The sequence below is a fragment of the Pangasianodon hypophthalmus genome, chromosome 6 (assembly GCF_027358585.1).
Source record: "Pangasianodon hypophthalmus isolate fPanHyp1 chromosome 6, fPanHyp1.pri, whole genome shotgun sequence".
Lineage (NCBI taxonomy): Eukaryota > Metazoa > Chordata > Actinopteri > Siluriformes > Pangasiidae > Pangasianodon > Pangasianodon hypophthalmus.
This window is the reverse complement of record NC_069715.1, coordinates 24,747,489-24,891,667: the sequence shown is the minus strand read 5'-3', so window position 1 is coordinate 24,891,667 and position 144,179 is coordinate 24,747,489. Positions and strand designations below refer to the sequence as shown.

The window sequence follows — 144,179 nt, the reverse complement described above, 5'->3', positions numbered from 1 at the left end:
AACGTATTTATGAAATACTGTTACAGCAAGCTTCTACAGGCAGAATTGAGTTTGATTGATTTTTTTTCCAGCTTTATGGATAAATTGCATCTGTAATCTGTCTTCTCTTCAGCTGTAGCAATAAAAAAATAACAAAACTCAACAGGAAAAAAAAATGTTTATTTCACTGTCCTATCATGACCACTGCATTATCTTAAACAGCAACTTTGATAAAGGCTTTAAGCTCCACCCACTTGTACAGTCATGCCATGTCATATATCTGAAAAGCTTGTTTCAATTCATATTTCATTAAAACATACATGAGAATTTCATTTAAAACCCTTTTTAATCAAAATCTTTCTTTCTATATTCACAACCAAAAATATCAGTTTCTAAATGTCCTGCATTCATGAAATTTTACATTCTTATCCCTAATTAGAAGGTTATTACAGAAGAATTTCCCCCAAATTTTTATAGAGAAAAATGGCATAAAATATTTTTTTCATATGTATATATATATATATATATATATATATATATATATATATATATATATATATATATATATATATATATATATATATATATATGTAATAGTACATTGCATTTTTTCTGACTAAAAAACAACAAACATTTCTGTAAAATGTCTTCACAGTGAAATAAATATTTTAATTTTAATTCTTAAATACTAATGAAGCCCCATTTTCATAAATAATTGTACATTTTTAAAAAGGCCCAATTTAAAAAATACAAGCTACTAAAAAGGACATGAGCAATCAAACCTGTAGTGTCTTGTCTTAATGTACCAGCCATTTTTATTTTTATTTTATTTTTATATTGAAAAAGTGTCTAACTGATGGTTGACCTACGTTTCTGCCCGTGCATGACAATTATGATTTTATTTGGTGCACACTGACGACCTTATAAGGATCATTTTTAACTGTGGCTAAATTTGGTTATTTCCAATTTATTTTTAAAATTGGATTTATGGAGATACACATTTCTCATGGGACAATAATAGATTCAAGGTTAATAGAGTGGGTAATAGATAATGTTTTGGTATTTAATGTCTAATTCTATCCACATTCTGTCCACTGTGAACTTCACTGTGTGTAAAGTGATGAGTGGGATAAAGAGTGGAACAGTACAGTGTTATGGAATGCCATGATCCACCCCCTGCTCAACATGACCATCAAAGGAGCCATATGGTACCAAGGTATTGATTCTCATGCAGAGAACCGAATCATTTAATATAGTGTGGCGTGGCTCAACTTTGCCCTGCTGTTTCTCAGGTGAAGCCAACGCACAGTACAACCAGGACAAGTACTCATGCACTTTCCCAGCTATGATTGATGACTGGAGGATGGCGTTCCATGCAGGCTCAGAGGGCCAGACTGCACCAGACTTTCCGTTTGGATTTGTACAGGTACCATGCAGAATCATAGCTTTAATCATTAGTCTTAAACCACTGCACTGTTGAAAGCTGCATTCCGATTTGTCAGGAATTTAAATGAGTAATTTTCTATACCACAGCTGCAAGGCAAGTTCTTTAATAGTAAAATAAAATGTGAAGGCTTGAAGTAGGGCTTGGCAGTCTGAATATATACAGTAATATTGATATTGTGATAAATTATAACGATACACTTTCCTGATATATCACGAGTATCTTTTTGTTAATAACAATTACAAACTTGTCCTTCTGTTTCAGGCTTAAATAATTGCTTTTGAACACATTAAATAAAAGTATCATCAAACTCACAGGTTTTTGAATGCAACAGTTTGTTAGCAAACCTATATATTGTGATACATATCATACATCGACTGTCGAAGAAATGTCTTCAAGGAACATGATGTGATATTTTTGTCATATTGCCCAACCCTAGATTGGAGGCATTATGTTTTCAGAATGAATACATCAAGCAAAACACAAAAGTAACCACAAGCAAGGCATACTTTATTCACTCCCAATTTGTTTAGGGGTCGTTTTTGCGAAGTGTGAATTCACATACACGCTAAAAATGCTGAGTCTGCCCTCTAAAGGCTGATTTATAGTTGCTGTTAACTACACATATTTAAGATGGCCGCCGCTCGTATCCTGCGGTCACTTGCCACGTCATTTGTGCACTTCTTCAACTAATGTAAATAGTGGAGGCAGTATAACACCATGTAACGCTGTGTATGCATTTAGTTTGAATAAACAAACTAAAATTGCATCTCAAACTGCATACTTATGTACTATTCTAGACTGTTATTGAGTACTATTACAGTTACAGTTAGTGTCTGAATTTTCAAAACCTCTTAAGGTATTTCAGTTAGTGTTTGAAATTTAAAAAACCCTTAAAGCTACTGAAAGTTCTGTTTTGAGTCCCTGTCTTCTGGATTTTTCTAGATTAGTAAATATATAAAAAATTAATATATTTGAATGTACGGTGAAGGTTTCTGATTTGAGACGCAGATCATGACAACAATCACGCCGACAGCAGAAAGTTTTGGAATGGAGCTCGTCAGTGTGTGTAATGTGTGTAACTGTGCGTGAAATCGCTAAACGTTACAGTTCGACTTGGAAACCAGATGGACAGGGATGATCTTCATCTAAGTTGTAATTGCCAGTTGGAAACTCAGGATATGATCTTACCGCGTATGACTTTACATTATAAATAAACATGACCGAAAAATGGCAGCTGCTTCTAAAGTTAAAGTGATTAAAATTGTAATGTGATGTGAATATGAATAGTATCTAACATAAATGAAACAGCATGAATAAAATGCATATATCTGTTTTAGACTTCTGATGTTAAACTTAACATGGCCCTCCCCAGCTGTGCACCTACAGGAAGGTCACACAAGACGGTTTTCCAGAGATTCGCTGGCACCAGACAGCAGACTACGGCTTTGCTCCAAATGAGCGCATGAAGAAAACTTTCATGGCTGTTGCTGTGGACTTACCTGACGAGTCCTCACGCTGGGGCAGGTACTGTATTTGTGGGAGTGTGTAATGAGGGTCATAATTTTCACACAGAACATTTTCATATCATATGCATAAGACAGATATGTTTTTTTTTTTTTTTTATTTGTACTAGTGTGTGCACTCCTAACATCTTTGCAGGGGAAAATCTGATGTCTTGAGGGTGTATTATGTGAAATGAGCTATGCAAAGTAAAAGAACAGCAAAATACTTAGGAGCAAAACTGTGTGTGTGTGTGTGTGTGTGTGTGTGTGCGCGCATAGCATTCACCCGCGGGATAAACAGGATGTGGCGTACAGGCTGGTGCTGGGTGCGCGAGCTGTAGCCTATGAGGAAACGGGGGTGTCCTTTCAGGGTCCTTTTCCCAGCCTGACCCTGATTAAGAACACCACCATAATCATCACTTACAATCAGAAAATAAGAGCCACGCTTTCCAGTGACACTTTTGAGGTATGGCTTGGTATTGTGTCATTGAGCAATATTTATATCACATTACAGGGCTTTCTCTGCGATGATAATGCACAAAGTAAGTTTAAGGTGGCAGATATGAAGTCGTTTTCCATTATTTGGTTGCTTGTGTGTTGTCTCCACTACAGATCTGCTGCTCTAAGGAGAAGAAACCTTGTACATCGGGTTCCCAATGGATTCCTGCTCCAATGAAGGAACAGGGAAGTGATTACGTCCTGGTATCAATAGCTAAATGTCCCCTTGAAAATGTAGCTGCTTTGCGTTATGCGTGGAGTGACTGGCCGTGTTCTTTTAAAGCATGTCCCATCTACAGCGCAGATGGAGTCTTACCTGCACCACTGTTCATCTTTAACCGGTGGCCAACACACAGCTGATGACAAACAGTCGAAAATAGTTCCTCTGTACATACAGTATGTGGAAGAAATTAAATACTTTCAATTAGACCAGTTAACAGCTGGGGACATCACAATCATGACATTTGAATGCAGGATATTTTTCTGCAAATGGGTCATCAGGGATTAAGGTATTGAGAGGGTTATTAGTTCAAATCCCAGAACCGCCTAAGAGCTACATTTGGGCCTTTGATGATTCTGATGCATAGGGTGAGCTAGTGGGTAGGAATTGACACAATATTGAGGAGAAAAACAGGAAAAAGTAGCGGATAATAAGCAAAACATAAAATATACACAAAAATATGTGTAATGTGTAAGATATACTGAGTTTATTAGGTACTAGTATCAAATATGGCCGCACATACTGGATTGTGTTCAGAGTCGACGACTTCAGTCCAAAAGTATTTATACTGTGAAAGTTACTCGTATTCAGAGATGAGTTAAGCACATGCTCAAGTCAATCTATTGGGTGTGCTATTCAGATGCAAATCACCTGTGTGTGGTTTATGTCTCCACAGTTGCCATTTTTTCTGGCGAACATAGGCACAAATGTGGAGTGAAGAAGGAAATAGCGTTTATTCTCTCTGCTGTAAAGCATAATACAGTGTAACATAAAAGCAAGAGATAATTACATTTTTTAAAATATAGTGATATATGAATGAGAAGATGACAAGCTTTGAAATAAACATCTAATACGAGTCCAGTGTACTGCCAGTATGTTTCTGCATGAATAGTCCTAGTTTTAATTATCACTTTAATTTAAAAAAAAAAAAATGGCTCCTACCTTCTTTATTTGGAAGCTTATAAAATAGCACTTGATCCAGCACTGATTTTTTTATATTTTGCAAACAATTTAATGAAGCCACGAGATACCAAATCAAGGTCATGAAATCATAATGTGTATGCAGGATGTAGGCCATTTTAACGTGCTTTTAATTCATTATTTTGAGTTGTTGAATTAATAAAATAATGCCTGTGTTTTGGTTCATTCAATGCACGTTCCTGAAAAGAAAGTGTGTACAGGTGTTCCTGTTAAAGTGGTGAGTGTATGTGGTATTGCAGGGTACATTTGCATGTGTTGTTTGTTATTGTGAAAATTAATTCATGATGTAATCAGCAAAAGACTTCTTCTCAGTATGAGTTAGTAGGAGGAAGTTAGTGTAGGGCATTAAGCTCAATCAGATCTGTTTTTTGTACAATTTAGCAAATGAAAAAAGTAAGCCAAATGAGAAATGCACTTTAGGTGTATATGCTGCTACTCTATGATTAACCAGCAGGTGGGAATATTGGCAAAGCATGCAGACAAGGTTGCATGTCTACGAATTTCTACAAATTGCTACAAATTTCTACAAATTGCTAAGGTGTACATACATAGTGGTTAATCAGTTTACCATTTTTTACATATTTGCACTCATTTTTCTTTAATTTTCTACAATTGACAAGTAAACAACAAAACAAATTATTGTCTGTAACAAGACAATAAATGTATAAGTATCATTTATTACTAAAATATGAGTTTTCAAAAAACTAATTTAATATTCTTGTTATGATTCACAAATACTGACTGTGTCATGTTGGCTTGCTTTTCACACTAATGAACAAACACTAATAAAGCACTCAGATTTACCAAAGAGATCGTCTCTGTGTTCTTGAACATTTTGTTTTTTATTGTACACTCAGTCCTTCACTCATGAGCATTAGGTCTGGGCAGAGCTCATGCGTATCCAGTGAGACCCTCTTACTCCCTGGACAGGGAATCTAAAAACTGAGCAGAGGTGAGGGAATCGTGTCCTAGGAAGTCCTCCTGAGTGACCACAATGACGCGGAGGGACTGTACAACAGGATCTCGCATGATTGGTACCCCACCCTGCAGATTAAACTGACATACACCCTAGAGCGAGAGCTCATATGTGGTCTTGTTCAGTCCTGCATGAAAACTGAACAAGATCCAACACAAATAATCTCCAAATATTCATGGAGAATGCTACAAATGAATCAGATTAGAATTACATCACCAGTAATTACATTTAATTTGTGCACTTTGATCATTTCGATTATGATCATGTTCTTTCACACAGATATGCAACATCCATTTAGAGGATTTAGAGAGCTAGAGAATTTATACATGCAAGAATTTAACTTTGCAGACTTCTGCACCATGACTTTTAAAAGTAGAACTAGATTCATGCAGAGAATCATGTTCTCCTTTGGGTCCTTTTCAGTCCACCTCTGGCCCCCCTAATGAACCTTCTGCCCATGGGTACACCATTCTGTATGATTTGGCTTTGTGTTTGTGCTCAGCCTAAACCGCTCACATAGCCTATCTGATCTCACCTTGCAGCTCTCATGAGCCCAAACCACAAAGCATTCACACTTTTGCTGATATGCAGTTTGGACAGGATGTACATAATCTGCTGACAAATAATGCAAATCCCACAGCTACAACGAATTAAAACTGGCTCCTCCTGGGCTGAACAGGTTGAACAGCATGTGACCTCTGAAGATACAAAGCGACTTCTTATAATATTAAAATGTAAGACAGGCAAATTGTTAGACAGAAATTGTTGAAAGGTTTGTGTTTAGAAGTCAGTGACCAGTTATTGAAAAGTTTCATGTACGTAATAGTTTCTACAAAGATTTGAGATCTATTGAAGTATTTGAGTTAATCGTAGTATTATACCACAACAGTGTTTAATTCTTGAATCTGATTGGGCAGAAGGTGTTAATTTACATTAATTTACTATAAAAGCATCAATAACTTGGATGTTGGACACAATTTAAGCCTAACAATAAAGAGATTTTATTTAACAGTGAGAAACATTGCTCTGGTAAAGCATTCTGAAAGACGTTTACTTAACTATTATGAAAGAGCACTTCAGTCTGTGTCAGCGTTTTGAGATAAAGCTGATCTTTTAAGTTTTATGCCATGAGCGAGTCTTCCAAATGAGGGTTATGCACATTGCATTTGCTCAGATATTTGACAAGCTGCAGTTTTTCATCTTATTAACTTCAAGAGAGAAAAAAAGAGAGGCTGGTAATGGAACCACGGTTCATAGCTGCTATAACATAAGTGATAACAAAAACTAACTTGTTTCACGGATGCTCCACAACAATAATTGTAAAAATAAATGGATAATTATGATGTGTTGTTCTTAAACAAATTAAAAAAATCAAATTGCTTAGTAGTTAGCACGCTTGCTTCACACCTCTGGGGTTGAGGGTTCAATTCCTGCCTCTGCCCTGTGTGTGTGGAGTTTGCTTCGGGGGTTTCCTCCGGGTACTCCGGTTTCCTCCCCCAGTCCAAAGACATGCACTATAGGCTGACTGGCATGTCTAAATTGTCTGTAGTGTGTGAGAGTGTGTGCGAATGTGCCCTGCTATGGGTTGGCACCCTGTCCAGGGTGTCCCCTGCCTTGTGCCTCAAGTCCCCTGGGATAGTTTCCCTGCTACCCTGTGTAGGATAAGCGGTACAGAAGATGGATGGATGGATGGATGGTTGTGTTTTATTCCTTACTTAAACCATTACACTCCATTTGAAGTAACTGATACCTGATATGTCTACACCCAGCTAGAAACAGATATAGACATGACATGTTGATTTGGTAATAATAGTGTTGTCATTTGTCACTTTAAGGAACAAGTAAGTAGGCTGTATAAATAAAAGCTTGCTACAGAAATACAGGAAACAGTGTCTAATACACTCATATGAGTGCAACACTACCATATTATTATCATTGTCTTGGTCCCAAATAATATCTGGTTAATGTGGTCCTATGTTGGTCCCTATCCACTGATACACAGATGTGGTAGAGGAGGACAGGACAGATACATCCTGTGTATGAACAGATGTGCTACAGTTAGTAATTGATTGCCTCAATACAATATCTGGGTGACAAACCTTTCTATCACTACCGTGTCATTATCATTGCTGCAAAGGGTGAATATAATAATATCTGCTGCAAATAATATCTTGTCAGTGGTGGTCCTTTTCCTTTAAAGTGAAGTATGGACACACACACCAGGAGCAGTGAGCAGCCTTTTTTGCTGCAGCACAGGGGTTCAGCGCCTTGTTCTCACCTCAGTCATGGTATTGAGGGTGGAAGAGAGCACTGGTCATTCACTCCCCCCCCCCCCACCTTCGGGTTACAAGTCCAACTCTCTAACCATTAGGCCATGACTGCCCAATGGACAGGGTGTAGGTGTGGTAATCATATGTGAAGAAAATGAAACAGACTTTCCACTAGATTTTGGAGCGTGGCTGTGGGGATTTGCCCATTCAGCCCAAGAGCATTAGTGAGGTCAGGCACTGATTTCGGGCGAGGAGGCCTGGGGTGCAGTCAGCGTTCCAGTTCATCCCAAAGGTGTTCAGTGGGGTTGAGGTCAGGGCTCTGTGCAGACTACTGAGTTCTTCCACACCAGCCTTGGCACACCATGTCTCCATGGAGCTCGCTTTGTGCACAGGGATATTGTCATGCTAGATCAGGTTTGGGCCTTTTAATTGCGGTGAAGGGAAATCTTAAAGCTGCAGCATACAAAGACATTCTGTACAATTGTGTGCTTTGAACTTTGTGGCTACAGTTTGGGGAAGGTGCACATATGGGTGTGATGGTCAGTTGTATCTATACCTGATAAAATAACCAGCGCTTGATTATGATATAAACTAGAAGACTACATGTAAGTTCTCTTTCAGTACACACCTGTAGCCATTTACACTTGGGCTGGTCCATTGCACGTAGTGGGGGGCGTTGGTTCACCCCTTGATTAACCAAAAGACAACACTTTGGATTTTTTTTTAAAATAAATTAATGTTCCTAAAAGTATTTATTTAGCTGTGTTATAATAAATCTGCGTAACACAATCGATGGCTATTTTATCAACAGGTGAATATGTGCAAAACCGAGATTTGTACACCCCTACAACAAGCATAGTAGGCGGAATGGAAGTGACCGTCAGAACATTGGCCGGCAGTCAGTTTGGAATGAACCAACTGTGTTTTAGAGGGGTGCGCGTTGTAGCTGTTAGCTACAGCTAGCACTATTGCAAACGGCGCAGGCGAAGCGGTGTTAAAACTTTTAGCTCCAGCGCCTGTCCTGTATGCACACTTGGGGGGAATACTCAATTTTTTTTCTATAAATAAAAGAAAAAAACAGGTAACTTAACTCTCACGTCACAAAAAAGCAAGAAGTGTTCTGTTAAGCAAAAGCGTAGCAGCTGGGTTGCGTATTTGGTTAGCTAGCTCCTCAGTCTTAGCAAAGCAGTTAGCATACCAGGCGGTTAGCCTTTATATTAGCTAACATTAGCTCTGGAAACACCGTTATATGCTTGGATTTGGATATGGTAATGTTAACTGTTTTGCTAGCAGCGCGCTAGTCGTAAATGTCGTAATGTAATAATTAGCTAGTGAGCTAAAAAGTCCAGCACTGACTTCGGAGTTAAGCAGACGTTAGGCTAACTAAACTAGCTGGAATCAATTGAAACGCATCACTATAGCTAACTAGCTAGCCAAATAATGTGTAATGTTTATTATATACCGGGTGGATTAGCTGAGTTAGTTTAGCAGCACATAAGCCAGCATGCAGCAGTAGCTAACTCAGCTAACTGGCTACAAACAGTGCTTCTTACAATCTTAGAGTTCTAGCTACTTTGACTGATGCATCTTTCACTGTTTCAGCAGAAATTACTTTTTTTTTTATGATAATAAAAGGTGGGACGGCATTTTAATAAATGTTGCATGCCTGGTTACAACTGTTAATATTTTCTTCATATTATGTTATTGATTTTGTAATATGTGCATAATCAGATTTCCCTGTCTAAACGTTAAAGAGATTAACAAATTTAGAGATTAATTTTTTGTGTAGCAGCAGCTGAGTCTGAAAGTGAGTTGCTTCCTCACAGGGTTTGTGTAAAGATGAAAACAATCTTTATTTAAAAATAATAATAATAATTGAAATTGAGTGAAATTTGGGTGTTTCCTGGAACAAGTCAAGAATCCAAACGTTTAGGCAAAAAATCAGCAGAGAAAAATGTTCGAAAAGATCTAATAATCTAATCTCCAAAAGCTGCCCAGATAATCTGATCGAGACCAGAGATAGTTATATAAAAGCATAAGGGTGGGCAGAGAAGTTATAAGAGAATATAAACATGTACGGAAACTGATATTCTGATTTCTGCTTAACATGCACTTTTGATCATTGCTATATATATATATATATATATATATATATATATATATATATATATATATATATATATGCAAACTGTCGGACTCAGCTGTAGATAAATAGATTGATGGATATATAGGTGGTGGATAGTTGAATAACGTGTTTTCTCTCCCTGTGCCGCAGCAGCAGCCGTGCCCCGCCGCGCGTCGACCCCCAGCGGAGCTGTCATGTGGCAGGAGGCCCGCAAACATGAGCGCAAGTTGCGCGGTATGATGGTGGACTACAAGCGCCGTGGGGAACGACGGCGGGAATACTACGAGAAAATTGTAGGCAGCGATCATGCTCTAACTCGTCACCACCCTTAACATACTATCTATATGATGCATAAAAGTAAAACTAGTGTTTGTGTTTTGTTTGTTTTTTTTCTTGAGCTTTCATCAATGGTTTCTCACTTGATAATATTATATTTTCTTCCAAATGTGACAAAATCCAAACATCAAGCAACAAATGATCATACGAGATCAAACCCATAATATTTGTCAGCTTATTTAATGTGCAATGCAGCTTATTTAATGTGCAATGCTGCTGCATTAGTAAATCATTCCTATAAATGAGGCAGCTGGTATGTCTTCTCATCCATCCTTGTGCCCAGCAGATGATCTGTAAAAGAAATGTAAAGGGTGTTTGTAGGTGTCTATTGACATTATACACTTTGTATCCCTCCCACTTTTTCCCTGTGCAGAAAAAGGACCCAGCTCAGTTCCTGCAGGTTCACGGCCGTGCCTATAAAATCCACCTTGATCCGGCTGTGGCCTTGGCAGCTGAGAGTCCAGCCAACATGTGAGTTACTCGTGCCTGCAGTTCTCACCTGGACTTTGTATTATGTTCATTTTGTTTTATAGCAGGAGTGGACAAATCAGTAGCCCGGGCTGACGTGATTATGTGTCCATGCTATTAGTGTTTTTATACAAAGTTGCAAAGTTCACAAGTAGGTTCAGAAGGTTAGAATTCACCGGTGAATTCTGTTTCTTTTCTCGTTTAACATACAAGCACATACTGCTAATTCTGAACCCCACTGCCTGTTGCACCATGTATGTTTACCATTAATTAGCATACACGGATGCCTTGCAATCTTTTCAGCATCAAGACCATGCAGGTTTATGGAGACATTGATAAATCCAAATAAAATAATGTCATATAACATCCTGCTAGTAAAATATGCCCTCAACTCATGGTTAATGAGGTTGAGAGAAAATAAAGCTGCTGCACAACTGCTATCTTTTGTGTGTGATTCAAGGAGAGAACACCACAGCTCAGCCAATACACTGGCCCACGAATTGACTTTTCTCGAGGACATAAACACAATGTTTTCAGACTTTAAAAAGAATAATGAATTTGACTAAATCATGCCCTATAAATGATTCCTATAGTTGTCTATGTCTGTATTAATGCACTTAATTTGCTAACTAGCTCGTCATAATTTATTACATTATGTTAGCTACCAAATGCTAGCCTAGCCAGTTACATTTCTGGGCAACCAAAGCATGGAACTGGATAGCACAGTGGAGATTTTAGCCAATAAATTTATAATTTTGTCCACTCTTGTATAGTTTGTCCTGGAGCAGTCACTATGGATATATAAATATTTATCAGATAATATTTATCAGATATATAATATTAACTGTAAATCGCATTGTCTTTTCAGGATGCCTTGGCAGGGGGACACCAACAATATGATTGACAGGTTTGATGTGAGGGCGCACTTGGACTATATTCCCACTTATACACCTACTCTGATGAGCACCACGTAAGTCTGACAGAAAATTTCTTTGCTATGGATAATGATTTTTTAGTTGTTGAGCTGTCGGGATGTGCTTCTTTTTAATAAGCTAAAGACACCACAAACAGCATGGGTAGTGGATGGGTCTCCAATTGATTAATGCTGTATTTTGTGAACATTCTTTTAATATACAGAGTGTTTTGTTTTTTTTTTCAACTCAGTTAATAAGTGTTTTGGTTGCAGGACTTCAGAGCAGGAGAGTGAGGAGAGGAAGTGTAATTATGAACGTTACCGAGGCCTGGTGCAGAACGACTTCGCTAGCAGTGAGTGAGACTTTATATGGGCCTGAGTGTAACACAGTTGTGCAAGGAGTTATGTGGGAACTGTGTTTGTAAGTTAATGTTGTCTTTTTGTAGTCTCTGAGGAGCAGTGTTTGTATCAGATATATGTGGACGAGCTATATGGCGGCCTGCAGAAACCAAATGAGGATGAGAAGAAAAAGTAAGTCCATCTCGGCACAGCTGACTGATTGGAGATTTGAGGTTGTTCATATTTAAATCTAAAGGAAATCCTTTGTTTGTTTGTTTGTTTGTTTGTGTGTTTTACTAAGGCTTGCTGAAAAGAAGGCTCAGATCGGCTACACGTACGAGGACAGTACAGTCACAGAAACTGATGCACGGCCAGATAAAGGGGATGAGGACAACTCGGAGAACAGCGAGTCTGAGGAGGATGAAGTAATTCCTGACATTGGTGTGTCTCACATTCTGTCTCTTTTTGTTTTTGTTTTTTTTTTTTAAATTGCACTTGTATGTTTAAAGACCATAGTAGTATCAAGTGATGCAAAAACTAATAAGCTGAATTTCAGGAAACACTGGGCAAAATACTGAACACCGAAACCTAATTTATTTTCTTTTTTATTTATTCGCTTGAGTTGTTTTTAAACCATTGTACAAATGTGAAATTGAATTTAAATATTCGTGCAGTTGAAAAATTAAACCCATAAATTCCTAAATACTTGTGTATCTAGCAAAGTGTTTTGTGAAGTCGTTGTCTGGAGGTGTGTGCAGTGTTTGTCTCGCTAAATCACAGTGACCCTAACCAGGATATAGCAGGTACTGAAGATAAATAAATGCAGAAAATGCGTCACACAGCACAAACACCCGATTTGCTCCCATATTAACCTTTGCCCTGCGAGCTTCATCTCTGACCACCTGCTCCTGTGTGAATGAAAGTAAAATCCACTCCCACACCTTTTTTGTTGCATCTTGCAGGATCCCAGTCCCGATGCACAGTGTCTGTCTACTGGGGTTTTAACTTGTTAATCTTTCTTAATCTAAAACTGTTCCTTTAGATCAAGAGGCACCCTGTCTTATTGTTGTTTGTTTATTTGGCATTAAATGTGTGCGTGTTAGTTAGAAAACAAACAGAGGTATACGGCATACTCCACACCTAAATTTGCTTTATCATTGCTTTGGTTGACTTGATGTTTACAGTTTTGAAAGTTTAACTGTAACTGTTGCTCTGATGGCAGAAGTATCATTCTCCCTTTAGTAGTAGACAACCACTTCTATGGGACAATGGGAAGCAAACAGGGAAATTTCCCATTTGGTTTTCTATGCGAAATGTGTAAGTGCACCCAGAAGGGCTGATTTGTTGGTGCCCTCTTGCCAAGTTTATTTTTGGCTAAATGTTTGGTGGCTGAACATTTCAGTACATTTATGGTTAGATCTGGAGTATTACAGGAGTATCAGGAATGCTGAAGTGTGTGTTTGTGATCTTGTTTGCTAGATGTTGAGGTGGACGTGGACGAACTGAACCCAGAGCAGGTGATGGAGCTGAACAAGATGGCTACTCCTTATGGCATGGCGGAAGGAGACTTTGTCTGGTCTGTTTGTTGTTGACATTTTATCTCCCGTTAAATCACCCGTTTTTTTTTTTTTTTTTTTTTTTTTTTAATGGTCCCGTGCCCCAGCACCGCATAGGCCAGTTTCTCTGTTTCAACAAACCTGATGCAAATCATTACCTTAAGAAACCCTTGATCAGTGGAATCATGTGTTGGAGCTGGGAAGTTCTGATCTAAGCTGATACGTTAGCTCCTTGGTGGAGTTATTGATGAGAAGTAACAGTGAAACGGAGTGGTTTGCATGTGGCAGGCCGAATAACCGACATGCTTTTGTGGCAGGATGTTGAGAAAGGACAAGGAGGAAGTGGAGGCTATAAAGCATGCCAAAGCGCTGGAGGCCGAGAAGGCTATGTATTCGGTAAGAGCGAAACCAGTTATTCTGCTAGTGTGACTTGGGAGGCCCTCTTGGTATTTTTGTGTGTATGTGCATCTGGCAGGTAGCCAGTGCATGTTGCTCAGATGATATCTAAACCTGTGTGTGTGTATCAGGGCCGGCGCTCTCGCAGACAGAGGCGAGAGTTCAGAGAAAAGTATATGAAAGGCAGACAGATCAGCCCTCCCAGGTAAGCCAGTGTAAGCATTGCATCACCAAAATCAAAGCTATAATACTATCACCCATTTTACCACACTTCACTCATGCTTCATGCTTAATTGCAGTTATGCCAGACGAGATAGCCCGACCTATGACCCCTACAAGCGGTGAGTGTAAGGATGTGTTAATTTACCTACAGCATGTGGCTTTGGCTGTAGAACTGCTATTTTATTCCTCTCTTTCTTTCCCTTCTCTCCCCTGTGACAGGCCCCAGTCTGAGTCGAGTTCAGAGTCACGCTCTCGCTCACGTTCCCCGGGCAACGATAAGATCACCTTCATCACCAGCTTCGGGGGCAGCGACGACGAGGGCACTGCAGCTGCACAAGCCCCACCTACTGCCCAGTCCACCCATGCTCCCTCCAACCCTGCAGGTCATAGCAGGGGCTCCCGGTCGGTAACTTCCCTTTTCTGCTTCCCCCTGGCTTTCTGTTGGATGTTTTCTCCTGTCAGTTTTATATGTGTTGCACTGTGATATAATTTAGGTGGTTTTGCTAAGGTCAGGTCACAAGCTTAGCTTGGGTTTTGGGCCTACTGTTTGGCGCACACGCACAGCTAAACTGTGTGTGAAGACTTTGACAAATAATTGCAGAGACACAGGCGGAGCAGTTTCTGAGGTTCAGGGCTATTGCACAGTTACACTATATGGCCAAATGTATGTGGCCACCTGAGGATCACACCCACATGTGAGCCTTCTCCAAACTGTTGCCACAAAGTTGAAAACACACAATTGTCTAGAATATCTTTGTATGCTGTAGCTTTAAGATTTCCCCTCACTGGAACCAAACATGGTCCAGCATGACAATGCTCCTGTGCACAAAGGTTGTCAAGGTTGGACGGGAAGACTTCGAGTGGCCTGCACAGAACAGATTATGTGCTCCAAAATCTAGTTGAAAGCCTTCCCTGAAGAGTGGAGGTTTTTATAACAGAAAAGGAGGACTAAATGTGGAATGGGATGTTCAAAAAGCACATATGGATGTGATTGGTCAGGTGTCCATATTTTTGGCCATATAGTGTATTTCTAAGCTATTTTTATTGTTCCATTTTAAGCCTAAAACTAAATTAACAAGGAAATAAATGGTGATCCACTGCTGAGATGCCAGTCTATAGCATTTACCATGGCACACAGTATGTGTTTTAGGGCTGTTTTGCCGTGGCATTCTAAAATAACTCTGCATGGTGTTTTTATGTCTGTCCAGAAGGAGACGTTCCTCCTCCAGCCGCTCATCATCCTCCTCACGTTCTTCCTCCCGTCGCTCATCTCGTTCTTCTTCACGGTCCCGGCGTGGTAGGCGTGCACGTGGAGGGCGTGATAGAGATGGACGCCGTTCCCGATCCCGCTCACACTCCCGCCACCGCTCACACTCTCGGTCATGGCAACGCGGAGGACGAGGAAGCAGCTCTAGGAGACGCTACGAGAGGACACGCTCTAGGTCCACAGACAGGGACAGAGATAGAGGAAGGCACTACACATCACGCAGAAGAACCAGGTAAGAGGTTAGAATTGCATGATAAATGAACAGGAAAAGACAAAGTGGTTTTGTACACCTAAGTACGATGTACACAAGAGAAAGTTAAACCAATATGTAGAAAAATGCACACAGACAGGTATTCTTACACCCACCGCATGAATTCCTTTACATTTACACATGCAAATTAAGTGAAGAAATAAAATTTGCAATAATCACAATTATGGCCTTTATCTGATAATGGGAAAACACCAGGTCTACAAATAATCATATTACACCTTTGCAGCGTGCCAGTAAACCCACTGTCCACTAATCACTATCCATTTTTCGTATATCACATGTGAAAATGTACTGGTCCCTGGAGGACTAGTGGGTAGGCCCCAACGCTCTCAGCGCTGCGGCCCAGGTTAGATTCTCAGCCAGGGAACCAACCCTAGCCACTGGGGTTGAGCATGACAGTGTACTCCCAGTGCCAGTCCCAAGCCCAGATAAAATTGGGGAGGGTTGCAACAGCAAGGGCATCCGGTGTAAAAACTGTGCCAAATCAACTATGCGGACCGGTGAGCCGCCATAGCAACTCCTAACGGGAGCAGCCGAAAGCAGAGCAACAGGTACATGTGAAAATGTACAAAAGAGAGAGAGAGAGAGAGAGAGATGAGATAACCATGTACTGAGTAACTGACTTATGTGACCAAAATCCATGTAATGACTTTAATCTGATTGTACAATACTGTTTACATGACTGCTTGTGCAGCGTGATAAGTGATGAAGATCAGATTATTCTTATTAGTCTGCACTGTGTCTCTGACATCCATTTGTGCATTAGACATGTTTACCACAGAAACCTGTTCTGTTACTTAATTTCCCAGAAAGCAGCTTGGACCTACTCATTTAACCTTGTCAGCAAACATTTCCCCAAGGATGTTCCTCACCACACAGTGGCTTTCCCTTTGTAGGTCCCGGTCTCGCTCTCGCTCAGGTGACCGCGGTCGCCGTGGTGGCCGGAGTTCTGGGTACAGGAGAGGTGCCAGCAGCAGCCGAAGCCCATCTCACTCACTTCCTGTCAGTCGTAGCCCTTCCCCTTCCTCTCGCTCTGCCCAGCCCGCCGCCACTGCTGTACCTGACAAACAGAGAAAGTGAGTCATGTCTGTAGTACAGCCACAGTGAAGCCATATTGAAATCACTTGATTGTAGACACTAATGGTATGTTTACTGCTCTGTTAATAATGGATAAACAGAATTTTGATTTGGGATTGATGCTTTATAGAATATGTAGAATATAAGCATAGCTCTCACAAAATCTCTTTCCCTCTCTCTATTTTTCAGGCCTGAAACTCCGGGTGGTAAAGAGACGGGAGCTGCCAAAGTCAGTAAGAATTTGATATGGCTCATTTTGTTGCTAAAGACCACGCCTCCCTCACTCCTGACAGGCTGATACAGTTGTCAATCAGTTCTGAGGTGCCCACCCACCTCATTCAATCCTGGCTCCTCAGAGAGCTTCCGATCTCATTTGAAATGTTATTAGATTAGCTGTCTCCATGGTGATCAGCTCTGCCAGTGTGCCCGGCGACCACAGTGCCCTCTGTTCCCAGAACACAGTGGTCTTTTCAAGGGCACCTATTTCTGAACCTGTCTTAACCCTCATTATATATAATGTGTGAGAGTGAGTGAGAGATTAAGAATGGAAACATGAATATAAACATAAAAAGTGTATTTGTGTGTTCTCACCCTGTGTAAAATGTGGAGAGGTGTTTTGTTAAAGAACTGTATGAGAGAACCCAGGTGCTCTGGCCTCAGTAGTGGGGCATGCTGGGACAGGCAGTGCAACACTACCTACTTTCCTGCATGCATACACACGTTCACACTGTCCTTGTTTCTGAAGTTGAACTGTATGATGGCAGCAAAAAAGATAAAGATGTTTTTTTGTTGACCTCTAACGTGAAAGAAAGAATGACAAAAGAAAGGCGAAATCAGCCACTCCCTTACACACCCACACCGCCAAAATACCAGAGGCAAAAAGAAGGCCAATGCTGTTGTAAATCCTCTGCTGCTATTGTACAGCTATTTTCCATGCACAGTGTGTGATATAAACTCTCTTCCCTCCCCCCATCTCCTAATGTTGTAAGAACCAAATCTGAGTAGAAAACACATACAGCTGAGGCTAATGTCTAGATATCTGTGCCCTTATGCAAGCCCTGTTGTAGTATTACAATCCCCCTGCGTTTCTCAAGACGTCCTCTGGCATCATGTTCTAATAACAGCATGTCCCTTACAGCCCAAGATGACCCCCCAAGAGAAGCTGAAGCTGCGCATGCAGAAGGCCCTCAACAAGCAATGTGAGTCTTGTTTTTCGTGTTGCCACGTGCAGGTTATGAGATTGTACTTGTAATGTAGATTTCTACATTCAAATTTAGGAATTGCTATATGATAAATCACTTAAAATAAGCATTAAAAATGAAAGTGTCATTTCTAAACACAAAAGTGTCCAAGGCATTTGTAAAACTTTTATTTGGCTACATACAACTGAGTGCTTACAAATGATTGTTTTTATCACCCAATGCATATTTGGTGTCCAGAATCCAGTTCTTTAGTTTGCACTGATGCATTTAGGCTAATGTAACTAACAAGTAAGAGCAGCTTATAGCCTCCATTTCAGTAGTGTGTAAACTATATGTAAAAATCATCACTCATTCACCACTTAAATGCCATCCTTTGACTTAGTAATACCATTAGCTCATAAAGCGTTCAAGGAAATAGCAAACTAAGGTAGTGTTATTTTGTTTTATATACACATCATTCAGATGAGGCACGGTGACACAGCAGGTAACATTGCCGCCTCACAGACCCAGGGACCCCAGTTTGATCCTGAGCTCGGGTTACTGTCTGTGTGCAGTTTCACATTGTCGCATGTTCACACAGGTTTTCAGTAGGTGGATTGGCTACTGTAAATTGCTAAAAACAAAAGAAAGAAAATCATTCAAATTGTATTTTTATACGAATCTCACTTAGTCGTACAGTTCCCCAAAACCTTGGGCTTCCAGTCAGAGTCTATGCTAGTGTGGAGAGAATACAAACCTGTATGCTAACTAAGAAAGTGATTCTACCATCACAATGGTTGCGACATCCTTTGCCTTCTAATTTTGGAGATAAGTGTCATACAGTGTCAGAAACCACATATACATGTATGCATGAGGTTTGAGGTGAGTGTGCGATTATTTTAGGCATGCAGTTTGCCCTGTGTTGAACTGGAGTCTACAAGCTTCCTTCATTTGTTGGGCTTTATAGCTCCATTGAAAATTTAATAAATGAAACTATAGTTTTGAGTTTTGGAGGTCCTTGTCCATTGTCCTAGAATTGTAACACCCATTTATTTGGATATCATGTCTCTTGTAAGAAAAAAAAAAGAGAAAGAAAGAAAACTAAAAGTGGATATTATGTTTCAGTGTCTCAGGATCTTTCCAGAGCATTGCATGTTCAGGTTTTTGTGCCACAGAGTAATTATAATCCATGTTTACATTTAATGTTTTTTGTATGTAGGGTGTGTCATTACCAGATACTACATTTCTAATACTAAAGACTCTATAGTAGTCAACACTGAATGTATTAAGCTCTAATACTGTGTCTGTAACTCCGCAGCCAAGGCGGATAAGAAGGCGGCACAGGTCAAAATCCAGCAGCAGGAGCATAAGCGGCAGGTGAGTATCTGGTGCTCATCTCTTTTTCGTAGCTCTCATTGGAGAACCCAGAGATGGTTTTCTATCTTACACTAATGACTTTTATCTCTGCTTAGGAACGAGAAGGAGTGCTGAGAGCTATGGCACGCAAAATTCGCATGAAGTAAGATGTCTTTGTTGAAAAATTTGTAATCCTGCATTCACCCTAGCAAGTGACAACCCACTCATGTCTCTAGTTTGTGTCTTGTGGGCGTGTAGCCACCACTGCTGTTGCACTATGTGCATGCACTGTCCAACGTTTTTTGGACAGAAATGGTACTAGCTCTATGCAGCGTGTATGGGTAGCTAAGCATAAATGAAGTAATACACTAATCAGCTTGAAAATTGGTTCTTTGATTTACTTGATGTGTTCGGCATCATACTAGCTTCATTGGCAGATTAGATAAGCAATCTCACTCTACTAGCTACATACATGTGCCAGGATGTATGTGCCAAAGATCTCTGCTACTTCCTTCAAAGCTTTGTTTTACTTCATAATGCCTCTATACACATGCAATGAGAGGTCATATATGACATGATGAGAAACCATGGTTATAGGTTTTTCTACATGAGACCGCACACCATAGGATTGGTCTGAGGAATAATTCAAGCCAATGATTTGGATTTTTTTCACTTTATCATATCATAACTAATTTGCAGTGAATTGAGAAAATCTCAGTTCAAATGATGTTCTCTAACTGAAATTGAGGTTTCATGTTGCACTTGTACGTAGTAAATGGTCGCCTGTCACATTGCTAGGGTGAACATAGGTTTAGATGCTTCTTCTCAACATCTCAAAGTGGCATATGTAATCTGATGAGCATTGTGCGTTGTAGGGAGCGAGAGCGACGAGAGAAAGAGAGGGATGAGTGGGAAAGGCAATACGGCCGTCAGAGTCGCTCGCCCTCACCCAATTCCAAATACAGTGAGTAATTCCACAGTCCTCTAACTGTGCCATATTTTTAGAATATTACATGACCCTGCCACATTGTCTTGCTAAAGAACTATATCCATGTAGTTTTTGAAAATCTATTCAATTGATTCTAATCCTAAACATTTTGTCCTTACAGGTCGGGATTATGGCTCATACAGAAGGTAGGGGAAATCACGCTCTCATTTTTTAAAATAAGTAAATAAATAAAAATAACAGTTGGACACTATGGAGCTAAACTCGGTTATTTTTTATTTTATTTTTTTCTCCATACCTGCAGGAGGTCCCGTTCCAGATCACGGAGTCCATACTATCGGTACTGAACACAAACCCATCACTGTGAGAGGACAGTGGATTTAGGAAGAAGAGAACAGGCAGACTATTTAAGGCACATATATGGAAAGAAAACTGAAGGGTAGTTGGAAGTAATCTGGTTCCTGACCTGCAACTTATTTAAAGGTCAGACTAACCTGTGGTATAAATGAATGTCTGATTTCAACAGAAACACACTTTTCTTCCCTCATCCTGTTATGTATCAGAGCATACAGAGGTACAGAGATACCTTAACTTTATGAATATTCTCCTAATGCAGGAAAAGTCAATTAATGAATGTGAATTGCTTTTGCAGAGAGGTTAGCCGTATATAGGACTAATTCAGTCCAGTCTGTGTCCTCATTTTGTACATCTCTGACTGACTCTTACCATCACTGAAATGAGAATTGTTTTAAAAATGCAAATGAAAGACCCAGACTCACCTTTGTATATAATATATTCATATAAGAATGTCTCTGAAAATTCATGAACACTTCCAAATCTGTGATGGGGAAAATTTCACTCACACACTGTAAATATCAGTCTGCCATCAGTGCTGTTTTAGCCAGAATAGACTGCAATATGCTCAAAACTGAAATGCTCAAATAAAATGCTTCCAAAGTATGACAAATCTGCCTGAAGACTGTCATTGTTTTACCAATGATTCTGTTACATTAAAAAAAAAAACACCTGCATGCTTTTTCTATTAATGCATGAAATTAGTTTACTTGCTCTTTTAGCTCAAAGTTTTAATGTTCTGATTTCTTTCCGCCAGATGGCGCAGTTCAGCATTCAAAACACTGCTTGAAACTGAGAGCCAAGGTCCATGATAATCCTTAGAAATAGCAGTGTAGACCTTTTTGAGCTTCACCAAATCTAAATGTATTACAATATAAGTGGTAAATGTGTGGTAGTAGTTTTAAAACAAATAAGTAAAAGTTGTACTGGTTTGGTTTCGAAATCAGGCGGACAGTAAAAACAGCATACACACATACACACACACACACACACCTGTCTTTGGGCGACCTCGATAAACCCACTTCCTCCTCACCCACATCCTTTAGCCAGTAGACGCATGTTATTGGTGGAAGGCTGTGCTGCTGTGCCTCATCAAAACAACCATTAGTTTTGTTTATGTAAGACAGATAACGAGCACAGCTACGTGTTTGGATCGATTTGTTTCAAAATATGCTACAGCCATGATTTACAAAATCATAAAATAATAATAATAATACTATAAACATAAACAAATAAAACTAATTGTTGAGTTGTTTTTCTACTTTCATTTCAAAATGGATAAGGATACTGGAGTAAGATCTTCAGCATCTGAATGATAAACCCATCCACGTGCACGATAGACTAAACCATTTGCGCCTTTGAAAGGGGGAGATAAGACCCTCGAGGGTGTCCAATATTTTTTCGGATCCAAACTTTTTATTCTGTTTATTCTGCCTCTGTTAGACTAACTATGACTATACTTATCTGCAGTTATAATTTAAGAGTAAAACATATACCGCAACGATTTATTATGTTCCGTTATTCCGACGCTCTGATTGTGATTTAATAGTGTATAGAGTTAGACATATAGCGAGGGTTAGGGGCGTGGCTAAAGGTTGAGAAGCATGATTGGGCGTGTCGTATGATAATTAGTGACCCCGCCTCTTTTGGGTGACTAGCTGCCTGAACTTGAACACTGACGGGCAGAAGGCTGCGACCGTGACCACAGCCGGCGGAGATAACTCCAGAAGCCGACTGTGTAGTTTGGGTTTGTTTGTTTGTTTGTTTTCTGTATTTGTTTTAAGACACCGTTTAAACCGGTAGTGTTCAGTCATTCAGGACTTCGTATAGGTATTTAAGAGCGACTAAAAGCCGGGGAGTGTGCACAAAACGCTGATAATGTCCAGGCGCAAACTTGGAAGCCGACCGCAACACCTGAGCGTGATTCAAGGTAAGATAGGAAAACTTGAGCCACGTCTCAAACCGCACACTACCGCACGTTCCGAAATCGCCACCAGCGGTAGACACGTGTACGATGCAAAAGCCTGTAGACTACAATTGTAAACACACAGTGTGTTACAGTTGGCATGCTATATTTGTAACCTACACCAGGCTCCTATGCGGTTTACTACTCAGCCATCAGTAGTGAAAACAAGCCACATAGCTGTATTCAGGCTATATTAACACTGATCCTTGTGTTAAAGAGGGATGTCTTGTGATTTATGAAATATGACAAGTGTCAGAAACTTGACATGACAAAAGCTGACAAAGCTAAGACCTTAACCGGTTTAGGATTGTTGAAGTAAGCCTAGCTGCTGTAGAACTGGTATTTCTGATCATTATTGGGGATGATCTTGACTCTGTACCTTGGTCAGTTCTTGTCCAGTGTGGAGACCCAACACGCAGCGCAATGCCACTTTACTTCCTTATTGCATCTTCCCGACCTTCATGTTTTCCCCTTTCTCTCTCTCTAGCAGTGGCAATTCATTTAAGTATTATTACATTTCTTTAGATATTATTTTTTGGAGCTTCGTGTCGATGGTGGTGCATTTAAATATTTATTATTTTTAGCTCAGGAAAGACACAAAGAGGCAGAGAGTCGGTGCTTTTAACTCGGACGTGCTTGTGTTGATAAAACACTGTCAAGATTAAGAGACAGCAGTCAGTAATGTTTATTAGTCTGGAACTAATAACTAAACATGGCCATCAATCAATCAATGTTTTATTCCTGAACAAGTTCTGTCTTATTTTCTTTCTTTTTTATTTTCAACCAAACTAATAGAGGCGAAAGGTTGCCAGATTGAATCCACCAATCTAAGTTTTTTTTAGCCCTATCAGGTTTTAAAAAGCAAATCCAGCTTCACTTCAAAATAGCCAACACGGTAACTCAGTTCAGTTGTTTCTAATCTACTACATGTTCCGCAATCTAGTGCGAGAAAAATAGACCGCCGTGGAATCGAGGTCAATCTGGCAACCTTGCGCGCCTTTACCTGACCGCAGGACGGTGCAGCCGCGCCTTGTGCGCAGAAGCAGCAGCAGAAACAGGAAAGGTGACATTTCTGGGTAACCACGAGTGCGGTCCTGCCCATCCTCGGTGTTGTCTGTGCCTGCAGCGGGCATCAGGCAGGGGCATCAGGCAGGGGCATCATGTCCAGAGGTGCTTAAATGTCACCTGCAAGAACCATCCTCCATCAAGCTCAGAGATTAGAGAAGTTCCTCTAACTGAGAAGAAAGATATTTTTAGAAGTGTGTAAATATATTGACTGTGGTTACAGCATGATGCAAGATTGGGCTGAGCTGAGGTTTATTTATTTTATAACTTTATTTCAATTAGATTTCTTGTTCCTCATCACCAGAGGTGCCAATAGTTCTAGAGCACACTGTAAATCAGATAACTGTAGTTCTGTATGTCAGTCTAGTGTGGTGATTTCTCTGCTGACTAACTTCTGTAACTACTTCCAATTGCTGATCGTCAGTGTCGTCCCAATTACAGTCCTAATTACAATGTCACTCAGTCAGTCCTACTTAATTCAACTAACACTTTGGCTCTTGTGATAAATTAACAGTTCTTGTGTAGCATGAAAGCCACCTTTGTAAACACAGAAAGCTTGTGAGAACACGCAAGAGGCGACTCGAGTGTGTTGTGTGTAAAGCGTCAACGAGTTGAAGCGGTTGGCAAGTGTCGTCGCTGTGTGCAGCAGCTGAGTGAGAGTGTTTCCTGTCTGAAAGCAGGCCGAGCGGCAGAGGCACAGGAAGTGGCCAGCATCTGCTGACCAGACAGTGTCCAACTGAGGGTGCCAGATAAGCATGGGCCTGTAGAGAAGCGAAAGTAACACTTTACTAGAGAGCCTGACACAAACAAGTGAAGGGCTATGTATAAGATGGGTTAGGCTAATGAGGGTTAGGCAGGCCATTCAGAGCCTCAGGGGTGTACATGTGACTGTGGTGTGAGAGAGACAGTGGTTGTTTGTTGAAAGTTCTTAAGTACTTTACTGACCTATTCTATAGTGGAAATTATCATTTGATCACTTGACTGTGTCCACTAGAGTTGTGTATCTCGATCAATGCATTTAGAGCAGCCAACAATTCAGAATGATCAATGAGCTGTTTTGATGTTGATACAATGAGACACAACGAGAGTGTGATTCAGTATTGTGCCAACAGCTCAATGTTAAGTGAAGCGTTGGCTTTGAGGAGTAGGAAGCCACACCACTTTTGGTGGGACTGACAAGCATAGAAGCCACACCTCATTTATGAGGACTGACAGGCGCAAAAGCCATGCCTCCTTAACTGTCATTAACAGGCATGGAAACCATGCCTCTTTACTTGGAATGACAGACATAGAAGCCACACCTCTTGAAATAAAACTCGTTTTATGCTTTCTTACAAACATGTTTCGGAAGCTTTTGGAAAAACACTTTCGAGTTGGGGGTTTACGAGGCATATTTTATAAGTCATATAAGTTGCAACTGAAATATCTGTACATGACTACAGTAACTCACCTGTAGCATTGGGCAAGTATATGATATCTATATCATGATAAATTGGGTCACAGTGCAATTTTCTGAGAGTATTGTGGGTCAGTACTACAACACCAACCAACTCTGATGTTGAATAACTGGACATAAGCATTCATTTTTCTTTACCAATTGCTTCACTTTTCCTCTTTCTCCTTGTTCAATGCTAATTTAAACCTCAGCAACACCGAATAGTCATACCTCAAGTCTTCAACTAGTTTTGTCATATCATCCACCCAGTTAGCTAGAAGTAACATATGAAGGTGTGCTTTCACCTATTACTACTTCCTCTTTCCCTTCTGCCTTTTTTGAGGGACAGATTGCAAATAGCCAAGAAGTTTGTTTTGGGCAAAGTGAAATTGTGAAAGTATGAAAGAGAAATGCACAGTGAGAAAAATCATTTAATAACATTTCTGAATAATAGTAAAGATAGTAATAAATCTTTACTACTAATAATTAATATTATATATAAATGTGAGGTATTAGACCAATACAAAGACACCTGGATTGCAATCAGTTCTTAATGTTTGAATTGGTGCAGCTGTATTGTCATATTAAAACGAATGCATATTTGTGAGTCATGATGATTGTAGGTGACAGTGCCAAGGGAAGTAGGGGGTAAGTTCCATGGCCGAGGGAACAAAGGCGTTCAGTTCCTGTCTAGGATTCTGGTATTAGCAACCATCAGACGTTAAGTTGAGTCGCCAATAAGGTGGTGCATGATGAGGAAAAAAATTTCCCCCATAACCTGTATTTGTCCTTGTGATCTCTCCTTCAGATGCCCCAGAGCTCAGCGTGACTTCGAGCTCACCCTGCTCTCCTGATCACATAGCTGGAGGCAGCGATCTACTGACATGCGGTCAGTGTGGTCAGGCCTTCCCTCTGGCTCACATCCTCACCTTCATCCAGCACAAGCAGGGAGGATGTAGCAGCACCAGGGCTGGCCCACTGGACCACACGCCTCAGTCTCCAGCCAATCATGCGTTCCGACGTGGCCCAGGCGTGCAGCTGGAAACAGGCTACGTGGAGTTGAAGCGGACAACAGGCAGGCGTTGGGAGGAAGAGCCAGGTGTGAAGGCGGAGCCTAGCCGAGCAGGTGAGTTCTGGGTGTTAATTAATGTCAATCTTTTTATTGTCCTTCCATTTAACGAACTTGCCCCCAGTCCGTCTCATTAGGTCGCCGTTGCTGCGGCGCTGAGGCCTCTGTGAGTTAGAGACACTGACACTAATTGTATGGAAGGGATAGGCAGTGTGGTTACACACTCTCTTGCATAAACACGCACACACACGCACATTTGTACACACCCGGGGGGGTAAGGGGGAAGAGGCACACACCTGAGCATCTCCTTGGCTCAGTCTCTCAGGTGAAATGTCCAGGTAAACAGAGCACAGCCAGGCCATGCAACAGCGCAAGTCCCAAAGTAGTGTACACACACGCACACACACACACACACACACACACACACACACACACACACACACACACACACACACACACACACTGAGCTCACACTCAATACTGTTCACCATTTACAATATGGCACTTAAAGGAGTGATTTGACGGAAAATTCAAATTTACACTTTTTTTCCTCATTTAGCCAAAGCAAGTTTGGCATCCAAATTTTACTTTACACTTCACTTACAACACTAATGCAAATAACAAGAAATGGCAGTCTGTCTCATTGTCCAATCATTATATACTTGCTTAAAACAACATCTTAGACTACAATAGTCTTAAGTAAATAAATGCTTTTGTACAATAGGCAGAATTTCTAGGTTTATATTTTCTAATTCAAGTTCAGAGTGGAACAATATTATCAGCTTTCTGCTACACGTTCACCTCTGGAAGGCGGAGCCTAGGAGGCGGAATGATGCCAGATTGTACTAAGGCTAAAAAGGGATTCCAGTTGTACAAGATGGATGACCTCAAAACATTGCAGCGTTTATATGTATGGTGAAGTTTTGTTCTTTTTTACTTTACCCTAGGTCATACCTTGTGTTACAAACCACATCAAGTCTTTGTGACATTACCAAAGATCTGGATAGGATACAGGTTACTATTTGTATGGAGTTTCACATGTTCTCCCGTGTCCACATAACTTTCCTCAGGGTTCTCTGGTTTCCACCAGTCTCCCAGAAAACATGCCAGTATGTGGATTGGCTATACTCAGTTGCCCCTAGGTGTGAGTGAGTGTGTGAATGTGCGTTTGGTACCCTGTGATGGACTGGTTGACAGGTTATGCTCCAGCAGTTAATGAAAATGAATGAATGAATGAGGACAATTTTTACATCAGCCTCAAAGCTCTCGGGCAAAACTAATGGAGTAAACCTCAGACACCAAACATGTCCTGGCTGTTCAAATGCATCTGAAGTAAAGGAGAACATTGTGTCAATAAGATAATTTTGTTGAACTGGTCCTTTAGATGAAAATTCTTTTGACAACCTTAACCAACCCGAGTAATAAAAATCTGTCAGTCCTGGAACAACCGAAGGGTCTGAATTTGCATATTCTGCATCATTCTGCAAACCCAGATGTTGGCCAACTTGTTTTGAGCCTTCCGGCATGAGAGATTCTTTCACTAGGCTTGAGTCACGCAGTCCAATCACAGAGTTTTTTTTTGTAACCTTCAAACATTTCTGCAGCCTTATCCTCAGTGCCTTCTTTGTAGATTTTCCACTGTCTATATTTAGTACCATAATGACAAGTAATGAACATTTCAACTATAATCGTTAATGATTTCCTGTCAGTCAATGCACTCATTTAGCTGTATTGCTCAAAGATTACTAAGAAAAATAAATCAGAGTGTTGAGATTATGTTGTTCTCCTACTACGTGCATGTGGTTTGTCATGTTCTACAGTAATCTGGTAGGGTCACTAGTCTGCGCAGGTGCAACTGTTGCTCTTTATTTGTCTGCCTAGTGAACTGTGACTTCCTGTGACTTCACTCACACTTCGGCTGCAGCAACCCAAATTGAGATCTGCTGTTACCTTTCCCTGCTAAGCTAAGCTAACATGGCAGTTTATTAAAGGTGACAAGTGTTCGCCGAGGGACTCGGTGGTTATGACTGATCATTATCTACAGCACACGCACACATGCACACTGACGCGCACATGTTTGCACTTCCTTCCTTTGTGTGGAGCTCAAGGGACAGACAGCTCAGCTTCTGTCTGTCCATGTCTCTCTGCTCCACAGGGTTCAGTCCTTCATCTTTCATGTGTATGTTTGTATGTTTCTAAGGACAGGTGTCAAGGCAGGAATAAGTTCAGAAGTTTAGTCTAGCATTATGATGTACTGAGTTGCTCTTGGAGGTGGTGTGTAAGTGTGTGAACGGATGAGTGAGGGACAGTAGTGTGATTTGTTCTTTCACTCTGACTCATCCAGTGAAAATTCAGTTACCCCACAACAGTTAGGTGTCCGTCTGCCAATTGTATGTGTGTGATTTTAGTACACGCCTTGGTCTGTTTGTGTATGTGTGTTAAAGTAACTGCGCCATGTGATGGATCATTCAGACAATACATTGATACCCTATCTTCTCCGTTCTCCTTCATTCTCGTGCTCTCATTATTCTTCCCCCCCCCCCTCTCTCTCTCACTCTGTCTCTCTCTCTCTCCCGCCTTCTCTTTTCTTCCTCCATTCCCGAGGGAGAGAAGATTCCGCCTGCTGCTCGTTAGAGCTCCCAGCCAATCTGCATTTTTAATTAGCAGTTATTGCTTCTGCTTAATATGCAAGTGCTACCCTGGGCCAAATGGGAATCCTTACAAAAAGAGTGAAGAAGAGGGTGGAAAAAAAGGGGGAATCGAGAGAGAGAGAGAGAGAGAGAGAGAGAGAGAGAGGGAGAGACGGGTTGGGTATTGTGTTTCACTCCAGGACCTCGAGACAAAAGCCCCCCCTGCACCCCTCCCCTGTCTCCCCCACCCAAGGGAGAGATTTGGAGGCAGAAGGGGACTCACACAGGGTTTCAAGGTGCACTCATTGAAGTGATGTTTTTTCTAGGTTGCTTAATGTCATGTAGGGCTTTTTCTCTTTGTTCTTAAGTCAAACTTATTTTTTACTTTTTTTCCTCCACTCCTTTTAACCTCCTTCCCTAAGGCTCAAAGGCATGTCTTCTCCTCTAAGCTCTCTCCTCTCCAGGCCTAGAGCCTTAGACGGAGGGCAGAGGCAGAGACACTTTTTAATCTTCTCACCCCTCAATCCCCCTCCCAATAAAATACAGAAGGATTTTGACTTGAGGAGACATGAAAGAGGCTTATACCATTCAGCCCCAAGCCCTTTGGCAGCCAAAAAAAAATTAAATGCATTATTTTTTTTCCTTCAATTTTTGGGATCCTGTTTCCCATTTTGATTTATGCAGAGAGGCCCCATTTATCAAGCAGGCTGACTCAGGGTTCATTTGCATAAAGCCTTCGTTTCGCCTCGTTCCGCTAATTAGCAATTTGCTGCTTAATTGGTGAGTGGCTCTCAGAAAAAAGAGACAAAGCTCACCATATATTTGAAGATATCCTCAGACCTCTTTTATGGCAGCTTCAGTCTTTGTCCTTCTTTTTATGCTTGCTACGCTCTCCTGTGGGCACACCTAGCAGCCTTGACCCTGGCAAGGTTACTAACGTTTTGCCTAAGTATGTTCTCTCTGCCTCTGTCTACAACCTGCAGAGACAACACTGTGCACCTGATTTTGTTTTTCACTGTTTTGTTTTCCTTCATCATTTTATAGATAAAGGCTTGCTGTCACACATACATACATACCATTTCATTTATTATAACTCTGGCTGTAGCATGCCCTACTTTTCACATTTGCCGTTAAACCTGTTTCTGCCCTGCACAAACGAAATGACATTATGTTCTGTGAGTTATGGGCGGCTTCTTCTGACGTCCTTTCATTTTCATGCTGCAAACTGTCTCGCGCATTATTACAATGCATTCTCGCACATGACCTTAGGCAGAGAGGATGTCATTTTCTTACTGGACTAGCCATGCCTGTTCTAGTGGCCCCTGTTTTGCATTTCCATTTTATTTCATTTTACCTGTATGCCAGTGTTGCTGTGTAAATTTGAATTTCTGCTTTTGATAATTTAAAGTTCTTAGAACTTGTACTGGTAAATATTAAACACACTCAAAAAAACACAAAATAGTCTCTAGGTTTTATAAGATCCTGACATGGTGGTTCCACAAAAAAGGCATGAGATAGCAGAAAAAGAAACATAAGCACTTAGATTTTTACCTTTATCAAGAACTTACAGAATCTATGAATATAGGCAGTTCAAATACAAATAAGAAATACCCCAAACCCTACACACCACACCGCCTCCTTTGGTTAAGCAGTGTTGAATGGCTTGCATTTGCATGTTGAAATTTGATTGGCTCTTGAACACAATAACACGTTTAATGCTAATTCAGATTTTCAGATCCCCATTTTTTAAAAGAACATGGTAAACCCTATTCTCTGACTACTTCAGACTTTGACCAATGTGCCACGTATTGTACTTCCTAGAAAATCGTAACCACATTTTATAAAGTGTAGGGTAACCTTAACACCAGTTCTAGTCAAATAATCATCTTGTAATTTCTGTTGCAGATGAGCCATCCAGTTTTACCTGCCTCGTATGTGAGTGTGTGTTGCCTAGTGCGTGGGCTCTCCTCCAACACGCCCAACACACACACTCCCTGAGTCTCTACCAAGTCAAGGCCAATCACCCACAAAAGCCCAAACCAGCGGCCATGATGGATCCGCGCCACCTAGGCGCCACACTGGCTTCTGCCTTCCACACTTCTTCTGCCTTGAAACGTTTGCCGCGTTCCCATCAGCCCCAGAGCCATGCCCCTATGTCAGGAGGACGGAATATTCAGAGCCTGAACTTCTCAATGTGTCTGCAGCGGCTGGCTGAGGTGAGTGTTGGAAATGGAGGAGTCGTGCCCTCGCCATCTCCATCTCCACCCGCTGCTTCTCCTTTTCCTCACTCTAACCCTCCATTGCTAGGCGCCTTCTCCTGTGAGGTCTGTGGCCAGAATTTCCAGTCCTTGCGCAGCCTCTCTGCTCATCGGCGCACACATGCCACTGAGAAGCCTTACCATTGTGCTGTGTGCCAGCTCTCCTTTGCCCAAAGTGGAGAGCTAGCTCGACACATGAGGAGCCACCGAAAGGTTCCAGAAAGCTCATTAAAATTGTCAGAATGCTCATTAAGATTGCCAAATTTTGCTGTTGCCACCACAAACGAGGATGGGAAAGTCCCAAGCAGGTTTTCTCAGCAGGGATATGGGGATGGGGGGCATCAGGAAGGTGACCCTGCAGGTACAGGTTTGGTCCTGTTGGCATCCCAGCCGGGAGGAGCCAACCGCAGTTTGCAAAGGTACTATCAACTTCAGGCGGACGTAGACGAGGAGGTGCAGGTGGAGCCGCAGCATCCTTCACCCTATGGCAGCCCTTCAGAGGGCTCGCTGGACAGCGGAGAGACTGGTGAGAGTGGCATCGCCAGCGGCAACTGTACTCCCAAGAGGCCTGAGCGAGACAACGAGAGAGAGGGCGAGGTGGAGGCAGAGGTGGAAGGCGTGGATGTGGTGCAGGATTGGCAGCAGGACAACGAGAGACGCCAGTCTGCTGGTCGCAAGAAGAAAGAAGAGGCATGTGAATTTTGCGGCAAACGATTCCGCAACAGTAGCAACTTGACTGTGCATCGGAGGAGCCACACAGGGGAACGGCCATACCGTTGCGGTTTGTGCAGTTATGCCTGTGCCCAGAGCAGTAAGTTGACACGCCACATGAAGACCCATGGCGCCCGTGGCACCCGTGCCCCCTTCCAGTGCCAGCTCTGCTCTGTGCCCTTTACTGTCTATGCCACACTGGAGAAGCACCTGAAGAAGACACATGGTATTAGCCATGCCACAGTTGGAGCCTACAGCCAGAACACACACTCTCTAAGCCCTCCTCTTGGATACACCAACCTTGCCATTAAAATGGAGGATGATCCTACCATCGAGCACACCGAAGCCCCAGTCCAAACAGTCACAGAGGTTGTGGAGACATCCAAAACTCTCAAAGAAGAGGAATCTGAGATGATGGTCACAACTGATGGTGCTCCCTCACCCACTCCTGAAGATGCCAGCCATAAAGTAGAGTTGAGTCTTCCTCCAAGCACTGCCTGAACATCGAGGAATCATTCAGGGATCATACTGACCATAGCCTGCACACTAGATGCTTGGATCTGATTCTACCCATCCCCTGGTCAATATCACCCTCAATAACTGAGGCACCAAAACCATGTTTTGATGAATAGGAGCCACGTTCTGGGGTTGATCAGCTATCCTAGATCAGATTACAATCAAGTGCCTACATGTAGACAACTGTGACCATTCCTGCAAGGAGTCGGGACTCGGTATGATATTTAAAATGTTTTGCACTCATTACGGTGAGTGATTTGACTTGTGATAGTCCAGTCTGTCCAGGATTATAGAGACAGCGTGATGCCTTTCAGCCCCAGAAGAAGACAGGTGAATCAGCTTAGAGCATCAATGGCCAAGAAAGATCAAGATTGTCTGTACATGATTCTTAGTAGTTTTTGTTTTAAGATTCTTAGAGGTTGGTTATTTGTAACGAGCTCTGTTTGTTACAAGAAATTACACACTCAATTTTAGTGACTCTTAAAGTCAAATTGACATGGAAAGTGAGATTTTTGTAATGCTCTCTTTCCCCAACATTTTTGAGAGAATTATACTGGCAATGGGGATTTTTTTTTTTTTTTTTGCTGGTTTCAACTGAAAATCCTTTTAAACTTAGAAACATTCTTAATCTGTGTCCTGAACACTGGACCTTAATTTTGGGATACTGTTAATAATCAGCACAGTTTGGGTATGTGGCAATGAGCATCAACAATCATAACACAGATTTCTGTGTTCCTAATCTCAAACATGTATGGCAATGTCTTAGGGATCTTTGTAAATGTATCTGAAGTCATCGCTTACACATTCTGTTCATTGTAACCGATTCATCTCAAAACCTCTAGCTGCTCTTCTATGCATAAAGCTTAATTTTATAATTAAAAAGAAACGGGTGTCTGTATGCTTTCTGTTTTGTCTGTATTGCTGTTTACAGATTAATGTTCTGTTTACAGGTTATGTTTGTTTAACTGCATGCCATGAAACTTTAAGCTGTCTTTTGCTCTGTGTCTTTTCGTGGGTGCTGCATGTTGTGTGAGTGCGCAAATGAAAAGCCTTGCTTCAGAGGAATGACTGGGTGGGGAACAGCACTGACCTGTTGCCTGGAGAACCTGCTGTGTGAGCACTTGTGTGTGTGTGTGTGTGTGTGTGTGTAAATATACATATGGGTTAAAACGTGTCTTATTGTATGTATGCAGAAGATGTTTATTAGTTTATTTTCTATGATTATTGATGTCTGTAATCTATCAGGGAACTGTTTGACTGTTTTCTTTTAAGTAAAAAATACAGTTCTGACTATTTGAATATAGACAAATGTGAAAGGCCGTTGGGCACAACAGTGTCCACCACTTCAGGGAATGACACGCTGTACATAGAGAGCTTCACCCTCCCTAATAATGATGATCCAATTTGTTGTTTGCTTCATCTGTATTGATTTCAGTTATATCTGTTATGTATGTATAATATTTTCCCCCAGCATTCCATGGGAAGTACTTTTGCTGTAAAGCAGCCATAATTTTGTTATTCTGTGCCTGTGCAGGTGAATATTAAAAGACTGATGCAAAGTCAAAAGTGTCCGTGTGTGTGTGTGTGTGTGTGTGTGTGTGTGTGTGTGTGTGTGTGTTTTTGCAATGGAATGGAACCTGCCACTACTTGTCTGAGAATACATCAAGAATTCATCCGTGTTTGGACTGGAGAGCTGCTCTTCTCCCAGCTTACTTCCTTTGAATTGTGCTTGGACTCAAAGGTCATTCAGAAAGGCTACACCTGTATTTGTGTGTGTTCCAATAAGCACACTTTTCCACTGATAATAAACATTGGGTTGTGAGCAGAAGCAGCACCAACTTGTTAAGTTCAGTATAACTCGGAACTCAAATTTTTTGGTAGATCTGCTTATCTGTATTACACTAAATGGCCATTTTATTCGATATGCCTATCTGATACCTCTCAGAACAGCAGTAACACATTGGAGTGTGTATTGGTCATAGCAGATTTATATATGTGTACATATACAGTGAGGGGAAATAAGTATTCTGACACATTTGTCTTTGTTATTTAATATACTTCCAGTGAACATATCCACTTCAGATTTACGCACACATTGTCTTTTAACATTTTGCACTTATAAATATGAACAAAACAATGTGTATCCATAAGCATTAATAACGATATGTTATAAAAAAAAAATTGATTGGGAAAAACATACTCAGACACTCAGGGTCAACATTATTAAACACAGCTCAAGTGGAAAAAGGTAGAGAGCCATAGTAAAGACCTTAAATATCCTTGTCAGTACATGATATAAGTAGTAAAAGTTTAATGCAGTACACAAAGTTTCCTGAGAAACAAGACAAAAGTCCTTCATCAGCTGTGCAAGCAAAGTGCTTCTGCAGCTGTAGGGTACTGTACACACATCCACAGTGTATCTGAAATGGATTACTTTCATTTTTTCCTCCTATATCTGCAAAAAAAATATTCAGCCCCTTTACTCAATACATTATTAATGCACTATTGGCAGTAATTATGGTCTTTTTGAGTCTGATGCTATGAGCTTGGCACACCTGGATTCAGGGATATTCTGCCAGTCCTCTTTGCAGAACCCTCCAGGTCTTTCCAGAAATATTCAACTTGGTTAAGGCCAAGTTCTGTCTAGACCACTCAAGGATATTCATATTCGCATTTTTTTCTACAAAGATGCCTGTGTTATGATCTGTTTATGTAACACTTGGCATTCAGTCCAAGAGTTCAAACTTGGATGGAGCCACAGAGCATTCGCCAAAGACTTGTTGACTTTTTATTGAAGGTACACACACAATGTGCTACATTAGAAACTTTGCTAGAAGAGGATAATAATCATAAACCTGTTCCTTTCCCTAAGTCTGTATAAACTCATTAACTAGCTCACCATATATTATTACATTACCTTAGCTACCACTCTTTAGACTGGTCAATTTCTGGGCAAGTAAAACATAGGACTGGGCAGCACACTGGAGCTTTTATTTGCTCTGTGGCATCGCTAGTAAATTTAATATTTGTCCACTTGTACAGGACCTCTGGAGTTCCATCAGGGTGGCCTTCTGGTTCTTACTGGCCACTTTATTAGACAAACCATGCATGTGTGTTAATTGTCCTCTAGGGCTTCATCAGTGTCAGTTTGCAACCACAACACCACTGGTTTTTAGATGGTGGACCATTCCTCAATCCAGCAGTGACTTTGAATGCCAACAGTGCTGATGCACCAGATACACTTCTAGCAGCTCCAGCTCCACTAACATGTCTGCTGAGAATGACACACTACAAAAATAAAAAAAATTATCTTGTCAGTGTTGGTCCTGTGGTGTACCCTTTCCACTGATGGATGGAGAAGGGAGGGGCTACAAAGTGACCTATGTGGTAGGTTTAGCTACCTCATAAAATGACCAATGAGTGAAAAAGAAAAATTGACATGTACTAGTATACATGAAATTAAACTCTAAAAACAATCTAACTGAATTTTAATGTGTTCAGAGAGTAGAATGATACGTGATGCCTGACAAAAATGGGTAGTAATTCATTTACAGGACAAGATGGGAGGTTACTGTGGTGTGACTAAACCAGAATCCCGGGATTGTGGGAGAGGAGGTCTGGACAGGGTGCTGGTGCGAGTTACAATAATGGCCGTCTCCTTTGTAATGGGACAAAACCACCACAACAGCATCTTCAAACCAAACCCCCCACCCCACCCCACCCCATTCTACATCTAATGATAGTGCTGCTCTATGATCCCTATAGCTCATTAACAAGCAGGCTTTTTAATGAGCTTTCAGCCTGGACTGGGGGAGGCTGAGTAGCAGGGACCATATGTAGCTCTCACCCCGATGCCCAATTATCACTGCGTCAGAAGAACTACAGAGGGGGAGGCGTTGGGCAAGCACCAAACCGTGTCATTTATACCTCTCCAGTTTAGCCAAATTCCTTTTACTGGCTCTCTTCAGGGGAGGGAGAATTACAGGTGAGCATCCTGGGACCTGCACCACCCCTACTTCCCCATCAACACCCTCCAACTCCATGCACACACACACACACGCACACACACACACACACAGTTCGTTGAAAGCCTCACAGTTCATACAACACCATTTGGTGACCACACAGACCTAATTACATAATGTAATGTGAGAATGCGAGAATGGAGATAGCCCCTGGTGGGGCTTCCAAACCTTCCCAGGTGCCCTTTGTCTCAGCTGGGCCACATCTCAACACCGTCACAGAGACAGCAAGCTCAGCAGAGCTGAGACTGGCCAGCGCTCATCTCACTTTGACTAATCCAAAGGCCGCGCCTCTCAGCACTGATCCTCCCTGACTAACCTGCAGGTGTATGTGTATGTGTATGTGTGTGTGTGGGTGTGTGTGTGTGTGTGTTTGTGTGTGGACTTTGAGCAACATGCCTGCGAGTGACTGCACAGTCCACAGGCCTTTGTTTGATCCGGCGGGTGAGGCCTCCGCAGGTGTACAGGTCACACTCACACACACTGTTGTTGTCTGAATGTCGAGAATGTCTGGAAGGCAGTTATGTTTGAATAACCCTGAAACAGCAGGTCAAAATACACATTCAGTCCAAAACATGTTAAATTCTTTCCTTCAGGGATGTGCTATATGTGATTATATACATATGTATTTTAGCAGAATATTTAAGTCCATATTTTCTGGACAGTAAAACTTCCCCTTAAATTCTGGTCACTGTGTTGTATAAGGCACACTTCCTTCATAGCATACATTCTGTAAAGAAGAGGTTGAGGTTAGGGAATTATCTTGTTATGAAAATTAATATCGGACCACACTTAATGTATATATCTACTGTAAATGTGCCTAACATGGGTACATCTAGTGGAAGTGTATACCGTACCATCTTTACTTTATATATAATGCTTACATAAGCTTACAACCACACTGCAAAAAATGACAGTGAAAATATCTTATACTGTATTTAGTCAAATTTATCTAGTGTTTCCTATTATAAGATTATCATAAAACGAATATAAGATTATTAAACATTTTTACTAAATTCATGTTTTAATATGTCTTATTCTATTGGCAGATCATTTTGCTTCTTTCTAAAAATAAATGCTTTGCAAATTAGCAAAATGATCTACCAATAGAACAAGACTATTTCAAGCTTGAAATTAATTTTAAATTAATTTTAATTCCTAGAAATAGGTTTAGAAATCTTAAATTTATTTTATTTTAATGTTATAAGAGGAAATTATAGATAAATTTGACACTATTCAAGATATTTTCACTTGATGTCATTTTTTTTGCAGTGCAGCCCTTTGTTTTCAGTTAAAAAGGTTAAAGGTCAACAACTCAGCTGGCTCAGTCAGGTAATAATGCTCAACGAATTTCAAAGATGGACTCATAAATTTACCTACATGTAAATATGCTCAGCTCCGACAGTTAGAACCACACATTTAAAAATGTGGGTTTAAAAGTAGGCTACCAAAACATTTATTCATTCATTAATCTTTAGTAACTGCTTTATCCTGAATAAGGTCATAGTGGTCAAGTGTGGCAAATTTGTAGCATGAGACCCAAAAAATGGTCCATACCATTTTATAATCTCAGCGGGATTCTGCAGATTTGTACTTCCTTTCATTTGAACGTGATCATACAGCTAGTCCTGTGCTCATACCAGGACTCTTATTCACAATATGATCATACTGAGCGTCCTTTCAACATATTAGTCCTGTTTACCTTTGCTTATAATCCTTACTATCCCATTATCCAATATCACCCAGAAGATGATGAGTTCCTTCATGTTGTCTCAGGGAGTTTTTCCTTGCCACTGTCTCCTCTGGCTTGCTCATTTCTTGCCAGATTTCTGTAAACCCTTCTTAAAAGTGCGCTACAAATAAACTTGAAGTGAACTGAACTGAAATGTGCAAGGTTTAGCCTATAACTATTAAATGTAAAAGAAAGATATTTAAAGGATATTTAAATATTTTAAATATTTATTATTTATTAAATATTTATTATTAATTTTCACTTGATGTGGTTATAAAGACCATAACAGAAAAGTGGTCTCTTATGTAATATGCTGCTTTCTTTACTGACATACAAACATTTTTCTGGAACATTTAATTTTGTCCTGGAAAACTACTGTTTGGAATTCTAAAATGATTTGTAGTGACTCGATAATATAGAAGCCATAAAATAAAAATCTATAACAAAGTTATAAAAAATAGGGTGTCTAAGACTTTTGCACAGTACTGTATATCATTCCCTTTTATAAACAATCCACTGTACATAGTTCTTACTAGACCACAAAAAAGACCACAGTATACACTTAGCCAGTTTATTAGCTATCCTCGTAGCAGTGTCACACACAACACCATGCCACTGTTACATCAGTGTCACTAGTGACGGACAGTGTAGAGGTAGGCTGACAAATTCTACATAGCAACAGATGGGCTATAGGCAGTAACTGTACACCTATAAAGTGATCTATACGGTAGGTGTACCAGATGAACCAGCAACACGGTGTATACTAGATGTTTATCATGGTTCATCTGTGCTCACATTGGCAATCTTAATACTGATAATATTTCATACTGTAATTAAACCTCGCTGACCTACTGCTACTTACTCGAGCCATTTCAATAACAAATAACACACACAGTGACATGGAGGTTCCATCAAATCAGTATTTGTGTGTAATTAAGAGCTTGAAATTATTAGGTTAGAAGAAAGCTTGTGCTCAGATCTGCATGCACAGCACTTTCTGTGACTAAACAATGTGATAGATGATCTTTAACGTAAGCTGAAATGCACACTCCGATTTATGTGCTTACAACAGATTTTAAAAAAAAGAAATTAAACATTCTTAATTGCATTTCTTAAAGATGCATGGACGTTCATTGCTGGTTTCGTCATCCCTCTTCATTCTCCCGGGACAGGGGCTGTGGATGGTGCAAGAGAAGAGAAGGAAAGAGAGAAAGCATAGGAAGGACATGTTAAAGGGCTAAACCACAGAAAGGTTCTCTAATGCTTTTTTATCCTTCATCCCAAAACCTGAAATCCCACCCTGGTTCTTTACCGAGACCACAGAGAGAAATCTGAAGCCTAAAATTACCCCCCTTCTCCCCACGGGAGTGAAACACAACAGTCCAGCTGCCTAACGCTGGACTACACATAGACAACCATGCCACAGAGGTGTAGAGATGGAGGCAGATCTGGGTTTATACCATGATTCATTCTTACCACAGATGACGGAGTGATGTGGGTTAAACCTGTTGTGGCTTGCACTCCAAGATGCTTGCATTCCTAGGGGGCCGCACATGGTGTGGTCAAATGCTACGCTGCTTTGTGGAGATCTCCACGAGGACCTTGTAACTGAACATCCATTAGAAGTCAGGTTTGAAAATGGAGTTCTACCACAAAAATGGCATAATCCCTGGGATTTGTGATTAACAATTGAGCGTTGTTTTGATACTATGACGTTTGCATATTCATGAACTTCTCAAAAGCCCTTGACACACATCCTGCTTCCCTGCCGACACTGACTTGTTTTCTCACCAACTAAAATCACGATTTCACTAGCTATTTGTGCCGCCAGATATATCGCTGCAAACGTGAGAACAAGCCTTTGCACCTTTTGTAAGGTTGCTACAGCTACAAAAAAGGCTTAAGCCAGCGCAAACAACTCAAGCCAGAACAAACACATACACAAAATTGATAAAACTGTCTAAATGAAACACTCACACCTTTACACACTCGCCACACACCTTGGCATTAGGTGTCACTCCTTTACAACCTCAACAAAAAAGAACTGTTATTCTGCAGAGAGGAAGTGACAAAAACAACAAAATATGTTCGCACAGCATATGGTGCCCTCCAAATCTATCATCACACACACACACACACACACACATACACACACTAACTCTCTCCAGGTTCCCAGCAATGGACGGACAGACTGGTTCAACTGGCCTTGTCGCAATACAGAGCACGCAGACCGCAGCTATGCCCACATGCCATGACCTGCCCTATAGCACTAACCGGCACTGGTGAGTTATAGCTCTCCATGTTGCAGGAAGGAAGCAGCCTTTTCAGCTGGGGGCCTCACTCGAGTGGGACAACCGAACTGGTTAAACTGGCATTAAAGCTCTTTCAGATGTCATACTGGCCTAACCGTAGTTCTATTTATACTCATATTTATTACTACTACTAAATTGATCAAAGTGTCATCAACACATTCCAATTGACTAATGTATAAAGGAAATATGAAAGAAAGAGTTTGATAAGAGTACTGTTTATTGTATAAGGTACACTTACTAAAATAAGTTTAGATCTAGAAACCTTTGGGTTCTGCCTTTGTCCCAGTGGGGAACCCTTAGAGGTTCTATGCCAAACACTCTTAATGGTTATGTTTGATGACTACAGTACCTTATACTATGTAACATGTTAAAGTTGTACTAATTTAGCTTTTGTAATTCATTTAATATTTTTTCTGTATTTTAATTAAGTAATGCTAAATATATAATAAATATATATCAGTACATAATATCATCTCATATATAATAATTATAGTAAATAAATAAATAAATAAATAAATATTTTTATTTTATAAATAATCTTTATTTTAAAAATAGTGTTTCATTTTTGTTTTTGTTGTTGTTATTGGGCAAGCATTTCACGCATTATTAACTATCATTTGTTCAGGAATAACCTAGGACCACGGTCACAGTGTGTTGAACCCTCTTGTCAGGAACTTAGGGTGTCATTTCTGATGCTGACATCAGATTTGATCATCAAATCAACTCAGCTGTCAAGAGCAGCTTATTTCAACTTGCTAAAATCAATCTATTTTTTTTTCATTTCATTTCATGGCCTAGAGAACGTTCTACATTTTTCTAAATTTCCTCTCATTTTGACTGCTGTTACGCTTTGTAAATAGGTGTTAATAATTCCTCTTTAGCATGGATACAGTTACCGCTACTTTAAAAAGCCCTTCAGGAAATTGCACCTCCCCACATCACTGATATACTCAGACTGCAATCTGCTCCCAGTTCTGTGAGATTCGCTTGTCCCATGAACCTGACTAAGACTGAAGAGTGACCATGCCTTTGCAGTCACTACCTCAAGGCTATGGAACAGCTTACCACTGAACATTAGGTCTGCTCCCACTGTTACATTGTTTGAATCAAGACATAGTTGTACATCTTACCTTTTTGATTATATAAAGTGGATGCATGTGTCTATTGTCTTGTTGCAGCTGTGTGCACAGCACTTTGGTTTAAACATGCTTTATAAATATGCTTACTTACTTATTTGCTTTCTTGCTTGCTTACTTACTCACATACTTACTTACTTACTTACTTGAATATTACGCAAATATTAAACTACACTATATGGCCAAAACTTTGTGAACACCTGATCATCATACCCATATGTGCTTTTTGAACATCCCATTCCAGATTTAGTCCCCCTTTAATGTTCTAATAACCTCCACTCTTCTGGGAAGGCTTTCCACTAGACTTTAGAGCGTGGCTGTGGAGATTTACTCATTCAGCCACAAGAGCATTAGTGAGGTCAGGCACTGATATCAGGAGAGGAGGTCTGGGGTGCAGTCGACCTTCCAGTTCATCCCAAAGGTGTTCAGCGGGGTTGAGGTCAGGGCTCTGTGCAGACAAGTCAAGGTCTTCTGCTCAAAGCTTGGCACACCTGTCTTCATGGAGCTCGCTTTGTGCACAGGGGCACTGTCATAGTGGAACAGGTTTGGGTCCCTTAGTTCCAGTGAAGGGAAATTATAATGCTACAGCATACAAAGACATTCTATACAGTTGTGTGCTTCTAACTTTGTGGCAACAGTTTGGGGAAGGTGCTATGATATTGTCATAAGACTACATAACAGTTAACATAAGTACTGTAGTGAAACCATGAAAACCATGTTCAGAGGAGCAATCAGAATTAACATATGACACCATGGTAACACTGTGGCAGTATCATAGTTAAATCTAATAATAATTTTGTGAAACACAATGGTAACCACAGTCAAATCATGGTAATATCATAATAAAACCATAGTAAACTACAGTGAAATTTTCATAAGGGAGACAACACTGGTATCACTTATGTGATATTCATGATGCAATGGTTTTACCAGAATATATAAGGTGATTTTTTTTTTCTGAGTGAAACATACTTTCATTATTTGTCAACTTCTACGGGTGTAACACATGTCAACTTATGGTATGTACATTCTGATTCTGACAGTTCTTCAGCCTCAGCTACATCACTCCAGTTCATAATTTAATACATTTATGATAAATTTATAGAATAAATTTAAATTTTATATCCGGATTCCTGTAATGCTGCTTTGTAATCATGTCCATTGTTAAAAGTCCTATATAAATAAAATTGAACTGACTTGAATTGAATAATTGGTTGTGCGTGGGAATGGTTTTTAATCCCATTAACAGTTATTATCTTTGTACCTAGAACATTTTCTAATGAATTTAGTAGTCTAATTTAAACCACTATGACCCTGACCAGGCTGTCACTAAGGATGAATGAAGGCACACTGTAAATGCGTCATACAGTGACTCAAAGTTCATATCTGACTGCTCAATTGCACCCATAAGCTTCATATCTGACCACTTACGTGACTTTTTTGTTGTGTCCCACAGGATCCAAGTTCCTATCTCAACCTGATGCAAGCTTTTGATCTGTATTTGTATCTGTTTAGTACATGTTATCTGTTCATTCCGAAAAATATATTTGTATCCAGTTACATGCCTACGAGCTACATTAGCCTTGTAACTCTAGCACAAAACTAAAGAAGCAAAGCTCTGGTAAATGTCTTAGCTCACTGGCTACATTGGGGAAAACTGAGTAAATTGTTTTGTTTTTTTTCTTCAGTGAACAATTGCTTTAAAGGCACTACAAAACAACACAACTGTCAAAACAACAACAACATTACAAAAGAACAGTTTATTGTTTTTTAAAATACTAGTTCATTCAGTTGAGATTGTGAATGGCTCTAGATTTAACTGATAACCTGAATGAACTGAGAAAAAAGTTCAAGTTAAAGTCTAAACTATGCAGTGAAAGTCTAAACTGTGCAGTTTTCAAGGGCAAACAATACTACACCAGTCCTTAGAGAGTGTGTGGAAAAGCCTAGCAGTAGCAACTCATAGCGAGTGGACATACATATATACTATAATCATTAGAATTGTGAAGATGTTTTGCCATTCCTTTCTGAGTGAAATAGTGTGGGACAAAGAAGATGGAGGAAAAGCGAATGTGACGTGATGGTCAAACAAACAAGACCAGTAAGTCTCCATTTAGAACCTGACCTCCATTCACCCTTTCCTGGCCTGGGAACCTGCAGGCGCTAATTGATGCTGGTGTGGTGGCCCCAGCCTAAAGGTCATGAGGTCATTGGGCTAGTGGAGTCCTGAAGGAGTGTCAGGGGCGGTTCAACGACCTTTGTCGTCCTGCTGCACAATTCCCTGAGTAATCCCTTAATTCAAAAGGCCATACAGAGATAATAGAGAGAGCAATAATAGAGTTCAATTGGGATGATTAGGAGCATTTAGATCTGTCTCCCAATTACACACGTTTGTCCTTGAAGACTCAAGCTGCCAGGGCAAACTCTTGTCAATCAATCCAATTAATTAAATCCAATTAATCGTGGTCGGTCTTGAAGACCCATCACTGTCCCCTAAGTATCTGACACTGAGTCTAGTCCATCACTTAAATAATTTAGCACCATATTGAGCAGTCTTTGACTTTGGGAAGTCGCTATGGGTGGAGGGCATGGTGGCTTAGTGGTTAGCACTTGCCTAGTGCCTTGCACCTCTGGGGCTGGGGGTTTGAATCCCGGCTCCATCCTGTGTGCATGGAACTTTCATGTTCTCTCTGTGGGGTTTGGGGGTTTCCTACGGGTACTCCGGTTTCCTCCCTCAGTCCAAAGAGGTGATGTAGGCTGATTGGCATTTCCAAATTGTCTGTAGTGAGTGTGTGTACATTTGTGCCCTGTGATGCATTAACACCCCATCCAGGGTGTCCCCCACCTTGTGCCCTAAGTTGCCTGGGTTAGGCTCCAGGCTCCCCCCACGACCCTGTGTAAAATAAGTGGTATGGAAAATGGATGGATGGAAGTCTCTATGGGTGTTTGTTTGTTTATTTTGTTTTGTTTTTCTGGTTTTCCTGGTCTGAGAAAGAAAAAGAAAATATATCAAAAGAAATACAAAATTTTTTTATTTCACAAACAAATGTGACAGTTATTGTGGAGATGATGCAGAGTTTAACAGTGTGCTGACATCTAGTGGCAGAATTGTGTCAAAATCTGTTCAGTATTTCAAAGAACGGAAATCTGAAGTGGTTGAAGTTGAGTAAAATTATAAAAAAAAAAATAAAAAAATAAAAAAAATATATATATATATATATATATATATATATATATATATATATATATATATATTTTTTTTTTTTATAATTTTACTCAACTTCAACCACTTCAGATTTCCGTAAAGTTTTTTTTAATGTCAACTTATATATATATAAGTGTCAATATATATATATATATATATATATATATATATATATATATATATATATATATATATATATATATATATATTTTTTTTTTTTTTTTTAAGTTGACATTAAAAAAAACTTTACAGGAGGAGCAAAGCAAACTTTGGTGTTATAATGTTAAGTATAAAATTATCCTTTACACTTTTTATACTTATAAAAGTATAAGTATAAAAAGTATAAAGGATAATATATTCAAAAAGTCATGTTTGTTTTGCTATTAGAAAAAAATACACTTCTGGATTCTAACTAAATAAAAAAATAATTGTATTTATTTTGACCATTTACAGTACTGTGCAAACGTCTTTGCCACTCTAATTGTTTTAATACAGATTTTGTTATAGATGTTTATTTTATGATTTCTGCATTATGGAGTCACTACAAAAACATTTTAACTGTCCAAACATTACATTTTCAAAAAAAAAATTAAATGTTACAGAAAAATATTTGTATGCCATTAAAGAAAGTTACATATCAGCTACATAATACACCACTTTCCCTTACAGAATTGCTCAAAGTGTACCTGAGACTGCTGATGCATTTTTAAAAAGTGAAAAGTTGACACACAAAATACTGACTTTGTTTACTGATACTGACTTTTGCACAGAAATAGATATTTATGGTCGTTTTCTGCTCTGCTATCTTAAATTCCTTGTGTGGTTTGCTCTTGCTGTTTTAGTGGATTGATAAAGAATGTTTTTTATGTTAATATTAAGATTTAAATTTGCATAAATATTATTTGCCAAAATGAAAGCTAAAATACACAAATGTTCACGGTAGACATGGCTGATTTCTGCCCCAATCCGGCGCAATAATAGCTATTAATAGCCCGCTACTTATAATAATAATAATAATAATAATAATAATAATAATAATAATAATAATAATGATAATAATAATAATAATCTTCATCATCATCATCATCATGCTGACGATTATGATGCGTAAATAGTAACTGCATGAGAATGCAGAGACTGAATGAATCGGTGCGTTATGGCGCATTTGCGCACTAGCCGGATTTCAGTATCAGCCCTGCGCAGAGCTGGGCGGACACCAGAGGCAGGGTGGGACACTTAAACTTCCAACAAACTTCTCCCCTTAGACTCACTCAAAACTTTGAGCTACACTGATAAGTCCTGACCTAGCTGCCTGAGCTCCTGCTGAGACATGTCGGACAGCGCCTCTGATCCGGGCTCCATTACCAATCCGAAGAAGTTTAAGAATCAGGACTTCGTGTCTCTGCGTGATGACTGTCTCCAGTCCGGCAAGCTCTTCGAGGACCCGAGCTTTACTGCTGATCAGAACTCCATTGGCATGCCGGCAGATCCGGACCCCAAAATGGCCATCAAGTGGCTGAGACCCAAGGTATCCATCTGCACATAATGCATATTGTATCCTGCTGGTTCTTGCATTGCCTAAGGATTTGAATTCTTTGGAAACCCCATATTAGGTTCTCTCACAGGTTCCAACACTCCTGTACCTGGTAGTGTCTTTTCTGTAATCTCGACTAGGTGTGCTTGGAAGGGACACAGAGCCAATAAGTATGAGATGGTGGTCCAAAAAGACCAGACTGATTTACTAAATTCTGAATTAGTATATGAATAAATGGATTGGTGCCATTATTTTAGAGCAGGGGAGCCCAGCTGTGGCCTAGTATGTCCATAGTCCTGCAGATAGTCTCAGAAAAGGGGTATTAATCTGTACCTTTCCTTGCTGGGGTTACATGCTTATCTTTTCTACTCTTAATATGTATACATCTTTGACCAGGAAATGGGGATACAGTGCACCTTTATTTTTTTAAATACATAAGTACATAACTGTAATTACCTTTTAGTGTAAAGCTTTAAAGGTACACTACATGCACCTTTCTAGCAAAACAATACATACTAAAGCTACAACAAATGATTTATCTTTTAGGGTACTACCCCAGCAACAGGGAAAGGTACACTTTCTTAGTCTCTTTGTCAGGTCCCCTCAATTTGCAGTTTAGTCATTTCTCTGCCCGAACACACTTCTAGAACCTGGTCATTAACTGATGAGCTAGATTTGAGGTATGCTTTGATGATTATCTTTGATACATAAGAAGTAATGAAAGATTCAAATGGCATTCTTACCATACATCAATACCACATCTAGATTTAAGTCAGGGAGAAAGTTTCTGATGTCTTTTCAACTGTTGTGGTTTTATGCAAGATTTCAAGTGTAATCTTGACCCAAATCATGTATATATAGGAATCAAGATGGACTTAAAATATATACATTTTTGACTGGTTATTTTAAGCCCCATGGGTCAATAATGGACATCTCTGATCAGCTGGTTCTTACTGTGTCTCTGTGCTGACCCTACACACCAGTGTCTCTGTGTTGACCCTACACCATGTTGCGCTCTACAGTTAGCCCATAAAAACATAATATAAGTCAGGCAGATTGAAGAAGGAAGTAGTGAGGGTAAGAGTGAACCCTGATTGGCCAAATGGTACACACGCCCTACATCTGGGTGTATAGAGGATCAGTAAGGGCACTAAAAGGTGTAGTTGCGATACTTTTGATGTGGCATTTGATTCTGTTTTGTGTTTTGTTTCCTATACTGCCTGTGTGTGTGTGTGTGTGTATTCTAAATACAAATACAAATTTTGATTTAAATGCTTATTTTATGACTTCTGCATTAGTGAGTCAATTAAATAAATTGATTCCAAACATTACTTTTCCAACAAAAAATTAAATGTTACAGGAAAATGATTATATGGCAGTAAAGAAAGCAACATAATACATGCTACACCACTTTTGAGACAAAGATCATAATGAAGTCTGTCTGGTTTTATCTGCAAAAACAGAAACAGTTATGACAGACAGAGTCTCCAGAGGAACTGTGGCAGATTCTCCAAAATGCCAAAATGCTCAGAAAAAGTTACCAACTTTCCTTATAAAACTGCACAAAGTGTACATTTATTATTTTTGAAGGCATCTTTGCTTTCTTTGCATGTGCCTAAGACTTATATATATATATATATATATATATATATATATATATATATATATATATGTATGTATGTATGTATATGACACTTTCTCTTTTACTGTGTTCAGGAAATCAGCAGCAACGCTGTCTTTGTGGAAGGAACCACAGGCACTACTGATATCTGCCAGGGCCAGCTGGGTGAGTCACTGCCCAAGTTCTTGAGATTTTAAACCTAAGTCTAATGGGATAAGGCTTGGTCACATCTTAGGAAGGAAAAGATCACTGAAGAATGGCCTGTGGGCATGAGCACAATCAGAGAGACATCTGCCCTGGCGAGAATCTCATATCTAGTCTTCCTCTTATCATGCAGATTTTCTCTCATCCTTTCTCTTGCTGCTGTTCTCATTTTTTCCTCTCCTCATCTTTGCTTGATCCCCGTTATAATGTTTAATATCCCATTCCCATTTCCCCCCTCTAGCTGTGAGGCTTATGCAGGTCTCTAGCTCGTTCTGAAGACGCCCCGCTGAGAGCTGTAAAACAGAGCCGCCTCGGGGCCTTCACATCAAAACTAGAAAGGAAAGGGAGGCAGGGAAGGATGGTTTGGCATGCATATGCTCCCTTCCCTCCTCCCATCCCAACTTTAACAATTATTTTGCCCTCTTTTCTCTTTCTCTCACTCACTCATCCCCCACTCACTCACTCAGTCTGGTTTTGATTGCTGGTAAACATGCAAGCTCTGACAATCCTGCAGAATATTTGCAACACTCCCTTTAAACAATGAGAGCAGAGATATGGAGAGGAGGTCAAAGTGTCCACTACAGTGAGTACTACTGGTCTACACAACACACACCCAGCCTGTTTCTCTCAACCCCATGTACTAGTAAAGCACTCATCCTCAAATGCTTAAATCCAGGGAATATAAATCTGTGATTACTTTCTAATTAGGTTAATGACTAAGTCTCCAGACACAATATGTGGCACAACGTACAAGTGGTGCTAAACCTGGATAAAGCTTGTCTGTATTGTCTTGTGTGTATTTGTGCATATGATACAAATACATAGTAGAAGTACATAGTAGAAGTAGAAGCTGCAGCTGATTTCTTTCTAGCCAACACTGTAAATTCACAGAGCATATCATTGACAGATGTGTCAGTATGATTACACAGAGTGAAACACCCCTAGATTTGGTGTCCATTTGGGATCATTTATTTAAGCCCAATTCTCTGACATTCAATTCTCTATAACCTGTAATCAACCTGTGATTAAAAGTACAAACAATGAAAACAAACATAAGTTTTGTACCTTGGTTTGAATGAAACAGCTGGTTAACTGCAAGCGTAGCTTTTCTGTTGATTATGCTTCTTATTCGAAAAGAAATTAGGAAGCATGTATGGTTTTATAACAGTAATGCAGAATTACTGATAGGTATGTGATAGTACAGTAATTGGATAGATTCATGCATGTAGGCTGGTGTCATTATGTTTAGTTTTGCTTGAGAATCTTGGACAATGGAATGTCAATCATAAATGCTCATTAGGATATTAGGTCACGCCGAGACAGTTCTAAAATCCTTCTGATGCCATATGGCACCTCATTTCTTATATGCAATAAACTATAGTAATTGTGAATATGCTGTAATTTGTGTGTGTGTGTGAGAGAGAGAGAGAGACAGGGGGTGTGTTGGGGCTATTTAAGGATAAAATGGAAAAACGTGCAAAATGTTCACACAAAATGAAAAGGCATTTTTGGGTAAAAGTGGAAAAAGACAGTTGAGCAATGATTCTGGTTTTGGGTCTGGAGGAAGCTTGCTGTTATTCAGTTAAATTGTTGACCATCTCTAAACCCTTCTAGGCAGATGAACAGCTGTTTACTGTTACGCTGGAATGTTAATGTGTGTGCTTGTGTGTGCAAATGTGCATGCATCACAAACTTTGTTAACTGTGTTGTGAACCAATACTAATATGTGCTGTCATTTTCATGACAGTAAATTTTGATGTGCTTTTTTTCCGATAATGTTTATCTCCCTGCATGTGTTCTTTAGGTAACTGCTGGTTACTCGCTGCTCTCTCCTGTCTCACTATGCACCCTACTCTGTTTGAGAAAGTGGTCCCATCAGGACAAACCATAGATGAATCCTATGCTGGAATCTTCTGCTTCAGGGTAAGACAGATGAATGCCAGTTACGACTGGAAATTCACTGACGAGACAAGCCAAGTGCATGTTCTTAAATTCTGAAGATGCTGTTTATTAGCATATGAATATGCACAGAGAAAATTAATGAATGGAATCATAGACTGTGAGGGTGTCAAAAGTCATGCATTTACATAAAGGACCTCATTTATGAGCTGGAGTGAGGATCGAGGTTAATTTTTCATGTGTGTGTGAGATTTAGACACGGGTGCTAATAAGCATTATCCAGCCCTTCTTCCTTCCCTTGTGGGGATTGTTCCAGATACCCCTTCTCTCCCCCCGAACATCCCATCATCTCATGCTGACACACATCCCCCTACCCCCATCAACACACCTCCAACACATGCTATCATTATTCATTCAAGAGCAATCTTTCAATATACATTGCACAAGCCTTGCACATCCATCCAGGTGGTTAAGACATTTTGACATGTTTTCTTAAATAAGTGCTTTAGGGGAAGGTGAGGGAAATAGAAATATTAGCCTCCTGAAACCGTAAAAGGACTTCCTAAATAATTTGTTGCTTTAACTGAGCTGCCTGCTGCAATAAGTAAACATCTTTAGATGATCTTTAAAGGGATTAACTGAATACTTTGTGGAAAATATGCATTTATACAATTTGCCACTTACTTAAGTAAATTAACTTGGCTTAAGTAACAGTGCAAAAAAAAGTTATAAAAGACTTTTTGCATCATTTCCTGCTACGTTTATTCATATATAATCCTTTGCAGAAAAGTGGGAATCCAAAACATGAAAATGTTCAGGAACTGTTTAGTTATTAAATTATTCAGGAACTCCTCAAAATCTTACATGAGGTGAGAAACAGCCTTTGTAGTGGTCTAGGTATTCCTGAAGTCTTCCTGATAATCTGGGTTTGAACATGTTGACAAAATGGGCGATGAAGTCACCATCTTGATAAATAAAGCTTCAGACCACAGTGTTGTTGAATTCTACAATCTGATTGGTCAGAAGATGTTGATCAATTTTCTATAACAGCAGCTCTGACAATAGTGATGAATGCAAGGCAAATCACAGGATTGTAGTAATGCACTCATTCTAATATGTTACCTTTTCTATAGTAATAGCTTATTCACAGGGACAGATTACAAAATGTGCCATTATTTAACAAAACAAAACTTATAATCATTGATACAGTGAGACATTTATTTAACAATTATGGAAGGAGTCTCTAGCGTCAGGGTCAGATAACCACCACAGGACATTTTCCTGTGGTATAAGAGGAGTAAAACACTTTAGGACATACTCTTATTGGAAAATAATCAACTTTGGTGCAGTAACAATAATACTGTTTTGCATCATGCCACATTACACAACCCCACCATTGAATATTTTCCTTAACAGCATTTAACAGTAAGTGTGTTATTCCTTACTTGGCAATCATGGATGCATTTTACAGGTAACCTTGTGTAAACTGCGGGCAACCTTTGGAAATAACAGTTAAACTTCAAAGCATAGTTGAGCCCATGGTGGGTCATTAAGTTCAGTGAGGAAATGCAGGAGAGACATGGGTCTCTCTTATTATGCAAGAAGTTTTCTGGTGAGAGGGAGGCAGAGAGATAAAAGAAGAGAAAAAAGGTGCAAGTCTTTTGTTTATGGTATTGTGGTATGATCATTTAAGTGTTCTGACATGTAGCCATTGCCCAAGGGGATGAATGCACAGATGCGCACTTGTGCATAGCCAGCCATATTCGTACCTGTCAACAGGTCAGCACAAGCTGAGTAATTCTGTTGAAGTTTAAGTGATGACCTCCTCTGACCTGCTCAGGAAGCTAGTGGAGTGCTGACAACTATAACATGAAAAAAAAAACACAGGTAAAGAGGTGATATACAGCAGTAATACAAGTATAACACAGAAAGATGGCCATTGTATCTTGGTTTCAAAGAGGTTGACGTCATATGGGGTATAACGCTGCATCAGCAAATGTTTAAAAAAAAAAAAGGAAGACTGCTAGAATACTAAAGACTGTTATAGAACTTAGTAGTTTGTCAAAGCAATGTAGAACTATTAAGTTTTCTTTTATCGTAAACTGTTTAAAAAGTAGGCCACCCTGTTTTAAAAGTCTCGTGCATTCTCACAATGCACCTAAAAAAGTGGTCCTTTGGCATTAGATATGTGTGTAATTGTTGATATGAGGAGCATTTTTGGAAGGAGTCTCCAGTGTCAGCACTTTGTAACCATCAGAGGTAAGTCTTTTTACATGACACACTGCATTTTTTTAATCTCATTAACTTCAATATAAAGACTAAGAGCTATAGCTGTTATAATGCTAGTGATAACAGGAGCTTATTTTACAGATGTTCCACAACATCAAACGTAACAATAAGAGGATAAAAAGTATGACGTGTCATTCTTCAGTAAATAAAAATTGTAATCATTGGCAAATTACTGTGGTGTAAGAGGAATAGTATATGAAAGGGCATGCTGTTTTAGGGATGATGGGATCAAGAAATCAAGAAAAATATTTTAAACAGATTTTTAACAAAAAATTTAGAAATTTATAGGTCCTACTTAGTTTCACTGAAGCTACTAAATAATTTATCGTAGTTACTAAATTATAGTTATTATTACGGTTAATTATTAGATGGTTGACTGAATAATCAACCATCCCTCTGTGATTTCCCTCTAGTTTCTCCCACCTCCCAAAAAACATGCTGTTAACTGAACTGGCAAATTTCCCTCATGTGTGAACTAGCATGCAAACGTGTGTGATGTCCTGCGATGGATTGGCATCCCTTCCAGGCTGTATTTCCACTTTGCGCCCTATGTTCCTGGGATGGGCTCCAGATCCACTGTGATTCTGATCAGCTGATCCAGGCAATTTCATGAGAAAATCAGTTAAGCCTTATATACAAAAGACTTAGCCAGTGCTGGTATGAATAGGAAGATAAATGCAGTATGTAGCCTAATTGCCTGATTAGAGTGATGAAGCTCTCAACCAGCTGCAATTAGATTTGGCTGGATTACACTGCAATTAAATATAGTCACACTTTTTGCAATACACCTATACCGGTTCCTTACTATCAATATTTAATATGAGTCTATTGCTTTCTTAACCACAAATGCTAAAATAGAGGGTGTTCAAAAACAGTGTATCATCACAAGTCTAATTAAAGCCATTGTCTGATACTAGAAATAGAATTAGTCCTGCTATTAACCCAATTATCTGAAGTGACTCTCTCTCTCTCTCTCTCTCTCGCACACACACAGTTCTGGCAGTATGGTGAGTGGGTGGAGGTGGTGGTGGATGACAGGTTGCCCGTGCGAGGAGGCCGTCTGCTCTTCAGCTACTCGCGCACTAAGAACGAGTTCTGGAGCGCCCTGGTGGAGAAGGCTTACGCCAAGTCAGTAGCAGCATATGTGTGTATGACTGTGTGCGAGCGTGTGGGATAGAAGAGCAGCAGTGACACGGATTCCTGCGGCTCTTAGGCCGCTTTTACAGTCTAATTGCGTGTAAACAAATGTTGACATCCTACTCATTATCCATGCGTCAGTAGAGTCCTGATGAAGAGCGGACAGAATCAAAATGTGTTCAGAACCAATTTAATACATGGTTTATGTATGTAGATTGCAGTGCATATCTTTGCATCATGGAATGGGTGTAAAATATGTGGAAACAATATATGGGAACCAAATGTCAAGGACTGGAAAATTGGTAGTTCTGACATTATGGGTCTATTTGACAGGCCTGACGAAGAAAATTGCTTTTTTAAACTGCAGCTTTTATTTAAGAACTAAAAAAAGCCAAAATGTTAGGGTTAGATTTATGTGTAGCATAGCATTAACTAGCTGCATTAATATTCATTTATGTCGTGGAACGTCCACCCAAGGATAGTGAGAGAAATGTGTGTGTATATGTGTGTGTAGGTTGATTGGCTCCTACAGCAGTCTAAAGGGAGGCAATATTTCTGAGGGGATGGAGGACTTCACGGGAGGCATTGCCTACACTCGTCCTGTTTCCTCCCGCACTCCTCCCGTCCTGTGGAGGACTCTCACTGCGGCGCTGTCCAGAGGCAGCCTACTCAGCTGCTTCATACAGGTACACTCACAAACACAAACACAAACACACACACACACACACACACACAAACAAACACACACACACAAACACACACACAAACAGGTTCCCTTTTGAGTCTGCTTCCTGTCAAGGTTTCCTCCTCATGTCGTCTCAGGGAGTTTTTCCATGTTAGTCTCTTTTTACTTGCTTCATTATCATTAGGGATCTAAATCTACATCTGAATTTCTGTACATTTGCTTTGTCTATTGTTAAAAGGGCTGTACAAATAAAATTGAATTGAAAATTTAAGAGAATGTTTGATGTTCCGAAGTTTCCTGCCTTTAGCCTTGACATGAGGCTAATGTAATGTGGCTTACAAATAACTGAAGCTTATAGACTAGCATTGTGCAAACTGCTTGCCTAAATCATCACACTTTCCTCACATGTCGAGTTGTTCAGTATATCAAACACACTTGCTTATGTGGTTTCTAAAACTGTAGGAAACACTATTATGAATAAAAATTTGATCAAATGACATCACAAGGCTAAAAACAGTAGTATCTTAGCCATCGAAGCTGTAATCACTGTCTTCCTCACCACATAGTGTTGTAATCACTCTTATATTTCCTGTTTATGTATAAAAATAGTATTTCTGAGTGAAATAATGTCTTTGAGGTGAGTGTGTGATGATTTACATACACGTTCAGTTTGCCAAATTAGCTACATTGTAACAGTTAGCTACATCAGCCTCGTAGCTTCAGTACAAATCTAAAGAAGAAAATTTCAGACACCAAACAAGTTGTACTGATAAACTACAAGGAGAAGAGTTGTTTAAATCTGTTTATGTGACATTATCATGATCTGTTCAGTATGTTCCTTTGCTACATGCTCCATAAGATGCAGATGACAGATGGATTTCTAACTAATCATGATTGAGAAATATTGAAACCCAGATTGCTTTCAAAGTTTTACATTGAGTCATACCAGATGTTTGGTTTGATTATACAGCACATCTCATTTGTGCAAGTTATACAGTATAGCCATAATCCTTTCCTTTTCAACGTTTGCTTTTGAAACGTTTTCGGATGAGTAGTGGGGTACTTGTGAAGTGTATGCTTGGTGTGCTAGACTTCCAGAGGCAAAAAGAGATTTCCTCACACCCATCTGCTCTAATCAGTTGTATTCGTTTCTAACAACTGGCAAGTCAACTTGATTTTATTCGTATAGTACATTTAGCCAAAGGAGTGCAATGAGTGCAAACTATCGTTAAGGAAAAATCCACCCTGAACGACTTGCATGCTAATCTTTATAATTAACATGTGATCTTCATTGGCATCCAAGATTCATTTTGTAATGAAATGAGTTTTAAACAATGTTCATCGACTGGTCTATTTTCACTTTGGTTAACAGTTTACTAGATTACTCACAATGCCATTTCACTACCTGCTGCTAAGGTGGGAGTTTAACTTAGCCTGTACGTCATCCCTACATAAAGAGAGTAATGCAGCAGCGCTTTAGTCCTTCAGTCCTTAGTTCTCTCCCAAACAGATCAGCTTCCAAAGCTTCAAATTTCAAAATGCTAATACCACCATTGTGTTTGCTAACTAGCCAAGCTGAGCCTAATTATGGAAATTTGAGTCCAGAGTTTGCTATCTCCACTACTTCTATGTTGGGTTTCTCATTAATATGAGATCAAAACACTCTCTGTTGTCTGAAATTCATGAATATATATATATATTTTTTTGGTTTATTTTTTTATGAATGCAGGCCAAAAGTGTGAAAGAGATCGGTAGTGTGACTCCAGAGGGGCTGGTCAAAGGTCATGCCTATGCCATCACTGCCACAGATAAGGTAGCTACCTACATACTGTATTTATGTCACACAGTTTTTAAGATGATAAATTACAAATAGTTAGTGTTCGTATGTGTGTAGGTGCACAAGAAAGCTGAGGAGGTGTTACTGGTGAGACTGAGAAACCCCTGGGGATTTGTGGAGTACTGTGGACCGTGGAGTGACAAGTGAGAAATGGCTCAGTTCTCATTTTAGAGCTAAAAATTATGTCTTCCTAACTGCTGCTCAGCTGTTTGTGTGTGTGTGTGTGTGTTTTGTTGTGTGGACAGGTGTAAAGACTGGGATGGCATAGACAGCGCAGAGAAGACCAGAATCAAATTGAACATTGAGGAAGATGGAGAATTTTGGTACATAAACATCAACAGTACAATTTTACCCACAAAATGTTCTTTATCAAATATGTACATAACAGTGATATAGATTTTGGACTTAATATAAATGATTGTTTTTTGTCCAGGATACATAACAATAAGAATGTCCTGATTACTCAGTATATACTGTTTTCTTATTATGAACACTTTAAATGATTCTCATTCAGTTATATTTTAGAGAAACATTCAACAAAACAAACTACAATAGTCTTTTCAGCAGCAAAATCTCTCATGATGTAGAAATAGGCTAGTTGATGCATAATTTTATAGTTAGTGGAATAAGTGCATGGTCAGGTGCACATATAGGAATTTTCTTCCATGCTGTTAATCCTGCATGTACAATCAACCAGCAATATTGCTAATAACTTTCTCATTGGTCACAGTTGTTCATTACAGCTGTAATACTGTCAATTTGCACAAGTCTAGTAAGACATAAATGCATAAAGAATTCACCAACTTGTAGATTTATTTATTTTTTTGTTCTTTTTTGGCTGGAGTTTTGGCCACATCCTATCATCAGGGGATTGTGAGTATGGATTCTGACAATGCCATGGCTATTCATGGCCGGGAGTCTACAGAGCAAAATTGGCCGTGGTTTCTGGTTGGGTGGGATAGCATACACTCTCTCTCCCTTGTCAGTCACAGTGACTCTAGACAATTGTGTGTGTCCACAGAAGAGGGCAGATAGCACTTTCCTTCGAGCATGCTACACCATCCTATGATGCAGCACGAGCAGTAGTTTGAAAAGTTGGCTGGCCTTGGAGGAAGCACGTGTTAACCTTCACCTTCTGTGGTAGAGCTGTCATGTGATAGGGGAGAACTGGCTGATGTGTAGTCACTGGCACATGACCAAATTGGGGAGAAAATGGGGTTCTTCTTATTGGCTCAGAAAAGATTGATTATATTTCTATAACAGCAGCTCTGACAGTAGTTCTGGCTACAAGCAGTAGTTCTGGCTACAAGCAAATCACAGTTTTATATTAAGTTTTATATTTTTCTAATATGCTATCGTTTCTATCGTAACAGCACATTCACAAGGACCTGTATGATGAACGCTCCACCTAATTTAAGACTAATAACAAATGGATTAAAACCGTGTCATTTAACAAAATATAATCATTGACATGGTGAAACTTTCTGTAAGGAAACATATATTTAATATTTATGGAAGTAAGTGTAAGTGCTGTGCTGTGCTGTGCTATAACTGTAAGTTTTCTGCCACAGGAAAGTTTAGGGATGGACAGTGTTGTGCCTTGCAAAGTTTTCTCACTAACAAGCTGCATTTTTGTCTTATTGACTAAAAGAGGAATTGATAGAACAACTGTTTATAGATGCCGCAAATGTAAATGATATAGGAAAATAACCAACTGCATACAGCTGACCTACACTGTGCATTATTTGCATGTAATATTACATTTAATTATAGACTCCCAGCTGTGTGTGTGTGTATACATAGGATCGGGGTGCAGGACTTTTGCAAGCTGTTTGACACAGTGGAGTTGTGTAGTGTGGATCCTGACTGTGATGCTGGAGAGGAAGGTAATGCGACTGGCACCTCCTCATGGTCCTTGACCTCCCACAAAGGATCCTGGGTCCCCATGTGCTCTGCAGGGGGCAGCCGCAAAAATGCACGTAAGTGTATGTGTCTTTGCATGCGATAATAAACCACAAATAATTCAAACATCTTTTCCTCTCAGTTTTGTGGTTGTTTTTTTCTAATAATAATTTTTTTTTAATTAAATTTTTTTCATTTTTTAACAGGAACTTTCTGTAAGAACCCTCAGTTCCACTTGGTTCTGTCGCAGCAGGATGTGGAGGAAGTGGAGATCGACGAGGATGATTTGGATGGCGGGGATGATGATGATGATGTCGGCACTGCAGCTCAGGCAAAGAGCAGTGTGGACAAACAAAAAGAGAAGATGAAGAAATGCACAGTACTGATAGAGCTGCTGCAGAAACACCGTCGACTGAAAGACAAAGTCAACTTCCTTTATATCGGCTACCACATCTACAAAGTGAGAACCTGACATTAGTAAAAGCTTAAAAATAGTCAATGTTTTAAATTTCTTACTAATACAAATAATGTGGAAAATTATGTGGAGTTTAAGTTTAAGCTCAGAGCAAATGTATTACGTAGCTAAAAAAAAAAAAAAAAATCCCAGTTTGGAAAGCTGCCTTCCTGTCTGGAATGTTTGTTTGTATTTGAATTGGCTTCTTGTCAGTCATTTTATAGACACGCCCCAATGCCCCTTCACCTCCTCATAGATCATTATGAGGAAAAGTTGCATGTATATATTATATATAAGTATAATAATTATACTTTCTTTCACCTACACTACCAGTCAAACTGTTTAAACCCCTGAGGTTTATTTCTTATGGCAATTAAACAAAGAGTGTTTAAGGAGTATCCTGAGTGGTGCAACAGAAAAGCATTTGCCATAATGATCGAAGGTTGAGAGTTCAAATCCTGATGATGCCATAGCTATCTGTGGCTGGGATTTAAGGGAGGAAAATGGGTAGTGTTTTCTGAGTGGGAGGGATGGGATACACTTTCTCCCCTGCCAATCACAGTGACAGTAGCCAGTCATGGATGTTGTGAGCTGATATAGGCAGAAGATGGTAGATAGCTCAGCTTGTTAATCTACCCTGAGACTTAGCATGACCAGCAAAAAGATGCAGTTGGTTGGCTTTTTCATGTGTCTTGGAGGAAGCAGGTGTTCACTTTCACCCTCCTCTATATACACATGAGTAGCTGTCGTGTGATATGAGAGAGCTGGCAGGTGACCAAGTTGGGGAGAAAATGTGGAAAAATCTTAAAGAAAGAAAGAAAAAAGAAAGAAATGAAAAGTTACTAAATACCTGTATATAAGATTTATTAACTAGCTGCTCTCAAATATTAATGGAAATAAGTGCTTTATTAAAGGCAGGAGAGTAAACCTGTTAAACGTATCAGTTAAAGCTATGTCTCTAGTATGATCAAAATCTTGACACTTTCCAATCAGATGGAGACTGGTTCCTATAAGATAAAACATCACAACCATTTCTCAAATCACTTGCACATGTTCCTTACTTATAATATTATAAATGACCCCATTTAACAAAATATTGATGAAAAAATTGATGAAATAAAAACACTTCTTGGTAGTGGACTAATGTGTGCTGGAATAACAATATTCAAACCGAGAAACTCATGAAGGCTATCTCTTCTTTCTGTCTCTCTGTCTCTCTCTGTGAACTTCCTGTTTGTCTTTTAGGTGCCTCCTGAGGTGAGTAACACTTCATATATGACTGATCTGTTTTAACTGCATAAGCATTAAACACAATCCACTCTTCCATCTATCCCAATAGCTGCAGGACAGCACAGGTTCTTTCAACCAGCCGTTTTTTGATGCTAACCCACTGGTGGGCCGCTCTGGAAAGTATCGTAACGTGCGGGCTGTGTGGAGGGAGGTGCACTTGGACCCGGGACACTACATCATTGTGGCATCCACACAGAGGCCCAACCAGCCCGGGGAGTTTTTCCTCCGCATCTATGCCAAGAAAGGCAACACACTGGGGTACGTTGGAGAGTTGGACATAGCAGGGGGGCGGAAAGACACTGGCATGGCATTTCATACAATTTTACAAGTTTTTAAGGAGTGAAATGAATGAGGATTTTATGCCTTTTCTCTTCACAACCTCAAGCTCTTAAATTATAGATGCAAAACTCTTAGAAGAACAAAAAGGCAACATATTAGTTCTGCCCTTTTTACTTACTTTAACGTTCCAGTAAATGTTGAGCAATTTTCAATTATGTTTGGTCCATATAATTTGTTAATCTTTTTTTTTTAATTATCTCTTCATAACCTTCATATCACATGCAATGTAGTTTACGAATAACTAATTATTTACACTGACATTATAATTTGTTACATTGCCATTTTATTGTCTATAAATCAGTCTTTCTAGATTTTTTAACTGAATATAGCCCCTTAAACTCTCAGCTTCCTATTCAGTTTTTTTTTTTGTATTGATATTTCAGTAACTATTCAATACCTATATTGAAACTAAAGGTATTCAACTATATTGAAACCAACAATGTAGTTATGAGAGTGAGGAAAAGTCTGGGCCCACCAATGGGTGCTGGGAGTATAATGGGAGTTTTTAAACTGACAGTCGTTTAAGTCATTAAAGATCTTCCAATTATAAAGCCTTTAAAATTCAGTACTGACTGTAAAGCATTTGCATGAAATTATCTTTAATTATGCCTCTTATTGGGCATATTATCTCCATTTCTCTCCCCAGTTTGGTCACCTGCCAATTCTCACCCACCAGCCAGCTCTCCCCTGTCATACAACAGCAACCAACAGGGGTTGCTCGGAAAAAAATAGCGCTGCATGCCCTCTTCCACATACATATATGTCTGTGACTGGCTAGTGTTGCTGTGCTTGACAGGGAAGAGAGAAAGTATGCCATCCCTCCACCCAAAGAGCACAGCCAGTTTTTCTCCTGTTTCTTCTTTTTTCCATTTTCTTTATTTTTTGTTCTTTTTCAATTTTCTTTCTTTCATGTTTTCCATATTCTTTCTTTATTTTTTTCCTCTTTCTCCATTGCTGTTTTCTTTTGACTTTTCCCATTTTCTTTCTTTATTTCTTTTGTTATTGTCACAACTGTGTCTTAAGCAAATGTCTTGAAAGTATATGTTTCCATTTTCTGCCTTTTTCTAATTTCTTTCTACCATTTCGGGTTTTTTCTTTGTTTGTTTGTTTTGTTTTGGGGTTTTTTTGCCTTTTTCCATTTTCTTTTTTTCCTTTCTCCCAAGCAATTCTGCTCTCTTGGACTCCCAGCCGTAGATGGCTATACATTGTTGGGATTTGAACTCATGATCTCAGGATGATAAGGCCAGCACTTTTCTGTTGCCATTCAGGAGTAAATAAGCTATAGTCAGTTAATATATAAATTGTAAAGTCTATAGTAAAATTTATTATTAAATAATTTTGTTGTTTCAGCTCACAATACACCTGAGGCTGGTAATTACCTGAGTCAGGTGTGTTAGGTACTGAAATGAAGACAGTATTAACGATCCAAGTGCAGAATTAAGGACCTCTGTATTAAATGATTATGTCCAGCTGATTAGAAACATTACAGGAACTTCTTCTTCCTCTGTTCCAGGGTTCGTGAGATCAGCTGTCCTACTGCTATTACCACGGTGAGTGTGAGTGTGTGGCTAATAAGATAAACACAGCTACAACAGTCTCACTAGTCACACATTAACAAGCTTACACTGTGTATGTTTGTCCTGAAGACTGTCATGTCAAAGCCTCCGTCACCTGAGGATCAGAGAATGGTGCAGAAGTGGTTTGATGAGGAAGCTGGACTGGTAAGTGTCAGTGCAGGCAGAACCTGATGAAATGACTTTAGTAGGATACTGTATATAGAAGCAGTAACTGATGTCACGTCTCTCCTCAGGATGACAAATTAAACGCTCTGGAGTTTATGAAGCTGGTCAACACAGGTCTGAGAAGTCTAACTCTAATTCTAATGTATCACAAGCTGTATATAAAATGCATTCAAGTTAATTTATGATTTTCATACTTTCCTCTGTAGATGCAGATCACTGGCCAAAACAAGCTCTGTGATAGACCTCCTTTAAACTGTATATGAGTCAAAGATGAATAATTTTTGTTTTAGTTTGCTTTGCAGAAAATTATGAATGGGCATAAATACTCAATCATTCATTCATCTTCAGTAAGCGCTTTATCCTGATCAGGGTTTTGGGAAATCCAGAGCCTATCCTGGGAACTGGGTGTGAGACGAGAATCCAGCCTGACTGGTACTCCAGGCATTCATACACTCATTCACACACTCATTGACACCTAGGGATGATTCTGAGTCATCACTCTGCATAAATATTCCATGATATAATTGCCTGACATAAAAAAAAAAAAAAAAAAACAGGGAAAAGTGCATTTTTTTCTGAATAACAACCTGCATTCTAACAGCAAATGTTTCCAAAAGGAAACATAAAAATTCAGAGTGACAGTACAATTAGTAATTTTTTTAAGAATTAATGATTAATTAATCATTAATTTTTCAAAAAACGTTCAAAAATCTTTTACCTATTTTCATTTACAGTATATAGATCAGGTGCAGGGATATGTTACTATGGTGCAGGGATATTTTATTTTGTTCTATTCTTTAGTTGGAAACCGGCTATAGCAGCTATCGAATGTCATATCTTCCTGCAGCCAGACGAGCCAGGAACTTCTGGAGAGGAATTTAGACCTATTGGGAAATTTTATACTTTGTTGAAACCACACTGGAAAAAATAACATTATTTTACCAGTTACCCACTTTAACAAAAAAAAAATTTTCACTCTAAAACAATGCAGAGTGATTTTGTTCATGTTTTTTTTTCCCAATTACATTAAATGAAAATTTTTTGTTTGTTTTCATTTTCTGTAACAGTTCCAAACCCTGATCTAAACCTCAATAACCTAAAAACAAATATGTCTATCAATAATGTCTACTTGAATTTAATTTTAATTTGTTCTGTTAAGTGGAAGGTTCAGGAATAAAAAGCTATATGTCTGTAATAAACAGATGTGTAATGTTGTACATTAAAATAATGAGTCTAATAGCTGAATATTTGGATTATGTTCATAAAATATATCTGTACTGATTCCAGGGTCCACTGAATTTATTTCACAGTTACAGGGGGTTGAAACCCCTCTGCTTTGGACTTGAGTGCCTTGTGGTACCAGTAATGGCCACCAGGTGGCAGAGTTGGTCAGACCGTGTGTTGGATCTGTGTATGATCCTGGTTCATGAACTGAAACAACCTCATTTTCCCCTTATTACAAGCACATGCTCTCAATCTCACCACAGTGCTGTGTTGTACTCACTCCTGGGCCTCACACGCTTTCTCTTTGTGCTGCAGTGCTGGAGAAGGACTACCATGTTCCTCTGGAGACCTGCAGACAACTCATTTTCACACAAGATGTATCCTTCCATCTAGAAGTGTCTTCTCTTTCATTCCACCACATTTCATCTCATTTTCCCCTCTAATTTCCTGGTTCTTCCTCTTCTTTTGTATACTAAGGTGCAGAGTATAGTGAGCGTGCATCCAAAGTGTGTGTTCAACATTTGTTCTCTTCCTGTATTTATTTATTTTTTCTTTATTTACTTTTCTTTCTTGTCTTGAAATTTTTTTTTTCTTTCTTTCTTTCTTTCTTTGTCTTTTCCATTTTCTTCTTTTATTTATCTTTTCCCATTTTCTTTCTTTCTTTCTTTGCCTCATTTTTACTCCCCCTTTTGTTTCCTACCTTTTCCTTACACTCCTCAACCCCAGTTTTTTTTTCTCTTTTGTTCATTCCTCTTTTTTTTTTTGGTCCTTCTTGCTTGAGATGCTTTTTTCTTTGCCCCTCCTGGTTAGTGTCCTGAGCGTGTATATGTGTAGACTGGAGGTAGAGGCAGGCTGAGTCGTGCTCAGGCCGATAATCTCCTCTCATCTCTGCAAAGTCTGCAGGTACCCGAGCCTTCTCTCCCAAACTGATTTGCTATGGCAACGTAAACATCTTAAATAGCAGAAATACCACAGTTAAAGATGACGCTAGCATAGTTTTGGGGGAAATTGTTGTCATATTTCCGTCTCCTTGTCCTCTCTCTGAACTGAATCATTTCGGGCTTTATAAAGTATGTTTGGTTAATCCACACTCCCAGCCTGCTGTTCTGCACAGCTGGAAAGCAGCGCTAGCGTGTAGTGAATGACTTACATTCCATTCCTGTGGCTCTGCTGTTTACTGAAAATGTAAATATCCATTTCTGAAACCTTGGGGTTTTTTTTTTGTGTGTGTTCAAGTCAATCTTTCTTGAGTATGACGAGGATTCTTCTGGAACCATTAGTCCTTTTGAGCTCAGTCAAGCTCTTAAAGCAGCAGGTAAGGCTCTAAACACACTCACACACACACGCACAGTTCCACAGAAACACATGTACAGGACCCAAGGGGAAACCAAAGATTAACATAACATGAATTCCCACATTCTTCTCTCTTTCTCTCTCTCTCTCTCTCTCTCTCTCTCACACACACACACACACTCTCTCTCTCTCTCTTGCTCTCTCTCAGGTGTGCAGTGTGATAATAACATACTACACATGCTGTGGGAGCGCTTCGGCTCTGGAGAGCAGCAGCTGCCTTTCTGCATCTTCGTGTCGTGTGTTAGCAGACTGCAAGTCCTATTTGGTAAGCATCTCCATTACAGCAGAATCCCGACATGCATTACACACACACACACACACACACACACACACACACACACACACACAAACACAAACACAGTCTAACTGTGAAATTGTATTCAATTTCCCTTTAGTTTCCCTTTATTCATTTTATTATGTGAATATTATTGATTTGAATGTTACTGAGTCTTCAATGTTATAGTGCCATTAAAAAAGTATATTGATGTCACTGAATCTTAGCTAGAATTAAATTTTTAGACTCTGTGTAAAAATGTACCATTTTAAATCCGTCTTCATGCAGGAATGTTTTTCTTTATTTTCTTTAATCCCCCGAAACACAATCCCAAATGGCTTCCTACTCACTTTGTAAAATCTGTTATCTGTTATAGGAAAATAATCACTTATGGGGTGGTGTGATGCGTTACCATAAAATCACACTTTTTATCTGTTTATAGTTACATTTAATGTTGTGGAACTTCCTCGAAACTAGTTAGTTCCTGTTATTACTTTATACATTACTACTATACATTATAGCAGCTAGAAACAGTCGTTACCTGACCAGCCTCTCCTTTTTCTCTCTCTTTATAAGTTAATAAGACAAAAAAAAGACACAGCTTGTTGTGTTACCGAATGTTATCAAAATGTTCAACATGTTTGTGGATAAGATTAAAGATAACTTTTAAGAATTTTAAAACAGTTAAGAATTTAACTGTTCTATTTTCACATGGTTGTGTTAATGAGTTTTGGGATCTTTGCAATGTGGTCAACACACCTGTCGAGCATTACTGTAACAGGATAAGGTATTGCGTAGCTTTTACGTCATTAGCACAGTGATACACGGGTGTTAAGGTGTTAATTGGAGGTATTGGAGGAGTTTGACTGTCACACACTTCTCCGCAGCTCTGTTTGAGTCAGAAAGCAGCCTGGAGGTCAAAAGCAGAGGCATAAACACGGTAAGAGCTGATTTGATACTTCTCCAGCTCCCTTTGTCTGTTTCTCTGTTGCTACTCTAGTTCTCCTGGAACTAGAGAAATCAAGGCTAGACTTTTGTAGTTATTGTATAGCTTTACCTCTCATTGGGGGTTCAAGTTTAATATTATTTTAAGAGCAAAGCCGAGCCTTTTTTTCAAATGACTCTCACTCAGAATTCTCAGTAAAACCAGGCTGATTCATTTTAACCCTCGTGTTCACTTTGGGTCAAAAAGACTCCCGTGTGAAACAATACTAAATTAAGAAATACGCCACAAGAAGGTGTGTGTTACAGTGATTTTTATCGCAGTGGTCTTAGGCACAATGCAAAACAGAGTCCCTAACACCCCCTTATGATAAGATATGATAAAATATGATAAGAATCCAGTGTTCAATAAATAATTAAATTTATTATTAATGATATTTGCAATAAGCCATTCTCCCAGCATGCTATCTAGTCTGTTAACAGTAAGCATTGGTTGCCAAACAACAAAACAGGTCAAGATTAGGGCATTATTCGGGCAGAAAAATGGCTTAATTGTAATGGTTTTATTGGTTAAAAACTGGCGCATTAATACAGACTTCAACTAATTGTGCCACAGGTTTGCTTATATCAAGGATTTTACAACAGATTTGAACACAGCTCAGCCACTCAGATTTTAGGACCGAAACACTCCGGTTTCTAAAAAGAGTTTTACAACACAGAACCTTGTTTTGGGCTCAGTTTCAAATCATAAGAGAGTGAGCGTGGGAAGAATCTACTTGTAGAATCTAGCATACTGAAACATTTTACTGAGGTAGGGCCATGGGGTTCATCCTCAAGGTCCAAACTGCAGTCTGGTGTCTGATCCATATTCACAGATAGCTATAGTGTTAACTACATTGTGTAGCATGAGAAGGTCACTGAAGATGACAGACTGGCACACGGCACATGATCTTTTTTTTTTTTTTTTCTCACATTCATGAACTTGATTGGCTGCTAAACTAAAATGAATGGATGCTAAACTGAGCCCATTCAGTTGATATAAAACATACAGTTGGCTGAATGAAAGAAAGAGAAACATTTGTGATTTGGAATGAGTACTTTGAAGGTCTAAACAAAAATGTAAGGAGTAAAAAGTATTTTTGTTTGAAATGTAATTAAGTAAGAGTACATGTATTCAATTTCAAAAATACTCAAGTAAAGTATAAATATGCCAAAAAAATACTGAAGTAATGAAGCACAATTACTCAAATATTTTCCATCCCTGTGTAGTAGCCTATGGGTTAATTTATTAAGTAGTATTTAAAGCTTGCCTTATATCTCTGTTCCTTGTTTTGGGTGAATACAGAGCTGATTCTGGTATTAACTCTGATATTTTCTTGAAGCTGCTGGTTATTAATAGCTGTACTCTGGGTAACGGCTCATGTCTCTGGCCTTTTCTGCAGTGGCTGCTCAGGCTGCTGGCTGTGTGAGCGCACTCAGATGTGACACCTCAGCAGGACAGACCTGTACGGCCAGGACTATGCAGACGTCATCCACCTGGACCTGCGTTATTCCTCTTTCTATTTCATTTCATTTACATCACACTCTCTCTGGGCCTTGTTCCGATCGCTTCCACCCACCCATTCACCCAACCCTCCACCACACAGGTCATATGGGTCATTCCTGTTTATGGTCCAGACACACGCGCTCAGCTTTTGTGTTTTAAAATAGAAGCATAATAAGACCTATGTTCTGTATTACTATATTTTGTATTAACCATACTTTTTTATTATCTGTCTGCTTTCTCACAATTATGTTTGCTTTATTTGATTGATACAATTTTTATCATATTTTTATTACTCTATTGTCGTTCCACAAATATGCTACAAATCCATAAGGACCAGAAGTTACTAGTTATTTTTCTTTATTAACTGATAGAATGATTAACAAGAATCAACTGCAGCCATAATACCAGTACCAGCATATCATCACATCCTCTTATAGACCTGGATGAGAATAAATATGTGAAATGTATTAATATAAACAGGATAAATATAATAAAATGATCATAAATATTAAGAGTTTATTATCGCTTCCAAGTTGTGCCAAATTTCTCAGCTCCTCTAGTTACCAAAAACAAAATACAAATGTCTATAACATCCAAAATGTGATAGAGATAAAAATGCAACAAAAATGCTAAAAAAAAAAAAAAAAAAAAAGGCTGGGATTACAGTGAGATAAGATTCATTTTGCTTGAACATTCATCAAATATTTTAGGAATTAAACACTTCTGTTCTACTGGACTGCAGTTATTGGGTCTTAAGCCTGACGTGAACCAAAACGTTTTGCTGTTTTTATTATCATCAAATCCAAATTTATTAACAGTATCTGAGGATGAAGAAGTGTATTGCCTCATCTTTTCTTTTTAGTCTTCCTTCCAGTGGGCATGGGAATCAATGATCTTCCAAATAAATCTGAGTATCCATATATAAACATGGATCTTTCTTTTCATAGTGGATGCGTATACATACACCTACACACACACACACACACACACACACACACAGGGCTAGGGGAGTGAGAGTGACTGCTGGTATTAAAAGCGATGTCTCAGCAGCGCTGCACGCATCGCCTCTATTCTTGTCGCTCTGACGCCACGCACCGCGTCATCACGCCATCGCTCCCTCCTCCGCTACGTTCTCCCTCTCTCCCTCCCTCCAGCTCTCTCTAGTAACTGGCTTGGTCTGCTGCCTCCTCCCCTTGTTCCCTTTCCTCTCTCACTCTCTCACACAGCCACACATGCTCGCTCACACACTTTTATACGCTCTCGTCCTTTTTCCTGAACCCCTATTTATAGAAGTTTATTTATGCAAGACAGAGCAGAGGTTGCCCCCGGCAACAGGCCAAGCATTTCTGGAAAGGAACACCTGTCATTCTGGAAACAGCTGTCTCCATTTTCTCTTCCTCTTCTTCCTCTTGTACCATTTATTTGAGTACCTCAGGGTGCTTTTGACTCTCTGGGTGTCCATCTTTGTGCACATGGATCTTCCTTCTCTCTCTCTCTCTCTCTCTCTCTCTCTCTCTCTCTCTCTGTGGTCTGTAGATCTGGCATGAGACAAGCTGTGTCTAGCTGTACACTACACAGTTGTCAGGCCACACACTGAGGAACTTCCTGTCATCTCCCGGGACATACACCTCCCACAGAGCAAGATCAAATCTCTCTAAATCGTGGTCATACCATCACACTTACACCCCAGCAGAGCTGTACAATCAGCATGGGTCAGACAAGTGAATATCTCTCTCTCTCTCTCTCACACGCACACACACACACACACACACACACACTTAGAGTCCAGGCTAAAGCCTTAGCTACACCAGAACCAGAAAGAGTCACCGACACAAAAATAACCTTTAGGTGACCTTGACAAATCTTCAGAAATACAATACGTTTATGCCAGGTATTACTTCAATAAAAGAATCTCAATTTATTCTAGAAATATAATATAACCAAATGCATTCTAAATGTATTTTAGCTACGTTTAGCTGCAAAACCTCTTATGATTCAGAGTGGTTTAGTATATTCCAGCCAGATGAAGGAAAATGCTGGCTTTCAGCAGATGAAGTGAATCAGTCTGTCACAAAACACAGGAATGAGAGCATTTCCATTCATGTACTCCATGTCCACACTGAAACACATTAAATGCCGATGCTAATCTGTTGGTTGATGTTGTATTTTCGTTATTTCTGTGAGACGTTAGTGGCTGTGTGCTGCGCGGAAGTCACGGGGGGCATTGCTATTGCTAGTGCATTGGAGTTTAATAGGAGAATTTCAACAATCTCTATCATAATGGATAATGGTCAGGTTTCGCCGTTAACCCCTAAAAACAAAAGAGCAAGAGCTCACTCACCATTTTCCAGCGAAGTTCACCATCATATTAATGAGAAATCTAACATAGAAATAGTAGAGAAAGTGCAGAGGTTGAACTCCTGAAAGTTTGGTGTTGTAGTGGAGCTACCACGCTACTGTTATTAACAAGTAAAGGAAGCAAAGCCTCTGGTTTAACAACTTGCCCAATATTATCTGTGTAGGACCGATTTGCAGCCACACCAGCCTTTTGCAGATAAGATTAGAGACCCCTGACTTAAATCGACACACAGCTATCTCAAAGGGCATATTTTGGCTCATTGATATCATTAGCACATCAATAAGCAGATATATAAGAGGGCAGAATACCTCAATATCCAAACATATAAAACCTACAAATCAAAGTGGTGCTATATTGTGATCTAAATCACCCTAAATCAATCTAAATTCGGTCTTTAAACTTTGGGCCTTTGAAAGACACGGCTCCTAACTGAGTCTGGCATTTGCTTGAAGTGACACAAACATGGTTTCAGCTTCAAGGCGTTAGCTACAGCTGCTTTAGCTCTGTGATGTCTTTTTGTGCAGGTTTATAGATAGGAGTCTGTCATACAGTGTCAGAAACCACATAAGCAACTCTGTTGGACAGCTAAGTGTGATTTAAAGTGACTGTGTGATGATTTAGACATAGTTAGCACAATGCTAGCTTCCATTACTTGTTAGCTAGATTAGCATCAAGCAGCAGTCTTGTTCAATTTACTACATTCACGGAAATTTAATTTTTGCCCAAAAACATTCTTCATTTTTCTGTACTCTTTATTGCAGTTAGCCTGGCTGTTGCTTGAAAGATGAAAAGTGAAACTTAATTAGAGCAGTTTTAATCTTCTGCATTAATCATAGCTTTGCTCCTGAGCAATTAATCTGTATGCCAGATGTCTGTTCTTACATTTTCAGAAGCTGTTACTGCCCTTTAACATAGTGTGACGAATCTTCTTGTAGTGGCTGGAAGATTAACTGTGTGTATGACAAATGTATGTGCAGTCAGCATTATATGTGATATACTGAATGTCCTATACCACAAAACACCAAATCAGGAATCACGAAATCTTAATTAATTTGAAACGTAACCATTTTTCTCCTCATAAAGGCCAACGGCACTGCAGCTCTGCAGAACTAGAGTTTCTGTGGTGTTCACTGATTCAGACGTTCTGGGGGGGAATAAATAGATTCCTCCAAACCACCTCCCTCCATCTGTGTCCTCCTTGTCCCCCTCTCATCCTCCTGTCCCTCCACCCACTCCGTTTTCCCCCTTTATCGTAGCCGTTGCTGGGCCGCAGTGACATGGCGCTGCGCCTGTTCCTGCCAGCGAGAGTAATTCGGCGCTGTTCCACCGGGGGCGGCTCCAGGAATAGAGCCAGATTTGTAGTGCAGTGTGTGGGGGTGTATTCATCAGCCTTGAAGGGAGGGGAAAGGAGGGGGGACTGTGGAAGTCATACATCCAGAGGGACCAGAAGCTAAGGAGGAGGGGGAAAGTTGTGTAAAGAATCTGCCAAGATGCAAATATAGCTCGGGCTGGCATGTTGATGTTGATGAACACAATACTAGTCAAGTCGTCAGCAGGGTGTATTTAAAGATGCAATGCTTAATGTATTTACAAGAATGGTAATTGCATGATTTTTTGACGAAGAACGCTGGAAATGCACCCTGACGCCTCTACGCTCCGTAAACTTGCATCACACTGGGAGCTATTTACCAGTCAGCGCAGTCACTCGAATCCGTGGCAGTTTTCTATAAATGACCTCTTTCATTAGAGGGTGTATGGGAGTCAGTGCTTACGAACGAGAACAACAATATGGGTAAAATGTCAGCTTTTTGGGTGTGAAGGCATCACTTACTGACTAATGCATCACTCAAATTCAATTTGACTGCTTGCCCCCACACTGAATGTTCAGCTGCATTTGTGAACAGTTTACGTCAACTGTAACTACACTGGAATTAGACTAGCTATAACAACAAGTATTCAGAGTTCCCATGTTGAACAGGAATGGTGTGTGTTACAATAATCATGCATGAGATCAAGAAATACACATGCCTTAAGGTCTTTAATCAATGCTAGCACCTGTTTCTGATTTGTTCACACCTGCCCCTAGATGTTCAGATTATTATTGTCTTATTATTCTACATATGTTTCCAAAGGTGCCTTTTAAGGAAAATGTGTGACTGAGGTTACTAAGGCCAATGTAATACACAAGCTCCGACTACCTTTGATGCTATTCCACTACTGGCTCACACGATCTAGTGGTGTCAGTCATACAAGGCAATAGAAATCACTACTGTACTGCATGACATGTCTTACTTTGTGGTAATAATATCACCGTTTTACCAATACCAATTTGTTTTAATGTCTTAAATATGAATAAAGAATAAAAGTAGTGCCCTCGAGAGTTGTTGGCACCCAATATGAAAATGAGCACAAATTAATATATACGGATAACACGTGCACTCAGTGATATTTTGAGCCCAAATGTACAGGGATATTGTATAGTTTTATTTATATTTAATTGTAATATTAACAGTAATGTCTTGCTATTAATAATTTTTACGCCTACCCTGGAGAGAATAACATCACTAAATCTCTTCCTGTCATGTCTTGGTTCACTCCTCTATGCAGAACATTTTATGCTCCTTTATAGTCTTGGGTTTGTGTGTGGACTTCCCTCTTCATCTAATTTCCAAATAGGTTTTTATTATGAAAGGGGAGGTTAACAGCTTTTGAAACATAACACAAGACAAACACAAGAATCATTTAAACTGTGCAATTCCAAACCTGTAATCTTTGGACCCTTTATTTCCTCCTCTCACTGTGTGAGAGTATAGTGCTCAAGGGTTCAATTCCTGGCAAGCATCCAACCCTTTTTACAGAATTATTTTTAATTGCTTCTGTATTTTTAGATCCATTACCTGATTTGTGAAGGTCAACAACCATCTTTCTCTTTTGTGTTGGAAGATCTTTGGTTTTGCTATGGTAATGGATGATGGAGATTTTAAATGTGGGAAAGCTTTATTTATTCATTTATTTATTCGTTCATTCATCTTCACTTTATCCAGGACATGGTCACGGTGGATCTGGACCAATGCCAACAGGCAGGAAAATTCATCGTGGATGGGATGCCTGTCTGTTGCAGGGCATCATGCACACACTGGAGAACCCAGAGGAAACCCACATGAACACAGAGAAAATGTGTAGCTCCACACAGACAGTAACCTAAGCTCAGGATCGAATGAGGAATGCTAGAGCTGTGAGGAAGCAGTGCTACCCGCTGCACCACCATGCCACACACCGCAAATTTATACCCCAGGTAACACGTCATTTTAAAGGCAACAACAGTGGACTGTTTACTGAGAACAAGCAAAATATTATATGTTTTTTATCTGCAATATATTGCTTAGTGGTCTCAATAATGTTGCCACATATTTCTGAAAGGAAATACTATTATTTAAATAAGTAATTCCGATGAGAATTATCTTTCTGTTAGAACAAAGATAAATAGTTTTCTCTACTGTTTCAGTGGAACATTTGAATTAGTGTGTGTAATGTTTATTTTATATAAAATCATTTCTGCTCATTTTCATGATGGGTGCCAATAATTCTCTAGGGCACTGTATATGGTGCAGTGTCAGTGAATTATATGCTCTGCTATATCCTATGATGAATCAGCCTGGCACCACAGGTGTGTTGCTCATTAATGGAGTGTTAGAAGCATACTGGCACCCAATCATCTAGTCACGATTATGTGTGCCATAAGGACCGAATGCTAATATTTAGACGCTGTAACCAGTAAGTGTAAGAATGACATCAGAGGATCAGATCTAAAATTAAGGTTTAATATTTGTGCCTCTCTTCTTTACTATGCAATTCTAAAAAACAAAAAAAAAAGGCCTACGGTTATTCTTTAAAGAAATACTGTAAGGTTGCGTAATTATTAGTGAATTAGCTCAAGGTTGTGATAATTAAATTCATTCATTCTTTTATTCATCTAGTGTAACTGGTTTGTCCTGGTCAGGGTTGTGGTGGATCCAGAGCCTATCCCAGGAACACCGAGGCAGGAATACAACCTGAATGGGTTGCCAGTCCAATGTAGGCCAGCATGCACATACATATTCTCACCTTGTGGCAACTTAGCATTGCCAATCTACCTACTGACATGTTTTGGGAGGTGGGAGGAAACCTGAGAACCCAGACAAAACCCAAATGGGGAGACATGGGAAACCCCACACCAACAGTAACCCCAGCTCAGGCTCGAACCAGGGACCCACTGCTCCAGCATGCCACCCATGATAATTATAGTGATGGCTAAATTGTATTTGCATACATAGTGGTACAATGTAATTATTGAGAATTAAGTTCTAGCTAGCATAAACTTGTTCTCTGCATTTCCCAGGTCTGAAATATGAGTCACTATTTTAAGTGCATAAACCAAAAAGCATAATTAAGGTTCAGCCAAAATCTTTTCTGTACTTTAGCTTTTCTCAGGATGTGCCCTGGCTTGGCTTTTTGTAGTGTATAATACACAGAACCTCACATTATAACGTGCTGTTTTGTGGCCTACTCACACCTCACAAGATGAATCCACTCAAGCAGTCTGATCCAACATGGCACTCACATGTAGGTCTACAGATCCCTTTACAGATCAAACAATATATACATAATATAGCAAGACTTTTCTTTTTATTTTCAGTGTCCACAACCCACCCAAAAGCATTTCAGATGTACTTATGAGGTTCCACTGTAATTTGAGCAGTGCTGTAAATATCAGCCTCAAACCGCATCCAGTTCTTTAGTAAAGTCTTACTAAAGACACAAACTTGCTGATGTGGTTTCGGGCACAGTGTGACTAAATGAACAAAATATTACAGTGTAGCTGAACATTGTAACGTGATTGGGTGCAGCCATCTTGGACAACTAGAATGACTATTTCCTTAACTATTTTTCAATGTTGTATTCATTCCGCCTTCCGCCTTGCAAAGCCTGAAGTTGGAATTATGCAAATGATAATATAGTTCTCTTTTGACCTTATATTTTAAATACATACTATCCCTGCTATTTTACATATCAATTGCCTTCCTCTTTTCCTGGTGGGGGTCGCTGTGGCAACAGGATAAGTCAGTCCAAACTTGTCTAACCCCAGCCAAGGATTCCAGCTCCTCCTGGGGGATCTCCAGACACTCCCAAGCCAACTGTGGGATATAATCTCTCCAGCATGTACTAGATCTGCCTCAGGGTCTATGTTCCGTTGTCTATGTCCTTGAAAAGTGCCCAAACCACCTCAACTGGCTCCCCTCAATTCCAAGGAGCAGCAGTTCTACTCCAAGGCTGTCCTGGACCTTATTCTTTCGGTTCTTTCAGCTCCTTCTTCACCCCCTCAGACTGGTACAGAGACAGTAACACTGCTTCCAGTTGTCAATCTCACACTCTCGTTTTCCGTCACTCGTGAATAAGATCCCAAGATACTTAAAGTGTTTAATTAAACTGAGCTTATATATATATATATATATATATATATATATATATATATATATATATATATATATTACCTGTGTAGTTTAACGTAAGTTGTAGATTTGGGTATGTCTTTCCAGAAAATAACAGACGTTATTTGTTGCCTGCCAAAAGTAAAAGTGAGTACTGAACATCCCATTCCAAAAATCATGGGCATTAATGCTAAGTTGTTCCCCCTTTGCTATTATAACAGCCTCCACTCTTGTGGGAAGGCTTTCCACTAGATTTTGGTGTATGGCTGTGGGGATTTCTGCCCATTCAGCCACAAGAGCAAGAGGTTGGGCAGTGATGTCCAGCAGGAACGCCTAGCATAAAATTGGTGTTCCAATTCATCCCAAAGGTATTCAGTGGGGTTGTGCACATGGGCACTGCTGGAATAGGTTTGGGCCTCTTAGTTCCAGTGAAAGGAAATCTTAATACTACAGCAAACAAAGACATTCTGGACAATTGTGTGTACATAGTACATAGTTTCATAGCTCTAGTGCAAAGCATACAAAATAAATGTTGGACACCAATCATGTCTTCGTTGCTCTACTTCATTTAAGTTAATGATAGAAGATTGTCTAAATTTGATTGTAGAAATTATTCTTTTAACCTAACACGCTATATTGATCCTATTCTGCTTCCCTTTTGAATGAATGTAATATGGATATTTTGACGAAGTAAACCAACGGGACTATGCAGTAGGCTGAGAACGAATGAATGTGCTGCTGTAGAGTAAACTCTATATGAACTCCTGCACTGGTAAGTCACTCCTAGGAAGTTGAATTGTTAGCTATGATGTTAACTGTGATGTTGCTATGTGCAGAACAGAAAAAAAGCCAGGTCTTTCCAAAAAAAAAAAAGCCAAGCTGCTTTCTAAATGGGTGGGAGAGAAGCAAAGAGCACCGATTGACAACAGAAACCACAGGGAGATGGTGATGAAGAGGGAGGCAGGTAAGACAATTTGTCTTCCACATGATGTCCACCTCTCCGTCTTTCCCTTCCACCTGTTCCCTCTCCCTTTCTCTCTCTCTCTTCTCTCACATCCTCCTCCAGGAAAATTGGGCAAGCGTTGCATAAGCGCTGGAGGAGTAGTGGGGTGACGGACGCAGAGAACTGAAGAGAAGGTGGGGGTTGAGGCAGAGTGGAAATTGATGGAAATGCAAAGAGGAGGATGGGAAAGCGTGCCCTTTCTCCCCCTCATTCTCCCTCTCCGGTGCTGTCTGGCATGCGTCCTGCTGAAAGTAGGCTATGTTTGACGCGCTTGAGGGTAAGGCTGAGTCACAATACGCCACTGAATACTAAACCCACTGATTGCATTGGACTAAGGCTTTAGCCTGCATCATTGCAATATCTTGCATGATACAATATCAGTCCATCATCCTCATCATCTTCTCCACAAGACGGGGTGCCAGTGACAGCAGGATTAGCAAAGACAATTGGAGGTGGTGCTGAATAATAAACTCAGTGTGATGTTTCATTCCCAGTAATGCCAAAAGTACGTTTGGTATCCAAAAGTGATTCATTTTATTTCCTTAAAAACTGTGAGTTTGGAAATAAGAATGTGGAATTCAATGCTCTCAATGACAATACAGGCCAATATCAAAGTCCTGCACAGTTTCCTGTTTCTCTGTTACTTCCTCAAACACTTGGACGGTGACGTTCCTGGAGGGAAAAAGAGCGTAATGGAGAAGTATACAAGCACACGTCATTGCATATGAACTCAACTCAGCAATGTAAACATTAACATGATTTAGATCATGGTCAGTTACAAATGGACAGGATTTACTAGAGGAACACCACTTGGGATTTTTTTAAAAATTCTCTTTCAGGAGCTTATTTTGGCACGGTTTAGTTACAGACACTTAAATACAAAGCCTGAATGTTCTGGTTTTTCTATTGCTTTTTTAGTGATTGTATAATTGTGGATTTTTTTCTTATTGCATTCGGGGTGTTGGGGAGTATTAAAAAAACAAGGTCATTTTAACATCAAGATCATGTCTTACTGTTAGCTGTAGATTCTCTAGTGAATTGACCATCAGCTTTTTCAACTAGCTGGAAGAGGGGAAATAGCAGTGGATTGGACACAAACTATAACCTTACCTAAATTTGCTGCGACATACCGCTAGAAATATGTTCAAAACACAAAACAACAACCCACTACGCAATGACTTACAACTTGTATGAAAACAAAAGCATAGTGGAAGCTCTGCACTGTCACTCCTACATGCTTTTTAGCACTAGAACTTTTCACGAGTTGTTTATGTTGCCAGGGAGATGCACTGTTAATGAGGTTGTGTTGGTTCTCTATTCAAATGTTATTACCTTAGGCACTTGCTCTCCTGTCCTGGACCTCTTTCACCTTTGTTCTCTTTTTTTTTGACTCACACTTGTCAAGCTCCTCTTTATCCCTTCTTTTGCTTTTTGTTAAAGCAAAACCATCAAAATTCTGCGTTTTGTCAACAACGGTACCATGAGACTTTGATTTAAGGAACTTGACTATTAATTTTGCTCATAATCTTTGAGCTATTTTTTTTTACTTGGACAGCTTAAAAGGGAGGACAAGGTGGAAATTAAATTACAATAAACATAGGTATGTAGCTAAAATTAATCAAGCTTTTCGACAAGATGGATTTCAAGAAGGCAAACAAAACATTGGTTGAAAGAAAGAAAGAAAGAAATAGTGCAACAGTATACTTGTTTAAATACTGTGATCTACTTAGCTAAAATGTCAAAAATATTCTTTCAGCTCCATTTTTATACATTAAATTACCTTACCATGCTTAGCAGGCTAATTTTTGCTTGCTAGTGTATTAGCTAACTTAGTGTAATATATATATATATATATATATATATATATATATATATATATATATATATATATATATATATATATATACACATATTTACGAATTTATGAGTGTATAAGAATATACAGGTCACAGGATATTTTGGCCTAAAATGGTAATACCTTCCTTTATTTAAATCTACAAAATAGAAATGTATAGAATAAGAAAAAAACACCAATTTTGTAATGTATAAGTCAATGATTCTATGGACAGTTTTTGGGTTTGTGTGCTATTGGAGGCTTATAAAATGGAATAGCTCCTACAAAAATAACTCTATCCCACATTTTTAAAGTGTGAGCCAGAGCCACTGCATTACAAAAGTGTTCTTGGAAAAATTTTTATTTGCACCACTGGTCATTACTGAGCACTGAGCTATCTTTCATCTGTTTTCTCTTATCTCTATAGTAAGGGTCTGATGTTTGTCTGAATTTTCAATGACTTCCTTAGTCTTAAAACAGTCAGGGGGGGTGTGTCTAGCCATAAACATATTGGGAACAAAAAGTAAGCGCGGTAAAAGAACCACAACTGTCTGCTATGTGACAGTCCTTCAGCCAAATATCTCTGGTTTCCAGGCATTCCAGACCCGGCGCAGACACACACGCTGAGCCAGTCAGTGAGACAGCATGAGCGGCAAAGCAATGACCTCATACTGCTGGACATGCCAGATGTTTCCAGACACGACCAAGTGTTTCCCCGCTTATGAGTAACCCAAGAGACAAGAAGATTATCAAGGAAGAGAACACACAGGCGCTATGACACACTGACTTAGTTTTTACTTCTTAGAGCAGGGAGAAGATGGAAATCCCTACTGCATGTTCAGAAATTTGAGCAGAACTTTGATTAATATTAATATTTATGCCTCAGCACTATTGAATTATTGATTCTGATTGGGTGTCGATTAATTTTCTATAACGGCACCTCTGACAATAGTATTGTAATAGCTTCATATTAATGCTCTTGTTTTAAAACATTACCATCTATACGGTATAGTAACAACTCATTCACATAATCTAAGGCTAATGCTAATCTGTGTTGTTTTTTTCATTTTACCAAAGAAAAATGTACAGTCTTTGATATGGTGAAAAGGAGATGTTTATGTAACATTTACGGAAGGAGTCTCCATTTCCAGCACGTAAATTTTCCACCATGGAAAAGTCTTCAAGACACATGATGTTGTGCTTTCCAGTTTCTCTGTAGCATGACAAGCTGTGTGCTTTTTTGTCTTATTAACTTCGAGTGAGAAGAAAGAGAGGCTGGTGAGGGAACAACTATTCATAGCTGCATCACACCATCCCATCGTTGATTGTTTTTCTATATGAGCATGCCACACAGTTTTTTAATCCTTACATAATTTGCTGTAGGTAATTTATTTCTCCATGTGTGAGGTTCAAACTGTAATCTGGATTACACAGAGTGATTGCTAATAATCAAATTACAGATTCTTTTTATGGATTACGGGATTGCGATGTTGACGTCAATCATAATCTATTGATTTCGAATTTACTGGGTGTGACAATAAACCGCATAAGAGCAGTTGTTATGACTAACAGCAGTTGCGTGTGTTTTCTTGCAGTAGCTCTAATCACTCAGATGGAGACTCTAAAATATTAACTCTCTTAGATAAACATAGTATAGCTGGCATTAATTGCACGTAAGAAAGAAAAAAAATAAATGAATGAATGAATGAAAAAAAGCACTTTATGTTTGCTAATAAAAGGCTGTTGGTTTATTTACATGTTCCTCTTTCTTTTTTTGTGGTTTTATTAAATCAGTCCAGGATTATTCTACAAAACAGTAGTAAAAGAAAATATACAAAGTAATCTAAAGCATTATATTACAGGTTAAATCTATGCTCATTTAATTTGTGATAAGTACTGGACTATATTTCCACAACATTTAATCTGCTTAACACTGCACATGGGCGTTCTACTTTTACAAAGATCAGCTTATATGTAAACTTATTGTATTACTTTGTGTTTATTTGTGTAAAAGGCTGTCTCTGGTGTGCCAGCAGAGTGCGGCAAGACTGTAAAAACAAAGCCAGAATAAACAGGAGGTACAGCGGCATACGGCCAGTTTTACTTCAATATCAGCACGTTTAGACTCTGTGCAGCTTTGTGTGTCTGTGCAAAGAGACAGCTGTCCTGAAAGTCAAAAACTGGATGCAGGTTTACATATGAGAAGGTGTCATGTGACTGCATGCGACATAAAGCTTAAAAAAAAAAAAAAGAAGAACAAACGTCCATTTCTAATGTCAGAGTTCCTTTTAGATGCATTTCACTTTCGTGCTGATAGGAAGTTAGAAGCTGTGGTTATGTAATGGCGTCTGTGCAAACGGCCAAGAGGGGTGTTACCATAGCAGGGCTGTAGTGGGACGGGCCTGGCTGTTGCCTGGTTACAAATATTTTGGGCAGGGAAATGGGCAAACACGTCCTGCCTCCCCAGGAAATGGGCAGCTCACATGACTGCTGCAGGGGGCTCGAGTCGCACCGACACCACAAAACAAAACAGGAAAACTGAGCATGCGGTAAACAAAACCTGCTGTTTGGATTTCAGCATGCTCCTCTTTCCAAAGTTACAGACTCGCTGTTGCAGTTTTCTGCTGCTGCAAATACCAGCGCAAATTTAAAAAAAAAAAAAAAAGTTGAAAGTACAAACATTAAAATGTAGATATGCATTAATAATATAGATATAAATACTGATTACATTAGTGATATAAATATAGATTTTGTTGGTCATATAGATAAAGATAGAGATTACATTAGGGATATAGATATGCATTACTGATAAGCATTATTATTATTATTTACATTTTGATCCCATTTGTGATTTTAAAAAGTCTATATAAGATAAAAAAAAAATTTTTTTAGCACTAAGTGCAGTCAGAGCTCATGTTCCAGTAAGAAGCTGAACTTGATTTACAGTTGAGTGCAAACGTCTGTGTAAACTTACTTCACAATGAAACCAAGATGACATTTAACATTAACACAAATCTCAAATTTTCATCATGAATAACAAAATTGTCAATAATAGTTTATTACTAAATTACAAGTGAAACAATCTAAATTATATTTCTGAATTTGATATAAATTAGCATTTGTTCCACTTCCTGCTAAGAACTCTATCTGGTCACATCTTTGCCTCTGCACTTCTTCCATTTCTGAACTGTAATTTTCACTGTCGGTTATAATATCATTCATCTTCAGTAACCAGTTTATCCTGGTCAGGATCACGGTGGATCCGGAGCCTATCCTGGGAACAATGGGCGCAACCCAGGAACACATCCTGGGTGGGACACCAGTCTATTGTAAGGCACCATGCACACACACATCCACACACACATTCACACCTAGGAACAGTTTAGCGTAGCCAGTCCACCTACTGGCATGTTTTTGACAGGTGGGAGGAAACCAGAGGACCTGCAGAAACTCTGATTTCCTTTTAAGCCATTCTGTAAAAGGTCTTTTTTCTCTTTTAAATCTTCTCAAAGCTGTTTTCATAATCCTATTGACTTTTAATTTGACTGCACACACAGCACACTTTTTCCACACCTTTAAAAATACTTAAAGTAAACCTTTGTCCACTGAAGCAAATTAACTAAATTGTCAATGTGGGTGAACCTTTTGAGCTTGCTAATAAACATAATTGCTGACTTAAGCCAGATTATTTCTCGTCACAGTGTATGAGATAATCCCAATACAATCTTGCCTGAATACTATAACAGATATGTGGTAACATGTACACCATGTCAGATTATACAATGAAGATCCTCTTATGATAGATCTGTGATTAAAAAAAAATAATTACTACATTGTGCTTCCGTCATCAATCAATGTGATCTGGGCTCCTGTTGAAAATGGGCTTGCATTAAAAAATAAATAAATAAAAAATCACCTTTCCAAGTGAGCTTGAGGTAATAAGGATATTTTCCAAGTGAGCTTGAGGTAATAAGGATATTTTTTCTGTTCGTTAGCATGTTTCAGTTCCACCATCACCACTACTGTATTAGTAGCTGCCCTGTGAGCTTTGCATGCTCTTATGCCATCCTCCTGTTGACAGCTTTTAGAGGAGCATCATGGCAGCCATCTTTAGTTGCAACGGCGCTAAATCGGCCACGATGAGCACATCACATTGCGATACAACTCATAATCAAGAGTTTGTTTACGATGTGTGATTTTTGTCTGACAGAAAAATCGTACAGTGTAAACTCGTTACACGTTGGTAAATTAATGCTCATTCTACTTAGCACATGAATTGTAAAATATAAAAATATATTTTTCCACCCAAAACCCAGGTGGACTGCAGACACACTATATGGCCAAAAGTTTGTGGACACCTGACCATCATACCTATATATGTTTTTTGGAGCATCCCATTCCAGATTTATTCCTCCTTTGTGGTTATAATAACCTCCACTATTCTGGGAAGGCTTTCCACTAGATTTTGGAGCGTGGCTGTGGAGATTTATGATCATTCAGCCACAAGAGTATTAGTGAGGTCAGGCACTGGTGTAGGGCGAGGAGGCCTGGGCTGCAGTCGGTGTTCCAATTCATCCAAAAAGTGTTCAGTGGTTCAGGGGTTGAGTTCAGGGCTCTGTGCAGGCCACTCGAGTTCTTCCACTCCAACCTTGGCAAACCATCCCTGCATCCTAATTCGCCTACTATCCGTCCTAAATAGTATCCGAGATTAGATTTAGTGTGTCCCAAATCATAGTATGTTGAAATGAGTATCCCAAAGGTACCCGGATGGTCTACTATTTCCGGTAGATTTTCGAAGTGTGGATCCGTGGACACTTTTTCAACTCCTTGCATGAGGGAGGAGGAGTTTTGTGACGGTTTGCTTCACCGAATTCAAGGACGCATTTTAGAGAGGTGTAAATGAAATGTGGAAAAATAAAAAAAAAGGGAATGGTAAATTAAATTATATTGTATAAATTATATAAGAAATAATTAATGAAGAAAAGCTGAAATGCGATGAGGAGTTGGTTTAGTCACAACGTTCTCTTCGTTACATGACATGTTAGTATGTCCCTGTACCTGCATACTCTTTTGCTACACACTCAAAAGTAGGTACTTTTTCTTTCACAAAAAGAGTGCATACTTTTAGTGCATAGTGTAAGGAGGCGAACCGAGAGGCAGGGTATGTCTTCATGGAGCTCGCTTTGTGCACCGGGGCATTGTCATGCTGGAACAGGTTTGGGTCTCTGAGTTCCAGTGAAGGGAAATTACAATAATACAGCATACAAAGTCATCCTATACAGTTGTGTTCTTCCAGCTTTGTGACAACAGTTTGAGATGTGATTGTTCAGGTGTCCACAGATTTTTGGCCATATAGTGTACTTGCAGTTAACTACATGTAGTGGTGTGTAATCTATAATCTTTTTTTTATTATTATTGTGCACAATTATCAACATATCAGCATGAATAGCAATTCCGTGTTTATAACTGATATAAATAAAGAAAAACAGCCACGCAAGCAGAACCACCATGACTCCTGGCTGAACTCAGGGCTTTCATTTTAAAACTTTTGGCGATAAAATACAAGCAGGAGTCCAAATTCTTACACAAAGACACGACACCAAGCCAAAACGCAAACGCTATATGAGCTCTAGCTGCTGCAGCTAGCGAAACGCTTCGCTAACAGGAAGTTTGCTCAGGTGCTAATGCTACACCGCTGTTAGCTCGTTTGCATTATTTGCACTAATCTAATCGATACCTTTTTAGCAGCAAGCAAACCAGTTTAGTAACCAGCGATTAGCCGCGAGAATGCTTTCCAAGTAGTGCAAAGGTTATGATTAGCGTGCTAAGCTAACTAACGTCCCAAACCAACAAATACTTCAGTAAATTATTGTCAGCGACTGACTAACTAAGAATAACGCTTCTGTGCATCTTGTGGAAAAAAAAATACTTCCGTAAAAAGAGGTTTCGTTAGCGAAAAGTACACCAAGTATCTAAAGTCATAGCAAAATCCGTGTCTCCGTGTCTGCAACTCCGTCTGTGGCGGAATACTCAATGCCTCCTTACTCCCTTTACAAGCGCACTACATAGGGCACAGACAATAAACGCTCCTGCCGCCATATGTAGTGCACTACCGTGTACTATAGCAGGCGTTTAGATGGCGTTCATACAACGCTCCTTGTGCGGCCCAGAGGTTGCCACGGGACACGGTTGCTGCGCAACAAAAACAAAAAAAGACCAACTCGTCATGACGTCGTTGCGTCAGACGTGCCGGAACGGCGTTTCCATGACGACGCAACGCCTGTACATACACATCTGCAGATTTCGGTTGTAAGGAGTAGTGGCAACACATGGGACTGATACTGTTGAGTTATTTTGCATTTAATCGAAGAACAAGGAATGTTCAATTGTTTTATAACAAACACATGCACCGACTAGTCTAATGAAAAACAAGAACAAACAAATAAATAAACAAACAAATAACTAAAGAATGGTGGAATAGAGCTTTATCTTGTTTTTATTTTAGTGCAGAATTGGACTTAAAGGGTCTAAAATATTCAGCCTGATCCTCTCCAATGCCAAGAGCTATAGAGATAAATTAGTCTTTAGAATAAAGGACAATTAAATATGATCAGCAGCTGAGAAATCCGAGTCTGGCTGTCGGGTGTCTCTGTTCCTCCTCCTTCCTCTGTTTGCATCCCACATAAGGAGCTATGATGCGCTTTTTTCTGACGTAGCCACAGGCCGGCAGTGCTTAGCCACTGGTGAGAGTTGTGGCTGATTTTGTGGAGAGATATTCCTGGTGAAAGTCATGTACGTCGTGTTAGTCATGCTGGTTAGAGTAGTCTAGCTGAGCTCCTACCTGCCGGTGGACAGAACAGTACGTTCTCCGTCAGTGACGTCAGCCTGCTGACTAATTGTTGTCGTCCTCTCTCGGCCCTGTACTCAGTGTTGACATTTTCTTTCTGCCTCGTATTTCCTCGCGGCTCACAAAAGCTCTCCTGCAATTTCCTGTTGCTCTCTTTCCTCCTTTCTTCTTCCCAGTTCCGATCTCAGGCTCCTCGCGTTGTCTTGTACAGGGGAGTAAACGAAGAATGAAAGTTTCTGTTCATTCTGGAGTGTCTCACTGTTGCACATGTCCTCCTGTACAAGTACACAAAAGAAGCTTTGTGAGTTTCCGGCAAGTTTGGCTTTGTTCCTTCAGACATTGAGCGTGTATTCAGTGTAGTCTGATGTCCTCAGTTATGCTGGTGATCATGAGAACATCTGGTTTGAGATCTCCTGCTATTGCATCCTTATTATTATTATTATTATTATTATTATTATTATCATTATTATTATTATTATGTCATCATTATTATTAGCAGTAGTGGTAGTAGTAGTATTAGTATTATTATTATTGCTGATGATGATAATAATGATGGTCATGCTGATGATGGAGACATTACAATGATACATTGTTGTCATTATCATTAACAGCACCACCATTTAAGATGAGTGTTTCTAGTTGTTGTTTATGTTGTTGCATTAAAACATTTTCCAGGACAGTTATACAACCAGAGCTAGAGAGGCTGACTCTAATATTAGACCTCAGGGGATTCCGTGAGGCCCATGAGAAAGTTTACAATGGAGACTTGTGTTCGCTTAAAGCACATTTCCACAACCCCTTCCTTCACCTGAGAAACCGGATAGCGCCTTCAATGCTTGCTGCATACAAGTCTGACAGCTTTCAAATGTCTCTCAGTCATTTCAGTCATTTCCTTCTCTTCTGTGAATTTTGCACAGAGATCACACGTAAAATCTGAGTATATATTTTCTTATGTATGCACTGTGTAAGCTCGAGAAATAGCAAGCAATATTATTATTATTATTATTATTATTATTATTATTATTATTATTATTATATTTGACTGTAGTTTATTTGCAAAGAATTTTTAATAACAAACCCAAGCCCATCATATATGTGTCTTAATCTAATTTGTTTTGTTGTTAATGTTAACACCTTCCCTGGCAACATTAAGCAAAATTCATATATGCTGAAACCTTTTTTTTTTTTCTTTGACGCACTTGGTCCAGAGATAAGTCTAATATTGCCCTTCCCTATCGTTTCTTTATAGTCTCTATTTTTAAAGAAAAAAAAATTTTTTTAAAAAGCAATCAGAAATATCTCCTGTGGAAGCTATAGTAAACGCTGCTATTCTCGACAGTGCTAGAGCGTTTTTTTCTGTGGGTGAGGGAATCCCTAAACGTCATCGCCTAGGATACCAAAAAACAAAAACACCGCTCCATGAACCATATATGGGCACCTACGTCAGCGGAACTCCAGTGAGGGGCGGAGACAGAACACCCTTCTTTACAAAGCGGTCTTCAGATGGCTTCATTCAGAAGACGAGGGACGCCGGCTCGCGCGCACAAAACGCTGTTTATTATCGCTGACCAAACACGCTGCGGACATTTTTTTCATGGATTTATAAATGCACACTTCGAAAAAAAGGGAATCTTTTAGGGATTGTGATCTCGCCAGCCAGGGTGGACGTCTCCGCTTTGGAGTTGTAAACTTGTTTCCCCCCAACGCAGAACTGGATTGCCATCTTAATGCAACTTTTTTGGAAAGACACGAAAGGCATCTTGACTGACTCTTCAAGTAAATCTTGTTACGGTAGGTGATGGCATGGCTGAAGTAATGTAATGTTATATTACTAGCCTAGTTTAGCTTACGTGACGTTGTTTAACATGAGAGTGTATAGATTTTATAGCGATCTCTGTAGGTGTGCATGCATTCAAGTCAACTAAAGTGACTTGTAAATGCATTGTAATGATGAATTAGACAGTGCACTAGAAGGCCAAATCTTTCGCTGGGCGCCAGGTGACGTGCCATTTTCGCCGGGAGCGAGCGCTTTCTCGGTTCCACTCGGCTCTGCCGGGGAGATGTTCCAGGGGTTTCCCGGTGACCCGGACAGCGGCTCCCGTGGAAGTTCCTCTCCGTCGGTCGAATCTCAGTACCTGTCTTCGGTGGACTCCTTCGGGAGCCCCTCCACCACCACTGCACCACAAGTAAGTCCTTAGAGTTTGCTTGCTGCATGCATGACCTGTCAAAGCGCTCGGTGGCATTAAGGGTGGTTTGTTATTACTGAACAGCTGTAGCAAAAATAAATCATAAATATTCTGAAAGTCTGCGCGTAAACTGTGCATCCTGATGCGCTATAACGTGAGAATAAAACGCAAACGCAATTAGTTTGAGTGCAGAGCAGTCGGTGCTGTGTGTGTGTGTGTGTGCGCGCGCGTGTGTGTGTGTGTGTGCGTGTTTGGCAGCACGCGGATTACAGCGGTGGAACCTCTCCGACGCGCTCGCGCTAAGCCCCTCCCCCTCGCTCCGCTCTCCGGATCCCTCCTCGTCGCTCTGGCCTCGCTGTGACGTCAATGCGTTCTATTTTGGAGTGTTACGTCGCGTTGCTAAGGGGAGCACTGGGGGAGTGACGGAGGAGGCGGAGCGTGGAAGGGGCGGGGGGAGGGGTGGGGAAGGCGGGCTCGAGAGCGCTGATTGGCTGACGCGTGCGGAGTCTCTTGTCTGACGCGCCGTATGAATATTAACGAACCTCCCCGAACTCGCGCGCGCGCTCGGGCATTACCGACGGCCTCCGCTTCTAAATAAAGAAGCGAGACCGCAATTTTTTCGCACTGGAAAAGTCAAAGGGTGTTCTTTTTTTATTCACAGATTTTGCGTCCAGAATCAGATAATAACAATAATAATAATAATAATAATAATAGTAATAATAATAGTAATAATAATAGTTGTAATAATAATCATCATGATCATAATGATAATTTAAGTCTAAAATCTCAAGGTAATTCACTATAAGATGAAACCAAAAAAATGTATGAAAATTACTCTAAATTATTGAAAGTATTGAAGCTATTTGCTAAGCTAGTATTCTCAGTCTGTAACTAAAAATAAATCAATTCTTTAAATGCATAATGCTGTTTATAGCATATAGAGCACTTCACTGGGTGTAGAAGTGTTTGCATATAGCACCTTCACAGCTACAGCACATATTTAGTGTTAAAACCTATTCCTTCATATCCTAGATACAGAAAAATAATAACATTGCAATAACAGCATCGCATTAGCATTAGTATTTGATAGGCCATAGGCTGTAGCTTGTACATACTTTTAATAGTCAACAGCATTTATATTCTTATATGTCTAAATGCTTAATCACCTTCTGCTGCACCATTAAGCTAAAAATACCTAAAGAACCCTACCTATATGCTGAAGCCTTTTTTCTTTGACACAGTTGACCCAAAGATAATTCTAATATTTTCCTTCCTTGTCATATCTCTATATTATCTATTATATTTAATATATAAATTATGTATTAATTAATATAAATATAAATAATTATATATAATACAATAAAATAATAATTGTATATATAATGTTAATAAAAAAATTAATTTATGTTAATTGTATAAATTATATATAAAATATATTGCAGTTAAAATATAAACTAAGCAATTTCTTAAATTCATAATGCTGTTCATAGTATATAGAGCACTATATTGTGTGTAGAAGTGTTTACCTATAGCACTTTTACAGCTGCATCATTTACATTTAGCATTCAAACCTATTTTATGGTCTAGTTCCCTTTTAGGCCCTAGCTTGACTATATAGGGACTACATAGGAAAAGGAAGCAGCTAAAATATTTTTTGTTTGTTTGTTTGTTTATATTGAGGCAATAAGGCAATAAAATTGTTGGCTTCAGGATGAATCATGGAAATAGCAAGCAGAATTGATATAAACCTGGGCATTTTTGTTATCCTTGTATGACCTTTAGAGCCACTTAACCTAGATCCTGTGTGTGTTCATGTTCTATAGGAGTGTGTATCTGCCGCTGGAGGTGTAGGGGTGGGTGGCGGGTCAGCTGGCAGCGCTCCAGGGGTGGACATGCCTGGCTCCTTCGTTCCCACAGTGACTGCCATCACCACAAGTCAGGACCTGCAGTGGATGGTGCAACCCACCCTCATCTCCTCTGTGGCACCAGGGCAGAGTGGCACAGGTACGACCACCATGACCCAGTCGGTGGCCCTGGACCCATACGACATGCCAGGGCCAAGCTTCTCCTCCGGCTCGGGCTTCACTCCTCCCAGCTCGGACACCCCAGGTCCCTTGCGCCAGTCAAGGAGCCGCCGGCGCACGCGTGACGAAACGGTAAGCGAGGCTCATGTTGGACTGAACGGTTTGTATTTATGTAACCTGAGATCTTGTCTCCTTCTCTTGTGCATGTGTGTATGCCATTTTCTTGTGCATGTGCAAGTGTTGAAAACCTTTTCTTCCCTTCTTCCAGCTGACTCCAGAGGAGGAAGAGAAGAGGCGCGTCAGGAGAGAGAGAAACAAACTGGCCGCTGCCAAGTGTCGCAATCGACGGCGTGAGCTTACAGACAGGCTACAGTCGGTGAGCGGCTACTTGCACAAATCACATGCATATGACTTTATACCACACCCATAGTGTAAGCGAGCGAGGATATACAAGCATTATCTTAATCTCAGCATGGTAAGTGTTACAGTAATGCAGTATGTGACTTATAATAATGTTCATGCTAATCATGCAGTTGAATTCTTACTCTCTGATGATTTCTACATGATTTGTACATTTTTTTTGTACCTGCTGAACTGCTGCTGTAATCATAATGACCATGATGCTCATATAGAACATCCTATCAACACACTTAGTATCATTTGACTTTATAATATATGATTGTGGATTATAATGATTCATAATTTCATGATCTGATGTCACTCAGAAGATGATGGGTTCCCTTTTGGTTCTGGTTTCTCTCAAAGTTTTGTCCTCATTTTCCCTCTCAAGTGTTTTTCTTTGCAACTGTCACCTCTTCTTCATTAGGAATCTAAATCTACATCCAGATTTCTGTAAAGTTGCTTTGTGAAAATGTGTATCTTAAAAGCGCTGCACAAATTAAATTTATTTCTAAATTTAAATTTTATAAATTATATGAGGAAAATTACACATAGCTCATGCATGTGTTCCAGCATCGAAGGAGCATTTTGACCAAAAATGACATTTACATGATTTTCCACTTACCAAAAATTTAGTTGAAAACTTTTTGTTTGTTTGTTTTTACTTTTGGAATCAAGCAATCAGGCTCATCTCCAGCTGAACTATTGCTTTATGGTTTTAGAAGGAAAGAAAAGATTCTGAATTTATCCCTTGGTATCTTTTCAAGCTTGCCAATCAGAGGAGCTTGTATTCAAGACTTGACTGACTTGTCTGGTTTTCAGTGTCTCTCACTCTCACTCGTCTCCATTTTTTCTAGGAAACCGATATGCTGGAGGAGGAGAAGGCCGAGCTGGAGGCTGAGATCTCAGAGCTGCAGAAGGAGAAGGAGCGTCTGGAGTTTGTCCTCATCACCCATCAGCCGAGCTGCAAGATCCCTTACCAGGAGGAGCAGCAGCAGACGCCGGCTCCTCCTCCGCCTCCATCCTCCTCTGTGGCAGTGGTGGGTTTGACTGTGAAGGAGGATGCGTTCTACCTGCCTCCACCTTACTCGTCTCACCATCACCACCAGCAGCACCACCACCAGCAGCAGCAGCAGCAGCAGCAGCAGCCAGTGCAGCAGCAGCAAGGGATGATGCAGGAGGTAGCCTTTTCTAGTTCTTTCTATGGGCCGAGCCAGCCGGCGCCGGGTGGCCCGTGCCTTGTCGCCGACGTCGGCGGTAACCCTGACGCTGGCAGCCACATCCCCTCATACACATCTTCATTTGTGTTCACCTACCCAGAGGGAGCCTGCGGCGCCAGCGCTAACCAGCGAACCAGCAGCAGCGAGCAGTCCTCTGACTCCATGAACTCGCCCTCACTTCTCGCACTCTGAATGCCCTGACCCCTTCCTTCCTATCATTGCCCTTTTTCATACACACACAGACACACACACACATGCAATCATTCACTTTATCATGTGCAGCACAGTAGATGTGCTCAGCCTCTTTGACATTTTTCAAGAAGACCCTTTGTTATTGCATATTCACATCTTAGAGTTATATTTATTGCAAAAAAAAAGTACAAAAGTTCTCACCGTTTCATTTGTTCCAGCTAAATGTTTTTTTGCACTGGTGCTTTAGTTGCTTAACTCAAGCCTGAATCACTATCAGATAAAGTATTAATTTGTAATAGATTCAAACATAGTATCAAAAAGAGTCAGCACCTGTGACATCCCCCCCCACACACTCACACATGTTAAAATGACACCTGGTAATGCACTTAGTTATATTTATCTCTCCTCCTGCTTGGTCTCTTTCTTTCTCTCTCTCTCGTTGCTCCTGCTTACTGCTGGTGTTTGAGCTCTCTTTTTCTCTCCATGCTGATCCTCTGCACAGTGTATTTGTCTGAGTTGAAAAGGGGGCAAACACCTTCTGTGGCTTCAATATTTTAGTTTTTTCATAGGCCAAACTGTAATCCACCCACTTCTGCACTCTTCATCCTCCATCTAATCCTTCCTTTCCTTCTCTGTCATTGTGCCGGGACTTTTAAACAATAAGGGACGTCATTTCCCTCTACAATCAATCAATCAATCAGTCAGTCAATCAGTCAGTCAAATCACTATCTATCTCTTTTTCTTGTCTCCTGCATCGTCCATCTGCCCATCTGTTTCTCCTCTCTTCTGTCTCTATGTGCCTCTGGTACTCTGTGAAGCCTTCAGCCCCTGAGAGCCCATTGGACCCTGAAAGCCCATGGAACCTTGAATGATGGCCGGGCCACCCCAGCACCACAGACAGCCCCCCTTTTCCCCTCCAGCATGGACCGACAGCCACACTGCACAGAGGAAACGCAGGATTTAAAAAAAAACAAAAAAAAAAGCCAAACGTACCAGCTACCACACGCAGGTCAAAAACCAGGAGCGAATGGCATTTCAGAGCAGGCATTGTGTTCCATTTTCCTTCTTTGACCCCGAGGATTTGGAAATGTGATCTAGAAAACCAAATGGACCTGAGTGATATAGAAAAGGACTTGAATGGCCGGCACTGATGGAGGAGCTTTTAGAGCTAGATATCCTGTCATGTCCTGAACACCTCAGAGAAGGGGAAAGCAAAAAAGCCACACGAAAAACGAGCGCTCATCTTGTGTCCTGCCAAATGCCATCTCTTTACTGTTATTTGTCCACATATTTTTCAGACCATTTTTTTGTACGATCCTATGCCAACTCCCTTTATTGAAGACTGTTTTCAGTGGCTTTCCATCTGTTTCCGCAATAGTATTAGCTTTGACCCGAAAAAAATAACAGTGGCTTAAACAAACCTTGTGTGTAAAAACTGCTCTTATTGTGAGTGCCACAGGTTTTTCAGTCAGTGCTTGTTACAGTTTGTTATAGTTACAACACGTTTAAAACAACATTGAAAATTTTAATCAACCTCTTTAGAATTTGGGCTAAAAGGCCTCTTTGCGGCTGGACATTGTCCTTTGGTAACAGATCAGCAGGCAGCTGCAGGCTTTTATTGTGAACGAGCATCACTGAAGCTGCTTCTCCAGTTTATTTCTTTCTTTAAGGAGGTTGACGTGGTGAGAAAGCACAACTGTGGGCCGAGACAGATTGAGGAAGAAAAACAGGAGTTGTTTATGAATATGAAAACTTTATTTTCCTGTGAATTTGTTAAATATCGTTTTGGATATTTTTTTGAGTTTGAGGATTTTTTTTTTTTTCGTTACGCTTTTTCTCTCGCTTTTGACTGTGTTGTTGCTGCCAAATGGAGGAACCTTGTGGAGCTGTGAACTGCTCCTTTTACTCTGTTACTGTTGTCTTATTGTAATAAGTATTGTTATTATTATTTCATTGTTATCTTACATTTGGCAACTAAAAAGACATGTTGTGCACTATGAAACTTTTTTATGTCCTATAAAGTAACCTAAAATGCTCTATATTATGTATGCATATATACATATAAATATATAAATATATATATACATATTCATTGTGTATATATATATGTACAATGATTGTAATGTATGAATGTGCAGAAATGTAAAATGGTTATTTTTGTTAATGAAGAAAAAAGAGGGTGAGCTTGGTGTGGCTGGTTTTGGTTTAAACATAGATATTTTTCTAAAAGAACAAAAAAGTATATTATGATATACAATAATAGCCCGCCTTTCCTTCAATATGAGAAGCATTGTCACTGCCTTTGCGCTATTGCTGTGTATTTATATGTTCTATATATAAAAACACATGATATGTATGATGAGTGTATTCTGTGGTGCATATAACGGTCTATATGTATCATGGGTTTATAGAGGTGATGCTGTGCTTTTTTTTATTTTGCTCTCGCTCTTTGTCAGTGTGAGGTTGGTCCCACAGTCCTCGCTCAGCAAAACAACCCCTGTGGACAAAACACACTGGATGCAAACAAAAAAAAAAACAATAAAATCAAGTGAAGATAAGAAGTGTCTCAATGTAAAGTCAATACTTGTGCAGAAATCCTATTGGAATGTTGTGGTCGAGCAATATTAGGAAATATTCAAGTAATATTTCTGGATTGATTTCAACACTCCAGTGTGTACTGTCCCATGTGAAGTTGCAAACACATGCACAAATGCATAAGCTTTTTTTTATTATTCTCACATGTGCAAGATTTTGACAGGAAATAAATTCCTATTAAACAGACAGGATAGAACAGCAGGGATGATTTTGCACGCTCAGAAACTGAGTTTACAAAGCAGCTCTTAAATGTTCTCGTTATTTGTGCGAGTGGTATTTCATGGAATGAACCTCAGAAAAAAAAATATGAGGCTACTTTCATTCAAAATCAATACTGCACCATGATGCTTGATAATACTGAGATCCTCTTAAACTGGCTCTGTGGTTGAGACATTCGGCTTTAAATGAAAAACAAGGAATTTGCAAAGCATGTAAGCACTTTCTATGTAGAAAGTGAAATTTTAGGATCCATCCAGCGCAGATATTTTGGTGTAATGACAAGGATGGACTGATATTGCACAAAATGTCAAACACAGGCCCAGTGTGTGAAACTAACAAGGTAGAAGTTTAACGTTAGCTAAGAAAATACAGATCGTGTCCTCTGTGATGTCTCACAATTTAGAGACATTGCATTATTGCATGCAGAACTTTCAAATCTGCTGGCATTGGTGCTCATAGTATGCTGTTGGTGCTTTTGTTATTCTTAAGCCAAAATATAGTGTTACTGTATCCTTTACTGTATACGGCATGACACTAATATGGTTACTGCATTGGGAGCAGAGCATGAAGGAGATTCTGCTTTGCAACGATGTTCAGTTAAATTCAGAAACCAACATTGCTGCAGTGATTGTCTTTGGTGTTTCAGATTTTTTTTTAATGCATTTTAATGCAATATAGATTAATAGATTACCTGGGGCAACACTGGCATGTAGCACAAGAGCTAACCTGCAAAAATGGCTTTTCTTAATGTTTAATAGTGTCATAATGTGGGTGAATTTAAGGCTTTGCCTTAGTGGATATGTTCTCGTTGATGAAGCTTTGTGTCTCTCTGATATCCCAGACTGCCTTTGTCGAATCAGCAAGGGCCTTTAATAATGTTTTAAAATCCAAACATACAAAAGTGACCACTTGTTAAAACATGCATAAAATTTTGTGGGACATTTTGTGGACTTATTTTTTCTTTTTCCTTTTTTTTGGAAGTGGTGCCTCTATTATCCACATCAACAAAGCACTTCTGATGAATTTGAACCTGCCCCTTATCGATATTTGTATGTCTGTGTGTATTTTGGTGTACGATAAATGACAATGTAAAAAATGTGTGTTTGAGATGTATTTGGACTGAACTGGCTGGAATATTTTAGGGTAGGGGATGTTAGTTCTGTAGTACAGAACGTTTTGTCCCCCATATGACCACCAATCCTGGCCTTTCAGTGATTCTTATGATCTTATAATGTATCTTTTTCAATCTCAGTGGCTCTTGGGGGCTGTAACAGCATACTTCTTATATTTATCTTTCTCAATTTCTATTACAATCTCACTATCTTGTTAGCCCTTTACAAAAATTGAGAAGGACTTTTTATTTTGTTGCATAGGCTGTGAATCCTGAGTGTGCTATCCTATCTGGATCTCTTCGTATGACCATCATTTCCTGTTTTGTTTTGTTTTTGTTTTTTTTTTTTGGTTTTTTTTTTTGGTTTTTTGTTTGGTTTTTTGTTTTTTTTTTAAAGTGGCATTAAAAATAAACTGAAGCATATTGAATAGTTTTCCATTTTCTGGGTTTATTCAACATGTCATGAAATTGTTAAATGTTTCTTGTTTTAAACACTTACATGCTATACATCATTCCATTTCTATTCCTAAAAAAAAGTAATGAAATCAGCTACATAGATAAATAATGCTTTAATCATTCATTTTTAACCAAGCAGCAAACTAAGTCATATATATGATTATTAGCCTCATCGCCTAGCCTTGCATTTAGGTTACATGGAACTAGACGTGTGCCATATAAATTGTTCATATCACAAAAGCTTTTTGTCACAATTAACATTATTATTGTTATTATATTTTATAATAATAATTTTTATAATAATAATTAACTTTATTATGTTATTATATATATGTTATTATTATTGCCTTTCTCAATGGGTAGCACTTTAATCATATAATAACCCTGGTGGGATTTGATTCTGCTGAAGCATACATGATCACTATCTAGCACCCTTTTGACATTTATTGACTTCCCCTTGATCTGTAGCTTGTCAGTGGGGGTAACAGACACAGAAGTGTTGATAATAGGAAGTGTCATTATCTAACCTCATGGCTCTCAAAGTGGGGTCTGTGATGTATATCCAGGGGATCTCTGCCTCTACTGGTTTTGATTTTTTTGTTTTTTTAATCAGATGAGATCAGGAGATTACTATCATCTAGAATCAACATTGTTATGGTTATCATTTAGTTATGTTCGTTGTAAGCCTAACCGGCTGGTCACTTGAAAGGGGTTAAAGGGGTTAATCTAAAACTCAGTAACTAAAAACATGTAATGTTAACATTAACTGCAATTTTAATTGAATCAGGAAGTGATGTATATATGATACATACTGTGTATGAGTGGAAAGTTCAGGAATGAAAAACTCTAATGGCTCGGTTAATTTAATATGATGGTACGTATTTGCTCTGTTGTTCTTAAAATTAAATCTGATCATAAGATGTGATCAAAAAGGGGTCTGTGGGAATTCTTAACTCTGGAAAGGGTCCCTGAAACCCCTGATCTTATCAATGGCACATGCCTACTTGGAACATGTCAACTTTGTTATTCTCAAAATATAGGCAAAAATTAGTGAAATCTATATTTTTTTAATCATGTTAGTAACAACTTATTACTATTTTTTTTTTCATTCTTACATTACTGACTGTAGATTAAATTCTCAGTCCTGTAGACTGAAATAAATGGAAAAATTGAGGCAGCAATTTGCAACCACCTTTTTTTTTTTCTTTTTTGTGGTGGTAGAGTTTGGGGGTTTGGTAAATTTTACCCCATGTTTTACTGAGTAAGGATTACCCTATTTTAGCAAGTAATATCTTCAATGCACATTTGGTAAAGCCTACCTAATATTTTTTAGTTCATCAATACATTTTACCCCTTTCTTATTGCAAAGCTACATTTAACTTTTGACTAATATAAATTCCAAATTGTCTGTATTCTACATAATTACCTTAGGTTTTTGTTTTTGCTTTTGTTTAGTTTTTTTTTTTTTTTGCATATTTTATAGATCTCAAATTAAATTTGAATTCCATTAATGCCATTTTAATTACTCACACAGTTTAATGGTAATCATGTCAATATTTTATTGATCAAATTCTCAAACCTCTACACAGCGGAACACACATCTCCCAAACAATCAACATGAAATGATGTTTGGAATTGCACATTAAACAGGCAAGTCTCCAGCACAAGTCTCTTGTTGGTGTCAGTATTGCAGAAATCTGACTGTGGAGGAAATAAACACCAAGAGTCACATCTCTCAAGTATTCACTAATTATTTGTGATAATAATATAACACTGGTGAAGAATTTTACTGGGTTTGAAAATGCTTCATAATGTTTCCTACAGGTCACTGTGTTGTTGTTGAATCAGACCTGAAAATATTCTGAAACTGAGCATTTGATCTGAAATCAGACCATCTTATGCTTACTAAGCTCTTAAAGGTTTAATACTAATTTCACTTGAAATGATGCCAAGCCTGATCTGAATTCAAAATGTGCATGTCCATATGGGTTTCCTCCAGGTTGTTTCAACAGCTATTGAAATTGCCCATAGATGTGAACAAGTGTGTGAATGTGTGTGCATGGTGCCCTGTGATTGACTGGCATCCCATTCAGAGTGTATTCCTGTCTCATGCACAGTGTCCCTGGGATAGGCTCCAGATCCACCATGATGAATGAATGAATGGTCCAGTTAATCATGTAACTGGTTATCTGGAGCAGGAAAATTGGATGAGGAAAGCTCTCCAGAACTAGGGCTGGTGATAACTGCCATAGATGATGCTATTTTGAATTATTGAGATTTTACTGCACTCTAGTGGTGCAAAATATCTTCATATTCATATTCAACATTCATTTTGTTGTTCTATACATTACATTCTTGTTCCAACAAACACTTGTGACCTAAACCAATGTAAAACCCAAATGGAACAAAATGTAAACTTTAGGTGCTAATTTAAGTGTAGTAAGTAAGAGTGGATAAATGTGATCACAGAGGAACGCTTTGAGGTTTCACGAGTTGATGTAGTGGAAAACTCGGAAAGGTTCGGATTTCCGATTAGTTCCGAAAATCGACAGGACGTGACGTCACTACAGTTCCGCAGTGGGGTTTTTTTCCCCACCAAAATGGCGTCTGTGACAACAGGTGAGACAAAAAGACATCTCTGTGTAGCGTTGAGTCATGGTTAAATGTGTCGGCGTTGTATTAAATTGTCATAAGATGTATTTTTATGCGATAAAAATCGGTATCATATGGAATTTATCATGTTTATGGTGATGTGTTCATCTCATAGGCAAGCTAATATAAGCGAAGCTAGCAGGCTAACAGGCTAACAGGCTAGGTAACACTTTTATATATGTTAGAATTTATACAAAACAAACGCTGTTGTTGACTTTATAACGAGGTCATTCTATTTAATTATAATAATCTACAAGCTAGACGACATGATACTAGTTATGACAAGCTAGCAGTAATTGCTGTTTTAAATTTATTTTGGATAACGAGCCCGGCTAACTCGGGCCTTTTCAGCTAAATGGGCACGTGCAGTTTTCTTGTAATATTATAGCTAAATAACACGGCTATAATAATATTAATAATCATAATAATAACACTTTCTTTAGGTTCTGTCCGTTTTTCCGTGTTATATGAGGAAATTTGACTGAAGCCGAATCCCAAATGGCTCCTCACTCCCTATATAAGGACACTACACAGGGTGTGAAATAGACACTCCATAGACATAACAGACTCTGTATCTTGTCTTCTCAGAAAAGCCATCCAAGTTATTCTTCATGTTATAGACGTATGATGTAAAGCTATTTGGTGTTCTGTTAGTTGTTGCCTGATTATGTGATGTGTATTCAACTAAGGCTGAATGTGCAGTTTGGTGTGTTCATGAGCAGTGCTTTATAAATAACTCCCAGCTGCTCCAGAACATCAGCTGCTGTTCTCTATGGCTCAGGTCACTGTTCCCTGCATGCAGGTTTTAAACATCCAATAGAAAACCTAGCTCTGTACAAGTTCTACTAAATCACAGCCTGCTAAACTAAAGCAGGGCAATCATGTGATACTTGGTGTGAAATAGTGTCACACTTAAATCTTTGGATGCTATCAGTAGGGCTGGAAAGAAAACCAAGGTTTTTAATCAACACATAAACAATTAACCTGCTTAACTGTGGCTTAAAAATGAGGATGGCTGAAATAATATTACTTTCAGTAATAAAATGTAAAAGAAAACTATGAGGAACAAGTTCTTTATCTTACTCTTTGGACTGACTCCTCTAGAGCTAATCTAATAATTTATTCCCTGTTAAATTGTTATTTTATAATGTTATATATTGTCCTGTTTTAGGAAATTTGTACTTGCGCTGTTTGCACATGTTTGCACGTATGCACTTTATGTAGTCCTGTGCAGGTCTGTGTAGTCTTTAGTTAGTTTTGTGTAGTTTCATGTAGTTTCATGTAGTTTTGCATTGTTTTATGTAGCACCATAAATAAGGAATTTATTTTAAATTCAAACACAAACTTGAATTCAAAATTCAAACTTGAAATCTGTGGAGTCAAATGGCGTGTTCTCTCTGCCCCTTTATCTAATCTATACTAAATCACATAGACATTAAAACTTAACTGGCCTCATTAAACTATTAAATTGTTGCATATATTTTACTGCTACATCAAAAAAAAAAAAATGTCCAGCCCCTTCCCTGAAATGTAATATGAAGCTATAACATCAGTTGTTTGGTATATTTCACTCACCAAGCAGGAGCTTTCGTGTATCATAGATGTGCTGCTTGGGATATACAGCATTGTGCCATTCTTTTATATATATATATATATATATATATATATATATATATATATATATATATATATATATATATATATATATATTTTTTTTTTTTTTTTTTATTCCACTCTCATTGCCACCATCATTCAAAGTTCTGTCTGCAATATGTGATTTTTTTTTCAGAGCTGTAGCAGGTATGCGTGGTGTAATAGCAGCAGTGCTGTCCACAACCGATTCACTTTTTTATTCCATTCTGCCCAGGAATAGAGGACTGTGCGCTCTTACATCATAACACATTTCTTTTGTTGTTTTAGTAAACGACACAACAAATATAAAATATATGTTGATAATGTTTCATAATCGATGTAATAATTGTTTTCCAGCTCTGATTATCAGCATACTGTTACTGGCTACAATTAAATTTTTACTCTGCCTCCAATTACTAGACATTTCTCCTCTTCTTTGTTGACTTTAGGCTTTTCCTCCTTTGTTGTATCACTGTGCTAATCTTTAACCCAACCACCTCAAAAAGTGACATTATCACCCTTCCTTGTAATGCATCAGCTTCTATTCACACACTTGAGAAATTGTCCTGGGGAATTTGACTCTGGTTGCGTTCACACACAGTGCCTTATCGTCAGTGAATTCCTGTGTAAGACTGCGTACGTGAAAGGAGTTAAAGAAGTCTCACTCACATTTACACATACTGTGTATTCAACACTGCATCCTAAATAACAGGCTAATTAGCAAAGTCTCTGACAGTGTTGTCTTTGGTATTCTGATCAGTTGTGTTGCAGTCCTGATTACAACTTCAACTCTCCTGGTTTTTGTTCTCAGCCACATCTGAGTGGATCCAGTTCTTCAGAGACGCAGGAATCCCTCCGGGTATGGCTGCCACCTACGCTATGTCCTTTGTAGACAACAGGTAAAAACACTTGTCAAGACAGGGACAGAAACTTCAGATGTTTGAGTCTTAAACTGTATAAAATGATACTGTCTCTGTTTAATCTTACAGTTAGTAGCATGGAATCATTTATAAAGCATTCAGAACAATGTAATGGTCCCTTTGAGAGTTCTCATTCATTCATTCAGTGTGTGTGTTGTGCAGAATTCAGAAGACCATGCTGATGGATCTCAGTAAGGACATCATGATGGACTTGGGTATCACAGTCATTGGGGACATTATTGCCATTCTCAAACACGCCAAGCACGTGTACAGACAGGTGGGCAAGGCCTCTGTGATTGATGCTTGGAACAAGATCTACTATGGACTTGTGTCAAATGTTGGATCTCCATGATCACCACATATCGGCATAGACAAGGATTACTCATAATGACCAGAAAAGAATTGGTTCAGGCATTTGCGAGTGGCTTCATTTCATTGCTCTTTCAGTAACAATGTATACCATGATATTTCAAAAAAATTAAAATTGGCACGGCATATTTATGTACACTCACAGGCCAACTGAACACTTGTACAAAAGAGTAAAGAGTGCAAAACTGGCCGTGCTTTCTCGGTGGGAGGGATGGTGTTATTTTCACCTATTCAGTTATAGCGACGATAGCGATTGTAGGCGTCTGCATGCTCAATTATGCAGAAGAGGGCAGTTATCACTTTCCTCCAACGCTATCCTGCGACTCAGCCACTGCGACTGTTGCTCATTCTAGCTTCACATGTCTTGGAGGAAAGCATGTGAGAGCCCATGTGATAAAGAAGGGCTAGCTAGTGGGAAACATTTAGAAAATGACAAAATTCGGGGGAAAATATCCCCAAACAAGTGTGGCTGAATAAAACAAAGTAAACACTGAACAATAAATTAGGCAGGGTCAACTCAAGTTTCAGTAATTTGTTTCAAAGCAAAAGCATGCACAATATTTTGTTACAGTTACATGATCAGATTTTAATATGGTTTAAATGTTGTGAATTGTGAATGAGAGGTTTCCCTTTTTCCTCGTGTTGCTTGGTGCAGGATATGTGCAAAATGGCCACTGACGCTATCTCCTCTGGTCAGACCAGCGTTCAGGCTGAGCTGAGGCGCACTGCCAAAACCCGTGAGTATATCATCTACTCAGATGTACAGCCACCCTGACACAATACAGTTCTGATAAGATAAAGGGGAAATGTGCACCGCCTGTCAGTGTGAATAAGTGAATACAGATTTATTCGTTGTTAACCTAAGGTAGCCTAAAGTCAGCCAGTGAGGGGTGTGATTTTTTTCCCCCTTCCCCCACAGTTCACTGGTTTGTGGATATGGGAAGGCAAAAGACCCTTTAAAGTGCAAAAAATCATAACTGTAAACAATTTTTTATTGATATTTAACAGTAATATACTCATCAAACAGAGAGCTGAGGGTGTTTATGAAATCACAACAGCATTTTGTGTATGAGTAGTGATTGCTTGTATCTCAGGCATGAAAAAGAAACTCATTCTGCCATTTTCAGCTGTAAACATTGAGCATGTGATAGTATTACATACCCACAGAGAACATGCTTAAATAATTAAACTGGCAGTTTGTCCAGTTTGTAAAAATGTGATGTACAGTTACTGTTTATAGATGCACTTTAAACTGTATTGTTAAGTGGTTGCTGATTTAGGGTTTCTTGTTGTATGAATAAAGAAAAAATGGTTAGGTTATAAAGCTTTTTATGAACAGTTATTTAATAAAATAAATATAATGTGTCAGTTAGGGAACGGTTGTTAGGGATTAGGTGCCTTGTTTTTTTGTTTTGTTTTTTTCTTCATGTTGCATGTTTAATTGGTAAAATACATATGGATTTGCTCTGAAAATAGTCCAGTATGATCAAAGTAGAAGCTGGCGTTGAGATTTTTTTTTTTTTTTTTTTTTTTTTACCTGCTTCATTAGAACTGTGTTTATAAATACATAGACTGAGAACTTTGACATCAAGACGATTGTGCAGTATTTTAGTACAATACTATTTTTTCTGTTTCAGCCGCCACACGCATGATCGCCAATGCCTTGAGTCGAGACTCCCCACCGAGCACGCCCGCGCGTCGCCCTGACAACCGTCTCTCAGTGACCATCTCCAACAAGAGCTCCAAAATGGGTACGGCTCTCCTTCTGGTAGCAGCTCATCCCATTCCCTCTGCCATCACCATGTCATTGGGTGTTATCTTACTGTAAATGTTTATTTCTCAGCGAACATGCGTGTGTCAGGCGTAGACATCTGCTCAGTGCCCACACCTCGTTGTTTTTCACACCTTTATTTTTTACTGTTTCTTTTTTTTCTGTTTCTTCCCATCCTCTTTCAGTTGCCAGTCAGCCTTCAGCAGAGGCGAACGGATTGCCGGTGAAACGCCGGCGAGTGACTTCAGAGATGGAGGGGAAGTACATCATCAGCATGCCAAAGGGCACCACCGCCCGAAGCCGACGCATTTTGGCCCAGCAGGCTAAGAAAGGTGACCAGGGATCAGACTGCTGGCGTCACCATGTTTACACACTGCCATCTTGTTGATGTAGCAGACTATAGAGTTTCCAAATGAATCATATATTTATCATGATCACTATTTATGGCCTTATCTATTTATGAATTAATTTTAATTAGCTGCAATGTTGGTTAGCTCAGCTGCAGTGTGAACTTTTTTTTTTTTTTTTTTTTTTTTTTTTTTAATTCTGCATTAAATCACAGGTTTCTCGTTAATATCTTTTGATCATCTATTAAAGTTGCTTACTGTAAGTGGCTTATTTATTTATATCTCATTGTGATTCAAGTAATTCACCTATTCGATTTAATCCTGCTGATTTAAAATGATTTAAAGGGCTAAAAACTACTTTGAATGAGCTGCATCAATGCATTAATAATAAATTAATGTATATTATAATATATAATATAATAATAATATTAAGCAAATTAAGCATTATCATTTATTTTAATTATCAGCACAAACTTTCTGTAAAGCTTTCCCAGTGCTTAAATTGCTTGCGAATTTTAAAGCTGCAATAAAACCTTTATTTAATTCGGTCATTAAAATTTTTGTAGTTTTTATAATCTAGCATAGTGGCAATTTACATTCCCATTAGGCTATGATCAAGCTTTAATTCAACTATTGCAACTAGCTACCAATGAACAGTGAATGAATAGTGTTCTTGCTGTGCATATTATGTAATCTGTGATTGTTTTTTGTTTGTTTGTTTTTTAATAAATTCATATGTCAGGACTAATCTCAAAAACAGAAATCATCAGTATACATATATAAAAACATTATATAAATGAAATAGTATTTATTTAAAGTTTGTGTTAAGCAGTGATATGTATTTCTCATCTGTTTTGGTTACAGCCAAGAGTTTGAAACGTACTTCTGTGTTTGAGAGACTGGGCTCAGAGTCTAAGACGGACGCAGGAACGGCCAATAAGGTGAAGATTGTGATATATTTATTGATTTATTTCATCTGTCTATCTGTTTTGGGTTGAATTCAGTCTCATTTTTGTTAGATCTTAATTTGATCTTGATTTTTTTTTCTGTAGATTTCTCTCTCCTAATGTCTCCATTCCCTCCCTGCAGCAGGTAACAGGTGTTTTCAGCCGTCTGGGCAAAGTGGATGAAGATGACGATGCAGAGAGGGATATGGCGGACGGCGCCGCTGCCGACGATGGCGAGGACAGTGATGGCGAAGGCTCTGTGCTTCAGTATGCCGGTGTCCTTAAACGACCCCTACCGCCTTCCAAAAAAGAGCCTGTGGCCCAAAAAGCTGAACCTGTCACTCTGTATCGCCTGGGCAACAAATCTAAACTCCCCCTATCAGAGAGCACTCCCCCCGCTGTTCCCTCCTCCACCTCTTCCAGCCAGGAGGGGGCGCCCAAACGGAGAATATTGCGAAGGTTGGGTAAAGCTCCCACAGCCAGCCCTGCCCCTGCGTCCTCTTCCATCTTACGATCTAGCCAATCAACAGAGACTCAGGATAGTCAGGTGACTAGCAGTAAGAGCAAGGCGAGCTCTGCTCTGGCCAGCCCCAAAGTCAGCAGCAGCACAGGGACGGGCAGGGACTCGCATGGGGCTCAGATGGACGCTACCACAGTCAGTGTGTTCAAAAGACTCGGGGCCAAGAGGATCTAATGCACACAAACCTCATCAACACTCCTTTCTTTTGGGTTCCTTATCTCTAAAGTATCCCAAATTCAGGGTTTAAGATTGAAGAGTAGTAGAATACATGTCCCCTTGGGGCATATAGGAATGATCACATGCACCAAAAACATTGTGCAAACTCTTAACTACTTGTCACATACCTTCCTATACCTCTAAAATCCCTCCAGTTTCAGAAAGACCCTTCAGATTTTTGGGGGGGTCTCTGTGGCAGTTTTGTACAGCAAGGCAGTTAGGTATGTGCTGATATCCTTTGAACACATTTTGCAATATTACAATGTATTATTTAAGAGATTTTTACTTGCATCTTTACACACTGGGCAGAAATTTACCTGAAAATTCAGACTGAATTTGCAGTTGTGTTTTGTTTCATAGAGCGTACATCAATTTGGGATTGCATTCTCTGAGAACGAAACACGATTGAACCTTTGCATTTTTTCAAAATAAGGTACCTGGGAAGGCCTTGTTTTTTATGCTGCTGGATTAGTGAAAATATTGTGGGTGTTGAATATCACAGATTCACCCACTTCACGTCAATCTGCCTCGCTTGCATTACTGTAATGTCCTTTAATGTCCCCATCTCCACTTAACTGTCCACCAACCATCCCTTTTTCATTCCGTGTAGCCATTAAAAGACTTGTGAAATGATGTGATAGACTTGCACACTGTACCTCCAGTCTCTGTCAAAACACCCCCTGACCTCAGCTGTTACTTTAAAGCCCTCAGTTTTCCTTCTTCTGAGTTAAGCCATGTTAAGTGTTACCTAGATGTAATGAGTGAGCAAGGTGTCATCTCCCCCTGCTGGGAAATAGGATAATGTTGCTAGGCAACACACATGGCAATGGACCCTAGAGTGTTGTTGTTTTTCACCCCGTTTGTGGCCAACATTAAAAAAAAAAAAAAAGGAAACTTGTGGGTCTGAATCACAGCAGCAGGTGCTGACCACACTATTGTCCCAGGTGTATAAAATTTCTTTACCTGTCCCTTGACACTGAGTCACCCAGTTTTTATAGTATTTTATGTTTATTTTAATTTGTAACATCTTTAAAGTAGACCTTTGTTACACTGTACAGGTTTAAAAGGGGAAAAGAAATATGATGGCTTATTTTGTAAACTGATTGTATTTGCAGTTGATTGACCATAAAATGGGGAAGCAAAAAAAAAAAAAACACTGTTTTACTCCCTTTCTTTGAGTCTCTCTCATTTATAACGTAGTTGATTTTTTTAAATAGGCCTGGTGGACTTCTCTAGCTGCTGTCAGGCACCATATCAACTATTAGACACATTTATAAATCAGTTCATTAATAGAGACCTGTGAGTTAACTTGAAGTGGGAAGTTCTATTGTTATAGAAAATGCAATCAAAGTCAGCAATGTAATAGCACCATGTTATAAATACACACTATATGGTGTGGTATATAAGTATACACTATATGGCCAAATGTTTGTGGACAAATGACCATCGGATTCAAATGTGCTTTTTGAACATCTCATTCCAGATTGAATGAGTTGAGGTCTGAGTTGTGCCAACACTTTGCACATTAAATACACCGAAGACATTTGGATTTGAGATCAAACTATGAGTATGAGACAAGAGATCAGAATTTCAGCTTTATTTTCCTAATAATTATTTCTAGATGTGTTAAACAACTTGAACATGGCACCTTTTGTTTGAACCCACCCATTTTTCAAGTGATCAGAAATATTGGAATGTGACTTACAGGTGTTGCCCAGGTGTGCCCTGTTAGATTGATTGATTAAAAATTAATAACTCTGAAAGTCTACTCTTGGTTTGAGCCCTGTGTTTCACCTGTGAAGACTGTGTTTCTTGTTAAAAAGGATAAACAAACATGAAGACCAGAGAGCTGTCTATGGGAGAAAGGCAAGCCAGTTTGAAGCTGAGAAAAGAGGGAAAATCAGTCAGAGCCATTGCACAGGCATTGGGATTAGGCAATACAACAATTTGGAATGTCCTGAAAAAGAAGGAAACCACTGGTGTACTAACAACCAGACATGGAACAGGTCGGCCAAGGAAAAGAGCAGCAGTTGATGACAAACACTGTGAGAGCTATGAAGAAAAAACAGAAAAGCAGAAATATAGAGGAAATACCACAAGATGCAAACCACTCATGAGCAGTAAGAACCAGAAGGGCAGACTGGAATTCACAAAGTACTACAGAGAGGAGTGACAACAGTTAAAATTATTCTCTATGAATGTGTTAGAAAGGCCAACGTGTGCAGAAAGAAAGGATCTGCTCATGATCCAAAACATACGAGCTCATCGGTCAAGCATGGGCTTACTAATCTTTATTGATGATGTAAGTCTGTAACTGATAACTGATGAGATAACTGATCAGCAAAATGAATTCCGAAGTCTGCAGAAATATTCTGTCTGCCAATTTACAGAGAAATGCAGCTAATCTAATTGGGAGGAACTTCATCATGCTGCAAGACAATGACCCAAAACACACTGCTAACCCAACAAAGGACTTCATCAGGGGAAAGAAGTGGAAGGTTTTAGACTGGCCAAATCAATCACTAGAACGTAACACAGTTGAGCATGCATTTTACCTCCTGTAGAGGACACTGAAGGCACAAGCCTGGAAAAGCATCACAACAGAAGAATGCAACAGTTTGATGTCAGTGGGTCGCCGGCTTGATATAGTTATTGCAAGCAAGGGATATGCAACCAAATATTAAGTGTTATTTACTTTAAGACTATCAGCCATAAGTTGTTTAACACATCTAGATGTAAATTTCAGGAAATGAAAGCTGAAATTCCCATCTGTGGTCTCACATTCATCTTTTGATTTCAAATCCAAATGTCTTCAGTGTATAGCAGAAACAATTGAATTGCCATTGCCTTGCCCTTCCAGTACTTTCAGAGGGGACTGTATGGGTGTGATGGTCAGGTGTCCACATACTTTTGGCCATATAGTGTATCTCAGATCTGATTTGGTGGACTGGATTGAAATATATTTTAAACACAGCTTGGATGAACGTACACCTGTAATTTCACGTGGATAATCTTTTATTTGGACTTAATTCTTATACTCAAGACCAAAATGACAAGGTTTACACACGATCTACATTTATATTATTTATATTCTACAGGGTGTCCCAAAAGTCTCCATATGTAGGGGAAATTAACACTTTTTAGCAAAATGTAAAAACATCCGCTACGTGATTGCCATTTCTTTGTAAACACACACAGAGTCGTCTTTCCCACTCATGATGAACTCGTGTTAACACATCTGGTGTCCTGCATGTAATTGCATGTCCATCGCAATCTTGCGCCAGCTTCCCGATCGCGCCGTGAAAATGATTTCAATATGTTCTTCTTTTTTCAAAGGCATTCTTAAACGATACCTGAAAAATATTATATAAATATATAAGTATGAAATATTTTGGAAGACATTTTGCTAAAACATGGTAATTTCCCCTATGTATGGAGACTTTTGGGACACTGTATATTGGTAATCCATATAATCTCTGTTCAGATGGGTTGCTTTAATGCTAGAAAGAAAAAAAATTGTGAAAGCCGTTTCAGTTTTGGTTGCAGTTGCTTGTGACAAATCAGGTCTCGTGGGGGTCCCCTGTATATGATTGTGCCAAACATACAAACTGAACAACAACCATCTGAGCATGTGCAGTCCAAACATTCTTCCTCTAATAACTCTACTGAATTGAATATTGAACTAAACTTATTCAACATTGAAAGTTTTTGAGCATGTTAATTTATACTACATGGCAGTCTATGATCGTCCAATCTGAAATTACTTTAACAGTATAGATGATGACATCACAAAATAAACCACTATATTTCATCCCTTGAAATGTGTACCCCTAACATAAAGTTCATTCTTAGCCCCTTGCTACCATTCGGTACCACTGATACCTTAGAGCCTTCATTTTATTTTTTTATTAAAGCATCACCATTAAGAACACAAACAAATGCGTCCTTTCCAATGTCTGAAGATACATCACTGAAAGTAAGTCTAAGAAATTTGATAACATTTCCGAGGTCCTGCTGTGAGCTCTATTTTTAATCATATTAGCACTTTTATCGTGTTGTAGTAATACTTCTGAAAAGCTTGATGATTACTGATTCAACAATCAATCTATAAGAAACTATAAAGAGTATTTAATTATATGGAAGCCTTACCGGAAAATAATACTTTCCGGCTTTTACCTGATTACAAAAACCCTCAAATATGGTTTAGGGCAGTGATTGGACAGTGATTGCATTTCAGTGTGGCATGGCTTTAACACACTGATAAAAGTGAAATGCAATGCAACAGGGAATTACGTTTCTGACATAAGTTCTTAAAAAAAAAAAAAACTAATTCCTGCTGAAGGGATCAAGCTACATAAGAGCAACGCAACAAAGGTTTTGCTTTCCAATGTGGTACATTCTCTAGGTGTCTCTAATGAAAGGCTCTACAGTTTATGTGTTGTCTGGCACAGAATATTCTCCATACTAAAGTACATAGCATTTAAAATAAACTTAAATAGATAGAATGATCTTCTAAATCTGGTCCAAAAAGTCCAGGATCTCCATTGGGGTTTAATCCAACCACAATAACTTAAAAACACGTCGCCTGTAAATAATGTCAACTTGGACATAATGTGTCCTCTCTGTGGAAAGTTCAGGAATAAAACACTCTGTGACTCCAATAAATAGCCAGAATATTATTGAACACATTTAAATTATGAGCAGAATAATTGGATTATGTTCATAAAATAAATCTGTACTGAGGGGATCACTGGAATTCATTTTATGGTTAAACGGGTCCCGGCATGCAAAAGTTTTAGTCTCTCACTCTTGTACAAACCAGGATTAGTCACATGTCTTTCAGGTTATAGTAATTGATAGTGTCCAGCAGCACTGTAACATCACGAAATTATAAGATCAAGAACCTCTGGTTTTAATTCATTAACCCCTAGGTTTCCCCAGATCCCACTTTATGAACCCAGGATCTAGATAACCAAGAAATGTTTCTTATTTCCTTGAAGAAAACATTCTGTGAATTTCACAGAAGTCCATAAATCCATTGAAACCCCATTATAAACCATGGCTTTACATGGCTACCACTAGGTCACCACAATGAGAGACCACAAGACTCCCATTAGAAAACCAGGAGGGCAATGGTCAGCCAGTGGTCAACTGTTAAACCATTAGGAGCTTTATATAGGGTTATATCCCAAGTTAATGCATAGCCAGACTGTTTACAATGGGGTGGCCAGGTTATACCCAGTGACTTTATTGGGGTCAGGCTAGTACTAATCTGCATCCGTACAAAATGACATAATGTGGCTACTCCTCAATGTGTATGGCCTGAGTATAATCCCCATCGGACAAAAAGGCACAACATTTGTTTGTCGTCTAGCAAGCTACAAAAAAAAGTCACAGCTAACATAACATTAGGCTACATCTAATAAAGTATGCTAGCTCTAGGAATTCAATAGCACTAGCTAAATGTAGCTAATAACGAACTGAAGAAATCTAATATTATGCCTCCAAATAATGTGGCCAGGGAATAGTTCGCATCTGGGATCAGTAGCTACACTAGGTTGTTCCTAAACATCATTAAACCATTGGAGAATGTTGAAATGAACATTTACATTTCACAGAGATGTAGCTGGCGTTCCATTATTATTCAAACTAACCTATCACAGAGAGATTTAGAAGTTCAGGTTCATGTCACATGACACATCATGGGCAATTTAGTATAGCCAGTCCACCTACCTGTATGTTTCCTGACAGTGGGAGGAAATTGGAGAACTCGGAGGAAACCCATAGACTGTAACCCAAGCTCAGGATCGAGCTCAGCTCTGAGGGGCTGTGCCAATGTGCTGCCATTAATAATAATAATAATAATAATAATAATAATAATAATAGGAAGAAGAAGAAGAAGAAGAATGTCTTACTGGGGTGGCCATGCTTCATGCTAGGGTGGTCTTGGCTTCCTCTTAGCTACACCCATGTACTTGCCATTGATCTCTGATTATTTTTTTATTTATTTATTTATTTTTTTGTACTTTAATGGTTGCCAGAGTGTTGATGGCGAGTGTGCTTCCGAAATGTGATCGTGATGCAGCATCAGCAGCTTCTCGCAGCTCGTCCTCTTTCGTTTCCCATGATGCCACGCGGCTTAGGTGTCTGTTCGCGGTGCTGAAGCTGCGCGTGCCGGGGTGAGTGTGTGAGTGAGTGAGAGAGAGAGAGAGAGAGAGAGACGGGGAAAAGGCTGAGCTCAGTAGTCGCGCGAGGCATCCGTGCATCCCTCCTCCTCCTCCTCAGCATCATAACGAGAAAACAGTCCAGGAGAATAACACGATTAAAAGAAAAAATAAACATAATCTCCTATTTGTCTTTTCTCTGTTGCTTTTTTTTCGGTTTTGGTGGACGTGCCCTGTTTTCACTGGCAAGGATTTTTGGCTTTTTTTGGTGCGAGGTCGGCGTTATCAGCGCACCGCGTCCTTTATGCACAGCACGCTGCTCCAGCCTGTAAAGCGGAGCCAGGCCGCGGGTGGAGACGGAGGCGGCGGCGGCGGCGGAGGAGGAGGTGGTGGTGGTGGAGGAGGAGGCGGAGGACCCGGAGCACGAAGCGCGGAGATGGAGGCCAAAATCCAAAAGGCGATCGACTTCAAACTGGAGGGTCACCGCTGCTACAAGGAGAAGAAATTCCGCGAAGCCATCGGCAAGTACCACCGCGCGCTGCTGCAGCTGAAAGGCGTGCAGGTGGCGGCGGGCGGCGGCGGCGGCGGCGGAGACGTGGAGCTGCTGAACCGAGCCACCGCCGAGCAGCTCTCCGAGGAGCAGCGACGCGCCGTCAGGAGCACCGAGATCGAGTGTTACGACAGTCTGACAGGTCGGTCCATGACAAAAGCGCTTTGTGCAGATCGCCTCCTTTGCATCTGTGTCCATTAAAGCTGTTTGCTCTCATTGCTGCATTTTTTTCTCTGTGCTCTGTAGTGAGCTTTAAAACCTTACATTCAGTAAGATCTGGGAAGATGAATAGATGGGAATGATGTGGAATGTAAATAAATTGATGGGTGCAATATCCTACTCAGACTGTCATATACTTTCCTGTTGCCCCAAATCATATATCTGGTCTTAGTTCTGATTATAATAGCTATGTATATACAGATTTTCTGATGCACAGTATCTCCTTCTTTTGTGCACAGTACGCCTATTTGGATGAAAAAGATCCTGTTGTTGTTGTTATTATTGTTATTATTATTATTATGATTATTATTGCTTGTTGGTAATGGCTGACTTCCCCAAATCAGGGAATCAGGGAGCTGAATGCATACATTTAGCTTTCTAAAGGATCATAGTAATGGCCTTTAGTTTATGGCCACCTGCCTTGTGTGTGTGAGAGAGAGAGAGAGAGAGAGAGAGAGTCTGGTGTTTTGTAGCCTGGAGCATCCCTGGTGGTCTCCCATGGTAGCATCATGGTGGCTTGTGGTCAACACTTTTGGCTTTGGAACAATGGGGATAGCGGAGCACTTTGTGTGCCGTTGCCATCCTTGCTTGTTAATGTGCAATTCCTGTGATTTCTCATCTGCTGGTAACATTCCTTTGTTTGTCATCTTGCATGTAAACACAACCTTATGTGAACCTACATGGAGAACGGTTGTGAACGCCTGGTGGGTGCATAAATGTGCATATTGTGTTACCTCAGTATGCTGGGGAAAGATGCTGAGCTGAAAATGATGAAGATGCTGATTTGTTTCTTATGGTGATTGATCCTGGTGACTGACTCTTGGAAGGAAATGTTGCATCAGTCCACCATGTTGGTTTGAAATGATCTTGAAACAGAAATTGGAGCATGCAGATTTAGGTCAGAATGCCTAGCATGTGGTGTAGAGTCTATATTGCTATCAGTTTATTTTAGATTGCATGTGAGCTATAAGGTGTAGGACTTTAAACCTCCGCATACACAGAAGTATTTTTCAGCTTGTGATTCTGTCAGCGTCAGCAGTCGTGCTCGGGTGGAGCGGTCACCGATGGTGTGTGTGTGTGTGTGTGTGGTAGGGGGAGAGGGAGGGGGTTTTGATAGAATAGCCCGCTGTTAGTCCTGCCAGGCTGAGTCAATACAGATGCTGCTCTTGTTGGTGTTTGTGAAAGAGAGAGCGAGAGAGAAAGTAAGACATTTAAAGCCCTATTTGTTGTGAAAAAGGACCAGTTTTCCTTTCTTACTGTTCGATCCGCATCAACCACGGCAACTTTTGAAGTGACATAGCCTCTTAACAAATGCAGCTGAGTAGTACTTATGAAACGCATTGAGTCTCAGGTGACATTGTGGTGTTGAGATGCCCCCATGAAATCTGCAATAAACCTTAAACAGTGAGACACAACGGTGATTAACTTTGGTTCAAAAGTGGAATGAAAGTGGGTGGTGGATTTGTGTGTAATGAAATATTTCCATGACTCAAAAACTGGATGATGTCTTTGTAATGAAATGACTTAATATTACACAGCTACACAGGAGTAAATGAAAAATCAAGGGAGATATTCTAGAAAAGAAACACCACACCGAAAGTTCCCTGTTGTTCCCTGAATCTGAAGAACTGTAATAGAAGATGAATGGTCTATTTGCAACCCTTATTAAAACATGGTCTCAGGAGGGAGCGAGGCCAGGAAGCATTTGTAACTGGGTTACAGGTACATTTGTCAGACTTTTTTTTTTGGTTAAGCACAATGCAAGTTTTGCAGATTCTAGTGTTAATCAGGCTCCAGGACTTTTCAGACATCACACATAAGTCAAATCAGAGCTTATGAAATATGTATATCTTTCTGAGTAGATTCATGAAGAAGGCTAAATGGCATTATCAAGTGAGGTAGTTAAGGCTTTTTGGCAGAAGTTAGTCTGAGAGGATTCCTGTGCGGTTTTAATCAAAAAATCAAGACATCATTACAAATAATGCAAATATGCACTCCAATTTGAAATCAAAGAATTTTAAATACAGAGAAATATACATATCTGTCTGAAGAACGTGCACTCTGATTTATTACCAGTGGCGTCAATTCACCCAAATCCAAACTGTGGCAGTGTCAAAGGAAATTAACTCTGGCATCACATGGCAATAGACATACTCCAAACTCTCATTCCTGGCCATGCAGCAGATTCTATGCAGAGCCCTACCACAAAGTGTTTTCCTATCAGAACTGTTCAAAGTACATTTGCAGAACTCGGCATCCCTACAACAGAGCGTTTCCCTATTCGAGAGGGTCCCAAATACAAAGTGAAGAACTGTTTTTTTGTAAGAGTAATAAAATACTTTAACATTTCTACCAGCTGAGATAGCAGCTCTCAAAATGTCTGCAGTGCTCCTGCACAGTCACATCATCATCATCAGAACAGAGAAGTGTGCTTACACATTCTGTACATACGACAGCAGACAATGTTTAAAAATGTTTAAATCACCAATAAAAAACATTAATAACGAGATTTTGACAACGGAACAGAAGTGACTGAACGAATCATCGATTATTTCCTCACCAATGTTAGCGTGAAGAGAGATCAGTGGAGTGAAGAGATGACGTTGAGGCTCGTGTTTAAATGCCACAAGTGACTTTTTTGATGAGATTGATGTGGATGATGCTGATAATCAGTCAGAATAAGTGAAAACTCATTTAAAATGGGACAGGAGCATTGTTTATCCATGAGTAGATGCGATTTACTCCGTTTTCTTGTTTGGAGGTAACCAGATTTTAAACTGCTAGATCTTTACTTTTGGTTGAGATACATACAAAAGAGACACATATTTCTTATTTCATAGTTTTTCAAACTAGATATAGTAAAAATATCAAATTTTGACCATGTAAAGGGTTTGGCACAAATTGAATCAACAACAGTAACCAAAACCTCAGTAAAATATCAGTAGCTGTCCAGTGCTTTGATATTAAAGCCAACAGACCATGAATCATCTATAATTACAAAAACTATAGTGGAATCCTCATAGCAGTTGAACATGGCAGAACAGCTGGTTAGGCTAGTGAAAATAAATTGGAAGTTGATTGAGGGCTTATGGCAGCCAAATCTCTTGAAGTTGGCTGTCTCATTGCCTGGCAAACTAGACACATAATATTTTTCTATATCAGGAGTGAATGAATAGCAGGGGGGGTTTGGTGCTATAACATTTTGGACATTCACTACATCAGCAGCCTCCAGGCTAATTGAAACCTCTACCATATTACTGATGTGGATAAACAGGCTATAGTGTTTTTTCGTTATTTCTTTACACTGCAAATTTTTATAGTTGAGCTGTCAGGTCCAGTGTGTGTAGGCAGGACAGGAACTGGCTGCAGGAAATTATAATGCGTGCATTCCGCTGACACAGAAAATCGGCAGCGTTTTATGGATCGCGATTATGCTGGCATGGTGAAGATGATTTCATATTGTACTCTTATAATAGGCTAGAGTGATCACTTGACTCCTCTTTAATGAACATTTTCTCTGCTAGGTTATTTTAATGAAGCTAGAGGAGTCATGGAGGCTTTTGTAATCGATTGAGTCTGTGTAGATTTTGTAGAAATCTTTTATATGATTTTTACAAATCCTTGTCTCTGCTGGGTGGAATGACCAGATTAAACAGGATTTAAGATATAGCTATATCTTAAACCCTTCCCCCCTTTCTCTATTCCCGCCTGCCCTCTGGAGAGAGCAGATAGCATTATATATTTAACCTCACGGAGAGGGCTTTATCAACATCCCAAAAAAAAAAAATCAAACACCATCATGCTTTAAAAATTTCTGTGCTGTGTGCATGATGAACTGATGAATGAGTGGGGGAGGTGAAGATGAGGAGGTGAGATCTCGTTCGGTCCCCTTATAGGCCGTGCTGGTTGTGAGAGTGGCGAGGGCAGCTGGTGCCAGGTCCGCAGATGGCAGAACATCTCTGTGGGGTTCCACTCAGAACAGACCCTACTGTACAGTACTGTATTATAACATAACAGCTCCATACGCCACTGAGAGAGAGCAAATAAAAGCTTTAATACAGAGAGACAGAGAAAAGCATCAGAAGATTAGGAGCAGAATTATAAGTTAAGAAGCTTTTTTTTTATTACAATCAATTAAAATACTTAATACTTAAATATGTTATGTTGTAATTTAATATTGATACAGACAGAACGAACATCAGAAGTTATTTCATCATGTTTGCATCACATAAACCACAGAAGGTTAAAATTGTGTTGCTTTCTCAAGCAAAGAAAAATAACAATGTGGTAATATAATAATTTTAGCATAGTGTAATTATTATTATTATTATTATTATTATTATTATTATTATTATTATTGTAAGTAGTAGTAGTAGTTGTTGACCCACAGCAATGTTATTCTTGTTTTTTATTTTTTAAACTACATTTTAAAAATCTGCCTTCAATTTATCTTAAATTATATATATATATATACACACATATCTAATACATAGTTAGGCCAAATCTGAAAATTTGCATGTACTGGAAATCAACTACTTTCTATATTATTTTTCTATAATATTTAATACATAATTATAAAATATATGAAAATTATGTATGCCAGAAATATATTTATTATAAAGGGTAATTCAGTCACAATTTCATGTGACTTATTTTTGCCTTAGAATACGTAAATATTATAACATTTGAAATAGTATTCAAGTTTGGCTGCCAGAAAGGAGATAAAAAAAGAGACTCTTCTTACTTCTATAGCCTCATGGGTGTTTGCTTCCCCTTTATTGCGTTATTTAACGTTATTTAAGGAAATAGCCATCAAGGCCAAAAAGGCTGCCAAAGCAGCACAGGGAGCTGTCATCAAAGGAAGTAGAATCTATTTGGCTTGAAGGGTGAGGAAAAAAAGGATCTGATGGCAGAGAGAAATAGCCCGATACAGAATTATGTTCGAAAAAAGTTGATAGATGCCTGTACACACAGAATGTTGGCATTTAGCATTGCCATCCAGTTCAGGAGTGTAGCTTTCAACCCAGACACATCCAGATTCTGAATACATATCTGTCCAAATTGTTCACACGCCATTTGATCACTTGCTAATGTTCTAGATGGAGGTTTAGTGGTGGTTTGATGTTATTGTGAGCTCTTCTCTCAGGCAAGGTGACTGCACCGGCTTGTGATGCTGAGTCATTTAGTGCGTGCTGGTGGGCGAACACGAACACACCCTGTACATTAGTTCTTGATGCTCCCTTAAGGCCAGTATGGATTAATCCATTATGAGATATACAAAGGATATAGACAGAAATATAACTAGATAAAATGCATGTGAGACGTGAGGAATAAAACATAATGTGGCATGCTGTTATAGGAAAAAATAATCTACAGCAGGGTGGTGTGATGCAGAGTTACTGTTACCACAGCAATTTGGCAACAATTTGCCAATGATTACAATATTTAATTTATTAACAAATGACCCATGATGCTTTTTAATCCTTTAGAGTTACACTTACTGCTGTGGAACATCCACAAGACAAGTTAGTTTTTGTTATCACTTACATTATAACAGCAAGTTATTCCCTCACCAGCCTTTGTTTTCTCTCTCTTTCTCTTTTTTTCAGGTAAAAAGCTGAAAATAAAACACAGTTTGTCAGGCTACTGATAATAGAGAAAGCTCTCTGTCCCGATGAGTCTCCATGGCAGACCACTAACTACTGTAACTATTACAAAGTACTGACACTGGAGACTCCTTCCATGAATGTTAAATAAATGTCTCCTTACAGAAAGCTTGATCATATCAACAATAACACATTTTTCTTTAAACATTTATTATTATTAGCCTTAGTTTATGTGAAACGTCTACCATACAAGTACTACTTCTGAATATTATAGAAATGATAAAGTATGAGAATGAATGCATTAATTTAAAGCTGGGATTGAATTACAGTAAGTACTATTGTCAGAGCTGCTGTTATAGAACATTAATCAACACCTTTTCACCAGTCAAATTCAAGAAATCAACAGTGCTGTTATGGACGAAACTGTTCTTTCTTCATGACTGTTGTTTGGGACATATGTTGTGTGACTCCTTTCCCACTCCTGGAAACTCTGGGAGGCTGTTCTGCAGCTCCAGATGCTACTATTTATGGTTCCAGTAACCCACAAATGCAGCTGCAGATGCTGCAGGAGATATTTATAATTTGACAGAAGTGGTAGGGTTTATTTCCAAAACTGAATGCACGTATAATTAAATGAACACTAATAATTAATTGAAGCGTAATGTAATAACTGGTAGCTGTTGAAGAAATGAATGTGTGCAGTCCAAACTACAGAAGCATGAAGACTAACATGAACAAAGATGATGACGTTATTTTTCTGTGATATACAAAGCCCATAATAAGCATTGTGTCTCCTATGTTTCTGACCTTCTTCCCTAGCAAGCACTCTGCACTTTTAGATCATTCTCTTCTGTTTATTTATAGACAAGCCTTTTCTGTGGTAGGACCTCATCTCTGGAACTTGCTTTTCTCATCTGTTTTCTCAGGTTTTGCTCTTACTAAGTCATAACTTGGTTTCAGCTTGGTCTTTCTTGGCAATAAATTTGTTTGAAGTGTATTTGGGTTTTTGGAAATCGCAACATGAACGTGATTTAGTAGTAATAGAAATAGTTTTAGTAGTACCCTAAATCTAGAACCATTACATTTTCTATGTAAAACCCTATTAGAGAGTGTTTCTCAGTCAGAAAGGAATCCTTTTAGGAAGAACCCTTTATATAAGGCTGTAAAATACTAGTAAATTGTGCATTCAGAGTACAGAGATTAACTCACAAAAATCATGTGCAGGTACACCTCGTGTTTGGGCACCACTGCACCACAACCAACGCAAAGGAAGGCAAAGCTTAAAAGGTGATAGATAGTACCAGTACTTACTTATATACTCAAAGTTCTATTTACTGTAGCATGCCAAAGGGTTCCTCGCTTAAGTTCAAAAGTTACATCAGTATTTCTCTGGGAAAGTTGCTCATAGTCAGCGCTGGGTTATGCAGGTACATAATTCAATTCTGTGGACTCCCTTTTCAGATTATTAAAATCACCTGCGTGTAGTTCTCGCCACCGAGGTTATTCATAGACATCTGCCTTTAAGCCTGAAAAATTGGAGGGATGGAAAATGTGGGCTGTGACATTGCTGTCAAATGTAATACGATGTAACATAAATGCAAGAGACACTTTTAAAATTCATAATTTTATCAGTAAAAAATCTGGTTCTTGAGATAAACAAAGTCTCTGATTAAGACATTGTCTCCTCTGATCTCCTAATTACTCAGATATTCATTACTCTTAATTACTCTGACAGTCATGAATTAATAGTGGCATATTTATGGATTTAATATTGGCCTTAAATAGTTTTCTCAATGCCTTTACAACCCAAAACATAAATTTCAGCTATATATTGTGGTTATACTGTATTAAACTGTAAGAAAATAGTGCTTAAGTCTGTAGTTACTGTTGAGGTGCAGTTTCAGTGTTATCTCCTCACAGTGCACGTAACTCAACTGTATACTGAACAAGGTTCTATGCAGAACCTCACGGTAGAGAGGGTTTGATATCTCTTTCAGAAATGGTTCCAAGAGAAAGTTAGAACCAGTAACCATCCAAATAATAACATCTTTTCCATTGAAACAAGGCTGTTCAGGGAACTATTAAATCTTTTTAAAGAATGGTCTGCATTTCCACCAGTTCGAGAGGCGAGCCACTGAATAATCAGATATGAAAGTTCTCTAACATACTGTCAAAAAATACAACCTAGGAGGATCTTGCAAGTTTTACTTTGGTTTTGAGAACACATTTTACATCCAAAGTCAAATCCTTCATCTGTTATACACAGAAAAGATATATTGCCATAGATAACTGCACTCAAGGCAACTATCTAGGCTTTGATTGGTTTTAGTTATTTGCTCTAAATGTGTTGCTAAAATTAAAATCTCTTGGTTTGGAATAATTAACTGATTTGTGGTTGAGTTATTGGTTTTGTTACTTTTTATAGCAATAATCTTGTAAATATTTTACATGTAAACTTGTAAACTTTTTTGACATGTAAATAACCTGAGCTGCATGAGTTCAAAATGACCCTGCTTCCATGCTTCACCTGTTCCATAGTTACAGTCCAGCTGTCTGAGAACTGATCCTTTTGTGATGAAAGAGTGTGTAAAGCTTAGACATTGACATCTGCACTAGCACAGCGCCAACACTAACACAGTGCCAGGTACGTGCTGGGGAAAGTGCTATTAGCAGATTAAGTAAATAAATCTTTTGAAAGTGGCGTCACTTATAGAAGGTCTTCGGTTGAGAGATTACAGTTTAGATTTGATTTGTAGATACATGGTGCATTTAAATGCTATTTCATTCTAAGGTGTTGGCCACCAAGGCCAAGAGAGCTACCAAGAACTGTCACCATAGTACATACATACATCTTGTTGGCCTTAAAGGTTGAAGGAATTGAGAATGTCTGGCATTAAAGAATAGAAGTGAAAGAATAAGAATGCTTTATACCAGTCATACAGAGACTGAGAAATCTATAGTTTCATTCCCCAAGAGTCTTCTAAAGATAGCAGGTGAAAATATCATTGTACTTTTCTGTAACTGGGACCTTGGAAACGGATGTATTTAAGTGACATGCTAGTCCATATGTTCTCAAGCATGAGGTTTTGAAGCCACATGGGGTCGCTTGAGGTGTTGATGTGGTCACACGAGATTTTTACCAGCCATTATTATGGAGATACATGGGAACATTTTTAACATACATTTTAACATACATCATTAGCCTAGGCTACTGCCTTTATTTAATTTAGAGCATCATTTAATCCTATTTTTCCACCAGACTTCCAGTACACTGTCATGTAAATCAAATTTACTTTGGACATTTTGTGAAAGATCAGAGCGTAAAGGTGAAAATCTTGTTAGATTAACAAACTTTATGATAACATTTACTGTGGTAATGCAGTAGGTGATCTCGACTAAACTGACAAACTTGACTGCTGATTCTGACTGCTGACTGCCATTTCTTAGCACATATTTGTGCAAAGCAGACTTTTGGGCCCTTAAAATGGGGTCATTGGCCAAAAATGTGGAGACGTAGAATCCTGACATTAGTGCAACATTTGGTGAAATATGGTAATATACAGTATAGAGTTAAGTATATATATTTTTTTGTTTGTTTGGGTTTTTTTTGTTTTGTTTTTGTGGTTGGGAGGTTCATTCTTTTCTTTTCTCCTTGAAATGAAGACACACTTTTTGTACCACTAGAGACTTAACTGAGGGAAATAATATTTCTTTTCCTGGAGGGAATATGGGTCAGATATCATTTCTTTTCCACTTATATGCAGAAGCAGAATGAAAGGAGGCCAGATATAGTTTAAAATAGAGCAACAACCCAACTAATAATTGGATAACGTTTGAGATGGTAAAATTGCATATTTCTATTTTTAGCCTTTCTTGACAGATAGCTTACATCCTTTTAAAGAGTAAAGGCACTTGACCCTCCTAGCCATAGTTACCTGACCAATATTTGACATACAGTATGCTCATTTGATATGGGCAAAAAAATGGAGGAAAATTCTAACTGTCCTCTTCAACAGATGGCCATGTTTGCCATGATTGGATAGTCTGACTGTAATCAACAGAGGAAAGAGTAATTCTGTCCTTCCCACCCAAAGAGATATATGCATTCTTTGATTCTTGGCCAAAGATATCTGTGGCGTCACTGCAATTCAAATTCACAGTCTCCCAAAGATTGGGTCAATAGGGAGGCCTGAAGCTAAAATGTAAAATTCTGCATTAAAATAAATGCAATCTTTTCCTTCAGGGTTCCCACTGAAGCCCCTTAAATAGGCTGGAAAGTGCTAGTGCAAGAGGTGGAGCTTTCTAAAATTATAGGTAACCTAATGGACAGGAGAGTAGAAACACCTCCTTGTCCCGACTGATTGGATGATTTTCCTCCCATTTATAGAACTGTGCAACAAAAGAGTGTGAGAAGAACTTCACTAAATATTCTGATTTAAAAATCCCTCATCGCCTTTTAAGCATTTTATGTCTTTGTTATTGATAGCACTAATTTTGTGTTAAACATTCTTAGATTGTATTAAATTAAAAATCTAGCATCCCTGTTTTGTGTGTAATTTGCAGACCTTCTTACTTAACCACAATGTTGTGTTTGTTGGCGTTCTGTCTAACTTCCACTGGATGTCTTGGCAATGGTGTGTGTAGGTGTTTGTCTTGTATTTTAGGCTCCAGTGCTTTGCTGCCTGTTTCTAGGCAGGCGAGTCAAACGAGAACAGCCTGCTTCTCCTCCCTCATTAACATCAACACCTCAGGTCAGCAGCACAACATGTTTCCCACCTGGAGAACACCAAGTGAAAGCCTACTTTTATTCATCTGCAGCACTAGCTAAGGTTTTGGACCTGATGTCAGAAAATCTCATTTATAGTGATCATCTGAAATAAAATTTAATAAAAATCTAAAATCTGATCAGCTCCATATTCTAGCTGTGGTCTCCGGAGAAAACTGCCAGCAGACAAAAGGGACTTTAACAGCATGTGATGGTGGGTTACGTAAGTGTTGCTTTACTGAGGGTGATTTGAAAAAAGGTACTGCCTTGCATAATTCTTTCAAAATATAGACACTGCCTTCTTTCCTCTAATAGCCCTGTAGTGTTTAAAGAGTTCAGATAATGCTGTTCACTCTCAGAATAAAATGGAAAAACTGTACTTTTCCTTGGGGTAGTATCCTTATCTTTTGTACCTTTAATATCTAGTTTTCACCTGGAAATGTTTTACATTTAAAAAGATTACCTTTTCAAATAAAGCTTTAAAGATACACTATGGACACTTTTCTAGATAAATGATACATACTAAAGGTATAAGAATAAGAGTATAATGGATGACGCAGACAATAATATTCCATTATTCTCCAAACACACACAAAAAAAAAAAATCAAGAAAGGATTAAATCCGCATCCTAGCATTGTTGTAGTCTCTTCAGACACATCGCTGACAACAGTCTCCACCAAATTCTTATGATTCCAAAAGGAACACAAATCATGTATTTTGGTAGCCTACCCATGCTACTAAAGTAAAAACCCTAAGTAATAGTTAAATTAGAACATATTACATCTGCAACAAACACAGGGTTTTCGATTGAAAAGGTTAAAGTCATAACCCAGCGCAGCTATGTAACCAGGAAATGGACACCAAGCATAAGCTAAGTAATGACTGAGGCTAACAATTATGCTAGCTTGTATACACTATAATATAAAGGCAGAAAGAAAAGCTTCTATGACTAAAATTACACTGTAATTATACTTAGCATAGACTATGAACAGAACTTCCATGGGCACCGCCATATTGAAATCCTCAACATGGCATAACAACTCATGAATCATAGCTATTAGAAATTTTTTTCATTTATCAAATAGTGAATACCTTTAGTGTGAGCCTTCATGTGGAATTTTCTTGAAACACAGTTAATATATCATCATTTAAGCCAATCCACAGTGGAATTCATAGACAAACAGGGATTTAGAAAGTGCTGATATTCTAAAAAGCAATATAATGTTTTCCTGGAACTCTAAGTGAAGTCACTTGGAGTGTGTAAGTCCTGCACTCATGTAAATTCAGCATGTCTATATCTAAGTGGCGCATTACTGGAAGTCCCCCTTTTATTAAAACCTCTAATGCTAAGTTCTTACCCTCCCTGCAAACGTCTTAGTAAAACCTTTCCCTCCAAATACGTGCATATGCCCAGTAGCCAAGAAAGTTTCAGTGGGGATTAAGAAACTTAGCAATGCTTACACTGATTGAATTTGGAGGATTAGCTTGGTAACTGCTTAGTTGGATTTTTGATTTTGTTAGGTATATTTAGAAAGTAACATTCACAGGTAAACACAAAAAAGTGCTGTTTGCGTGGTCAGTCATGTAGCTAGCTGGTTATGTAGCTAACGTAGCCAGAGTTAGCCTGGTTGGAGTACAGCTGCAGGTTAGCCAGCTATGTTGTGCATGTTACAATTTTTCTGCTGCACTGTCACTTACTTAGTCTGTTGTATTGCGAGCCATTGTCAGATTGTCACTGAAAGTTTTTTTTCAGCCTTCTTTGCTGTTGTTTCCATAAGATATATATATAACCACACAGTAATCCTGGTCTTATCTCCTACTTCATCAAAAGAGAAATTTGACTTCTGTTTATTTGTAATATAACCATGCATGGAAAAAATAATTGGCAAACAAGAGATGGTGACCCCTTTGTTAATGGTTAGAATGTTTAATACAGCCAGACAGTGCTGAAATGTGTAGTTGCTGATTACATGCCTCAGGATAGTAACAGAGACATTTCCATTTCTCAAAGCGCCTAGTGATAGAAGTCAGGACATAAGGACGTTTTTAGCTGAAGTGTTCTTAAATTTGCTTACAGATGCTTTAAGAATCCTAATTGGGAATCTGCTCAGCCTCACTCTGCTCCATTTCATCCAGTATCAGAGTTTGGTGCGTGGCTATAACAAGTCCCACATGGTTTAAATAGTTCAAAGACACAAGTGACTTCTCAGGCAGGTTCGCACACAGACACAGTCAAGGCTGGCTGTGCTGTAAACAATGTCATTGCTTATAGCAGTGATTGGGATTGGTGTCTGAGTCACAGGCTTATGAATAATGGAGCAGAGGACTGTTGATCAGCCTGATCTGTTTGTGCACAGTGTGTTTGAGGGAGCTGTGGGAAGGCAGTTGAAGGGATACCCTTATTAATATTTCATCCGTCCTTCTTAAAACATGCTTGGAGTCCGCTTCTGTGGCTGCATGAGCCCTGCTCTTTACAAGCTGATCTGACTGAGTAATCTAGCTTTCTTTCACTATCACAGCGATCCCTGTGGCACCATGGGTAATCCATGCAAATAGAGCTGATATGACGCTGGTTTCCAGGGACGATGAGCATTGGTGTTAGTAATGAGCAGTATATGCCATCCGGGGAGTGCAATTAGTGTGCGCCAAGCAAAACACCTGCTTTTCATTCTCTTGTGCAAGGCAAGCTAACAGAACTAGAGATAAATTCTCAGAAATGCATAACTGATCACACAAAAGCATCCACTGAATGTCGGCACACGATGAGCAAGCAAGGCTGCAGTAATTGCGGGGCGGCAGCATAATAAGCACCCTGGGTGGAGTGTCTTATTCGTTGAGGTGCCAGTTTTAGTGGAGAAGAAGTGTGAACTATCATCACAGGCCCCAGAATCACATTCACCCACACTGTGTTGTGTTACTTGCTTTTGGGTGGGTTTCAATGAATCTTTATACTGCTGTATCTATAACCTTAAGCTCCTGAAACATGGGTTCAAATGTTAAAAAAATGTTTGTGATGCTGAAGATTTAAAGACTGAAGTCATTAAATAAGCCTTTAGCAATGGTGGATTCAAGAAATATAAATATTTAATTATAACTAAAAGCTACAAAAAGCTCCTATTTTCTGCCTGATCAGAACCGTGTGGGTGTGTTAGATCCCATACTGATTAACTGTGGTGTCTGGCTGACAATGAAAACAACTTGTCAGGGATAGCTCTAGAAAAGTGTGTAGAGAGGAGTGACAGAGAGGAACTTCCACAATGCTTTTGTTTTTACATGAGTCATGAATGTTGCATGGTGCGTTGGTGCATCTTGTACATACGTCTAGTGCCATGGTGCTCACAGAAAGCATCTTTGACAGCGAGTGGATTATTAACCATTTAGGTCATGAGTTTTCCTGGCAAGATCAGATCAGATCAATTTTATGATTTTTTTTTTTAGAAGATAACTTTCAGACACCCTAGACTTGTCAGTGTACCCATGTGTAGATAACTTGTACCTATTACAGATCATGATTATTTCAGTTATAGTGAAGCCTCATAGTGATTACTATGCAAAACATACTGCATATAAAATGATATAAATTCTAACAAGTTTCAGTTTTATTCATGCTCAAGCACACAAAGGCTGTAAGCAGGAAAGAAGTCACTTGTTTTTTCTGTGATTGGGGTAAAAGGAGAGCTAACCTAAGCAAATAGCTAATTCTGATTGGTACTTTGGTAGGTCTGATGTTACCACTACTAAATATAGTCCTGCCCATTTCAAGTCCACCAGAGAAAAATAGCAGAAGAATAATATTCTTTCATTGAGACTGTGTCTACGGAGGTCTCTCCTCTTTCATTGGCTGGAAAAAAGGCCACGCCTCTTTCACTGGGACTGTCAGGGACAGAGACTAAACATGAAGGGCATAAGGGAGAGAGAACAAGAGATACAAATGTAATTTTTTTTTCTAATATTACAGTATTACTAAAAAGAGCTCTGCTTATGGTATCATCATTTTTGCCTAAAAATGTTGTGTTGGATCTGGCAATATTAACTGTTCTGTAAATGTTGAGACTGCAGGGCACTGATCTGAATTGGTGAATCTTTACACCCCTACTTCACACACTGTTGGAGATGTGATTGGTGAGCCATGCTGCATCCATCCGTGTGCGGTTATCGGAAAGCTGAGTCATGCATCCTGTCAACTATCCTCATATAAACAAACATGCTGATGTGGTTCAATATTCTGAGAGTGTAGAAAGTTGGGGAAAATACATGCAGGAAAGAGAGGAAGACAGCATGGAGTGATAAATATGGAAAGATATTATGATGGATTTGGGATGAACAAGAGACGGTGTTGCTATGCAGCTCTGCAGCAGCTTCAGTGCTGGTTCTGTTTGGCAGCGTGTGACTGTGACCTTAGCCACAGTTCACTCCATGAGCTCAGGCTTATTATATTCACTTAGACACACACACACAGAGAGAGAGATTGAAATGGTCTTATAATAAGGACAAAGGTAGAGGAAAATGGAAATTAGTATAGAATAGATCCCAAATCAGAAAGAAGATTTCAGGCATCTAGAGATGTTTGACATGTAATGGCAGGTAGATGGAGAGAGAGAGACAGGAGAAAGAGAGACAGAGGGGGCAGTTGCATTGGCTGTGTCTACAACTGCAGGCAATGCCTTGTGATTTAAGATTCTCGCAATGTCCTTCAAGGCGCAGTGAACTGAGTGACAGCACATTAGCAACAGGCTGCCAAATGCAGCACAGGAACTGCCGCTCAGCGCAGAGGGAAGAAATGTTTAAATTATATATGCGGTCACAGCACTACCCTCACGTATCGAGTCTTTCTGACTACTGAGGTACTGTTCTGTAGCCAACTCGTGCAGTCTAGTGCAGGTCAGGGACTTGTGATTGGATTTCTAAACCATTAGAACCAGAGCGTCATGGCCTTCTGCCTCCGGCCTTCAGGATGTCATGGTGATGTCATTTACCGGCTCGGTGACTAGTCGATGGAATGTGCTTCAGAAATCCTGATGCTAGAACACAAAAACAGCAATAAATAGCATCAGACAGTCAGGAGGCAGCGCAGGGTCAGTGACTACAAATACACTCTATCTCTCATCCACCACAAGCAAAATTTTAGGTAGCAAGTATTGATTTTTTTCCTTTCTTTTTTGGTTGCTTGCTTTTTTCTTTCTTTCTGTGTTCTGTCAGTGGGTCTCCAGGGCTAGAATTGAAAATCTATCATAAACAAATACACAGAAATGATGTAATTCATTACAAAGATCTACAATCTACATGAGATTATGGTCGTGTCTGGCTTGTGTCTGGTTGTCTCAGCTATAATCACATCATTTTATCCTGTACTTTATGGCTGTTGTTCAGTTCAAGGCTTATAAAAATGGTTTTTTATATGGTTCGGGAATGTGATGTCATACTGAAAAGACTAGTGAGAAATTCGCTATATTGTTTGGATACAAATAGTGATGAAGCAGTAAATCTAGCTAGCTATCATTACCTAGGTAGTTACTTGCAATTAACAATATAGTTAGAGCATTTTTTTTGTTGGATTTTTTCATTGTTTTGCTTTGGTTTTGGTTTGGGTTTTTTTCTATCATCTGGAGAAGCCATTTGCGAATTTCACATGAGCTTTGAGTAACTTGTAATCGCTAGAAAGAATCAGCACTCAGGCAACAGAAAAAAAAAATACAAATATCAGTAAAGATAAGAGAAGATGGCACTTCTGAATTATTAATACATTTATTCTTCGTATCAACTTTTAGTTTCAAATTTTTACTTTTAAATTATCACCCTTATCACCATTAATTTAAATATTATCAAGATGCAGTTTTTATTGTTTAAAAGTGTTTTAGATGCTAAGAATTTCAAAGATGCCTGAAAATATTGTAATTTGCAATCCACCATGGCCCAGACCAGGATAAAGTCCTGACTGAAGATGAATAAATGAATGAATATTGGTATGCAGTGGAGCTAGTTTCTCCATTTTAGGCACTTTTCTAGCCCAGAAATTAACTCTTCCCTATTTCTTAAAAAAAAAAAAAAAACTCACATAGCACATATTAAAAAAAATGTTCTCACTAAGAATGCTATGCACCATTATCTGTCACAACCAAACCAAAAGAAACCATTCGTATCATTTGCAGGATGTGTAAACAAAGTGCTGTTGCAGAAAATATAGCGACTCAGTTCCACAATGCAGCACGACATGCAGGAGCCCTGTAAAACAACTGACAGTGTGAAGACAAGACAAAGATTTCTGTCAGGCTAAGATAGGAAATACAGCTCTCAGATGACAGGATAGAGGACAGAGTGTGCTGTACTTATTTAGGAAAGCCTGTGCTAAAGTCTAATAAGAAAATAGTGGAAGTACCAGACATGGGGAGAGTGGAGATGGAGGACAGGTGTGGGAAATAGTAGGACACGTGAAATATAACATAGGCCAGAAGGGTGAAGCAGGGCGCGGTGGGAGGAGAGGCGTCAGGAAGAGTGATGGGTCCCCCGCATTGGCCATTAAGCTCCCGGAGAACTAATTACTGCCTGAGTGACAGCAAGGTGATCAGTGACGCCTAACGCTGGCTTTAAATTAGCTCCACTAACACTGCAGGCACTGGACATGTCAGAGGAAAAAGGAGCCATGAAGCAGGATTGGGGCTGAGAAAAAGTAAGGGAGGAGGAAGAGAAGTGGAGGGACAGCGACAGGGCAATGCTGTCAAGTGGAGATAGATGTTGCAGGAGCAGGGCATTTACAATCGATTGCCCAGGAGGTCTCACTCTCTCTAAACTGCCTCATCTTTTGTACCCAGCATCCCTGCCTCTATTTCTCTCCCTTTATCTGTCATCTTTCTTTTTCTCTGAGTGTTCCGTTTAGCTTCTTCAAGCCCTGATACATCACACTGACTGTCGGTCAAGGTTTTTTGCACACCATTGGCACTATTCCTGCATTGGGACTAGTCATCAACCTGTTTGATTCATCCAACAGTGAAAAAGTGTATGAGACAGAGAGAGAAAGAAAGAGGTCTCTGACTGGCTGTTCAGCCTGATAGCTAGCTGTATTTTTGCAAAGTAGAGAAACAAAATGGCTGAGCAGACTGTTTAAAAGATTGTGGCATAAAAATGGTAGTCAAGTTAGTTTGCTTCGCTATTCCCCAAACTGTTTGCTACATCTTTAGAAAACTAGAGTTCCTCAAGCATTGGTTGGATGGTTAATGGGTCTAGCTTTCTTAAGGGGTTCTACTTGAAGCCTTATCAGAAAAGGAAACTGTCTCTTGTCGATTTCTATATAAAAATATAGGGCTGTCCCAAAGTGCACTATATATTGTAGATCCCTTTTTCCTAGGAGCATATAGCATTTAACAGTACAGCGCTATAATACTGGTAGGTGCTTTCTATTCTGACATATTGTTTAGTCAAGTTTAAAATGTTGTATGATAACACTTTTCTGGGTTTCTTTTTTTGTTGTTATCATGATTACAGTCTACTGCCACCTCTTGGTTTGGAGAATTATTTTCTTTCATGCAGATGCAGAACAAACGTCAACGCCTGCAATCAGCTGTCGTCACTGCCATTTGTTAATCAATTGAGGCAGTTGGCTTTCATTGGCGCTAGTTTGATGTTGGCTTGGCATGTCAAGGTCAGGGATGTTTCTGAACCTTTGGGTGCAGTAAGTGCCATCCTACTTGGACTCTAATGCCCAACCACCCACCTACCGCAAACAAGCCTCTCAAGCTGCAGACCACAAAGAGGCCCTGTGAAAAAAACTGAATCACTATGTCCTGATTTTCGTCCGTTATCCCCTGGCTTGGGGCGCTGTACATAAGTACTTTTACCACTTATAGCCACAGCCCTTGTTGTGGATAAAGAGGGTTTTTGTATAATCCATTGCTCAAAGAGCATGAGGTGAGGAAATCCTAAGCATCTGTTACCACTCACCTGTTTCTGCACCTGTTAAGAGCATATTTCAGGCCTCAGCTGGGATTCAGCTCTGTATAACACAGATGTGCTTGATGTAGAGAGAGAAGGGCGGTGCTCCTAACTTTATCCTCACTAGACTTTAAATGTATCGATCTATCTTCCTCATAAAGTTGGAGCACTTTAAAGCTCAATGCTGAGACCTATTACTTTTTGCCGTAGCGAGCTGACCACTTCTAGCTTTCTCAGATCTCCCTGTCAGTCTTGTTGTGTTGTAATCTTGGCCCGAGCTGCAGATGAGAGTGCAGTAGACCCATTAATGTGTGGCCCCGATGCCATCATTATTTCAATCAGCACACACTTAAGTGCAATTCCCCGTATCCGCATTGTGACGCCCTATCCATTTATGTGATAAATTAGTCTGTTGCAGCATGTTTGTGCATGTGGTACGAGTTTGCGCATATGCATCGAGGGTTGGGTGGAGCAAGCAAGGTCCGGAGAGAATGAGAAAAATCAAGACATTACAATAAGAGTTAGGATCCATTAGGCGTTTATGGTTTGTAACCTAATACAGAAGAAGCTTAGCAGGATCCGGGGAGCCTAAAGCGGCATGGTGAAGGAGAGAGAGTGATGTGAGGACGAGATTGAAGCTGACAGGCGTTTACTGTTTCACCAGGCCCATGTAGATCCCACTGGGGGTCATAACAGGACGCGAACATCTGAGAAAGGGACATGAAGATGAAAATGCGCAGGATGAGCTCAGCTGCAGTACATCTGACCCCTGAACTGGGCAGGCAAATGGAAAATCAATGTTACATTTACAGTTGAGTGTTACAGTTAAAAATGACTATTCACAATTGCAAATTAAGACTTAAAAATGACTATTCACAATTACTTATTACTGCTGAACCCAGCTGGAGGGACACCATAGTCAGGTGCAACCAACAAATCACTAAGACTACGTTTGTGGACAAATAGCGTTTTGCTTACAGTGTCTGTTTCCCCTTCTCTGGTCATTTACATACAGAAGATGAAGGTCTTGTGTCACGTGTTTGACATGTTTGCCTTAGGAAAAATTTTACATTTTAGGGTTGATGCAGAGGAAAATTAGGGAGAAAATAAAAGAGTACATTAAAAGGATAGAGAGGATGCCAGAGGGGCAAAATGCAGTCATGTAGTGGGAGTAGAGCTCTGAAAGAAACCTAGAGTCGCATTTACATGTGGCTTAATAATCTGACTGATAGTTCAATTGGAATAAAAAAGTCATCTATACACAAGATTCTGAAGAATTATCATTTTGAGGCAAATCCAAAGAAATGTGCTATTTTCCTGTTTTCTGTATTTCTTCTTTATCAGTCTTGCCATTAAATTTATATCAAAATATCTTTTAAAGATCTATGACACTTCTCATGCCTCCGGATCAGGACGGGCTCCCGGGCCCACCTTGACCCTGACCAGGATAAAGCTGAAGTTACTGAAGATGAATGAATGAATGAATAATCCATGATACAGTAATAAATAATCCACAATACATGAATAATTCTTGATACATGATTCTTTGACCTAGAATTTATGGTATCGTTGGTTATTGTTTTCAGTAAAAAATATATTTTACAATATTGAAATAAAAGCCATTTCTCTTTAAAGCAGTGTGAAACTCCCTCAGATCATCATTATTATCATTAAGCAGTCCCATCTCATTCACTGTGCCTCGGTTGGTAAGGAATTAGCATCACATAATAAAATTAGCTTATTATCAGTCGACTCTCTGTAGTGACTCAGTTCCAGTATAAGTAGCATCTTCTTGTATTCACAATCACTTCATCTGGCCATCCATATTTCACACAAATCTTTTGAATTGAGCATTTAATTAGCAACACATTTATCTAACTAACTGCATAAGTTTTTTGAGTACATTATCAAGAGCCTGTTATCAAAATAATAAATTCATAAATGCAATTCCCTATCAAATTTAATACAATTGTATTAACACGAATTAAATCTACTAATAAGCTGCAGATCCACCTAGACCCGGACCAGTTACTGAAAATGAGTGAATGAATGAATGAATGAATGAATTTCTGACCACAGGATTGGTGTTAAAAGAAATGAAATCTATTAAACTGCAAGGGGAAGATATTCAGATTAAATTGCAATATAAACGCAGAGAAGTTTTTGGACTGTATTAACAAAAAGAGTGGTGAAACCCAGGAATTCAATCGGCAAAACAACCAGGAACCAATACCAGTCCATGCAAGATACAAACAAGAGAAATCCACAGCAACTCAGTGCCGTGATTATAGGGCCGGGGAATTAGAAAGCTGAACTCTTCTTCCTGAGAAGGGCGTGACAGAATCGGTCGTATGGTTGGCTGTGTGATGTGGGAAAGATCATGTTTTGTTTTCCTTAGTGTTTTCCTTAGTGTCTATTTGTGCTCAGTTGTGTTTTTTTGTCAGTTAAAGCTCTGTAATGTGTAATCTAATTGATTTAAATTGTGTAGAATATGTTCTGGAAACCTAGACTTAAAATACAGGGCTCGCCACTATCATTAACCAAGCGATCATGTCTGTATCATTTGTTGCACCACTGACAGTTTTGTCATGAGTCTTTGTAGAGATCCAATGCACTAGCAATTAATTTATGTGTTGGGTTTAGTTGTGGCTCCTTCTGTTCTTCCTACTGCTATTTTACATTTGTTTCTGGTCAGATGGTGGATACCCAGTTCGGCACGCTGTGAATAATGTGTGTACTGTATTTGAGGTTGTTTATGTGCTGTATTCTTATACTGGAACATGAATTGTTTTCCTCAGTTGTATAAGTACATCTGGATCTTACAGCTGTTTCATCCCAGAGGGCAGATGTTACATTCTGAAGTAGTTTTAAATGACTACACACACCTGCTTTTATATTAGTGATCAGTGATCTCCAGTGTGAATGCTGTGTACTCTCCTCTCTCTCTCTCTCTCTCTCTCTCTCTTTCTCTCTCTCTCTCTCTCTCTCTGGCTCTGTTGCTGAAAGCCCCTGAGTCATGCATTTCACAGAACTGTCTGAGTGTCAGCAGCAGATGGAGAGATAGGTGGAAGAGTGAGAGAGGAATGAAGGGAGGAAGGAAGAGTGAAAGTGGCGCCATGCGGTGGTCAGTCAGCTCTGCTATCCTCTGCGCACTGCGCATTTACGCACATTAACCTTGGCCAGGGTCAGACCTGTGCCAGTCTGCCAGGCACTCGGTTGGCACCGGTGACTCACTAAAGGGAACAAGGCCCTTTACTGATACACCACTCATCTGAATGCTAATAAACACCATGTGTGTTTCTCAGTCCATGCAACAGCCATGGAAGAAATTAGCTCACACTAGATGTGTTTACATGCAATCTGACAATCCAATCTGATCAATAACTTAAATCAGTACACACTTAAATCAGAGTAAATTGAGGCAATTGAATGCAAATTGTATTTTTTTAAATTTTAATTCATTTTATAATCTGTTATATTGAAACAATAATTAGTAATTTGGAATGTGATTGCTTTCACATTTGAAATCTTTGCATACATCCTGCTTGATGACCAACACAGTGGGTAAACTAAACATAACTAAACTAAATATAACAACTCATTTTTCAAAAGATTATAATGTTGAGGGTAGATACAAACAGTTCAGTCAGAATCTGTGATATATGGAATATACTGTAATCTGAGATATATTCAATTCATTTCAATTTATTTAATATATTCGTATAGCACACAATTAACAATAGACTTTGTCACAAAGCAGCTTTACAGAAATCCTGTTGTAAATTTAGATTCCTAATCGGCAAGCCAGAAGTGACAGTGGAAAGTCCCTGATCACATGAGGAAGAAGAAACCTTGAGAGGAACCAGAATCAAAAGGGAACCCATCTTCTTCTGGGTGACACTGGATAGTGGGATTATAAATCAAGACAGTATACAGGTGAAGAGGAATAAAGATAAACAGTATTAAGTGCTGAAAGGATGTTCAGTATGATTATTTTTGGATTAGAGTCTTGGGATGAGCACAGGACAGTCTTTATGATTATAGCTGCAGTTCTTAGGTAAACCCATAGTATCCAGGTGAGATTATCCATGGAAACAAGGGTGAAATCTGGACATAACCTGGTTTTGGGAAGTGTGTGTGTGTGTGTGTGTGTGTGTGTGTGAATGACAGGCTTGGACATGGTTGATAACTATAGCTCTAGCATCAGTCTCACCTGATTGCGAACCTCCCTTGGGGTGCCATGCAAGACTGCTAAAGCTAAATCATATATACAAACACACACACACACACACGCACATACACAAATACACAGATTACCCACTACAACACATTAAATTAAATTCTACAACCCATATAATTCCACCGCAACGATGGTTCACTCTGTTTAAATGTGTGACACAGGACAGAGCACGAACTCAGATTCATTTGCAGTGCAGATGTTCTTTCAGGGTCCAATGCATCTAATTTTACCCTTTCACACAGCTATTAATTAGCTGTAGCATTTTTCTTTTCTACTGAAGACCTCTAATGTTTTATTCATTCAACTTGGAAATGGGGGAGGAAATAGGATGTCAGCTGTTGAGTATTTTTAAAAATGACCTAGGATGCTTTAGACCAGCTGTTATTAATCTGGTGAATTCTGATGTAGATATATTTTGCTGCCATTGTGCTCTTGCTTTATTTAGTATATTAAATTAAACTGATAATAATGCAGTGAAAAAAGGCAAGATAGTTTTACAACATGTCACTGAGCCACACGTCACTGATTTCTAAAGCTCTATATCATCTATATCATTAAAAATTAATTATATGAGTCAAACACAAAACATATTCATTCAATAAATTATAAATATGCATAAATATTATATCATTTAAGGTCCAAAGTTCCAAAAGTAAAGAGAGAAATAAGTACAAAATTAACAGTCAAAATTCAGAAATGTAAAATCAAATTTAAAAAAATTACAAATTAATCTCTGTGGCATATTTTAATAATAATAATAATAATAATAATAATAATAATAACAATAATAATAATAATAATAATAATAATAATTATTATTATTATTATTATTATTATTATTATTATTATTATACATACACACACACACACACACATATATATATATATATATATATATATATATATATATATATATATATATATATGTGTGTGTGTGTGTGTGTGTGTGTGTGTGTGTGTGTATATATATATATATATTTATATTAAGGTACAGTAACATTGTTGGTTCCCTTAACATTATCTACTGCATTAGTTAACTGTATTATAAAACAAATAGTTTTGGTTCTAAAATCTGAGCCACATTCAAAGTTGTTGTAAACCTTCGATATATGTGATATACTGTACGTACACCCACCTGTGACCGCAGCACAATAATTGAATACTGTATTAATACACCAGGTTTTAAACGGTTACACTTTAGCCATTGTTCTGTCCATATAATGCCCTAATCATTGCCGTAATGTTGCTTAGCAGCCAAAGCTGCTAAAAGACTACATTGCATGCTGGAAGAACTGCAACTATTATTAATAATAAATTTCATCATATTGTTTTTTTCACCGTTTTATAAGGGGGGGTTAGGTACTTCGCTTTGAGCCGTGCCTCAGAATATCCTTATTCATGATAAAATCACTGTAACACACAGCTTCGAATGGTTTGTTGCTATAACATGCCATATATTTCACAATTAATAAACCGCAAGTAATCTTATCAAAGTTGTTTCTAACAAATTTGTTTAAAGAATAACTAAATACACCTGTATTAACTAATATTAATTCCATTCATGATGGTAAGTCCACATAAATATACAGCATATATTAAGATACAGCAAATTACTAAAATCTGTTTTCAAGTGTCTGGGTGTAAATTTTGGCATCTACTGTTTAACTTCACTTATAATCTTCAATGAACCACCACAAACATTCATTAAGGTGGTGGTATTCATGCTAGTTGTATGGCTTATTGGGTCATTTTAAAACCCTAATAAATACAAGTGTTATTTAATCTTAATTTACAGTGTTTCCTCATATGTTTACTTTATTAGGAAGACCTGTACACCTGAACATTCATGCAATTATCCAGTGAGTCAATAATGTGGCAGCAGTGTAATGCATCATATCATGCAGATACAGGTCAAGAGCTTCAGTAAATGTTCACACCAGAATGGGGGGAAATGTGATCTCGGTGACTTTGACCGTAGCTTGCCTGTTGATGCCAGAGAGGCTGGTTTGAGGATTTCAGAAAGTGCTGATCTCCTGGAATTTTCATGCACAACGGTCTCGAGATTTTACACAGATTGGTATGAAAAACAAAACACAAACACCTTGTTGATGAGAGAGGTCAGAGGAGAATGGACAGACTGGTTCGAGTTCACAGGGAGGCTATGATAACTAAAATAACCACTCTTTACAACCATGGTGAAAAGAAAAGCATCTCAGAACACACAACACATTGAACTTTGAAGCGGATAGGCTACAGCACCAGAAGACTACAATGGATTCCACTCCAAGAACAGGAATCTGAGGCTATAGTGGGCACAAACTTCAAACTTCAGCTGTAACAAAACATTTTGCATCAATATCCTCATTATTCTGTTATTAATATTCATTCCTGAAAGGCAAAGACAGCCTCATTTTAAACGTACTTGCAGATAAAATGGTTAGCCCAGTCTCTGTTGCTTATCTTACGAAAGCTAAAAGGTGCAATTAGATCTTCATGCTGGGATAATGAACATATCTGCAGTCTGATTGAGACAGAGAGCATTTAAACTGCAGCTCTCAAGCCTTCCATATAACTAATGACTGCTGTAAAGGAAAAAACACTCACTGTCTCACTGTTTAGCTGTTACCTTACGGATCCATTTTTTCTACAAGTCTGGCTTTTATCCCTTTTTAATTCTTTCTGTTTTTTAGATGAGATTTAACTAAGCATTTTTAGTATTTTCTTTATAGTCTGGCCTTTTCTGTTCATCCATCCTATTCTCTCTCTCTCTCGCTCTCTCACTCTCTCTGTATGAATGTACTTTATTGCCTTGGCTTCTTTAACTGCAATATTATCAAAGAAATTAATAACTGCTGGGTTTGAAATGTGGTTTATAGCACATTGCTCTCTGTCTATCTCTCTGTAGCATGTTTGCTTCAATCGGAGCTGGTGAATTATGAGAGAGTGAAGGAGTATTGTTTGAAAGTCCTTGGTCATCAGCAGGACCATTTCAAAGCCATGTACCGCGCCGGCATCGCCTTCTACCATCTGGGAGACTATGATTGCGCCCTGCGCTACCTCCGCGATGCCAAGAGCCGTGAACCCACAGGTAGGCCTTATTTAAACAGAGGTGCGGCTGATCCATTTAATATTTTTAATCATCAAGCCAATAATCATGTTTGTTTGCTTATCTGTCTATGGGTATAGAAAATATTGAAAATACAGAAAAAAGTGATGCACATATGCATAGTGCTAATATTGTATACATGTAGTATGAAATGAAGAAGACTATTTAATTTTTTGCCTTTTGTTCCTTTATGGTCAAAAATGGTCAAATGAAAACCTTTAAAGTGCTTACACTATCTTATTGTTCACAACACTGTGTGTCTGTGTTCTATTTAGGAGGAAGCTGCCTAGGTAGGTAGGATATTTGTGCAGTGTTTAAGCTCCTGAAATAATATCTGTTCCATTCAAAAGGCAGGATTAGGACAGTGTTACTTTAAGGATCTATATTTCAGGGGATAAAAAAGACCTTTCATTCTGTACACTGGTCACTAGTTTTGTGAACATTTGAAAACATAGCTGCTCAGAATGAGGAATATAATTACAGCTACAGTACAAGTTTCACTGCTAGTAAAACATCGAGCAAATTTATAGGGAATTTTAAAAATATAGTATCATGGTAATTTTAGGTGGGAATGCAGGAATTCAAGTGGTCAAAAACAGTTCCAAAGTCAAACAAAAGCAAAAAAAATAATAATAATAAAAGCATAAAGCAGGTAATGATGAAGTTAAACTGAATTTATCTGAACTTAACCTGAATTTATTATGTTTGAAACATCAACAACAACAACAACACCCATAATCTCACAGATGTTATTGAAAATTTATCCTGCAAATGTATTGGATCTAAATGTAGTTGAAATTTGCTTGAAAATTCAGTTTAAAACATTATGGATTTGTGAATAAGGATTGAAGATTAACATTTGCTGAATAGCTGATATATATATACGGGACTGCACCTCACTTGCCCCTATGGATGAGCTGCCACTGGTCCTAAGGGTATACAACATTTGTGCTCAACTTTACACACTGACCCTGATCATGGCTTGTATGAAAAACGAAAGATATCCATGCAATTGAGTACCTTTTTTCTTTTTTTTTATCCCTCTTGCAGACACAAATGTGCTGCGATACATCCAGCTGACGGAGATGAAGATGAGTAAGAGCGGTCAGCAAGTGCGGGAAAGCAACAAAGAGGCTCTGGGTTAATCTCTGCCCATTCCTCTGTTTATTTGGCCATCCTCTCCACAAATCTCTCCCTCCTTTTCCCTCTACAGCCCTCATACTATGGACTACCAGGACCCCTGTACTGTGCCCTTTAGTGAAGATGGACTGCTTTTGGCACAGAAGCCCCTCGATTCACCCTCCCGCTCTGAATCCTCTCTGTCCCTTTAAAACCAAACCGCCCCGGTGCTTTCAGTTTCCCAGGTACTGACTGACAAAACGATATGGAAAAAAAAGCGACAAAGCAACAAGAACCACTGAAAGTCTGTAGGAAAATTCACACGGACTTGATAAAGGACATTATATATTATTGGGGAGGTGGACGAGCAGTGAAGTGTAGCTATAGAGAGGTGGAGGTGTATTACTGTGTGGCCACCATCTTTAACTATAAAAGAGCACACATATCAAAGCCACAGTGCTGCGCCACAACAAATGCTAAGTAGGGCCTAGGATTAAGCAGATGACCTTTGAACTCAAGCGCACTCCATCGCACACCTCCTTCTTCCTGGCTGAAGGGAACAGGAGAGAAAATGCAATTCCGTCTCGCCGGATACTACTGATCTCTTTGCCTGCGTTTTCATTTATTCCTGGTTGTAATTATTTTTTCCTTCTCTCTCTCTCTCTCTTTCTCAAATTTGGCTGTATTTAATCTTTTTTGAACTGTTTCAATTCAAGGGCTAATTCTAAGGTTTGTAATTCGTCCTTTGATTTCGAGCACGTTTTCTTTCCGTTCGCTGCTCGTTGTACAATAGTAGCATTTGTTTAAGCAAGTTTGTGATGTTTTTGTCTTTCTCCAAGGAACAAAAAAGCAAACGCTGCCCTGAAGTTAACAACTGTTTCGTGAACCCGTGTCATTGATCTCCTTTTACTCCCGGCAGAATGTCAGACCCCGCCCCTCTCGGAGATTGACCATTGACAGTATTTCTGAACGTGGCGAATTCTGCAGGGTTTTATAGAGTTAAATATTATAGTGCAGCCTTGCTCATATGCTTTATGCTTTACGTAGTCACATCTGTATTACTGTGTGCCATGTGATATCAAGTGCCACTATTAATGATGTTTTTATCAGCCTTGCAAATCAACTTTTAGTCCTCTTTTATACATTCCTCTAAATTTTTGTCCCCATCTCCGTGTCACAAATTGAGCAAAAGAAAGCAACCAGATTGACAAATTTTCATTTTAATGATCTCACTGGCTCTCAGTGGCTGTAGCAAGGAATTGGGTTTAATTTTGTACAGATTCGAACATTTAAATCACCATCAATGTCCACCGACCCAAATTTACAGCATGTCCCAAACTGGAAGCATCCATAATTAATGTTGATCTCCATTTTTCTGCTCTGCTAAAGAACCCGTCTGCTGTTAAATCACAGGTAGCCATATAATCTATGTCTAAATAAGAACTTCTTAGTGCAATCACTCTTAGCTTCCAGTTTGCATTAGCAACCACAACTAGTCGGCTGAGACATTTCTGCCTGACCTGATACGAGAGAGATAATGGTGTCAGTGTGACTCTGGGGGACGCCGAGCATGGATTCAGACGAGGAGAGACTCTGATGAGATGTAGAACACCGAGAGGGGAGACTCTGAGCCACTGTGCTCACCGTGTTGGTGAGATATAAGGGTAGGACGTGATCAGAATTATTGCTTTCAACTTTTTGAGGCACAGAGTGACCTGAGAAACAAAATGCTCGCTTGCTTTCTTCACGGCTCCTTGATTCCCCAGCTTTTCTAGATCTTTCTGTATCATGTTTGTCGCCCTGACTTTTGGATTTTTATGCCTTTTTATTTTTTTTTTTTTTGGTTGATTATTGAATTTTTTTATGTAAAGGGCAAAGACGATAGCGATGCATCAGTGGAGTCTGGGTCATTAGCTCTGTTAAACGTGTCTCTTATGTCCCCGTGTGCTGGCTGTCTTTGGTCAAATGGTTACGACACAGGATTGTGTGATTGTTGTCGCCCGACAGCAACAGAAGCACAAACTAAGAGGTTGGATGGACAAAAGTGAAGCGGTTAGCCGTGCTCGTTTTCTTTGATGTCACTTGAGGTAGGTGTTCGTTGAATGTTCAAATAGATACGTGTGGTTTTGAAACAGATGTACAACAAAAAAAAAACAATGGTTGTGGAGAGCTTTACTTTATGGAATTGTTTTATCAATATATGAGAAAGAAAATTAAATGAGATTATGAAAAAAATATATATATTTAAAGATCAAAAAGGGGCAACTTTGTATCTGTGTATATGTTAAAAATTTCTCTTCTGTTTATTGCCTTTTTCTGTGATGTCAAAACTTCGGTCTTGTCTAAATCGCAGTCCAAGGGTTTGGGGGTATGACCTTTGACCTCCCAAGTGGGATCCTAAGAGTGAGAAGTGTATAATTATGATAATAATAATGAAGAAGGAAGTAGTTGAAGGGGTGAGGGTACCCTGCAGACCTGAACACAAAGGAACAACTCGCTGGTTTCTTTTTTCATTCATTCGTCTGTTCTGGAGAGAGCGACTCGGACCTTCTGGTTGTTATGGTTCTTATCCCACTGTCTTGCTGGTCCACGTTTTGCCCCTCAGCGAGAGTGTCTCATCGGAAGATCTGAGAACTGGTTACATTTACCTGCAAGCCCAGGAATGCACTATTGATATGTATTTGAAGACAAATAAACTTTAGAAAAATAGAAAGAGCGTCTTGTCTGGTTTTTGCCTCGTTCTAACATGTTCAGCTGCTAAATGTTAAGCCTGAAATGATTAGATGAAGAGCTGTAGATTTGCTGCTTTACACAATTATAAATGTACCAACTACCACCTCCATACTCTTTTTCTCAGGAGCTTGATGTGAGAAATCTTATTTTGGATGTGAAAGTTGTGAACATCCTTAAATGCCTCCAACAGCCTACCTACACTCCCTAACCTGCGCGCCCACACCAGATCAATACAGCAAGAGGGGAAAAAAACAGCATTCATCTTGCCAAGTAAACATTTTTAGCTTCAGGAGGAAACCATTTTGTATCTTTTGAGTTTTACACTATGTCTGTCTTAATCTAAGTCCACTTTTGTTGGTTTTAGAATTACAGTATTATATTATAAATTGGAATATTACATATATTATTATTACTATAGTAGGCAAATAGTTCAAAGGGCGGGATCAATAACGTTCCAATATCTGAACCCAAGTAGTTCCAGCAAACAGGAAACAGGTAAATGAGTAAAATTCCGAACTATATGGCAAGCTGACAGGAAAAGTACAACTCACTTACTGCAAAAATACTGACCTGAGCGGTGTTTATATGGACGAGGAATTGATTGGAAACAGGTAACAACTAGACAATCGACTCACAATCCTGGTAACTGACCTCTGGTGGACAATATCCAAGCTCTATCATGACTGTAGCGAATCCTTCAAACACTTCAAAACTATGAGTACTTATATACATGTATGGCATGTATGGTAATTATGTTTTTTTCAGGTCTGAAGTGTAGTACCTTTAGCTGTATTAGCATCCAATGTTTATAATCTTTTTATTCCACACCTCTGTTGAATTCTCAAATCTGATTGGTCAGAAGGTGTTGATTCATTTTTTTATAACAACAGTTCTGACAGTAGTTCTGTCTGAAATTTATATTAATTAACTTGTTCTAATATGTTACCGTTTCTATAGTTACAGCTAATTCACAAGGACATGTAAGGCAGATACACACATAACAATAAACAGATTTTTTTTAAAAAAAGTGTTGTCACTTAATGAAAAACCTCAACCTTGGGCCTCATTTAACAATCTTATTGTAAAGTTGTTTGTAAATGTTTGTCAAACTGAATGAAGAATTTCTGACAGATTTTAAAAAGTTTAAGCTTATTTATGAGCCAATCATCCATAAAGTGCATTCTCAACAAAGCTCATTTGCATTTAGTGATGCCCACACAACTCCATAAAAGGTAAACTGCACAGAAAGCTGAGTGCACAAAATGGCAACTAAATGGTGAAAGAAAAGGAATTTCTCTAAGGCAGAAGTGGAAGTTATTTTAAGCCAACATTATGACTGAAAAGGCCACAGTCTGGAGATAAATTACAGAAAAGGTGAATTAGGTGTAAATTAAATGAGGTGAAAAGAAATAGTTTGACAAGAAAAAAAATCTACACTAATCTACACTGTATCCAGGTGATCCTAGACACCACCCTGTCATTGATTATTTTATTTTAACAGCACACCCGTCATGTTTTATTCCTTATTTATATCTTCATTCCTATTCTATATTAACTTAGGTTATGACATTTCAAGCAAACCTTTTTATAACACAATATATCACCTTATTAATGTATAGAGCACTGATTTACTGCAATGCAAAGAAAAAGACTGTGAGGAAAAGTAATTAACTCCCTAAAACATAACGATATACTGTTTGTTGCTTTAGATTTGTGAGAATAATAAAGTGTAAGCTTATTTCTGGGCATTTTAGGTGAATTAATAAAATGAAGATTAAATACTAAGAAGACATAGCCTTGCATATTCAATAATGATGCTGCATCTCACACGAGATGTGTATAAGAAGACATTTTCTGAAGCTGTGATTTCAGTAAATACTGGTATAATATTTTAACACTGAGATTTGTGAAAGCCTCGCTTGCAGAGGTGAGAGGAATGCCCAATTACTGAGCAGTGAGGAGGCTTTCATTTGAGCGCATGATGCGACTTGATAATTGGGCATATTCACAGGAGATTCTGACTACAAGAAGCCCTCCAAAATAGTCAAACATTACTTTCACCACTTCGTATCTGTATGATAACATCCTCATGAACCATCCTTGTGAACACATTAACTAGGTCTCAGATGATTCAACACATTATTTGTTGAAGCTTGTGAGTCTATTCACCTCCTTATTCAGACATTACTTGCATTTTCTTTAGTCTCTTCATCTCTCTCATGGAGTAATTATGAGTCTGTCACTACTGACTGCTCTTCTTAATGGCTCCTACTGCTTTGAATGCAGAGAGAGAGAGAGAGAGAGAGAGAGAGAATCAGAGAGATTTACAGAAATGGACAGAAAAAGAAGGAAAGCACATATTTATTGGGTCAATTTATTCTAACGTATTAATTGCAGTCATGCTGACAAAAGGATGGAAAATCACTCATTTGGTACAAAAGGAGTAATAATCAATGCTCTTAGGTAAATTAATGTGTTTTAATTATACTTATGCTTATACAGTGACTGCAATGACATGACTTCTTATTATAAACACATTCATAAACATGTGCCTTTCGTGCCAGTATTGCCATGTCCACCATCTTCCCTTCCTTTCCTCCCTTCTTTTCTTCACTGTGGCTTTTTATAGCATTGCCATGGAAGTGAAGGGGAGTTGCTAGGTAACTGACTGGCGTCTGAAAGTGTTGGAGTGGCGGCTGCTTTCACAGACACGAGCAGTGGAGCAGAGCACAGCTATGCGTGTGTGCGGGTATGTGGGGAGGGGTGCATGTGCAGTAATGATGGGATGGTATTGTTATTTTTTATCCATCATATCCATGTCCATATTGTGGCATCTGGTGTTTTTTTACTTATAAAAGAAAAATGACACAATGTTCTCCGCAGAGAGATATAAACACACTACAGGGTGTCTAAAATAGTGGTTGAGCAAGATTTTTGGTAGAAAATGTATATTTGTACAAAATATACACTAATCAGCTATAACATTAAAACCACTGACAGGTGAAGTGAATAACAGTGATTATCATGTTACAATAGCACACTGGTTGGAAGCAGGAAAAACGGGCAAGCGTAAGGATCTGAGTGTCTTTAACAAGCGCCAAATTGTGATGGCTAGACGACTGGGTCAGAGCATCTCCAAAACGGCAGGTCTTGTGGGGTGTTCCCAGTATGCAGTGGTTAGTACCTACCAAAAGTGGTCCAAGGAAGGACAACCGGTGAACCGGCGACAGGGTCATGGCCACCCAAGGCTCATGATGCACGTGGGGAGTGACGGCTAGCCCGTCTGGTCCGATCCCACAGAAGAGCTACTGTAGCACAAATTGATGAAAAAGTTTAAAGCTGGCATCACAGCTTGCTGCATATGGGGCTGTGTAGCCGCAGACTGGTCAGACTCCTGTCCGCCGCCAAAAGTGCCTACAATGGGCACGTGGGCATCAGAACTGGACCATTGAGC

At 39.1% G+C, this 144,179-nt stretch overlaps 7 protein-coding genes across 14 annotated transcripts in view; all 7 read left to right on the top strand.

Annotated features, from left to right (window-relative positions):
- Positions 1-5,435, top strand: part of siae (sialic acid acetylesterase) — a 9,092-nt gene extending 3,657 nt beyond the window's left edge. The window contains exons 6-10 of the mRNA XM_026914366.3: positions 1,098-1,195; positions 1,272-1,405; positions 2,799-2,950; positions 3,208-3,394; positions 3,541-5,435. Of these exons, the coding sequence (XP_026770167.3) occupies positions 1,098-1,195; positions 1,272-1,405; positions 2,799-2,950; positions 3,208-3,394; positions 3,541-3,786 (817 nt within the window). The 3' untranslated portion in view covers positions 3,787-5,435. The remainder of the gene's footprint in view (positions 1-1,097; positions 1,196-1,271; positions 1,406-2,798; positions 2,951-3,207; positions 3,395-3,540) is intronic.
- Positions 5,436-5,482: 47 nt separating this feature from the next.
- Positions 5,483-21,293, top strand: clasrp (CLK4-associating serine/arginine rich protein). Of its 4 annotated transcripts, none has more exons than XM_053234854.1 (21): positions 5,483-5,661; positions 10,149-10,291; positions 10,708-10,805; positions 11,671-11,772; positions 11,989-12,068; positions 12,162-12,246; positions 12,356-12,495; positions 13,534-13,630; positions 13,928-14,006; positions 14,138-14,211; positions 14,306-14,347; positions 14,448-14,630; positions 15,437-15,727; positions 16,663-16,842; positions 17,033-17,072; positions 17,982-18,042; positions 19,343-19,401; positions 19,497-19,543; positions 20,256-20,344; positions 20,490-20,514; positions 20,631-21,293. In XM_053234854.1, the coding sequence occupies exons 1-21, from the start codon at positions 5,622-5,624 to the stop codon at positions 20,671-20,673; spliced, it is 1,998 nt and encodes a 665-aa protein (XP_053090829.1). In that variant the 5' UTR covers positions 5,483-5,621; the 3' UTR covers positions 20,674-21,293. The 4 variants fall into 4 exon arrangements, 3 of the variants coding, with proteins under 3 accessions (XP_053090829.1, XP_026769644.1, XP_026769646.1); XM_026913843.3 differs by lacking the exon at positions 5,483-5,661 and adding an exon at positions 8,797-8,954; XM_026913845.3 differs by lacking the exon at positions 5,483-5,661 and adding an exon at positions 8,807-8,954 and having other exon boundaries at positions 10,152-10,291.
- A 740-nt stretch (positions 21,294-22,033) lies between these two features.
- Positions 22,034-33,918, top strand: znf296 (zinc finger protein 296). The gene is made up of 3 exons (XM_026914354.3): positions 22,034-22,610; positions 25,955-26,272; positions 30,751-33,918. Exons 1-3 carry the CDS (start codon positions 22,559-22,561, stop codon positions 32,313-32,315), a joined length of 1,935 nt encoding a protein of 644 aa, XP_026770155.1. The 5' UTR covers positions 22,034-22,558; the 3' UTR covers positions 32,316-33,918.
- Positions 33,919-45,955: 12,037 nt separating this feature from the next.
- capn12 (calpain 12) lies at positions 45,956-69,160 on the top strand. Its single transcript, XM_053235166.1, has 20 exons — positions 45,956-46,265; positions 47,988-48,057; positions 49,901-50,019; positions 53,279-53,412; positions 53,936-54,107; positions 55,836-55,919; positions 56,001-56,086; positions 56,189-56,266; positions 57,747-57,922; positions 58,052-58,305; positions 59,639-59,847; positions 61,442-61,478; positions 61,575-61,649; positions 61,739-61,784; positions 63,210-63,271; positions 63,729-63,797; positions 64,131-64,209; positions 64,396-64,512; positions 65,409-65,461; positions 66,906-69,160. Exons 1-20 carry the CDS (start codon positions 46,068-46,070, stop codon positions 66,930-66,932), a joined length of 2,145 nt encoding a protein of 714 aa, XP_053091141.1. The 5' UTR covers positions 45,956-46,067; the 3' UTR covers positions 66,933-69,160.
- A 16,616-nt stretch (positions 69,161-85,776) lies between these two features.
- Positions 85,777-91,530, top strand: fosb (FBJ murine osteosarcoma viral oncogene homolog B). 3 transcript variants are annotated; one of them, XM_026914380.3, is made up of 6 exons: positions 85,777-86,311; positions 86,519-86,706; positions 88,530-88,862; positions 88,999-89,106; positions 89,987-90,310; positions 90,450-90,515. In XM_026914380.3, exons 1-6 carry the CDS (start codon positions 86,248-86,250, stop codon positions 90,513-90,515), a joined length of 1,083 nt encoding a protein of 360 aa, XP_026770181.2. In that variant the 5' UTR covers positions 85,777-86,247. The 3 variants fall into 3 exon arrangements, with proteins under 3 accessions (XP_026770181.2, XP_026770177.2, XP_026770178.2); XM_026914376.3 differs by having other exon boundaries at positions 85,794-86,311; positions 86,480-86,706; positions 89,987-91,530; XM_026914377.3 differs by having other exon boundaries at positions 85,797-86,311; positions 89,987-91,530.
- A 5,876-nt stretch (positions 91,531-97,406) lies between these two features.
- Positions 97,407-104,960, top strand: c6h19orf47 (chromosome 6 C19orf47 homolog). Of its 3 annotated transcripts, none has more exons than XM_026914480.3 (8): positions 97,407-97,541; positions 100,018-100,105; positions 100,289-100,403; positions 101,151-101,232; positions 102,133-102,246; positions 102,452-102,598; positions 103,478-103,554; positions 103,706-104,960. In XM_026914480.3, the coding sequence occupies exons 1-8, from the start codon at positions 97,523-97,525 to the stop codon at positions 104,252-104,254; spliced, it is 1,191 nt and encodes a 396-aa protein (XP_026770281.3). In that variant the 5' UTR covers positions 97,407-97,522; the 3' UTR covers positions 104,255-104,960. The 3 variants fall into 3 exon arrangements, with proteins under 3 accessions (XP_026770281.3, XP_026770282.3, XP_034161212.2); XM_026914481.3 differs by having other exon boundaries at positions 97,408-97,541; positions 103,703-104,960; XM_034305321.2 differs by lacking the exon at positions 97,407-97,541 and adding an exon at positions 97,548-97,737 and having other exon boundaries at positions 103,703-104,960.
- A 369-nt stretch (positions 104,961-105,329) lies between these two features.
- On the top strand, positions 105,330-140,733 carry ttc9b (tetratricopeptide repeat domain 9B). The gene is made up of 3 exons (XM_026913281.3): positions 105,330-111,152; positions 136,673-136,855; positions 137,924-140,733. The coding sequence occupies exons 1-3, from the start codon at positions 110,765-110,767 to the stop codon at positions 138,016-138,018; spliced, it is 666 nt and encodes a 221-aa protein (XP_026769082.3). The 5' UTR covers positions 105,330-110,764; the 3' UTR covers positions 138,019-140,733.
- The last annotated feature ends 3,446 nt before the right edge of the window (positions 140,734-144,179 follow it).

Excerpts from the sequence above, each read along its gene's own strand:
- capn12 (XM_053235166.1), top strand. The coding sequence starts at position 46,068 with ATGTCGGACAGCGCCTCTGATCCGGGCTCCATTACCAATCCGAAGAAG. Across the intron at positions 46,266-47,987 it reads TCAAGTGGCTGAGACCCAAG|GAAATCAGCAGCAACGCTGT; the intron begins GTATCCATCTGC and ends TACTGTGTTCAG. Across the intron at positions 65,462-66,905 it reads AAAGCAGAGGCATAAACACG|TGGCTGCTCAGGCTGCTGGC; the intron begins GTAAGAGCTGAT and ends CCTTTTCTGCAG.
- clasrp (XM_053234854.1), top strand. The coding sequence starts at position 5,622 with ATGACGCGGAGGGACTGTACAACAGGATCTCGCATGATTG. Across the intron at positions 10,292-10,707 it reads GGGAATACTACGAGAAAATT|AAAAAGGACCCAGCTCAGTT; the intron begins GTAGGCAGCGAT and ends TTCCCTGTGCAG. Across the intron at positions 11,773-11,988 it reads CCTACTCTGATGAGCACCAC|GACTTCAGAGCAGGAGAGTG; the intron begins GTAAGTCTGACA and ends TTTTGGTTGCAG.
- c6h19orf47 (XM_026914481.3), top strand. Across the intron at positions 101,233-102,132 it reads GAGGCGCACTGCCAAAACCC|CCGCCACACGCATGATCGCC; the intron begins GTGAGTATATCA and ends TTTCTGTTTCAG. Across the intron at positions 103,555-103,702 it reads ACGCAGGAACGGCCAATAAG|CAGGTAACAGGTGTTTTCAG; the intron begins GTGAAGATTGTG and ends CCCTCCCTGCAG.
- fosb (XM_026914376.3), top strand. The coding sequence starts at position 86,248 with ATGCAACTTTTTTGGAAAGACACGAAAGGCATCTTGACTGACTCTTCA. Across the intron at positions 86,312-86,479 it reads TTCAAGTAAATCTTGTTACG|ACAGTGCACTAGAAGGCCAA; the intron begins GTAGGTGATGGC and ends ATGATGAATTAG. Across the intron at positions 88,863-88,998 it reads GGCGCACGCGTGACGAAACG|CTGACTCCAGAGGAGGAAGA; the intron begins GTAAGCGAGGCT and ends CCCTTCTTCCAG.
- ttc9b (XM_026913281.3), top strand. The coding sequence starts at position 110,765 with ATGCACAGCACGCTGCTCCAGCCTGTAAAGCGGAGCCAGGCCGCGGGT. Across the intron at positions 111,153-136,672 it reads GTGTTACGACAGTCTGACAG|CATGTTTGCTTCAATCGGAG; the intron begins GTCGGTCCATGA and ends ATCTCTCTGTAG. Across the intron at positions 136,856-137,923 it reads CAAGAGCCGTGAACCCACAG|ACACAAATGTGCTGCGATAC; the intron begins GTAGGCCTTATT and ends TCCCTCTTGCAG.
- znf296 (XM_026914354.3), top strand. The coding sequence starts at position 22,559 with ATGTCCAGGCGCAAACTTGGAAGCCGACCGCAACACCTGAGCGTGATT. Across the intron at positions 22,611-25,954 it reads ACACCTGAGCGTGATTCAAG|ATGCCCCAGAGCTCAGCGTG; the intron begins GTAAGATAGGAA and ends TCTCTCCTTCAG. Across the intron at positions 26,273-30,750 it reads GGCGGAGCCTAGCCGAGCAG|ATGAGCCATCCAGTTTTACC; the intron begins GTGAGTTCTGGG and ends TTTCTGTTGCAG.